The 144,179-nt window shown below is 42.4% G+C and overlaps 1 protein-coding gene across 1 annotated transcript; it reads left to right on the top strand.

Annotated features, from left to right (window-relative positions):
* The first annotated feature begins 72,034 nt into the window (after window positions 1-72,034).
* Window positions 72,035-132,533, top strand: LOC126260499 (trace amine-associated receptor 1-like). The gene is made up of 3 exons (XM_049957829.1): window positions 72,035-72,271; window positions 131,407-131,532; window positions 132,453-132,533. Exons 1-3 carry the CDS (start codon window positions 72,035-72,037, stop codon window positions 132,531-132,533), a joined length of 444 nt encoding a protein of 147 aa, XP_049813786.1.
* Window positions 132,534-144,179: the final 11,646 nt, after the last annotated feature.

The following is a 144,179-nucleotide window of genomic DNA, read 5'->3' as shown; positions in this document are numbered from 1 at the left end:
GTGTAGGACAATCATGGGGCGTTACATAAATCTTGCACGCGCTATAGCCAACATGTTCATCGCGAAAGAATTCAGCAGTTGTACTGAGGTTTTTAAAGAAATTCTATATCGTTTATTTCAGTCGCAGTGACACGACGTCAGCCAACGCCCTTGCTGCAGTGGTAGCACCGTTCCCGTCAGATCATCGAAGTTAAGGGCTTCCGGGTTTGGCTAGCACTTGGACGGGTGCCCGTTCAGGTTGGCTTCATTTCAAACTGCGAGGTCATCGGTCTCATCGGACAGGGGAGGATGCGGAAGGAAGTCGACGGTGTCCTTTTGAATGAACCATCTCGGCATTTGCCTGAAGCGATTTAGGGAAATCACGGAAAACCTAAATCAGAATGGCCGGACGCGGGATTTGTCCGTTCGGGTCGTCGAGAGCTGATCGCAAGCGGTATACACTCTACCCTTGTGAGGCTCATTGAGGATCTACTTGACTGAAAAGTGGCTTTTCTGGTCACGAAAACGGCCGGGATAGCGGAGAGATGACCTCATTACCCTCCATATCCGCAGCCAGCGACGTCTGCTGACTGAGGATGACAGGGTGATCGGTCGGTACCGCTGGGTCTTCCTAGACCTTTCCCGACAGGGTTTACTTGCACAATGTTTACGGCTGTACGCATCAGATGTTTTGTTTAGTTAGAAGTGTTGCTCATGCAACTACATAGATCTGAAGATGAACCAGAAGATCAGAAGTAATCACACTGTAAAAGTGTGACTGGGACTGAAAAATGAACGTTACAGATTCTTTTTAAGAATTTTGCACCGACTTTCGTTGCTCCAAGTTACACTCCTTTGTCCATAATCTGTGGGCACAACGATGCTGGAAGTTTGTACTGTTGCTTCCAATGGATATCTGTTAGACATTTATCATCTGCCTCCCCAGGCACTCATCAACTGCTGTTGACCGTAGGTAAATACCTTGCGTTTTTCAAGATAGGGACTGATTTTTAAAATGACGCGCTCATTTCCGCACTGGCAACCCTTCTTTTCCTGAAGTAGCCATGAGCGCGCGCTCTAGGTTCTAAATGACCTTCCGGGGATTTCTGAGAGACTGAACAGTGTCTCATTCGTATTTGGAGACAGCTCACTGTAATGAATTGCACTGAGAATACAGACTGGCTTTTAATTGCACAACACAGGTGACTACAATTAACGATTTAGTGTTGCCAGAATATTATTGAGAAAGAGTTCCAGATTTAAAGAAAAACGGGGCCTATGCAAGTCTTGAGTGTGGTACATAACTTTTTCTTAATAATTTATTTTCTAATAACTAGAAACTGTAAATTGAATTTGCAACAAGCTATCGCATTCCTTGTTAGGAACAGTTTTGCGTACACTGAGGGCTATCAGACAATAATAAACACACTGCCTGTAGCCCTCAGCCACTCTGTCTGCAAATGTCCGCCTCGACAGCTGGGTAGTCAGCGCTGCAGAATGCCCTGCAAAGGAGCGCGAGCTCGATTCCCGGCTAGATCGGAGATTTTATCCGCTCAGGGACTGCGTGTTGTGTTGTCTTCGTCATCTCATTACCATCGACGCCCAAGTCGAAGAAGTGGCTTCAACTAAAAAAAACTTGCACCAGGCGACCGGTCTACCCGAAGGGAGGCTCAGCCAAACCACATTTCATTTCATCTGCAAATCAGAATGAAAGATGGAAACACCACATATTGACTATCATACAGTTATTTACAGATCAGTTAATTAAATGAGAAGGAGAGGGGAAGGAATCGTCACTTTAGGGACTACAATATTTATACTAAGAGTATCACGACGAACCATTCAATGTATTAGCCTACTATTTTTCTTGTAGCCTAACGTGTTAAGATACTTCACAATCGACAATTCAGCAACATTTATCATCGTGGAAGCAAAATACCGAACAATATTCACTGTTGTGGGTGTTACATTCAAAAACTAATTTTCAGTAATTAAATCAGAGACAGTAATAATAAATGATGTGACAATGACTGCAAAATATTCCACAATCATGTGCTATCTACTGTAAAAATTTACGTAGTGCTACAACTGAAAAGTATACCAATAATATCAACTTCAACTGACTTCATTACTGATTGAATTTACTTCATTTTATGAATGAAACAGCTATCTTTAGCTGTAATTCAGTTACTATAGCTTCATTACACGCTTTTGAAATGGTTTCATGTAAGCTTCAAATCGGTAACGGTTAATAATTTTCAATGTTTGTTAATTTAATATTCACAAAAACTGACATAATTAGCTATGAGATGTTATGATTCAAATATACATACACTGCTTTGGAAGTGATGTTATGAACAGAATTAAGCACACGAAAATGCACGGTAAGGACATACAAAAGAGATGTTTCGACTCTAGAAACCACACAACTAGTTATATTGTGCCTATAGTATCCCTTTACGCTTTTAATTCTCCTTGCAAATAGCTTTTTTGTAAAAATGTTATTTTTAGTGAAAGGATATGTAAACAAATTTCTTCTCAAAAAAATGGTTCAAATGGCTCTGAGCACTATGGGACTCAACATCTTAGGTCATAAGTCCCCTAGAACTTAGAACTACTTAAACCTAACTAACCTAAGGACATCACACACACCCATGCCCGAGGCAGGATTCGAACCTGCGACCGTAGCGGTCCCGCGGTTCCGGACTGCAGCGCCAGAACCGTACGGCCACCGCGGCCGGAAAATTTCTTCTCAGTGAGCTGCTTCAATCAGATGATTTGATTCGGCTTGTCTGTGTAGCCCCAGAGGTAATATTGCAATATTCGTACGGAATCAAATTCCTTATAACATTATTAAACGTAACATATTCCAGTTTTACTGTAATTTTATTTATCTGTAGCTGTTCCCAGCAACATTTTGCTATGGCTGTCTTGTTAAATGGAAAAGAAAGAGAAGAGAAAGCGTAGGTTTCAAGTATTTACGGGAATGTGATATGCATCCTAATCTCCTTCTCTCCTGTGTCTCCGTCCATCTCATCCTCCCACCCCTATCATTGTTCATTTTGTCCTTCTTCCCCTTCTCTTCACCCATCACCTGCTCTCCTCTCTCTCTCTCTCTCTCTCTCTGTCCAAGCCCCTCTGTGTCTCTTCCGGGCCCCTTTCTTTCCCTCTCTCTGTTCATCACCTCCCCTCTCTCTGTCACCCTGTCCTCCCTGTCCCTCTCTCTCTCTCTCTCTCTCTCCAGCTCCGCTTGCCCCCTCTCTCTGTCCATCTCCTTGTTTCCACTTTCTACGTAGATTTCATACTATCTGTCTCTACTTCTCCTCTTCCCTGCCCCCGCATTCTAAGCATGACACTTGTTTATTGTTATTGCAAGTTCAAGATTCTATGTCAGTGTTCTAATCATAAGCCGATAAGTCTTAATACAAATTTCCTGTTGGCTATGAACTTTTCACTTTATACGTTGATTAGAGTGTTTTGCAAAAATTAGAAGTAAATTGGTCCAGAACTTTTCGAGATTTTTGGCAACGTTTTCCCTTTATATACAGGGTGTCGCACGTCTCTAATGACTAGACCTCGGATTTTAGCAAAAAGCTATTTTTACTAATATTTTCTCGTGGTCTTCCCAGCTAAGAATTACGCAAATATTTTATCGAAAATTGTAATTTTATAGTACCTAAAATATCTAATTTCATGTTAGAACCTGATTGTGCATCATTTTTTAAGATCCTAAGAATACCTACTTTCATGTTATAACCTGACTGTATCTACTTTTTAAAAATCGAGTCAAATAAAATTTGTATGAGTACTCTTCTGGTCTTCCCGGCTACTTAGAAAACAGTAATTGAATGGTTACAGTTTTGTTTGCACTTGTGAACGCCAATCTTGATTCAGACGACGACAGCATACGCCCGGCTGTTGCAGCCCGTCCTGATCCGCAGAGCTTTGTTGCTCGCTGTGAACCGTCAATTGGGCCGGCAGGGCATGGAGGAGCCTTGTGATCTGCTTCCGGCGCCTTCCTGCCCTGTGACAACAGCCTGTTTGTACTCCCGCCTGTCTTGATTCAGTCGGTCAGCGTGCTGCTTGGATGTGGCGAAATATTTCACAGCGGCAGGATGTTTGTGGGAAGTCAAGCATGCCGAAAGCAGCCAGCTCCAAATCATTTCCGATTCGTCAGTGGTTACAAGAATTTCCTGATTTCTCTACAGACGGAAGAGTTATTCACTACAATGTGTCCAACAAAGACGTAAGTAAAATGTTAACCTTTATCTCATGCGCCCACCCAGAGAACAGCGATGCCACTGTTTTTCCCGAGTTAACTTGGACTAGACACATGCGAATGCCAAAATATTGTTCCTAACCCTTAATGTAGGTCAATTTTGCTAAGTAGATCGCGTTCGTAAATTTTTCCACAAAGTATGTCTCATTTCTTTTTGTTTTTAGGTCGCATGTTGCAGGGATTAATCACCAGGCAAATTTAAAAAATAAATAAAACTTGAAACCAACGTCTGTAACTGAACCAAATGCAAAAAACAAAAATGTTTTTTATCTTGGCCTTTGTCGAGCCTTTGTTGCAGCAAACATATAATTCAGTGCATTTGAAAGTAGCCAGTTCTAAGGTCTCCTACAGAGCTACTGTCACCGCAGCATTCCATCAGAATCCACAGTGAGAAATAGCTATTTAGATATTTTATATGAACATTCATTGAGCAGAATAAGGGAAGATATAGGCGATTCACACATGTGGATCTCTGTCGATGAGACAACTGACAGACAGGGTCAGTATGTAGCTAACGTGATTGTTGGAAAGTGATATCCTGACACTCGCTCTGTACCTCTTCTGATCTGCAGCAAGGAACTAAAAAAGACTAACCAGGAAACAATTGCCTACTTTCTTAATAAAGCCCTCAAATTACTTTTCCCCAACAGTGTATATGAAAATAAAATACTTCTTATATACACTGATGCAGCCGCATACGTGATTGCTGCAGTTAAATTATTGAAAGTGTTTTACCCAGCCTTGCTACATATCACATGTCCTGCCCATGCCATGAGTCGTGTAGCTGAGACGATAAGTCTAGGCGCTTCAGTCTGGAAACGCGCGACCGCTACGGTCGCAGGTTCGAATCCTGCCCCGTGCATGGATGCGTGTGATGTCCTTTGGTTAGTTAGGTTTAAGTAGTTCTAAGTTCTAGGGGACTGATGACCTCAGATGTTAAGTCCCATAGTTCTCAGATCCATTTGAACGATAAGTCTGGAACTTCCACATGTAAATAAGCTAGATTCAACCATCAAAAAGCTTTCTATTAAAGCACCTACAAGAATCCCGTTATTTCGAGGGGACCTTCCCAACGTACCACTTCCACCAGAACCCATATTCACTCACTAGGAACGTGGCTAGAGACCATGGAATATTACAGCAAGCATTTGGAAGACATTAAGAACACTGTTTTTAAATTATGGGTGGAGGCAGTGAGCATTACTTCAGCTAAAGATCTTCTAAAGGGCTCAACAATTTCCAACGACATTGCAGACATAAAATCTCATTATGCCTTTTTTGTCCCTATTATTAAAGCTCTAGAGTGTTCAGGGAAACTAGTCTTACATACAACTGCGATTGATAGAAGAGGTTCTACTGATATGAAAGTTATTGAGAAACTATAGACAGTGCTACAAAAAGACCCAGGACTGACCACCCTCTGTACAGTGGCTGACATTTTGTCAGGTAAATCAACAGAACCTGGGTGTGCGGTCCCATTGCGCCTAATACCGTCAATTAAATATGCTCCGCTGACATCTATTGACGTGGAACGCTCATTCTCGGCATATAAGATGCTATTAACAGACAAGAGATGCAGTTTCTCAATGGAAAATCAGGAGAGAGAGTTATTTACTGTGACTGTAATTATTGACATGGTCAATAATATAATGTGCGTTTTTGTCAGTCAGTTTACCTTCCTAGACCATAAAATGTCAGATTTTAGTCACCTATTTTCTGATTTTTATAACCTATTTTTATAAGTGATAGAACCTATTTTGTGTACCTAATTTAAGACTATATATGACGGTAGTATCTGTTCCCGAAAGAACAGTTACAGTGGATGACCATGCAGCTTTGATAGAAATGAAATGATAATTAAATGGACACCCTAGCTGCAAACAGGCGTTGATGCACTTCATTGGGGACATGTTGAAAATGTGTGCCCCGACCGGGACTCGAACCCGGGATCTCCTGCTTACATGGCAGACGCTCTATCCATCTTTTTTTTTTTTTTTTTCCCGTTATTGATCGTTGTGTTTGGTCGTTGCGGACGTCGTAAGACATCCGTTGAAGTTCGTTGTTGATCGATTAGCTCAGTTTTTTTTATTACAGAGGGTTGCTAACCCTCTGACCGAACACGCTGAGCTACCGTGCCGGCGAAAATTTTCACTGGAGGGAAGACTTGAGTTCCATCTGAGCCACTGCGGGCACAGAGGATAGTGCGTCTGCAGGGACTTATCCCTTACACGCTCCCCGTGAGATCCACATTCCCAACATGTCCACATTCGTAGCGCGCCTAATAGATGTTTGCCGATCGTACTCATTACTCGTGGCAGATTAATCTACCAAGTCCCGTACGAGTTCGGGCATAGCGTGTGCGTTCGCACAAGAATGTCAATGGCCGGGAAGCCATATATTTAACTATATATGACGGTAGTATCTGTTCCCGAAAGAACAGTTACCGTGGATGACCATGCAGCTTTGATAGAAATGAAATGATAATTAAATGGACACCCTAGCTCCAAACAGGCGTTGATGTACTTCATTGGGGACATGTTGAAAATGTGTGCCCCGACAGGAGATCCCGGGTTCGAGTCCCGGTCGGGGCACACATTTTCAACATGTCCCCAATGAAGTACATCAACGCCTGTTTGCAGCTAGGGTGTCCAATTAATTATCATTTAATTTAAGACTTTTACAACCTAAATGTCCGAGGTCTAGTGATGACCGCCTGTGCTGGGCAGCGAGCGCTCCGTTGCCCGGCGATCAGATGTCGTGTTGCCGTCTACTGCTGTTGTACGACATGACTGCAATTAAAATATATGCAAATAAATTTTGTATTCACCTACGTAACGCAAGGAGGTGCTGGAACTGTCTGTCATTTTTTTCCATGCATTTCTGACGTCTCTCTAACATACTGAATTAATTGATTCACGGATATTATCCTTGAGTTCCTCTTTCATGTGAGGATTTGCTGTGTACAGTTTGTCCTTCAGACCACTCCACATACAAAAATCGCACTGAGTTAAATCAGGACTTCTAGCAGGTCAGACATTGTTACTAATCACTCTTCCATCGAACACATCGTGAAATGTGTGCAAAGAAACATTGGCCGTATGAGCCCTTGCCTAATCCTGTTGAAAAATGGGAAGCTTAGTTCTCTGTTAGTATGTAAACTACAGAAGCGGCAAGACGCACTCAATACCTTCCCTGCGCAGTGCCGATGGTACTGTTACCGACGACTGTGCCGCTAAAGCGGAGTTATTGAACGCAGTTTTCCGAAATTCCTTCACCAGGGAAGACGAATGGAATATTCCAGAATTTGAAACACGAACAGCTGCTAGCGTGAGTTTCTTAGAAGTAGATGTCTTAGGGGTTGCGTAGCAACTCAAATCGCTTGATACGGGCAAATCTTCAGGTCCAGATTGTATACCGATTAGGTTCCTTTCAGATTACGCTGATACAATAGCTCCCTACTTAGCAATCATATACAACCGCTCGCTCACCGATAGATTTGTACCTACTGATTGGAAAATGGCGCAGGTCGCACCAGTGTTTAAGAAGGATAGTAGGAGTAATCCATCGAACTACAGACCTATATCATTGACGTCGGATTGCAGTAGGGTATTGGAGCATATACTGTATTCAAACATTATGAATCACCTCGAAGGGAACGATCTATTGATACGTAATCAGCATAGTTTCAGAAAACATCGTTCTTGTGCAACGCAGCTAGCTCTTTATTCGCACGAAGTAATGGCCGCTATCGACAGGGGATCTCAATTTGATTCCGTATTTCTAGATTTCCGGAAAGCTTCTGACACCGTTCCTCACAAGCGACTTCTAATCAAGCTGCGGGCCTATGGGGTATCGTCTCAGTTGTGCGATTGGATTCGTGATTTCCTGTCAGGAAGATCGCAGTTCGTAGTAATAGACGGCAAATCATCGAGTAAAACTGAAATGATATCAGGTGTTCCCCAGGGAAGCGTCCTGGGACCTCTGCTGTTCCTGATCTATATAAATGACCTGGGTGACAATCTGAGCAGTTCTCTTAGGTTGTTTGCAGATGATGCTGTAATTTACCGTCTAGTAAGGTCATCCGAAGACCAGTATCAGTTGCAAAGCGATTTAGAAAAGATTGATGTATGGTGTAGCAGGTGGCAGGTGACGCTAAATAACGAAAAGTGTGAGGTGATCCACATGAGTTCCAAAAGAAATCCGTTGCAATTCGAATACTCGATAAATAGTACAATTCTCAAGGCTGTCAATTCAACTAAGTACCTGGGTGTTAAAATTACGAACAACTTCAGTTGGATAGACCACATAGAAAATATTGCGGGGAAGGCGAGCCAAAGGTTGCGTTTCATTGGCAGGACACTTAGAAGATGCAACAAGTCCACTACACTCGTTCGTCCTCTGTTAGAATATTGCTGCGCGGTGTGGGATCCTTAGCAGGTGGCATTGACGGAGGACATCGAAAGGGTGCAAAAAAGGGCAGCTCGTTTTGTATTGTCACGTAATAGGGGAGAGAGTGTGGCAGATACGATGCGCGAGTTGGGATGGAAGTCATTAAAGCAAAGACGTTTTTCGTCGCGGCGAGATCTATTTACGAAATTTCAGTCACCAACTTTCTCTTCTGAATGCGAAAATATTTTGTTGGGCCCAACCTACATAGTTAGGAATGATCATCAAAATAAAATAAGAGAAATCAGGGCTCGAACAGAAAGGTTTAGGTGTTTGTTTTTCCCGCACGCTGTTCGGGAGTGGAATGGTAGGGAGATAGTATGATTGTGGTTCGATGAACCCTCTGCCAAGCACTTAAATGTGAATTGCAGAGTAATCATGTAGATGTAGATGTCTTTCACTCAGTTCATTACAAAATGATTGCAAAATTGTTTTCAGCTATCCTTCGCTTCTAACTGTGTCGTTAAAAAAAATCGAGCCTGTAATTCAGTCACCACTAACTGCGCACCACACGCTGATCATTAGGTGGTTCCTCATGAAGCACAACAGGTCTATCTGCCCTCCAATGTCGACAGTTTTGGGAGTTAACAAACCTCTGTAAATGAAATTATGATAATCTTCAAAGAAATGCTTAAAACAAAACGTTTTTTACACTAGTCACATAAAATGAATGAAATTCCTTCACATAATATTCTCAACGGAGAACACACTATAAACTAAAACGTTATTTCGAAACGTAGCTTTGTTACATATGGATGTTTTGGGCTTGGAAGCTTCTTTAACTTACGTTGTGACAAAATTTTTCATTTTTCAAAATTAATTAGTGGTGGTGTGGTAGTCTGCAAAATTTCGAGTTACTGATTAAACACTTTTCAAGAACTTTATTTGCATATCAACCTTTATATGAAAGATATTTTTTATATCCCATTATTTCGAAGATATTCTCTCTAAACCTAATATGCCAAATTACCCTTCAGGGTGTATTTTATCCCTTAAAAGTAAAATTGGCACAAACTCAAAAATATGTATTAAATTATATGGTACCCCCTACAAACCGCCCAAGTTTCGTCAAGATCGCTTATTGACACTTTGGGCACTTGGGAACGTTCCCTTGTAAGCCAAGCTAACACTTGCCGAGTGCTGACGCTAAAATACTGTGGACTTCATTCTGCGTGGCCGAACACAACATACGACTGCCAGTCCACGCAGGTCACGATACACAGGCGACTGCGTATGGCTAGCTGACGGTGCGTTGGCCCCACCTCTTCTCTCGGCAAAGAGGCCGTTGCCCTCCGGCGTCGCACTCCCCGGTAACTCTACCGTGGTCGGCCTATTACAGCAAGCCGTTCCAGAGTTCTAGTAATGAGAGCTTCAATTTAGCTACAGATATCGAACCAAGATTGCTACTTTAGCGAGGTCCACCACACCAGAGCTCAATTACGTATATTACAGTAATAGTAATTCCCTTTGACTGCTTCACAGCCGTTTGTACGTGAAGTTTTTTAAAATGATTCTCTCATCTATGTGACTCATGTTTGTTGACGGAAGAGTCTGTTTCACAGACGTCCAAACATCAAATTTTGTAATTCTCATGATTCTACAAACTAGTGGGACAATAATCGCCTGTGGTTGCTTTACAGCTGTGCGTGTGCATTTTTTAAAACTTTTGCCAGTAATTCTAACTACTCGTGTTGATAATTATTGATGTTACAGTCTGCCCTGTCTGCTTAACAGGTGTGTATTTCAAGTCTTCGGCGCCTGTTAATGTTTATTACAGAAATTATTGTTAACACGAAGAAATAATTTCTTTAAATTTGCTACTTACATATTAGTGGGGTTACTTTCTCATTGGCTGCTTACGGCTGTGTATGTAAATTTACTACTATTACTTCTTTCACCTATGTGTTTTGGTATTTATTGGTGCTTAAGTCTATTCTACCTGTCACAGGCGTGTATGTTTTTACCAGTGTCAGCTATCTGCTGATCTGTATTTTAGAAACTGTTGTCTAAGAAACTTTTCATGAAGTTTGGGTGCGAATGAGTGTTAAAAAACTCACCTCTGTGGTAAGTAACTGAACAATTTTATTTCAGACATTATTTTATTTTGCTCAGCAACTTACTCTTCCCAGATCCTAGCCCCCTACCAACTCACTCAGTTTGGCCTTCCATTAGATACATTTCAGTTATAGACGTCTTCTGAAAGTCTGACAGCTGTTTCCTTTACGCTGCAGCAAATTTAGTATCCAATCTTTCTCAGGCCAATTTCGTGATTTGTTTTACTCAAAAATTTTTAATGAGAAACAGCCTCAATTTCCTGTATTTCTACTTTTTAGAATTTAGTGAGCCATGTTTTTACTAGTATGTATTTTGTTTTTTCAATTGTTATTTGAGACCATATATTTCTGCCGTGTCTTTAAAAATTCCTGTATTTCTTTGTACTGTTCTAATGTCCAGACATGGTATCAAAGTCGTCTACAAAAGGTAAACAGTCTATAGTCAGTCTAATATTATAGACTATACGCCATCACATTATTTTGAAAACAGTTTGTTAAAATTGGTCATTTTTATTTATTCCTCCAGTTCAAGATTCCAGTAGTCTTGAAGGCGTTTGGTTTTGGCCCCACTCCCATTTCAAATAATACTAGTTTTCAAATTTTTCAGTAGCACTGAGTTGACGTTTCAGTGTAATTAATATGTATTCATTCTAGTTAACGAAGCAATCGTGCTCACTGCAGAAGAGACAATTCTTTCAAAAGATCGTAAGCAAGGTGGAGACTAAGCACGTGTCTTTACAAGTGTGGCGAGATTAAAATATTGGCGTAGATGGTGATGACGAATGGCTACGTGCGCTTGTTAAAAACTTCCAAGTGTAAGATAGAAATAATTTGCTCATAACACTGTTCTCTCTGTCTTAGATAAAAGAAAATGCTTAATTATTTAGCACACGCTACAGTCGAAACTTGCTGATTTCCTTGAGCTCTAAATTTCTCTTATCCATGAAGCATTAATAAGACATACTTAAATTTATCACATGTGCATGGGGGCTTAATAAAATGTAATGAAAATAATTTTAATTTTTGGTTTAGCTGTAAGTCCTATTACGAAGTCTCGTAACGGTTGGCCCTGACTAGTATTATTACGCTATCTGACTGCATAGAAAATTAACAAAGAATGAAATGGAAATATTCATTAACACAATTAATTAATTAAGTCCCCAGCAACTATAAAACCTACGAAACCAAAGCACAAGTGTAACTGTTCTGTGTGTGGAAGTATGACTCAACGTACGCATCTGGCACGGTTCTTCTTCAACAACACAAGAAATTTTAAATATCACTTATACTGAATTAATTAAAGGAAATAAAAATACCATAATTACTCAAGAGAACCACAATTACACTCTAATCCAAGAACACAAGCCAGATGCTTTGTTGACTGAACCTGTAATGACGCATTATTTAAAACATGGAAATAATGAAAAATAAATCAAGTTTCGTTACCTTCATATATTGATGACAAGCACTCAAATTATTACAATATATCTCCACACCGACTCGCTATTACAACATCTCAACAAGAATTTTTCAGTATCACATCTCAGCAAGCACTCCCTACTAGCACATCTCAACACGAACTGACAACTACGAGTCCTGGACAAGCACTGACTTCTAGCACATCTCAATAATGACTTCCCGTGGAGGCGGCGGAACAATGCTCTCTAGCGATCTCTGGCGCTGTGGCTCAGTGTAGCCACCTTTCATATGCCCTTCCTCCACGGCTAGAATTTGATGGTATTTTTGCCAGCATTGGTGGTGAAAATACCACCAAATTCGTCAAAAAAAATATAGACAAAAATAAAAGATAATATTAATACGTAAATATCATATAACTAGATAAAATTTTGGCTTTGCACTGACCTTTCAATAACCTATTATATAGAATACAGTAAGCAATACAAATTCTTTCATACATGTGACTTTACATAATAGTTTACACAAGTATTATGTGGTTAAACAGTTCAATCAATAGCGTCAGCAATGACGAATATGTGCAGGTAAGAGTCTCATAACTTTCCACAAACAGTAATACACAAAAAAATCAGTTTATACAAATATTCACATAAACGCTTTCCATAGCCCATGAATAAGCAGTTGACAGTTCCAGCAATAGCACCCAGCAATGGTCAACAGGTGCAAAAACCAATAAGTAACATTTTTTCAATAGAAGCAGTCCATCAGTGGCACCCACAATGTTGATCAGGTGCACACAGCAACAGGTGACTTCATTTCAGTAGAAGCAATCCATCAGCGGCACCCAGCAATGTTGAGTAGGTGCAGACACCAACAAGTAACACCATTTCAGTAGAAGCAGTCCATTAGTGGCACCAGCAATGTTGATCAGGTGCACACAGCAACAGGTGACTTCATTTCAGTAGAAGCAATCCATCAGTGGCACCCAGCAATGTTGAGTAGGTGCAGACACCAACAAGTAACACCATTTCAGTAGAAGCAGTCCATTATTGGCACCAGCAATGTTGATCAGGTGCACACAGCAACAGGTGACTCCATTTCAGTAGAAGCAATCCATCAGTGGCACCCAGCAATGTTGAGTAGGTGCAGACACCAACAAGTAACACCATTTCAGTAGAAGCAGTCCATTATTGGCACCAGCAATGTTGATCAGGTGCACACAGCAACAGGTGACTCCATTTCAGTAGAAGCAATCCATCAGTGGCACCCGAAATGTTGATCAGGTGCACACAGCAACAAGTCACATTTCTCAGCAGAAGCAGTTCCATAAAATACACTGTCACTGATCACACTGTTCATCAGAGTTTATAAGCAGAAATTAAACATGTCCTAGTGGCACCAATCATGTAGAAAAGGTACAAGTAACAGTCCATAATTTTTTTACAATCACTGATCACACAGTTCATCAGCAGAAATTAAACATGTCCTTGTGGCACCAATCATGTAGAAAAAGTGCAAGTAACAGTCCATACTATTCACCATAACTACTGAGACAGTTCAGTCATGAACAATAGTTTTAATGCACATACAATTTCTTTAACAAATTATTATCAATGCTCTTACACTAAACATACAAATCATAATAAACACACAAATGATATCAGGTAATTGTCACATTAACTATTACAGTACACAATAACAGTTAACCTATAATATTTATGGGTGTCAGTGCAAGCCACTACCAACAAATAAAATAATATTTAGGAGATAGGTTGGGATCACTTCTCTGGGATTAAAAAAGGAAAACACACAAAACACACTCTCATCTTTCATCCACATTAGTGCTATTGTGTAGTTGAATAGTGTTAACTGTGTAAATGCAATTCTGTCAAAAGTTGATGTTCATCATGTGTATCAAGTAGTAGTGGCAGCAATGTATAACAGTCAATAATAGTTAGTCAACGTCATAGTCATCATGTCAAGACCAATGTTTGCCAAGCCAGATCAAATTGTACTGTTGCTGAACAACTGTCAGTGAGCCAAGATATGCAAATACTTCCTCTCTTCAAAAAAAAATGTATACTGCTTATTGATTTAACAAAGTGTGTGTGTAGGCAATCTTCTTTCTACTTGAGTGTTCTAGTCTGCCATCTTTATCCTCCTTGTTCCATATGGACCAACAAAAAAAATATGCTCCTCATTTACTTTACCTCTTATCCACCAAAACTCCAATAATCATCAACTTAATCTCAATACTTCACTAATACCTTTTCAATACGTCGATCATCAATATCATTTATCTTACCTTTTGTCCACGAAAACTCCAATAATCATCTACTTCACCTAATCTCAATACCTCAATAATACGTCGATACATATAAACCTCAGCACCAATATCATTTCACTTCCATAACAACTCTTTCCTCTAGTCAGTCTCCTCGAACAAGTACAGACAAAATCCTAGTGCAACTTCAATTCATCATCCCATACAATCCGAAGACACAGTGTCCACACACAACCTCTGTGTAATCCATCTGACCCAAATTTTCTACTCATTATAAATTATAAGATACATTTTGGTTCCTTGTCCATCATTAAATAAAAGAAATGCATACATGGCCTCTAACAGACCTTAGTTCGAATAACTCTCAGTAATTAAGTACGATTACGGAGTGTGAATGATCATAACATTTCACAGTGTGTACACCACTTCAAGAATCATAGCAGAAGCAAACATGTGGAGTATTTTTTGTGTCAATTGTCACTTCCTATTTCAATTGCTCACGAAAATGCAGTGTAATACTGTCAATGGTCTAAACCTAGTTTTGGTCTGTCATGTCGTTAGCTTCCTTCCTATTAGCATAAATTTATACAGCTTCCATAAAACCTCAGCTCATGTGACTGCTATGACTTTCTTTTACTAATGTCGTTCGTCGAATTATAGCAGTTCATTTTCTTATCTTAAATATATAAGGCACTGAGCGTAAGCAAAACATGCAATAGCGAGTAAATATACCAGTAGAGAACAGAATGTCAACAAGTGGATGCAGCACAATCCCTATAACAAGGCTCTGCCAAGCGAACAATCTACAATTAATACCATAGTGTAACCTAGTCTCTATGTTTGTACACAGTATATCAGCATTTCTATATACTAAATTGAAGGGTAGTTATGACAACAAAACAGAAATGTGTAAATATGCAATCCATAAGCAAGGCAGCAAATATGTTATCTATCATAATAAACAGGTCATTAGCATCATATCAGCATAAGCAAATAAATGTTTATATGTAATCTTAATAAGTAAACATGAAGGCGCAAGCAGATAAATCACAAAGTATAACTTACATATCTAACCACATCAGCACAATTAATCAGGTGACAATTATAATTTAAATAAATAAGCACAGCAGGCACATAATAGAAAAATATGACATCAGTGAAAAAGCATAGCAGCCAAGCGATGCATAATATATACAAATAACAACCCTGTTCATTAATTAATCATTGTCAAAATCAGTTAATATGCGTAAGCACGTCGCTTCACAAGTAAATTCATAGAACATGAAATTAGCACAAAGTATGAGTCACGTAATCGCGAGCAGCAAATTACGTCTAAAGTACGTACCTAAGTGGAATTATGTTACCTGAAAAATAAACTCAATTAATAGTTACCATTTTTAATTTATTACTTCTTTTTCGGAATGACATTCTTCCTGAAAATTTTCTCCAAAGCAAGTCGTCTTAACGTCGGACACGCACAGAATTTACCTGAAGGTCTTAAATATTTTATACAACCGTATCCTGAAAAATACTGAACGTTAATAACATAATTTATGAAGTCACCATAGCTTTATACAGAATTTATTCGGAGAAATTAAACTGTGTATTTATTTACGTCTGTCAGTGCATTCGCACTGAGCGCTCGATCAGCTGTAGGCGCGTGACGTAGGAAGTGATTGTTTGCGGTCAACGACTGCCTTGTGCGGCGCGCAGACTGACTGTTGCTTTGAGTATGTGCCGCCGACAAAGACAGCGCGGTATCCTTGTACTCTCTCTATTTTTACGTATAGCTATTAGTTTCTCACAAGTATGTCATTCCACAAAAATTTTAACGTTTGATATATGATGTATTCCTTTAGAGCGTCGAGATTTAACAGTTTCTACTTCAACAGTGTTATCATGAATAATTTTGCGAACTCTATATGGACCGTTATAAAGCAGAAAAAATTTGCGACACAAGCCTTTTCCTTTATGAGACAAACGATGAGACTTAATTAACACCTTCTGACCAACTGACAAGATTTTTAAACGACCAGGACGTTTAGCTGATTTCTCTCTTCTTGCAGCCGCAGACGCAATATTTCGTAGAGCCAGGTTGACAACTTCAGAATGCCGCAGTTTCCGTGAAGGCGGAAAAGGAACGATTTCAGAAATGCGATTTGTTGGTACTTTATTTTTTAATATCAATAGAGGCGGTAAAGAAGTTGAATCATTAGGGAGTTCATTCAGAATATTTTGAAAAATATGAAGATACTGATCCCACGTTCTGTGATTCTGATGACAATAAAGACGACACAATTTATTGATTTCCTTCATTCATCTCTCTGAAGCGTTAGATTGAGGGTGAAAAAGTGAAATGAAAATTGGTTTAATTTTTACAACGCCGTAGAGTACGAAGCCAAATTTTAGAGCGAAACTGTGATCCATTATCTGATATAACCTTATCAACATGACCCACTTCTTTAAGAAAATGTTTGATGAAAGCGTTAGATACTGAACGAGCTGTTGCTTTGCGTAAAGGTGTAAAACACACATATTTTGATGTCAATTCCACTGCTACGAAAATGTACGCAAAACCATTAGTAGAACGAACCACTGGACCGAACAAATCGACTGCAGCCATGTCCTTTAATTTCGCTGGAATGATAGGAAACAACGGTGCTCTGTGAGAAATCGTTGGAGGCTTAGCCATTTGACATAATTTGCATTTGGCAAGAACAGATCGAATACGTTTTTCCATATTACTGAAGTAACAATTTTCTCGTAATTTATGAAAGCATTTTCTGGGACCAAAGTGCGCATAACTGAAATGTGTGTACCAAATCAATTTATTGACCCACTCATCAGGAATACAAACTAACCAAACAGAGTTGTCGACCGATTTTCGTTTGAAAAGAATATCATTGCGAACTAAATAATACTGTCTGATCGCTACGCTTTCCTTTCTCCTCCACTTCTCCTTAATGTCCTTCCAGATTGGATCCTTATTTTGCTCCTTAGCGATGTCCTGGAGCGAAGACGAAATAAAGTTCTCAAACGCAACACCTTGAATATACATCAAACAATAATGGTTTTCTTTGCAGTCCTCTTCAGCACTTTGTTTCAAACCCATAGGTGCACGTGATAAAGCATCAGCAACAGTATTTGAAGATCCCTGTATGTAAACAATGCTAAAATCAAATTACTGTAGATACAACGCCCATCGTGACAATCTGCCATGAGTTAATTTTGTCGACATAAGAAATTCCAGAGCTCGATGATCGGTGTAAACCTTAGTATGTCTGCCAAACAAAAATGTGCGAAATTTTGTGAAAGCCCATACAACAGCCAAAGCTTCAAGTTCCGTAATCGAATAATTCTTCTCTGATTTAGAGAGAACACGACTTCCAAATGCAATTGTCTTCTGTACTACAACGCCGTTTTCTTCTATCTCTTGAAATAAATGTGCACCTAGGCCTTTGTATGATGAGTCCGTCGCCAAACAAAAATCTTTAGATAGATCCGGATGTGAAAGAAGTGGGGCAGCAACTAAAGCATCACGAAGTTGTTCAAATTCTGATTGAGCTTCCTCATCCCAACACCAATTAGATTTCTTTCCAGATAGTTCACATAAACGAGGTGTGGCCAAATTGTCCAATCTAACAAAGCGTCTAAGAAAATTACAGACACCAAGGAAACTACGAACATCACGTTTTGTGGTAGGAACAGCATAATTACGAATAGCATCTAGTTTCTCTGGATCGGGAAGAATACCTTCTGTAGAAATAATGTGACCGAGAAATTTCACCTGAGAACGACCAAATTCAGATTTTTCAAAGTTCACAGTAATGCCAACTCTTGCAAAAATACGTAATAATGAATCCAAAATTTTGTTGTGCTCATTCCAAGAACGTTTAGCAATAAGAATGTCGTCAACATAAGAAGTAATATTGTCACGAAGATAAACAGGTAAAATTTTGTTTAAACTACGAATGAATGCTGCAGAAAATATAGTAAGTCCAAACGGTAATTTCCAAAGTCACTTTCGGGTAAAACAGTCAAATCTGGTTATTCTTTACCTACTGTCTAGATAGATTGATAGTAGAAGAGTTGTTTTTATAGATGCAAAGAATAGTGAAAGAGTAGGCAGCGGTGCAGAAAACTAAAAGGGAAATAGCACCACTACAGCTCGGGGCCCTATGCTCGCTACGGCACATATTCACTTAGAGTAGTGAATCCCCTGAGGACATTAATAGCTGCACATAAATTTCAGTTTGTGACTTAATGGCAAATTTGGCGGAAGTGCGCACGTAAATCGATCCAACCATGAACATGGATGTATGTCATTTTTAGAATTGCGGAAGATCTTAAATTTCCGAACAGTCAAAAAGTGTTTACAGTCAAAGCTTCCGCCTCGCGGCGACAAAGACCTACCGCGTCTGTCCCAGTTTGAATGTCGATTATTGTCAAGTTCGCGCGCCTGGCGCTCTCTTGTTGCATCCCGTAAATGAAACAAATTACTTTCTTCAAACCCTTCTGCTACCTGTGATTCTAAATTTCTTTTGCTGTCTTTTCCTACAATTTCACCTTCGATTTGTTTGACTTGCTTTCGTAATGCCTCTACTTCCCTTTTAACGCGTTCATTAAACTTTCCCTGATTTTCAACATGCTTATTTATGTTCTGGTACTCTTCGGTTTCTGCAAATGGTAATGGAGCTGTATCATCTGAATCTCTATCCTCATTTAAACTAAGATTTGTCAATTTATCTGAAATCTCCTCAACTCTTTCCGATAAGTCACCTAATTGCTCTTTCTGTTTATTTACGTCTTCCGTAAGTGTCGCGACTCGAGTTTCAGTATTGTCACATTTAGTAGTTAACTGTTCACACTGTTGCGTTAAGTTATTTATTCTGTCATTTGGTACGGATTCCTCGATTCTCTCAAATATTTCTTCCTTATCGTGTGCACGTTGTAAATTTAACTCTGAAAATTTTTGTACTATCACGCGATCTCTTTCTTCCTGTTCTCGATCCTGTTCCCTTTGTCTAATCTCTACTGCAATTAATCTACTATTGTGAGAATTCAAAATCGGTTGTACTTCTTCTCTGATTTCTTTCTTTAACTCATCTTTCATATTTTTGAAACATGTCCCTATTCGTGAGTCTAACCGTGTTTCCATTGTTTCCATCTCTGTTTTAATTGTTCCTATTTGTGATCCCACTGTTTTTAATTCAGATCCTTGTGAGTCTAACCGTGTTCCTATCTCTGTTTTAATTGTTTCCATTCGTGTTTCCATTGTTCCCATCTGTGTTACCATTGTTCCCATTTGTGATCCCAGATTTAATATTGCACCCAACAACTGCTCCATAGTAGCCGGTTCGCAATTCTTTTCGCCCCTAACATTTCCCGCGAAACCAACTTCTTTCGTCATGGCTGTAAAGCTATCTGTGTTCGATACTATTTCAGAATCTTCTATCGTTAATCTCGTATTCTGTGAATTTTCTGATTGAGAAAAATTTTGAAATGTTTCCTGACTACTTTCCCGACTTATTAAATTGTTTTCCACTTCATTATTCATGATACTACTTTCCTCTGTTGGCGAGTTCGCCATGTTAACAATTTCGTCATTCTCACTATTCATCATTTTTGCCTTTTTCATTGATCGCGTAATCATTTACAAAACATACAAAACTCGTCACTGTACGAAAATTACACACAATGGCTCTTTATCTCCAACAATATCATTCACACGAAATGCTTCCCTCAACCACGATTAACGAACAATTGAAATAATTGCACTAAATTATCAAACCCGTAGACAACACAACAAAAAAAAATTTGCAAAATACCATTAGAAGAATGTCAATTACCAAATCTACACATGCAATATAGACTACAATTACTAAACTACAAATTACTACAACAATACTACTGTCTACACAATCAGAAGAATTCCAAGGGACGATCCGAAGCAGCGGTCGCCACGTGCATGGGGGCTTAATTAAATGTAATGAAAATGATTTTGATTTCTTGCTTTAGCAGCTGTCTGTCCGGTTACGAAGTCTCGTAACGGTTGGCCCTGACTAGTATTATTACGCTATCTGACTGCATAGAAAATTAACAAAGAATGAAATGGAAATATTCATTAACACAATTAATTAATTAAGTCCCCAGCAACTATAAAACCTACGAAACCAAAGCACAAGTGTAACTGTTCTGTGTGTGGAAGTATGACTCAACGTACGCATCTGGCACGGTTCTTCTTCAACAACACAAGAAATTTTAAATATCACTTATACTGAATTAATTAAAGGAAATAAAAATACCATAATTACTCAAGAGAACCACAATTACACTCTAATCCAAGAACACAAGCCAGATGCTTTGTTGACTGAACCTGTAATGACGCATTATTTAAAACATGGAAATAATGAAAAATAAATCAAGTTTCGTTACCTTCATATATTGATGACAAGCACTCAAATTATTACAATATATCTCCACACCGACTCGCTATTACAACATCTCAACAAGAATTTTTCAGTATCACATCTCAGCAAGCACTCCCTACTAGCACATCTCAACACGAACTGACTACTACGAGTCCTGGACAAGCACTGACTTCTAGCACATCTCAATAATGACTTCCCGTGGAGGCGGCGGAACAATGCTCTCTAGCGATCTCTGGCGCTGTGGCTCAGTGTAGCCACCTTTCACATGCTATGTCTATTTTCTACTCATTAAAGTCCTTGACACTTTCCTGACACTCAAGCGAATGTTATATTTGTTTTTGTACGCTCTATTCCATATCTGCCTCGAAGCAGAACGAACTGTCTTAAATGGAATAGGATGCGCATAACGATTTTCCATTCGTTGATCGTGCTTGTGCTTTTCATTACGTGAGTGGCCAACTTCAATGTTATAGTTAAATTTCACTTGCGACGACTGCTCATATAACAAACGATTGCCCAGCCCTGCGTTCATTTTCATCCCAATTGTGCCGCGAAGTTCGCTATACTGGGATGAGCTCGATTCACTCTCTTGTTCGTAGATCTACTGATCACGCAACTGAAAAATGACCGATTTTGAGAAACGACCTTCAGCGGAATAATGGGCTTCTTGTGAAACGTAATCACTAAGAGTCGAAGGTTGAAAGCTTGTCCTGTACTGCAATTGTTTGAAGGCAACTTACTGGAAAGCTCATCACACTTCCCATTTCAAATCACAACCTTTAATGAAACATACATTTTTAAGTATCCATGTGTATCCACAGGTCATCCAGTGGAAGCACGATATTTAGTCTGTTAAAACTCCTGCCGGCCGGAGTGGCCGTGCGGTTCTAGGCGCTGCAGTCTGGAGCCGAGCGACCGCTACGGTCGCAGGTTCGAATCCTGCCTCGGGCATGGATGTGTGTGATGTCCTTAGGTTAGTTAGGTTTAATTAGTTCTAAGTTCTAGGCGACTGATGACCTCAGAAGTTAAGTCGCATAGTGCTCAGAGCCATTTGAACCATTTTTTTGTTAAAACTCCACATCTCACATCACATTCATCTTCTGATGACGTCCGTTTCCTTCCTGTATTTATATATGTTTTTTTTTTAATTTTGCATTAAGCTTTTGTACTTAATTTATCTGTTCTGTATTTGACAGACAGTCTTTGTTATTTCTGCTTCAACGAAAATTTCTTACTGATATAGCAATAACCTTGAAAGTTGTTAAGAACTCCCCTCTCTTAAGAATCGAAAATATCTATATCGGCTCTTATTTATCTGACACTGTGTGTGGTTCATATCGTTCTTGATAGCTACCATTATCTACTTCCATAGCACTATTTCGATGAAAGAGAAAAGAAAACATTTACGTCATCAAAGAGGCAGTTTTTTTTTTTCTATCCGGCCTCCTACGAATTCCTCTCCTACACCATTCATCTCAGAGTCGCACACGATGACTTTCCCTGGAATGCTATGAACGATGACATTTCTAACAAAAAATCGGGATTCACCAATTACTTGCCAGATATATTCTAACTTACTCTACAGTTTTTACCCTCTACTGCTCCCTTCAGTACAATGGAAGTTATTGTCCTATCATCTTGTTCCTTCTTCTTGTCAGTGTGTTGTAACCGCGGCAGGAACGGTCGCAGGGTGGGAAGGGGAATGGAAGGACAAGCAAGACGACAGACAACAGAGCAAGACACCAAGATGAACAACGAAGTATTAAGCAATGGGGTCACAACAGATAACCTCACAAAATCAAAGCAACGTCCACTCGTAAACGGGAATTGAGCACACGCAACGTAAACACGATGCCTGTAAGCGAGATATCAACCGACTCAACGCGAATACCAGACTGCCTCGCTGACGCAGACGCAGACGCACATGACAGAGGTTTGTTTGAACCCTCTGCTGGGACTGAAGTCTTAGCGCCTCTGGGGCGCTTCTCCTTCTTGCATGGTGTGGTCGTGTGGAGATGACATGGTGGTTATGGTTTTTGACTTGTCTTTTGTGCTGTGGTTTTTTTTATAATAAAGTTGAAAGAATAGTCAGAGGGATAGTAGAAGAGGCAGGAAAACCAATTGACTGGCCGGCGTGGTATTTAAATGAAAGCTGATAGAACAGTAGAAGAGACAGTAGGAGTGTAGGAAAATGAGCGGCCCATTGACAATCTTGTGGCGTTGGCGTTGGAGTGGGGGGGGGGGGGGGGAGAAAGAAGTCAGAGAGTGACAGATGGAGAAGTGAAAAGAGGATGGACCTGTCCCCTGGTGTGGTGGTGTGTGTTCGGGGGGGTGGGGGGTGGATGGCATGACGTGGCGTGGAGATGGATGAGAAAGCGTAATTGGTATGAAATGAGGTGGCTAGTGAATGTGGAGTCATGGGGGACGGAAGAGGTCAGGCCATCGAGTGGTGGCCAGGCGGTGGACACGGGTGCCCAGGGAAAGGATTAAAGGATTGGGAGAGTGGCGGGTTTGCTGGTAAAAGGAAGTGGCAGAGGAGAGGATGCGGGATTGAAGGAGCGGCACCTCGGCCAGGATGTGGAGTTCTTGGGTAGGGAAGTCGAAGGGGAGGAGGAGGGCACGCCGGAGAGCCCGGTTCTGGACTGTTTGGAGTAAACGGAGGTGGGTGGGAGCGGCATTGCCCCACACCACCGTCGCATATTCAAGGATGGGACGAACAAGGGAGGTGTACAATCTGACAGCAAGTGCCTCGCTGAGTGAGAGGCAGCTGCCTAAATACACGACAGGGTATGTTACGATAGACCGCTGGGACCACGTGCTCCACAGTGGCTCCCGCACATTAGACTCAGAACCAGGAGCGCGCGCAGTCAAGGCTTACGGCGCGACTGCTGCAGAGACCTCTAATGGTCATCGAGTTCCATGACGTCTGGCGAGGATTTGAAACCTGCGGCGCTAGGTACTAGACAGTCCCTTCCATATCAAAATGGCTCTGAGCACTATGCGACTTCTGAGGTCATCAGTCAGTCCCTTCCATATATTTCTTTCCTCGCCAGTTCTTTGGAGAACCTCATCATTCTTTACATTGTCGGTTCACCTAATCTTCAACATTCTTCTGTAGCACCACATGTCAAATGCTTCGATTTTCTTATGGTTTGGTTTTCTCACAGTCCATGTTTCACTACCATACAGTGCTGTGCTCCGAACGTAAATTCTCATAAGCTATTTTGTCTAAAACTGACATGGTGAGACCGTAGCTGTGTATAACTGATGTAAGTTGATTGTCACAAAGAAGAAGATAGCAACCAGCCACTATTAATAATGCTATTTATTTAAGTAAATAGCGCCGTAACCGGTTTTGAACTGACAAATTCATCATCAGACGGCTATTCACAAGATGTGCTTTACATAATCGTCAGTTTTTGATTTTTATTCTCCCGCTGTAGCGAAATATTCTTGGTGTGTTGGTGCCATCGAAAATTCCGCGAAATTTTGTTGCGAAGTTGCAGGATTATATTTTTGAAATATTGCAAAGTATATGCAGCACTTGTATGATTTGCATATCACCATACTGTGCAAAGCATCACACACTCACAAACAAACACCCACCCACCCACCAACACACATACACACACACACACACACACACACACACACACACACACACACACACACCAAAACGTATTTGCTACATGTGAAGTCACAAATATTCACATCAGACAAGGGTTCCCACTCATAGAGGCCTTCAATGTAGTCATTCCACATATACGGTCTCTTTTCTTTGATTTTCCCATTGCACTCTTAATGTCACAACCATAGCTTTCTTATAACTTCACCAAGGATCGTTTTGGCTTTTCTATATGCTAAGTCAGTCCTTGACATTTACTTCTTTTTTGATTCCTTCACATTTTTCAGGTACCATATACCAGGTACCTTAGATTCTCTGCATTTCCTATTTCGTTCATATATGATTTGTGTTTTCTGTATTCCTGAAGCCGGCCGGAGTGGCCTTGCGGTTCTAGTCGCTACAGTCTGGAAACGCGCGACCGCTACTGTCGCAGGTTCGAATCCTGCCTCGGGCATGGATGTGTGTGATGTCCTTAGAGTAGTTAGGTTTAAGTAGTTCTAAGTTCTAGGGGACTGATGACCTCAGAAGTTACGTTTAAGAAACAATAGAAGTAAAGGAAGTTGAAATGGAGGCGAAATTTTAAACTAAGGCTCCTACGTTAAGTGAATCATATGTAATCTTGTATATTTATGATATGTGACGTTCATAACTAAAATATCATTTTCGTAAAGCAGTTGAGTACTACTGCGACAAATTTCCCGGAGAACATGCGATGAAGTTTCCTAAGTCCGAATAATACTCAAATGAAAGAACGACAACTCGACGAGCAGTGTAGCTCTGTGGTACGTGGACACCCTTCCATGTGGAGTGCTAGATTCCCAGGTGGGCTATGTTCTGCAACCTGGGTGTATAGTCAAACATCTCACAAAATAAGCGTCAAACGAAAAAACTACAAAGAACGAAACTCGTCTAGCTTGAAGCGGGAAACCAGATGGCGCTATGGTTGGCCCGCTAGATGCCGCTGCCATAGGACAAATGGATATCAACTGCGTTTCTTTTAAATAGGAACTCCCATTTTTTATTACATATTCGTGTAGTACGTAAAGAAATATGAATGTTTCAGTCTGACCACTTTTTTCGTTTTGTGATAGATGGCGCTGTAATAGTCACAAACGTATGGCTCACAATTTTAGACTAACGGTAACAGGTGGGTTTTTTAAATTAAAATACACAACATGGTTAGTTTGAACACTTTATTTCGGTTGTTCCAATGTGATACATGGACCTTTGTGAACTTATCATTTCTGAGAACGCATGCTGTTACATCGTGATTACCTGTAAATACCACATTACTGCAAAAAATGTTCAAAATGACGTCCGTCAACCTCAATGCATCTGTCAAAACGTGTAACGACATTCCTCTCAACAGCGAGTAGTTCGCCTTCCGTAATGTTCGCACATGCATTGACAATGCGCTGACGCATGTAGTCAGGCGTTGTCGGTGGATCACCATAGCAAATATCCTTCATCTTTCCCCACAGAAAAAAAATCCGGGGACGTCAGATCCGGTGAACGTGCTGGCCATGGTATGGTGCTTCGACGACCAAACCGTCTGTCATGAAATATGCTATTCAATACCGCTTCAACCGCACGCGAGCTGTGTGCCGGACATCCATTATGTTGGAAGTATATCGCCATTCTGTCATGCAGTGAAACATCTTGTAGTAAGATCGGTAGAACATTACGTAGGAAATCAGCATATATTGCACCATTTAGATTGCCATAGATAAAATAAGGGCCAATTATCCTTCCTCGCCGGCCGCGGTGGCCGTGCGGTTCTGGCGCTTCAGTCCGGAACCGCGGGACTGCTACGGTCGCAGGTTCGAATCCTGCCTCGGGCATGGGTGTGTGTGATGTCCTTAGGTTAGTTAGGTTTAAGTAGTTCTAAGTTCTAGGGGACTTATGACCTAAGATGTTGAGTCCCATAGTGCTCAGAGCCATTTGAACCATATCCTTCCTCCCATAATGCCGCAGCATACGTTGACCCGCCAAGGTCGCTGATGTTCCACTTGTCGCAGCCATCGTGGATTTTCCGTTGCCCAATAGTGCATATTATGCCGGTTTACGTTACCGCCGTTGGTGAATGACGCTTCGTCGCTGAATAGAACGCGTGCAAAAAATCTGTCATCGTCCCGTAATTTCTCTTGTGCCCAGTGGCAGAACTGTACAAGACATTCAAAGTCGTCGCCATGCAATTCCTGGTGCATACAAATATGGTACGGGTGCAACCGATGTTGATGTAACATTCTCAACACCGACGTTTTTGAGATTCCCGATTCTCGCACAATTTGTCTGCTACTGATGTGCGGATTAGCCGCGACAGCAGCTAAAACACCTACTTGAGCATCATCATTTGTTGCAGGTCGTGGTTGACGTTTCACATGTGGCTGAACACTTCCTGTTTCCTTAAATAACGTAATGCATGGGGGCTTAATTAAAATGAAATGCAAATAATTTTAATTTCTGCTTTAGTAGCTGTCTGTCCGGTTACGAAGTCTCGTAAACGGTTGGCCCTGACTAGTATTATTACGCTATCTGACTGCTTAGAACAACAACAAGGAATGAAATGGAAATTTTCATTAACACAATTAATTAATTAAGTCCCCAGCAACTATAAAACCAACGCAACAACAAGCACAAGAGTAACTGTTCTGTGTGTGGGAGTGTGACTCAACGTACGCATCTGGCACGGTTCTTCTTCAACAACACAAGAATTTTTAAATAACATTTATACTGAATTAATTAAAGGAAATAAAAATACCATAATTACTCAAGAGAACCACTATTACACTCTAATCCAAGAACACAAGCCAGATGCTTTGTTGACTGAACCTGTAATGACGCATTATTTAAAACATGGAAATAATGAAAAATAAATCAAGTTTCGTTACCTTCATATATTGATGACAAGCACTCAAATTATTACAATATATCTCCACACCGACTCGCTATTACAACATCTCAACAGGAATTTTTCAGTATCACATCTCAGCAAGCACTCCCTACTAGCACATCTCAACACGAACTGACTACTACGAGTCCTCGACAAGCACTGACTTCTAGCACATCTCAATAATCACTCTGCCAGTGGAGGCGGGCGAACAATGCTCTCTAGCGATCTCTGGCGCTGTGGCTCAGTGTAGCCACCTTTCAGTAACTATACGGCGAACAGTCCGGACACTTGGATGATGTCGTCCTGGATACCGAGCAGCATACATAGCACACGCCCGTTGGGCATTTTGATCAGAATAGCCATACGTCAACACGATATCGACCTTTTCCGCAGTTGGTAAAAGGTCCATTTTAACACGGGTAATGTATCACGAAGCAAATACCGTCCGCACTGGCGGAATGTTACCTGATACCACATACTTATACGTTTTTGACTATTACAGCGCCATCTATGACAAAGCGAAAAAAGTGCTCCATCTAAAACATGCATATTTCTTTACGTACTACACCAATATGTAATAAAAAATTGGGGTTCCTATTTAAAAAAACGCAGTTGATATTTGTTTGACCTATGGCAGCGCCATCTAGCGGGCCAACCATAGCGCCATCTGGTTTGCCCCTTCAAGCTAGAAAAGTTTCGTTCTTTGTAGTTTTTTCGTTTGACGCTTATTTCGTGAGATATTTGGCCCGGTCACAATCAATGGCCCACCCCATATATATATATATATATATATATATATATATATATATATATATATATATATATATATATTTGCTTGAAACAATTTTGTAATTTGCATCTGGACAAACAGTTATTCAGGTTGGTCAAGATAAATGGGACACCCTGTATATAAAAATTTACAAAACTCTTATTACCACGTGGGCTCTCTGTCAATTTTCGGCATGTGGTAAAAAAAAAAACTTTTTTGGCGTCAAGTAGTAAACAAATAAGACCTAAGAAGAGGATACAGAGGAGTTAAGAACTTTTAGAGGCAAGTGAACTGTAAACTATTTATTTGTGGAATATAAAACCAAACACATAACTGATAAGCAAAAAATCTGTCTCGCATCCAAAAGAATATAACGGCATTACGAGACTGAACTTGCAGCTATGTTTGGTAGGTACAAGGGACAATTTCTACAATACCAGCTAAACAACTTAAAAAGGAAACGTTCTGCTGATCAGAAATATTTAGAAGGGCGAATTCAGAGTCAACACGCTATGTGACAGCGAGTTATCCAGTAGCTCTGATACTGGTAAAAAAATAAAAGCAATTTTCAGATGGCAATGGTTAGAGACTGTCTTTGAAACTGTGTGTCGACAAACGAAAAAGAATTTCTCAAAAATAAGTCTGCCTCGTCAGACTACTACTAGACGTGTGGACGACACTGGAACACAAACTGAAGATACTAAAATGGTTCAAATGGCTCTGGGCACTATGGGACTCAACTGCTGAGGTCATTAGTCCCCTAGAACTTAGAACTAGTTAAACCTAACTAACCTAAGGACATCACAAACATCCATGCCCGAGGCAGGATTCGAACCTGCGACCGTAGCGGTCTTGCGGTTCCAGACTGCAGCGCCTTTAACCGCACGGCCACTTCGGCCGGCCTAAACTGAAGATACTTTCAAAAATCGTGCATCTGAGTTTATATTTTATTCTCTAGCTTTAGATGAATGCGGTGATTTATGTCAAAGGTGTTGATGCCCATTTTAGTAGATCAGAAGAATTAGTGGCGTTGTATCCACTTAACGACACCACAAAGTCACGAGATTTGTTGGAAGCTGTTATATTGACATTAAGTCACTTTTCGTTAGAACTGAACAACCTACCGGGGCTAACAACGGCTGGTGCTCCAACAATGGCTGAGAAACACAAAGTTTTAGTTCAGTTGATTGTAGACAAGCCCCGCAAAGCTGGCCATATGTCGATGCTAAACTTTCATTGCATTCTAGATCAACAGAATTTATGTGACAAGTCCCTGAAAATGGACCCTGTCGCGACAGTTGTCGAAACAGTGAACTGTATTGAATCGAAAGGATTTAATCACCGTCAACTTCAAGAATTTCTGAAGTCTTTGGATTCAGAGTATGATAACATTCCGTGTTATACAGAAGTAAGATGGTTAACTCGTGCGAAAATGTTCTTGGTCGATATAACTAGCCACCTAAATGATGTTCATACTCGACTCCAAGGAAAATATCAACTGATTAATATCATGCATGACCTAATTTCCACATTACAAACGAATCTTGGGCTTTCGGAACAACAGTTAAGAAAAAAGAAATTCACACATTTTCCTACACTGTCAAAGCAATCGCACATCACACACGCAGCAATGATTAAACACGCTTTTTTGATATATGCCCTGAAATATTAATTCGAAAACCGATTTCAGGATTTTAAGAAACATCGTCTACTTTTTTCTGTACTTGGTACTCCATTCTCCGTAGACAACACTATCGGGACATTTACAAATGGAATGCTGCGAAATGCAAAGTGATGCAAGTCAAAGGAAAAATTTAATCAGGTTGATTTGGAAAAGTTATGTATAACATTTGGACAAGGAAAAATATCCATCGTCTTGCAGGCATGATTTAAAAGTGATTTCATTATCTGAAAACATTTACGTGTGTAAACAGCTTTATATTCCGATGAATTACATCAAATCACAAATGAAAACCAGAATTACTGATGTTCAACTGGAAAACTTTTTGCGTTTAGCAACAACTTCATTTCACATCAACAATGACTCAGTTCAGTCAAACAAAGCCAGAGATGCCACTGACATTTTATTCCATTAAATTGTATAAGAAATGTTCTTTCCTCAGCTTTGTTTTATTTTCTTTAGGAAGTGATGCTTTTTTTTTCACAAAAAAAAACTGTTAATGCGGACCGCGGGAGAATCCCTTCTCAACAATTTGACCTACCTGCCGAAAAGGTTGGACACTCATGACATACACCAGGCATATAATAGCTTTAACAAACTGTTTCCTGTATCATATAATGGCTTTATAGGTGCTCGAGAAACTCGTACGTTTTCTTGCGTAATTAAACTTATATAATGCATAAGGCTATTTACAATTTGTACAGAAACCAGATGGCAGTTATAAGAGTCGAGGGATATGAAAGGGGAGCAGTGCTTGGGAAGGGAGTGAGACAGGGTTGTAGTCTCTCCCCGATGTTATTCAATCTGTATATTGAGCAAGCAGTAAAGGAAACAAAAGAAAAATTCGGAGTAGGTATTAAAATCCATGGAGAAGAAAAAAAAAACTTTGAGGTTCGCCGATGTCATTGTAATTCTGTCAGAGAGAGCAAAGGACTTGGAAGAGCAGTTGAACAGAATGGATGGTGTCTTGAAGGGAGGATATAAGATGAACATCAACAAAAGCAAAACGAGGATAATGGAATGTAGTCGAATTAAGTCGGGTGATGTTGAGGGTATTAGATTTGGAAATGAGACACTTAAAGAAGTAAAGGAGTTTTGCTATTTGGGGAACAAAATAACTGATGATGGTCGAAGTAGAGAGGATATAAAATGTAGACTGACAATGGCAAGGAAAGCGTTTCTGAAGAAGAGAAATTTGTTAACACCGAGTATAGATTTAAGTGTCAGGAAGTCATTTCTGAAAGTATTTGTATGGAGTGTAGCCATGTATGGAAGTGAAAAAATGGTTCAAATGGCTCTGAGCACTATGGGACTTAACATCTATGGTCATCAGTCCCCTAGAACCCAGAACTACTTAAACCTAACTAACCTAAGGACATCACACAACACCCAGTCATCACGAGGCAGAGAATATGGAAGTGAAACATGGACGGTAAATAGCTTGGACAAGAAGAGAATAGAAGTTTTCGAAATGTGGTGCTACAGAAGAATGCTGAAGATTAGATGGGTAGATCACATAACTAATGAGGAGGTACTGAATAGGATTGGGGAGAAGAGGAGTTTGTGGCACAACTTGACCAGAAGAAGGGATCGGTTGGTAGGACATGTTCTGAGGCATCAAGGGATCACCAATTTAGTATTGGAGGGCAGCGTGGAGGGTAAAAATCGTAGGGGGAGACGAAGAGATGAATACACTAAGCAGATTCAGAAGGATGTAGGTTGCAGTAGGTACTGGGAGATGAAGAAGCTTGCACGGGATAGAGTCGCATGGAGAGCTGCATCAAACCAGTCTCAGGACTGAAGACCACAACAACAACAATGCATAATTCGTTCTTACCTCTGCACCAGTCACATGATGCACTCATTCAACAATATTAAGCTTTCCTCGTAATAAGTATCTTCAGAATTGTGTAATACCTCGTTTTACATAGCTGATTAAAAGAATAAGACAACATAAAAAGATATGTTGCTTCTACAAATACTGTTGTGAGTGAAATTGCTGGAAAACAGATTCTGTAGACAATATAACTTGTTTGGTCCATTTCCTCTAATGAGAGAAAAAGTCGATGTTATTAATACCGAAAATTAAGGCGAAACAACACGCATTTGTTAGCACATATTCATACACCACTTTGTCTTACCATCACGCTTGTTAGATTACACTGGGAGCTGTACCTACGAGCGGCTTTTGCGTTAGGTAAGAGTAGGGTAGGCGCGTAAAGAATATGAGGCAGTTTCAACGGGCACTCCGGCGAGCAGTAAGGCCCAGTGAAGCACCGAACTGTGCGGTAGTCTGGAAACTTTGGCAATAACCGCAGCTCAGAGAGCGGGCACCTGCGGAGCGTTGACCCCTGGGAAGACTTCCCAGATTGATTTTAGACAGCTTGGTCACAAAGCTGGTTTACTGCCCTAACAGGTGTATGCTATTCGTAGAATACCATCTTTTCCTTTTAGACGATTATGGGACACAGCAAAATGGTTGATGAAAACCATATGTGTGATAAATGAAGATACCAATTGAACAGAAATACTGGCTAAAATGTTGAATTTAATACAGGTTAGAGAAGGGTAGGGACAGTCGTTATAAATTTTAGAAACGTATATTTCCTTACGGGAATCCAACAACCCAAGGACATGACCATTTTATTGAGAAGTGAAGTAACAGGCAGTTCATAATCGTAGAAGTCTAAGATAACAAATCCAGACCAAATGAAATGCACATGCCACAGTAAAGGATGCACAAACAATTGCATCAGTACACAGTGTTCTCCCCTCTGGCGGCAGCGCAGGCCTGTATTCTCACATGATAACGATCCATAAAGGTTCCGAATAGCATTTTGCGATATTTAAGAATAAAAACAGTCTTGATTGCGAAGGTAATTTAGTAACAATAACGCGTTTCACCGTTTTGGGATATCATCGGATTGTCTATAATACAAAGAAACCAATCAATATGAAACAAATCGAGAAAGGGGCATGGCTCTCTCTTGTACGACTACGCAGGTGGTCAAATGAATTCAATGTGATAGAATACGTAAGTGTAGCTGGATGTGTAAGCCATCCATCATAAAGCCATATAAAATGGAAAACAGTCGCAGAAGTAACTTGGTATGTAATCTAACCGTCGCAAAAACAAGGAAATGTAGTTCCTTATTTTAAAAAAGAAGAAAATCACCAGTACACTATCCAGAAGACACAAGAAGGTGGTGGAAAAATTCGACGACTATCGCTTATCACCTTGAGCACACCGGTTGAGTCCGCCATAGCGATTCGCTTTTTTTAGGCTTTTCCACATTTGAGACACTCTTTGATCTTTTCGAATGGTTTACAAATAGACATTATGCTGTGTCCATCGAGCTGGGGATGTATGCAAGTAAACCCGTACCCTTCATTTTTTCTTCCTAAGTGTGCAATGTTAGGTTTCGCGACGCTTCTTACGAAACCTCTGGAGTAGCCATAGCTCCCCAGGACACATTGCAGATGTTGCATCCGCCTCTGAGATGCTGCTACGCACATATTCATCTTGCTCAAGTTATGAGAACGTTGATAATTCTATTTTTCTGAAGTGGGTGATGATTTGAAAATAAATTTATTGCCGGCGTGGAGACTTTTGAGAAGTGTTAGAAAACTAGAAGTTTTTCTCATCACGGCTTCAAACGACCAAATTGTCATTATTGAAATAATTAATTAAGTGCCTTAATCTTAAGCTAACAAATAAAGGTTAAGTCTCTACTTTCATAGCTCTCTGTCTCTTGTTATCCTCTACCAGCTCAAGCCTGTGGCTTTCTTCAGCTCCTTATTCCATCGGTCGGGTGGTCTGCCTTGAAGAGCTTTCTTTCTCTGGCACTCCACTGTAGTACTGCCTTTGTTCATGTTCCGTCATTTCTTCGTGTGATGCTTCTTGCCCATTTCCACTTTAGAGCTTTTACCCTTTCCACAACGTCCTGAACTCCTGTTATTGTTCATATGTCTTCATATCCTTTCCGATGTTTCTTAGTAAGACCTATGTCTGGCCACTGCATAGCTCTCCCAGCTGTTCGTACCTTTAATTTAAAAAAACTAGCTTAAAATCCATGTTCCACAGCCATATGTTAGTAGAGGAAGTTCAAAATGTTCGAAAAAATCTTTTTTAACGTTTTGGCATATTAGATTGAAAACGTTTACGTTTCTTCCTCAAACCCTAGGTTGATTCGGCGTAAAATTTCAGTTTTAAGTTGGTTAGTTTTTTAGTTACATGTACCATAAATCATTTGAAAAGTTCTTTTATCGAAATGATGTGGAATGAGTGCGTTTGCAGGATATTTATACACGTTCGGTGTTAACATTAATGGTCAGATTATTACTTTAGTCCTACTTATGCAGTTACACTTAAGAACAATGTTTTTGAAAATAGATTTAGAACTTGCTTTGCGGCCTGTCAGACTTTTATGATTTTGGTTAACTGATCTAAGATTTTGTTGCTGCATATTGAACTCTTTTCTTGCCACTGACAGCTTTAATAGAGGCTTATAAAGATTATTTATCCCTCTACTGCTATATGTATGGACATAACTGTTCGTCCCAAACAGTGACGAATTATTTATGAAGATCGCCGTAGCGAATATATGCACTGTGACAGCGGTCTTAAAATGCCTAGCTCCTTCAAGAGGTTGAGTGAACACACCACATGTCATTCTTACTGCTCTCGTTTGTGCAATCAATACCTTCTTCCTAAGTGATTAGTTACCCTGAACATTATTCCGTAAGACATTATTCTGTGAAAATATGAAAATTATGTTACATGGTACATTCGGTTCTTTCCATGATTAGCAATTATACGAAGAGCAAAATCAGTTCAGTTTCATTGGTTGAGAAGCTCAGTAACATCATCCTTCCATTTCAAATTTTTCATCAAAATGTGCATGCAAATATTTGGAGGATATTGCCATATTTACTGACTCCTGCTCACGTTCTACATCGATTTTTGGTATGAATCTCCTTGTTCTACAGAATTAAATATAGTGTGTTGTTTTGAAAATTTTGGGAGAGTCTGTTTTCTGAGGATCGCTTTATAATATGTTGGAAGATATTATTTATCATGTCTTCTGTTGCTTTCTCTGCGGGGTTTTTAGAACACTAGGATCGTTTCAAAAAGTACCAATTCTGGTTGTTAAATTTTATGTGAAAGGTCTTTCACTTATAAAGTGGAAGAGGAGGACACCGAAAACCGATTCCTGTGGGACTTCTTTTGAGAGTTCTCCGCAGCCACTAAAATTTTCTACTATTCCAATATTGTCTGAATTATTTAGCACAATCTTTTGCATTCCGCTTTTTAAGTGTGATTCAAACCAGCTCTGAGTGAATCCATCATTTCCACAAAACTTGAGTTTTTCTAAGAGAGTAACATCATATATATAATCAAACGCCTTGGAAAGATAAAAAAAATTATTATGCAAGGCTTACACTATTTTATGAGTTAATGTGTAAATAGCATTCCGAATGGTGCACACATTCTGGAATCTGAACTGTTATTTGCTCAGTAAAGTGCTTAAGTGTGAGACTACTTTCGAGTATATAACTTTCTCCAGTATTTTCGGAAAGGACGTCAGCAACGAAACTGGACTATGAGAGTTTACGTCTGTCGTGTCATCTTTTTATGACGAGGCTTAGTAGTTGCATGTCTTAACGAGTCTCGAAAAATTTCCTGTGCCAGTGATGCGTTGCATATATCACTAAGGACATTACTTAAAAAGCTGGAACAACTTGCCCGAGTTCTGTTTAAAATTCCGTAAACACCACACGAGCTTCCGTTTTTTGGAACGTTTATAGTTCTGTTAACTTTGGTGAAGGATATTGGCGCTACTTATAGTTGCTTAAAATTTTGTGGAATGATATTTTTAATGTATTCTATTGTTTCTTCAACGCAACCATTGAAGGGGGGCAGGACGTCAAACGGGCCGACTTGGAGCAGGGGAGGCACCACAGGACATTTTATTTTCTACTCTCTATACTTTTACAAATAAATTCATAAAACTTTGTCAGCATGACCAGGAAGGATTCAGGATTCACACTCATAGCAGTGGAAGTGCAAAAACATAACAAAATAATTTTTTTTAGATATGAAATTTCATAATTTTTTCACTTACTGTTGGCTGCATTTGTTGCTATAGGTACATTTTTCTGCACAAGTAAGAGAGATTCTTTGATGAATTTTGCACAGCATACAAACCATACGTACAGGTGTATAAAACTCTAGAATTTTCCAAATCTATTAAAAACTGTGGTAAAAATTGATATAATTAACTACAAAATTCGATTTTTTTCTAAACATAAAGTTTAAAACGTAACAGCTCATTCATTTTTTCATAAATTAAATAGAGTCTCTACAGTTTCAGACACCTGTAAGTATGGTTTGTAGGCTGTGCAAAATTCATCGAACAGTCTCTCTTATTTATGAAGAAAAGTGTACCTACAGCAACAAACGCAGCCAATAGTAAGTGAAAAAATGATGAAATTTCACACGCAAAAAAATTATTTTGTTATGTTTTTGAACTTCTGCTGCTACGAGTATGAACCTTGAATCCTTCCTGATCATGCTGACAAAGTTTGGTGAATTTACTTGTAAAAGTATAGACAATGGAAATTAAAATGTCCGCTGGTGCCTCTCCTGCTCCAATTCGGCCCGTTGAAGTCCTACCCCCCTTAATATTAGTTTCGCTGGTACATTTAGAAAGTAACTGTTAAAAGTACTAATAACTTGTGGATTACCAGTCACAATATTGTCATTGTTTAATTGTTATGGAATCTTGCACACTGACTGACTGCCCTGTCTCTCGTTTGGCATTGCCTCCTAAGGTTTTAATCTTATTAGCTGCATTATTATTTCTGTCAGGATGTGCATACTTCTCGTCATTTTACTGAAATTCCGTAAAATTCTAAAATTTTTTTGTAGTATACAAGTAAAGTCGGATCCTGTCTTACTGTAGCCTCTGTATCAATTTCACTTCTCCTCTTACGAGAGATTTTAATTAAGTTAGCCATCCGCTGCTTACTTATTTTTTAATGGGTCTTGGATATCAGTTAATTGTCATAGATAAACATAATTGTTAACTTTTTTAGACACGATTGTTCACTCAATCTGTAATGTAGTTACCCACTTTTTGTTTTGAAAACACTTACCTTAAGACCCACTCTTTCGCAACTGTCTACTAAATCCTTTGTAGCAGATTGCAGTTCTACCATATTGTTGCCTAGGGGAATTATATCGTCTGCAAACCTCAAGTTAGCGCGTGTTTTCCCAATTATTCTAATTTCACTTTCTTTCCAAATAATTTTGAACGCAGCCACCTCAGTAAGTGAAATAAATTGGTTCGGCGGTAAAGGGTCACCCTATTTTAGTCGTCTTCGAAAGGAACATTCCCTCAGATGTTTTGCTATGTTAACAGAAACCATTGTTACATATTGTGTTTGTGTACTTTGTTTCCGCACATTGTTCTGCCAGTACGTGTACAGCAGACAAAAAAAAATGTATAGGTGGAAAAGAAGCAACATTTTACAGCAGGGTCACCAGCTTACGGAAAAGTCTTTCTGTAAGTTGCGGCTTTTGCATGTAAGCTTAAATAACGGATATACAGACAGGAAACTTATCTTCACACAAGAAGCTGTTAATCGCGGTGATAATTTCTTCTTTCTGACGCGTTGATACAGGAAGAGGACGACGGCCGCTGTATAAGGATACCAAGACAGAGTGGAGGCCGGCAGGAGCGGGTCCGCAGTTTCAGATGGATCGGGTGGCCCAGGCGACACGACCGCAGCTCTCCCGCCTCTGTGGCGAACCGTCGGGGTGGGTGCAGCCCTGTCACGGGAACGTCCTTTGACGGTCACACGCCGCTCGCAGGCGGACACAGTTGATCCAGGAGACCTCAAGCGCTTCTACCACAACGGCTGATCCGGCAGTCCACGTTCTACCGTGTCATGCGAGAGGTAGCGGCCTCAGGCGCGGGTCGACGGAACGCCCTCCTGAGCGTGTCATGGACGATTATGGGACTCTCTAGGTGTGAGGACTGTTCATAAATTAACCTTCTACTGTCTATTAATAATAAATAGTTCGAAATGGAGACTTCAAAAGTCACACAATGCGGCTGTTTCGTTCGTCAAAGAGTGCTCATATGAGTTTAGTTCTATATTAAGGTATTTGTGTAATCGGTCTCTTATCAGAGGAACATTTCCAGACTGGCTAAAATACGCCAAAGTTAAGCCGCTTTACAGGAAGTGGGTTAAACAGATACCATCGGACTATCGACCAATTTCACTTTTGCCGGCTTTATCAAATATATTTGAAACGGTTGTGTTCAAGCGTCTCCTTAAGTATCTGACTCCAAGTAATACATTCTCCAAGTCACAGGGTTTCTTAAGGATTCACATATAGAGAAAGCTGTTTACACTTACTGTGAGAATGCCCAAGCATTTTTTTTCTAACTTGGATGCCTAGGGGGGGGGGGGGGGTTGGCGAGCCCACAGGTATTAAATAAGTTTACTGACGAAACATCACAACTTTCAAAATGGTTTCTGTATTTTAACTAAGGCATCGGTTTATAAATGTTGTTAATTGTTATAAATATTGGATTGAGTGAATAAAAAATTGACATATTACAACACAAAATACAGATGTGTTCATATACAATAGACTACTCTGTGTCCTCAACTTCAAGGCAAGAGACACACTTCACAATTTTTCTGAATGTGTGCTACACACATGTTTATGACACTGTTCACAATACTGTTTTGGTTTACTTAGATTGTTGTACTTCTGCTTCTTTGTTTTAGCTTCTCTTACACAAATATGGCACCGACCTTTCCCTGCAGGAGGCTGACGTGCTTCTGTTGCCACTTCTTTGATTTTCTTTTGTGGAGTAAGCCCCATTGATTGAACAATTTGGTTAGATAACCCTCTTGCATTGGCACTTCTTTCTTCCAACTGCAATTTCGCTAGTTCCATCCCAGCTTGCAGAAGATAAAGTTTCCGTTTGTTGTGTTTCTTTTCATTCCATCTTGGATGTTGCTGGATGAATATGGTGTTTTTTTTTTAAATTCTTTATTAGTAATAACCATTATAATTATACAAGTTAACCCACTTCCTTAATTCATTAGTGGGTCCTAACAGTTATACATTTATATTAAATTTTGAAGCTTTTAGTTTTAGTAAGTGAGCTACAGTTATTAGTAAACAATAGGCATCTAATATCTACATATACTGTTTATACCTAATTCCTATAACTAATTTAATTTGTATATATATATTCTGCAGCGTCACATGTGTGCCAGTGAAGATATAAACCTACTTTGATATGCCTTGCTCTTCGAGATAATCCCGAATAGCACTGGGCACGTCTCGATGTTAAATTTGCTGCAGTCCCTATCTTAATTTCCTATAACTAAGTCCTACAAACTAACTTATCCTACGTCATATCTGGTGTGTGTCACAATCGGTGGTTGTTCCCTACTCCCCCTAGTCCTGCACGTGGCAGATTCCAACTTAGATGAAGACGGCCAGTCCAAGCACAGGCGGCATGGGAATAGGGCTCTTGGACGCAATCGGTGGTTATTGTCATTATTATTTAGTGTATCTCTCCTAAATAGTCAATTAGAACTTTTCGAGATACCTCGTTTGCCAAGGTGTTTAAGGTCTGAAAAGTTTCCTCTCGTCTGAGTAGTTGGTATGTGTCACGGTTGGGTAGTCTGTCTCGTAGTGTGTTTGCGATATCATTGAAGAGGGGACATTCGTAAACTACATGCTCGGGTGTACCCTCCGGATCGCCACAGTCGCACGCTGGCGTTTCCCTCTTCCCAAATCGACATAAATAAGTCGGGCAGGGTCCATGGCCAGTGAGAAAGTGGATCAGACCTCGTGTAGGCTCAAAGTACTTCAAACCCGGTCGTTCCCTCACATCAGGTAGAAACTGGAAGGTGGTGGTGGCATTGATAGCACAAATGTCGAAGAGAGAGTAAAATAAAGATAGAGGCCATCTCTTTGTTCCCCTCTTGCAGGTGTATATACTCGCCATGTCATCAATGGTATCAATTCCACCTTTAGTGGAATTATAATATGCATTTATCTCGGGTTTGTTCTTCTCTCCTCCAACAGTGCCTTTATCTTGGTGCATTGTTGACAACATCCGTGAGTTTTTACTTGGTTTCGTTTTTGCTATGCAGGATACCAAAGTTACTGGAGGCCTACCTGTTGGTGGGTCTGTGAACAAGAAAATTGGTAAATATAGCTGTCGATTTAACGTGTTCTTCATTATGTCTGGAATATGCTTCCTGTTTGACTGGAGAGTTCGTACTCTTCCGTCAAATCCACCTATGTGTAGTATCGGTCTGTAGTAATATTTCGACCAGTATTTTTCACAGGTGCTACCAGACGTTTGACGACACCTGCTGAACCCTGTTCTTCTTTCTACAAATTCGGAACATTACCTGCATAGGGTTCCATATTCAAGACGTATCTGTCAACTGCATCGGACATCATGCGTATAAGAATGCCATACTTGCCCGGTTTATCCTTCATAAATACTTTGAAGGGGCAGCGCCCTCTAAACAAGCTGAGCATCACATCAATGGTGAGGTGGACCCCTGGTTTATACAGTAGTGGAAACCTGTCACTCACTTTGTTGAAAACATCACGGATTGCTGTGAACTTGTCTGCTTCCCTTCTTAGCTAGCCGGTACTTTTGTCACCAAACCTTATGATTCCAATAAATTACTTGAAACGTTCTCTTGCCATAATACCCTTGTAAATGGGTCGACCCATTAGGTCTGACCAAAGATCGTGTACACTGACAGAATTGTCCTTATTTGCCCCCGTAAGTATCAGGATTTCTATAAAGGCATACAATTCTTTCTCATTAGTCAAAGTAGAATTTCACCTAACTGCCTCTTCATTTGAATGTTTTCCTATAACATCCATTATGTCAGTTGTAAGAAGTAACTTCAAGGCTTCTCCAGGTGAATGGCAAACACCAGATGGAGATACTCCTGCCTGCTCTCTTACTATATTAACAACAGACCTCCGAGGAATTCTAGGCTGTGTGGTTATGTAACTTCTTCACGACTTGGCCACAATTACATCCTGATGGTCACTGCCTGAAGCTGTGCTATCTTCATCTTCTCTAACATCCACATCACTTTCCCGATCTGAATCATACTCCATAACACCATCCTCATATTCACTTTCACTCCCCGAGTCAGAATCTTCATCTCAAATTTCATCCAGAACTCTTTATAAAGACGAGTCACGTACTCTTTCAGTCATTTCTAAGTCTGGGTGTGAACAGTAGGGAACTGCACTAACTCACTGCAAGTTTACAAGATAAATAACAGCTGACTGACATCGAAAATCACTTCCTCTGAAAGTAAACCGATTGTTGTGAATATCAAGAATACCAGCCAACAAGAAACTAATTTGCATTGTTGTAGAGATGAGAAATACGAAATCCTACTAAGGGAAATTTTCTGTAGCATGGAAGCCTAAGGTGGGGGTTTGTTGGACCCATAATAAATTTATTTATTTTTTCTTTCAAAGCAGGAAGTTTCTATAAAATATATTGACACAAACGTTTCATAAAATAGCCAACAAACAATAACTCAAAGGGAATATGTAGTATGGAAGTTACTTGGGCAACCTAGGATTAATTCATTAGATAGTAAATTATAGCCTACTGTCAAATTCTGTGACCTCTCAAATGCCTTTGACTGTATGAACGACAGCCTTCTCTTAAGTAAATTAAAATGTTATGGTGTCTTCAGCAATGCTGCGAAGCGATTTCAGTCTTATTTAACTAACAGGAAATAAAGAGCGTCGTAGCGAAATACCTGTGCAGTATGCAGTCAGTTTCCATCTGATTGGGAATTAATTACATGTGGTGTTCCTCAAGGTTCCATCTTGGATCCATTGCGTTTTCTTGAGTATATTAATGACCTCTCGTCTGTTACAGTGCCAGATAATAAATTTGTTTTGTCTGAAGATGATACAAATATTGCAATAAGTAGCAAGTCACTTCGAAATAGCTGCTAATCAAATTTTCACTGACATTAATAAATGATTTAAGGCTAATTCATTGTCATTAAACTTTGTAAAGAGCCATTATATGCCGTTCAGAGCCTGCAAGAGATTTCCTTCCGGCATGTGTATAACATATGAAGACATGCAGATCGAAAAGGTTGACAGTGTTTAATTTCTGGGATTATAACTCCATAATAAATTCAGTTGGGAAGGTCATACCACAGAATTGCTTAAGCGTCTAATCAAGTCCGTATTTTCAATGAGAATGATGTCAGATGTAAGAGATATAAATATTAAAAAAACTTATATACTTTGTTTAGTTTCATTCTATTATTTCATATGGGATCATATTCTGGGGTAACTCATCAAACCGAGAAAAAGTTTTTAGCGTGCAAAAGCGTGTTATAAGTAACATTTTTGGTGTAAATTCAAAAACATCACGTAGAAACCTGTTCCGGAACTTTGTATTCTAGCCACTGCTTCTCAATAAATTTGAAAGACTTTTTGGTAGGTAACTCCTTCTACTCCACAGATGACTGTGAGACCAGCTTAAGTAAAAATGTCTGTTAGATTTCAGTTTTTACAGCACTTGGCCACAACAGCCAAGATTAGGTATTTTGTGTATGATAAATTTATTAAATGTGCATAACAAAGTTTCGTTCTGGACTGATATTAATTCTGTAAATATAAATAGTTCCGCTTTACTGTAACATAATCACCTATTTTGACAGTCTCCTGACAAATGACTAGGGTAGTAAGTATTATATTCCAATGTTTTATGTTTTTTTGTTATACTTTTCGACATGTTCCACATCCAAGAGAATCATTTCAATTTTTGGTCTATGGAACTAAAACTGAATCTAATATGATCTAATCTAATCACTGTGTAAGAAGCAAGCGATTCAAATGACGGTGTTACTGCGTCTCTGGCCAGCTGCGAGGTAAGGTCCATCCTTTGCTTCCTGCAAGGAAGAGGTGACTTTGCTCCCGAGATGTCATTTGTGTGGTGTGTAATGGGATGGCGTTATACCTGATTGTGTTATGAGGGGTAGTGGTGCTCAAAATTCAAGGCTGGTCGTACAGATATGGTCGATGCAGGTGTTAGAGGAAGACGTTAAGATGTGACTGGTAAAATTGTGCAACTTGTTCACGAAATTGTACATGTGGCACGTTAGTTCATAGTTTTCCAACTTCCTGAATATGTGCCTCACTTTTCAAGGAGGCCCGGTCGTGAGCGTGTTTCCTATGGTTAACTATACTAACTTTGATATATATTTCTCAAAAATTGTTTTTAGAATCAAACCAAATTTGAAACACGCGTATGTCTTCTCGTATGCTTCAAAGTGTGTTGTTTACGTGAGAATATCGCTGTTATAGCAGGAGAAATTCATAGCAAAATATGTGAATTAAAAATCTGGTATTAAAAAAAATAAGATATAAATGTTTGACACACTTTTCATTTGATTCATGAATGCATGCCCACATGTCTGAAGAATCATTGCATAGTTCTTCTTAACAACACAGGCACAGAAGTATCGTATTTATCCGCCGATATCGGGCATCGACTTTCAATTACAAATGTCCCCCCTTGTACGGGAACTGCACAATGTGTATATGAGTAGAGGTTGTGAGGCAGCAAGAACGACATTTGGAAGTCTGGGTCTGATCGTGCATCTTTCACAGTTAGCTAAAGCGGTTGACGCTCAAATTTTCATTGTTGTCATTCCATTATTGAGCTCATAGTTGTTCGCATTCGCAACTGCGAAAATATTTCAGGCATTTTATTTGATTGTCGTAATTATATTATAATGAAAGTGATGTTATTAACTTCTGTACCAAGTAAGTTTCATTGTCAAAGATGTACTAATTTCACAGAAAGTAGTACGTGAAGTTAAAAACTTCACGCTTTGTGCAAAATGCATTTACATTTTTTGATACGATCTGTTCAACCTACATTCACAGATAACACTCGACTGATCCATAGCCATCCTCTAGCTTTTGTTTCGAGTCCCTCTCTTGAATTCTGGCCCCTTTTGTCATTCGTGGGGCACTTTTCTCAGCCTCCCGTACACCCATCTGATCGATTCAGAGAAGGTAATTCTTCACTTTCACGCCAGGTTTACGCCCATATAACCGAAAACGTCCCTCCTGCTGGGTGGTCCACCACTGAAATACAACACGGCGTCCATTAAACAATTTTTTTTCGTTTTGAGGCCGACGAATATTTAGGCAAGCGTTCCCACACACAGTCATTGAAACTTTGGTTAAGATTTTGACTTCTCCTACGGATGCAGTTAGCACACGAGTTTTTGTCAGCTAAGTCTTCATAGACGGGTTTTATAACATTTGTTGTTGAAGTTGGTTCCGTCTATATACGTCACTGGGTACACTAACTCTTCGATATTTACACCATGACTCGTGACCCTACATTATAAATACAGACACTGCCCTATTGTATTTCACGCCGAAACAAGACAATCAGACGAGCAAAACAATGTCTCACACTGCGCGGGAATCATACAATTTGTATGCAGGCACTATGCGATGTAGACACTTAACCATACGGAAGTTTGTGTCGATCCCAGAGGCGGGCTCGCTTGACCTAGGCGGCTAAGGCGACTGCCCCAGTAAATTAGGTTCGAACCCGGACCAGCACAAATGTTCATTTGTTGCTAGTGAATCGTATAGTCATTGTACAATCGTATTCGCACATTGTGAATATGTTTCATAATTTTGTACCTTACGTCGAAGTATATAGAAACTGTGAAACACAGACACTGCCCTACTTTATTTTATTGTCTTTAACCATATTCCACCTGCCACAAACAATTACACTTAGAGCAATAATGAGCAAAAATGAGGTAGTACATATATCGGAATCTTACATTAAACGCCTGTAACAAAACAGTTTTTAAAATTAAAAAGAAAATCTTCATGATCAGTTAAAAGAAACGGATTAATTTTATCAGCGACTGCATTCAGTAATTAAATTGTGGGTCAAGGTGCCTCTTCGTTTTGAATGACTTGTGAATGCAGGCCTGGTTGTGGCAAGTAGGTCTATACAACAAGGCCTCTCCTCCAGACTTCTACACTGCATATGTACAATGACAGTAATAATGATAATCCTATGCTCCCTTGCAACATATGAAATTATATTTATAATGTTCCTACTAACACAGGCATATATGCACAAATGAACTTCACAGCATGAAGAAGGACATAAAATCAAACCGGCAAGGAAGTTTTAAAATAAATGTCTTCAGAGCACATTTCACTAAACGAGCAACACCATAAGACGCAAAGCTTTGGTGTGTACCATTGAGCAAAAAGTATGGCAGTACTCATCTAAGGAAGCTGAGAGAAAATTCAGTAAATAACACATCACGCAGAATTCGTGTTGATGGCTTAAAACGGCCACAAATAGCATAACACAATTAAATGACGAGTGCAATGTCAACCGGTTCTATGCAAGTCACAGAAGACACATTGGCAAGTTGTGATGTAACCAGGATGATGGGAACTCCTAACAATTGTTAAACAAGTTCAAATCGCTGCCTAATGATGGAGGTAGATGTTCACCATAAAGGTTCCAACAGTTTTCAGGTGAGAAGAAATTTCAGACCAGGATCTCGTCCTTCAAATGGTTGAGAGCCGAGTGCCTCTAATTCAGTTAGGCGTCTCAGCACCAGCAGTCATCAAGCCACGCAGCCAGTTCTGCCACAAAGATCAGCCCGCCAGGAAGGTAAATCCACCTGCAGCAACAGCTAACCCCAAAGAGTGCACAATAAGCCAACTCCCTTTATATGGGCCATACGTGCACATATATCGCTGCTTGGTTCCACACCACTGTCCCTTGTGGAAGTGCTTCCACCAGTTACTCAGCAACCACGCAAAGATATTCCAGAGCGGCAGCTATCGATATCGCTCAGATATGACTTGCGCATGGCTCCTAAGATGCTCAGGCAAATTTCGTCTTCCCAAAGAAAGAATATTGTAGAATCAGATCTCGAAATAATAATAAACAAAAATAACGGGATTTGTAATTGGAAATATTACACAAATCTATGAAAAGAATAGGAAAACCATTCCAGTCAGCTTTACCTATATAATGGTTCTTGCTAGAAACCCTTACGAAAATAAGTTGAAGAGTAGAAGACTGAGTCAGAAACGATAATAGATTTCCTCAGAACGAATTAGCTTCAGCTGTGACAAATTGTTCCCAAGAAGGTTATTGTAGTTACTTTAGGTGACCTTATAAGCTGAAAAAGAGTACAAAATGTGTATGTAATTCCTAACTCAGGATTATGTCTTCCTCTCTTGACAGTGATTTCTACTCTTTTGGTATTGATGGCCACTGTAACTCACTTTGAAGATGACCTTCCAGTTCCTCCTAGTAGTTCCTTTAATTTCGCTCTAGTTTCCATTGTCTGCACACAGTATTATTACTGGTCTTCTTTGTAGACAAAGTACATATATAATCTGAGCATATGTCGGTGTCATTCGTTGCACTAAACTATTATTGTTAGTGAATCTTCAGCAAACAATTTTTAAAGTATATTTCGTCTGCATTTCATCTATTAGGCAATGAACATATTCCATATTCACAAATTATCCATCTCATCTTCCTAAAACTAAACTCTAATTTTAAATGGTTCTACTTTCAGTCTTTTCGCACGGTTTGGTTCAAATGGCTCTGAGCACTATGGGACTCAACTGCTGAGGTCATTAGTCCCCTAGAACTTAGAACTAGTTAAACCTAACTAACCTAAGGACATCACAAACATCCATGCCCGAGGCAGGATTCGAACCTGCGACCGTAGCGGTCTTGCGGTTCCAGACTGCAGCGCCTTTAACCGCACGGCCACTTCGGCCGGCTCGCACGGTTTATTTCTTACGTGAATTGTTCTTTAATATCCTTTTGTTCTTCTCAGAAATTTCATTTTTGTACTTTGTATTTCACATAAAGTTATTTTTGTGGCTACTGTAGTAGCACCATCGTTTAAGTTAGGAAAGTTAGATTCAGTGCTAATATTTCTGAGCACACAAGTTTTAGTCAGGCGTGGGCCTGTTGATAGTTACACTGACCAACGGTTGCAAAGTAGAATGGAGGCCACAGGATTATCGAGCCACTGAAAAGAGTAAATGCAGGAGTTTGCATGGCGCAAGTTACAGGCAGAAGGGGCCCACTGGCGCAACCTAGGTGTTATGAGTACATGACTCGGAGCGGCTCGTTAGCAAAACAGAGGGGGCACGGCCGTGTATAAATAGGTGCCGGCCGTGTATAAATAGGTGCCGGTTCCTTAAAAGGGGGATTCAAGTGTGGCAGCTCTCCTGGACGCAGGGCATGTCACACCACTGGCAACATGCAGCAGCAAATGGGGCGCCAGCATTCCAGTCCACAGCGGATCACTGGTTCGACCCTCTGAGGCCAACGTGAGATCTGTAGCCAGCCGGCAGTGGGCCACTCGATGGCTCGCTACCACGGGCAGTCTTGTTGGCTCCCAACACACGCCGCAGGCCTCCTGAGGCGAGGGCTGCAGATTTGGCTGTCGGATCGCAGGTGCTTGTGTCGCCCGTGATGTTAACCACAACAGCAAAGAAGCACACAGTGGTCCACCCAGCGGCTACCAGCGACTGGAGCTAACTGGGATGAAGGCCGCTGAGTTGGCTGCCAGTGCATCCTGACATCGTCAAAATTACGCGGCTGTACACGGCCGGCGCGCCGTAGTACGTTGCACGGGTAGCTGATGAGCCCTTCCGCGCCAAGCTCCTTTGCAGACAGTGAAGTGGCATCCTCGGCATCACAGGACCCTGTGACGCAGACGAAGGTGAACACGGAACTGTAGTTGGGAATAATAAAATACCTGATGATCACGGCTGAGTTTTAATACGCCGTATCCTGGCAGTTTCCATCCACGTCCTACATTCCTCCAGCGCACACCAACACCTACATTTGGCAGTGACAGCTACATTTGGTGTCAGAATAGCGGGTGTCATCTCTATAGTACGACGTTCGAGCCCACTGCCTACATTACAGGCACAAAATGTGGTGAGTGTTGACCAATTTTTCTTTTTGAGTATAGGACGTTTTCTTTCTTTCTGTTGTCAGAGTAAGTGTTTGTGTGTTTGGGGCAGTGAGATTTTTTTCGTGGCATTTAATTACTTTTGTACCTGGTTGAGTATCATGCTTTATTTATCTCCTCCTATTACGTCATCGCATGAAACGTAAGTAATAATAATGAGCGTATGGCATTGGTGGCCGGGAGACCTCTCACGGGGCAGTTCGGCTGCCGCTCCACAAGTTCTTTAACGCCACTACGGTGACTTGCGAGTGAATGAGGATGAAATGATGATGAAAGACACACAACACCCAGTCATCGCGAGGCGGAGAAGATCCCTGACCCTGCCTGGAATCGAACCCGGGAGTGCGCTACCGCAAGACCACGAGCTGTGGACAAAAGTAAGATAATTTATTGAGATGTAGGAAGTCAGTTTACTTTTGTAGTAAAATGTTTTGTTTCTGTGGGATTTTATAGGTTGAAATGGAACTAAATGGAACGAAAGCAACACAATGGCAGAGTCAGGGACGCAAGGTGTGTCGGAACCAGAAGTGGTATGGATTTCATTGTAAAGTTTGCATAATTGAAAGCAGACAATACACAGTTGAGAAGTCAGTTAACATCTAGGAGTGAGCAGGAAACCACATCTGATCAGTTCTTGCCTAGGACGCCGCAGCAGCAGATTGATTCAGCTGCTGCGAGTTTGATTATTCCATTTTCTGGCAAGCTATCTTAGGATGTGGTTTCGTTTGTTGAGGTCTTGGAAACTCTAGCTGTGATGAATGGTTGGTCTGATGAACAGTTGTTACGTGTAGCCAAGATTAGATTAACTTGTGAAGTGAAGGCATATGTAAGGTGTTCTCAGGCCTTTAGGAAGACAGGACAGTTTAATCAGTTGAAGGTGGGTCTTTCACAGAGTTACAAGAAAATAGCGCTCGGTACTTTAGGGAGAGGTTGAGTACAAGGACGAAGAGGCAGGTGACGATGGTAGAGAAATTTATGGACGGAATAATAGAAATTAACGAGTACACTTAGGTGTTGGGTCGGAGTGATGAAGCGAATGGTGTTCTGTGGCAGGAGGCCGAGCAAAGGGAACTTGATGTATTTTTGAGGGGGTTATCAGCGTATATGGCGCGGAAAGTGTGTGAAAGGACTCCGAAAGATTTGTATTCGGCCATTCAGCTGGCAATCCAATCTGAGGAAATAGATGTGGCAACTGGGGTACGTGATAGACAAACAGTGTTTACAGCAGGTATAAAATGTTATGAGTGTGATCGTATGGGACATGTGCAGAGGCAATGTACCCAGTCACCGAGGAATATAGGACAGGGTGGAAATTATCAACGTGGAGGATGTAGACGTAAAGTTAGTAGACGTGGACAGCTGTGAAATGACAGAGAGGGCCCAAGATCCACCTAAGGGAGCTCCTGTTTAATTTCAATGCTACAAATACATATGCAGAGGTGTAATGTTCAGTGGTAGGATCCATAGAAACTAAAAAGTATAAGATTTTGTTGGACACAGGGGCGCAAGTGTCAGTGGTTACTAAGAGTTAAACGGCACGAAGGAAGTTAGACCCACCACGTTATAGGTTGTGTGGAGTGGAGGATAAGGAGATCACACCTTTGGGGTCAGTGACAGTTGACTTTCACATAGGGAAAGTCCGATTTGATGGATGCATGGAGGTAGTACCGATGGGTAAGCGAGGGCTACGACATGATCCTAGGAGTAGATTTCTTTCGTCAACATCATGCCAAAATTGACCTTGGACAACGAACTGTGTAACTTCGTGGAATGTTATTTGAGCTAGGGGAAACTGTTCTCGATTCAGAGCTGTCACTAGGGCGTTCAACGTAATGAACAAACCATCTGAGGTGCGTACATTATCATTAGGACTTAATCCGCATGAGTGTGTGTCTAGTGGCACTGGGAAGTCGCGTTGGGTATGTGTAAAGTCTACCTGTGGATATGGTATGTGTTATTGAACCATTGGAGAATAATGAAGTTTTGGATCCATTAGGTTGTTTTGTAAGTGCGTGTACAAGAGGGAAATGGCGGGCGAGTAGTCCCCGTGAACGTGGATAATTTTAGCGCTGTAGACGCGAATTTGGGAAAAGGAGTTTTAGTAGCGAATTTGGATGTACCAGATGACGAAACTGGTGTTCGAGAGGTAGGCGTAGCAATAATCCACTAACTGCCGATAGAACTGCATTGCATAACAAAGTTAAGCATTTGAAAGGAGGAGCAAAAGAGCATATGGAAGAACTGTTGTTTTTTCTGCGAGGCCCATTAACAGCAGCTCCGTTAGTTCAACATAGGCGACCAACAGGGAACGAAGCACCTGTTTACCGAAAACCATACAGAATATCGAGGTATTTGCAGCCGATTGTGGACGATTTCATTGATCAGCAGCTTGCAGACGGTATTGTTGTTGTTGTGGTCTTCAGTCCTGAGACTGGTTTGATGCAGCTCTCCATGCTACTCTATCCTGTGCAAGCTTCTTCATCTCCCAGTACCTACTGAAACCTACATCCTTCTGAATCTGCTTAGTGTATTCATCTCTTGGTCTCCCCCTACGATTTTTACCCTCCACGCTGCCCTCCAATACTAAATTGGTGATCCCTTGATGCCTCAGAACATGTCCTACCAACCGATCCCTTCTTCTGGTCAAGTTGTGCCACAAACTCCTCTTCTCCCCAATCCTATTCAGTACCTCCTCATTAGTTATGTGATCTACCCATCTAATCTTCAGCATTCTTCTGTAGCACCACATTTCGAAAACTTCTATTCTCTTCTTGTCCAAACTATTTACCGTCCATGTTTCACTTCCATACATGGCTACACTCCATACAAATACTTTCAGAAATGACTTCCTGACACTTAAATCTATACTCGATGTTAACAAATTTCTCTTCTTTAGAAACGCTTTCCTTGCCATTGCCAGTCTACATTTTATATCCTCTCTACTTCGACCATCATCAGTTATTTTGCTCCCCAAATAGCAAAACTCCTTTACTACTTTAAGTGTCTCATTTCCTAATCCAATACCCTCAACATCACCCGACTTAATTCGACTACATTCCATTATCCTCGTTTTGCTTTTGTTGATGTTCATCTTATATCCTCCCTTCAAGACACCATCCATTCCGTTCAACTGCTCTTCCAAGTCCTTTGCTGTCTCTGACAGAATTACAATGTCATCGGCGAACCTCAAAGTTTTTATTTCCTCTCCTTGGATTTTAATACCTACTCCGAATTTTTCTTTTGTTTCCTTTACTGCTTGCTCAATATACAGATTGAATAACATCGGGGAGAGGCTACAACCCTGTCTTACTCCCTTCCCAACCACTGCTTCCCTTTCATGTCCCTCGACTCTTATAACTGCCATCTGGTTTCTGTACAAATTGTAAATAGCCTTTCGCTCCCTGTATTTTACCCCTGCCACCTTCAGAATTTGAAAGAGAGTATTCCAGTTAACGTTGTCAAAAGCTTTCTCTAAGTCTACAAATTATAGAGCATAGTAATAATTGCTGGAGAGCGGGCATTGTCTGTGCCTTATAGATCTATGGATGGAACTAAGAAATACAAATTCTGTTGTGACTATCGATACCTTAATAATAAGAGAGTAATGGACGCATACACCATTCCGTACATATCAGTGACTTTGGATCACTTAAGACAGTGCAAGTATTTTTCTACGATGGATTTAACAAGTGGTTATCATCAGTTAGAGGTGGCTCCAGAGGATGGTCCAAAAATTGCTTTCTCTACTCCTGGAGGCCATTGCTAGTACATCAGAATGCCATCCGGTTTGAAAAACGTTCCATCAACGTTTCAGAGGTTGCTAGACAGTGTGTTGAGGATTTTGAAACCACGGCAGTGTCTTGTCTATTTGGATGACATTATAGTGTTTTCGGGCAGTATGGTGCAGCATAGACAGCGGTTAAGAGAATTCTTTATGAGTTAAGAGCAGCTCGTTTGACGTTGAGCCTGAAGAAGTGTCATTTTCCATTGGAAGAAGTGAAATATTTAGGTCATATCATCAGTAAGGACAGAGTGTGAATAGATCTGAGGTTGGTACGGACTGTAAGGGATTTAAGGGAGCCTAAAACAGTTAAGGAAGTGCAATCATTCGTCGGAATTTGCAATTTATATCGAAAGTTCATAAAGGGCTTTGCAGATTTAGCACAGCCATTGACGCAATTGTTACGGGAGGGTGTGAAATTTGAATGGACAGCAGAGTGACTGAAAGCGTTTGACAAACTGAAAGAGGTGTTAACATCAAGTCGGATTCTTGTCTTTCCAGATTTTGAAAAGGAATTTATTCTAGCATACGATGCATCAAGCATTAGGGTGTGTTCTTAGTTAGGAAATTGATGGGAAAGAACATCCTGTAGCCTATGCATCCAGGCAGTTGAATGCAGCCGAGAGGAATTACTCAACCACAGAGAGGGAGATGCTTAATGTAACCTATGAAACCACATATTTTAAATGTTGTTTATATGGGAGAAGTTTTAGGGTAGCGACGGATCATGCTGCGTTGATGTGGTTCTTGGGGTTGAAGGATCTGTCCACTAGACTCACTAGGTGGGCTGTAAGGCTTAGTAAATTCGAGGTGATGCACAAGTGTGGGAAGAAGCACTATAATGCGGATGCGCTGAGCAGAAAGGCGGCGAAAGTAGAAGTCATAGGTTATGACCTAGCAGTATGGCAAGACTTACAGGACGCTGACAAAGATTGTAAATTCTATTGGACACAGCCACAATTTAATATGTACGACAGTCTTCTGTGCAGGGAAACGAAGTTGGGGCCAAGAGTAGTAGTACCGGCCAAGCTGAGAGGTGAGGTTTTAAGAGAAGCACATGATCACGTGTTGTCTGGTAATGGTGGGAGTAGCACGACAAATAGGAGAGTGGCGGAGAGATATTGGTGGAGAGGTAGGAAAGGAGATGTGGATCAGTATGTCAACAATTGTATACCATGTTTGCAGAGAGCATTTTTTGAGTCGGAAATGGATACAGCTACAACGATTGCTGGAAGCGACATGTCCATTTTCTATATTGAGAATTGATGTCTTCGGACCTTTCAGTTGAACACCGTCGGGGAACAGATTCGTTCTGACAATAAGAGACCATTTTTCGAGATACGTAGAGATGGTGACTATGCCAAATCAACAGGCAGCAATGGTCAGGCAAGCATTAATAAACAACTGGATTTTGAAGTTCGGTGTATTGGCGACAATAATTCCTGACCAAGGGACCAACTTCATGTCGGATTTAATGAAGAAACTGTGTAAATTGTTGAACATAAAGAAGTTGAGGACGAGTGCACTGAATCGACAGGTGAACGGTAGGACAGAACAGGTACATAGAACAATCGGAAAGATGTTGATTTTTTATGTGGATTCTCATCAATGTCAGTGGGACAAGTCTTTGAAGCATATTGTATGCGCATACAAAGCAAAAAATCTATACCAATACCGGTATGCCATCACAATTTGATTTAGTGAAGCTACAGAAAGGAAGGACCGGTGAATCTGTACGTCCGTTCGAGAGGACAATTCAGGATGTTTGGAAATGGGTACAGAAGACGAATATGAAGGCTTTGGGAAGGCAGGAAGATGCAGTGAAGCGGAAAGGAAGATTACCACAGTATAGAGTAGAGCAATGGGTAATGCTATCCAGCCACTATACACCAAAAGGGAAAACAAAGAAGTTCGTCACGAGAGCCATACCAAGTAGTTGGTCCGCAGCTCGTGGTCGTGTGGTAGCGTTCTCGCTTCCCACGCCCGGGTTCCCGGGTTCGATTCCCGGCGGCGACAGGGATTTTCTCTGCCTCGTGATGACTGGGAGTTGTGTGCTGTCCTTAGGTTAGTTAGGTTTAAGTTGTTCTAAGTTCTAGGGGACTGATGACCATAGATGTTAAGTCCCATAGTGCTCAGAGCCATTTGAATCAAGTAGTTGAAACCGCATCCCCATTAATGTTAAGCTTCAGATGCCAACTAGAACAACGATAGTACACAATGAGCGATTGCAAACATTTAAGGGTTGTCCGGATGTGATTCCAGGCATGTCACAGAAAGGGAAGAGGAAGAAGGACAGAGGGGAGAGGAAACCAGGAAGATAGAGTGCAGCATGATGTACCGTATGCCTTGCAATCCAGAAAGTAGTAGAGTATTTGTAGTTTTTGTTTTTTTTATTAAGTATCATTGGGTTTGCGTAGATTAATTAGTCATTGTTTTTTCATATGTTGTATGTGTTTCCGAGTATTGTGAGCCTGCTGCGGGCAGCAGTCTTTTTGAAGAGGGAGGAGGGGTGATGGTGATCCCTGTCCTCAGGTCACTGAAGTGGGGAGCGTTGAGCAAGTTTGTAGAAGTGAAAACTGAGGAGGTGTTGCTGATCTTGGAAGTTAACTGCTAGAACGCCCCGAGATGACAAGGGAGGAATTATGGAGCTGCCATAGAGGGAAGGTAACGGTATGTCCAGCCATGGTGATAAGCACCAATCTGGACACGGGCACGGTGCAGTTATTTTTAGCCAGGAGATGAGAATAGACTGTCCAAGCGACATTGTGGAGCCACACATGAGCTTGCAATGGGTCAGGATGCATCGGATCTTCTCCACCTACGAAAATGTGATATTACTAGCAAGTACTAGCGAGTATTTGCAGAAGCCAAACGTATAGAGCTCGAGGGGAGCGGAATTTTAATCAATGGAATTGTGTGTAACATAATAGAATCAACCTTCCATATGCCAGCGTCAATTTCAGGAGTCACGCAATTGAATATTACACAGCCAGAAGTAATTTTAGAGATTTTGCCAAGGCAGAATCTGACCTTGTTAAATCAAAGTCTGTAGTCAGGTCTGTTGACACCTGTAAAACAGTTCATTTCAGAGCAAGAGAGGCGCATATCAGCCGTGCAACTTGTGCAGCATGTCGCTCAATACAGGGAAAGGCAACGACAAGTAACAATTGTTTTGAGCATCCCTGTGCCAAGTGCCAGCCTTAACTTTGTTCTGTGTTGTTTTCATTCTGATCAGGCGGGGAGCCAGTTACAGAGGGAACCGATGGTAGTCCAAATCCCAGTGCATTGAATACTGAGGGCGTAAGATGGGTAGGTAAGGGGTTGATCGAGCATTAAGTGGAGTGGTCATCAACATTTTGTCTCATGTCATGTGTTTTAAGAGGACTAGATCACATCTAATTTTTCTAATAGTAGTAGTAAATATGTCATAAGTACGTGTCGACCCAAACCAGTCGAAGAGCATGTAGAGGTCTACCCGAGGACCGGGTCTTTCCGAAGGGGAGGAAAATGTAGCAGCACCACTGTTTAAGATAGGAAAGTTTGATTCGGTGTAATATTTCTGAGTGCACAAGTTACAGCCAGGCATGAGCCAGTTACGCTGACCAGCAGTTGCAAAGTAGAGTGGAGGCCACAGGGACATCGAACTGCTGAAAAGAGTAAATGCAGCAGTTAGCATGGCGCAAGTTACATGCAGAAGGAGTCCACTGGCGCAACCTAGGTGTTATGAGTACGGGACTAGGAGCAGCGTGTTAGCAAAACAGAAGCTCACAGCCATGTATAAATAGGTGCCGGTTTTCTAAAGAGGGGGATTCAAGTGTGACAGGTCTGCTGGACAGCGGGGCATGTCACACCACTGGCTACACGCAGCAGCAGATGGCGCGCCAGCATTCTAGTACACAGTGGGTCCCTGGTTCGACAATCTGAGTCTAACATGGGGTCTGTAGCCAGCCAGCGGTGGGCCACTCGATGGCTCGCTACCCCAGGCAGTCTTGTTGGCTCCCAACACACACCGAAGGCATCCCGAGGCGAGGGCCACAGATTTGGTTGTCAGGTTGCAGGTGATTGTGTTGCCTGCAATCTTAACCGTGATGGCAAAGAAGCACAAAGTGGGCTGCCCTGTGGCTCCCAGAGAGTGGAGCTGAGGCAACAGGGACAAAGGCCACTGAGTCGGCTGCTGGCGCATCCTGACCTCGTCAAAATTCTGCAGCTGTACATGGCTGGCATGCCGCAGTACATTGCACAGGTTGCTAAGGTAGCCCTTCCACGCCAAGCTGTTTCGCAGACAGTGAAGTGGCACCCTCAGCATCGCGGGACCCTGTGGCACAGACAGAGAGGAATGCAGCGCTCTAAGTGGGAATAATAAAATACTTGAAGATCACGGCCGAGTTTTGATATGCCACATCTAGACAGTTTCCAGTCACGTCCTACATTCCTCCACTGCATGCCAACTTCTACATTTGGCAGGGATAGCTACACTACGTTGACTCCCATGGATAACTGCTGGAAGAGCCACAGTTTTACAAAATTTTGCTGTCATTTCTTCATAGTCAATACTACCCAATTTTACATTAGCGCTTTATAAGCAACTAGGACAATTTGACATGATAAAAATGTTTAATTAGGAAAATTACAAAATGTCCTAATTTGGGTGTATCCTTCTGTGTTCATTCTCAGATCAAGCGTACCTTTGTGTTCCTTAAAACAAGGTAGAGCTGATTGAAAGCAGATTCGGTACGTATTCGACAGTAAGCGTACATAATATGTTCGAAAACACCATTTAAAAAGCGGGATTTTCCGTTGCTCATTCCTCGGCTTCTGTTGGTAACAAAAATGTAGGGTCAAGTGTTTTGTATAACCTAAAAGCTAGGCACCAACAGAAGGTTCATCCTAGTGTTGCTATTGTACAGTACACAGTAAAAGCACGAACACTACACGCTCCATTCTGCTTCGGCAAATGGAGCAGATTGGTTGATTATTTTTGTATTGATAAGTTCTACATTGGGCTTGATGGAACTTACGGTGACGGCTTTAGTTCATGGGTTGATCCTAGCTATTCCCCTCAAAAAGAGACTTTTTAGTGTATTTTCTCCGTCACCAGCGGACCAAAACCCAGCTAGGATTCCATGACAACTATGGACATCAGATGGCTGAAATTTTTGCGATGTATTCCTAAGATCCAGATATGGAACAAGCTTGAAAATTTTCTTCATATTTTTATCCGTTTCCAAGATACAGAGCTTCAATATTACCCTACTTGTACACGTAAAATACGCACGTATAATCCGATGTCAGGCGAAAATGTAATTTATAAAATGACGTATCATGGTGAAATATGCCGTTAAGTGTCTCTGTCATTATACGGGAAACCCATGTTGTAGAACGTTAGCAAAGGCAAATGCTTTTCGAACATAAACTTCGGTCTGAGGTGTAAAATTAATTTTGCATAATTTCTGTTCCAGATAAGTAAACTATGTAAATTTTACATACCAATACATTTCTTTTCACATGATTTACATGCCCTGCTCCAGAAGGGAAAATAAGGGAAACAGCGGAAACATGTTCCTACTGGAGCGCAAAAAATACGAATGTGTTTCTGTTTATTTAACAGACTATGACTGAAGCGTGGGATACCAGCTGTCTTATTCTAGCTTCCTCAGCGCCTTAGAAATGTTTTTATGCTGAGAGAGAAGAAGAACGTGGCAGGGGCAAAGAGACGGAAAATTAATAAACACTGGAAGATGGTAAACATGGTAACTGTGTTATAGAAAGAGCGAAGGAGTCAACGGCAGTGTGAGAGAAAGAGAGGAACGCAGTAGCAGCGGTACATAGTTAACTATGACAGGATAGTGCTAGAAAAAGAATGAAGGAGCTAGTGCTATGGGGGTTGTGAGGAATAAAGAGAAAGGAAAAATGGAAGTGAAAGAGAGCCACTGGTAGTAATAGAGACAGTATATGACAATGACAACGAGGAAAAACGTGATAGTGACAGTAGGAGAAGACAATATCATTAGGAAAGAAGGAATGAGATGTTATTAGTAAGAGAGGGCGAAAAGAAGACAGTGCGAGGGCTGTAGTAGTAGGAAAGAACGAAGGAGACTGTGACTGCGACATAGGAGACAACGACAGAGAGAGACAAATAGGTCATAACAAAATGAGTTGGGCTGAATAAGTGAGTGAGAAAAGACAAGTGGGATTGAATGGGTATGAGCGACTCATAGCCATGGACTAGTGGGTGTGAGTGAGTTGTGGGCGTCTCAGGTAAGTTGTGTGTTAAAAAAGAGCGAATTTGATAGCATACCAAAATTTTTACCAGAATTTTTAGAGCTGCTGAGGCAGGCAGAATGAGACAGTTGGCACCCGAGTCTTCGGGTAGAGTCTTCTACACTACTGGCCATTAAAATTGCTGCACCAAGAAGAAATGCAGATGATAAACGGGTTTTCATTGGACAAATATATTATACTAGAACTGAATTGTGATTACAATTTCATGCAATTTGGGTGCATAGATCCTGAGAAATCAGTACCCAAAACAACCACTTCTGGCCGTAATAGCGGCCTTGATACGCCTGGGCATTGAGTCAAACAGAGCCTGGATGGCGTGTACAGGTACAGCTGCCCATGCAGCTTCAACACGATACCACACTTCATCAAGAGTAGTGACTGGCGTATTGTGACGAGCCAGTTGCTCAGCCGACATTGACCAGACGTTTTCAATTGGTGAGAGATCTGGAGAATGTGCTGGCCGGGGCAGCAGTCGAACATTTTCTGTATCCAGAAAGGCCCGTACAGAACCTGCAACATGCGGTCGTGCATTATCCTGCTGAAATGTACGGTTTCGCAGGTTTCGAATGAAACGTAGAGACACAGGTCGTAACACATCCGAAATGTAACGTCCACTGTTCAAAGTGCCGTCAATGCGAACAAGAGGTGACCGAGATGTGTAACCAATAGCACCCCATACCATCACGCCGGGTGATACGCCAGTATGGCGATGACGAATTCACGCTTCCAATGTGCGTTCACCGCGATGTCGCCAAACACGGATGCGACCGTCATGATGTTGTAAACAGAATCTGGATTCATCCGAAAAAATGACATTTTGTCATTCGTGCACCAAGGTTCGTCGTTGAATACACCATCGTAGGCGCTCGTATCTGTGATACAGCGTCAAGGGTAACCGCAGCCATGGTCTCCGAGCTGATAGTCCATGCTGCTGCAAGCGTCGTCGAACTGTTCGTGCAGATGGTTGTTGTCTTGTAAACGTCCCCATCTGTTGACTCAGGGATCGGGACGTGGCAGCACGATCCGTTACAGCCATGCGGATAAGATGCCTATCATCTCGACTGCTAGTGATACGAGGCCGTTGGGATCCAGCACGGCTTTCCGTATTACCCTCCTGAACCCACCGATTCCATATTCTGCTAACAGTCATTGGATCTCGATCAACGCGAGCAGCAATGTCGCGATACGATAAACCACAATCGCCATAGGCTACAATCCGACCTTTATCAATGTGGAAAACGTGATGGTACGCATTTCTCCTCCTTACACGAGGCATCACAGCAACGTTTCACCAGGCAACGCCGGTTAACTGCTGTTTGTGTATGAGAAATCGGTTGGAAACTTTACTCATGTCAGCTCGTTGTAGATGTCGCCACCGGCGCCAACCTTGTGCGAATGCTCTGAAAAGCTAATCATTTGCATATCACAGCATCTTCTTCCTGTCGGTTACATTTCGCGTCTGTAGCACGTCATCTTCGTGGTGTAGCAATATTAATGGCCACTAGTGTAAATAAACAGGAACATTTTCGACTTCCTTGTGCTCCGGGTAGAGCATTTCCCGGTTGGTAACCAAATATAGCAACAACTAGTACGAACAAGTGCAAATAATGGACAGTAAACGAGTTCGCTTTTATTGAGTTTACGTTTTAAAGGCGTAATACTCTAAACAGGGGGACGAGGAGGAAGGCTTGGTGACCCTTAAAAGAAGTGAGTCGCCGGTTGCTGCTCCAACATTTGCAGGAGCTCCACTCTTAAGCGAACAAGTAGCTACCAACTTATTACACGACGCGGAAACTGATTAGGTGGAAGAGCCTTCACCTCAGACTTGAGTAGATCTGTGAGGACACTCGCGCAATCCCTGGTAAATTCCGCTCGGGTGAATTCCGTCCAGTAATTTAGGTACGGAAAGAGCCTTAAGCCTGAGATACGGGCCCTAAATATTCATGAAATGTGGCGGCTGCCATCTTGTGCTCGTCGCCCCAGCTGGTGACAGCTCCCCTCCGCTTATCTCTTTCTTCACGAGAAAGGCAGCTGCCCCGGCCAAAGAAATTTGCTGATAAATTTCCTCTTCCTCGCGGGGGAGTTGCTCGAAAAACATGCGACGAGTACCAGAAAACAAGCACGCCGAATTATCACAACATTTTTCTCTGCGTCATCAGTTTTCTGACCTGCTCGATGCGGCCCCTGACGAATTTCGCTCTTCTGTCACACCCACATCCCAGACCAGAACTTGCACCAAACGTCTTCAATAATCTGTTAGTTGTATTCAACTTTCTGTCTTCCATTGCAGATTTTACCCCCAGAGCTCCCTCTAGTACCATGAAATATATTTCCTGACAACTTAACAAACGTATCGTCTTTCTGTACCTTCTTCTTTCCAGGGTCACTTCCTTCGCCGATTCTGCTAAGAACCTCCTCGTTTCTTATCTCATCTGTCCACCTAATCTTCATAACGTCTCCACAGTAACACAAGTCAAACGCCTCGAATTTTTCTTTTCCTATTTTCGCACCGTCAATACAATGCTGTGCTTGAAACGTACATTCTCATAAATTTCTTCGTTAGATTAAGGCCTATGTTTGATACTAGCAGGATTCTCTTGGTGAGGAATGCGCTCTTTGACTCGTCTTCTTTTTATGTCCTCCTTGCTTCGTCAGCCACGTCTTATTTTGCTTCTAAGGCAGCAGATTTCCTTAACTTCTACTACTTCATGGTCCCCAATTTTGATAATTTGTAGCTAATCTCATTTCTCCTATTCATGATTACTTCCGTCTTCCTTCGGTTTACTCTCAACCCATACTATGTACTCATTAGACCATTTCATTCAACACTTCCTGCAACTCTTCTTCACACTCAAATGGAAGACATCAATGCCATCAACAAATATTGTAACTGTCATCATTTTACCCACAGGTGATCTTTCTCTTATTTCCGTCCCTGTTTCTTTAATATGTAGACTCAACAATATGGGCGGAAACTACATCTCTGGATTACACCGCTTCTAACTTGAGCACTTCGTTATTTGTTTTCCCTTTTCATTGTTCTCTCTTGGTTCTAGCACATATTGTCTATTATCAGCCTTACAGTTTATTTCCATTTTTCTCAAATTCTATAGATTTTCACGTGTCGAACGCTTTTTCCAGGTCGACAAATCGGCTGAATAGTCTTGAATTTTCTTGTCCCGCTTCTACTAACAATCACGACAGAAATTCCTCTTCATTGTTCTTACCTTTCCGAAAGCGAAACTATCGTCATCTAAAAGATCCTCAGCTTTCTCTTCCGTTCTTCTGTATACTATTCTTGTCACCATTGAGGATGCATGAGCCATTAAAATGATTTTGGGGTAGTGCGAGCACTTATTATACCTTGCTGCCGTCGAGGCTGAGTGGATGATTTTTCAGCGAAAATTTGATGCTGTCTCCTGACTCATGTTTTCTACGCCTCAGCTTGAATAGTTGCTTGGTTGTCATTTTCCCACATGATTTCAGATATTCCGAAGGTATGTAGGCTATCCCTTCCACCTCATTTGATCTTAAGACTTTCAAAGCTTTATTAAAACCAGACTCCAATATTACATCTCTTATGTCTCTCGTATCGACACTCATTTCTTCCTCAATCACGTCATCAGACAAGTACTGACCTCTGATCTGCGCTTAACAGTGGTACTGCCATTTCACTCATAATGTAGACGCCTTTGATTTTAATTTCATCGAAGGTTGACTTTTTTATATGCTGAATCAGTCCTTCCATTGACCATTTTCTTTTCCCGATTTCTTCACAACTTTTCTGTAACAGTTCCGTTTTAGCTTCTCTGCACTTCCTATTTATTTCATTCTTAACTGACTTACATTTCTGTATTCTTTCGTCGATCAGTTTTATTATTTCTTTTGTTGCCCATGGTTTTACGCAGTTACCTCCCTTGTATCTATACATCGACTTCTTGATTGCTCTTGTTAGAAATTTTTGTTCTTCGACTAAACTGCTCTCTGTGGTTTTCATTATCGCAGTACCTACGCCCAGACACAACTTCAAACGCACCTCATCATTCCCCTGTACTTCAATATCCTACTTCTTCGCAGATTGATTCTTACGAACCAGTCTCATAACATGAAGCCAACTCTTCATCATTACTAAAATGTTACCCGAGTCTATATCTGCTCCTGGGTGCGCATTAAAATAGAATATTAATCTTTCTGTTAGAATGCTATAACCCAGCTGGAATCATCAAGAATTACTAGTCATTTTCCGAGTGTACCACCTCTTGCGATTTTTGAACATTTTATTCACTATTAGTAGCGGAAATTCATTACAAAAGTCAGTTACGGTTACTCGTCCCTCAGTGATACTACCAAGACATGTTTCACCATCAACTTGTGTACTACTCCTTCCCCTACTACGGCCTTCCAATGTCCCATGATTATCGGATTATCATCTTATTTTATGTACTAAATTACCCTTTCAGTATACTCAGACAGTTTCTCTATCTCTTCATATTCTGCTTCTGACCTCGATACGTCAATCTGAACTTGGATTTGCTTTCTTGGCGGTTATAATGGGAGCAAACATATCATTAAACTGATCGCAACAACTCGCCCAGTGCCCTTCCTTCCTTTTCATAACTAATTCCGTTATACCACTTTCTGCTGCTGTTGGTACTGTATTACATTAGCCCGTCCAGAAATCCTTATTTACTTTCCATTTCATTTCACTGATGCACACTGCATCTGCATTGGTCCTTAGCATTTCTCTTTTCAGATTTTCTAGCTCCACTGCCATGCTCATCCTTCTGACATTCACGCTCCGTCTCGTAGTATGTTATTCTTCCTTTGGTTATTCAGTGTTGTTGCTACAGTTATCAGCTCCTTTGCTGTCCCCAGTCGTAGGTCAGAAGAAAGGTTGGTCAATCCAAATATTGCCAATATTGCAAGATGCATCACTACGAGTCATAAATTCAGACTAGGTAATCATGAAAGTCTTATATTGTAATACCTCACATGGCGGGAAACTCTCCAACCTGTAGAACAGGTTGTAAAGCTGAATCAACACGAACAATGCCAATAATTACTCATACTTGTCCAGAAACAGCTTCACCATTTTTCAAAGCCAAGTTAAACGTCCACAACGAAAAACTGTTTGCCCCTGGAAAACATCAGTAAGCCTAGCAGCATCAAAAATCATATTATACTCGGTCTCAGTATATAATTTTTTTACCGATTACAGATTTCTGTTATAGCTTTAGTTTACAGTGTATGCACAATAATTGTGGGAGGGTGGGGGGGCATCCCTGTTTTGGCTACCTACCAGTGATCAGAACAGAGTCGTTGTAAGTACTTACCTTTCGTAGGACTCGTAAACATTATTCGGTCACAAACGATGCCAACAGCTCAATATCCAATATGCCAACATGCATAAACTGTGTACTCTTCTCTTTAAACGTTCGGCCCCACGATTCGTCTCACTCCTGGGTCAGCCCAGCTGTCGGGCGGACTGTGAAATACGCTTCCTAAATAGTTGCAAAGTAAGTTCTGTATTTCGAATGACAACGTATGAGCTCATGTTATTTTTGTAGGTATACCAAATACTCCATCACATCTCGCGAAAATATTCATTGCTTCTCGTGTCCAGCCATGCATTTCACCGCATAAATTTTATGTTTGGGAAAGAGGGTCTCGTCTGGTAAAAATATGTACGTCTGGCGTGTCTTATTATCGGTAGTGCGCTGAAGGGAGGCCAATATACGACGTATCAGCATCCAAACGTCCCTCGCCGCGCCGCACCTAAGTCGTGCTTTTCCACGTTCAAAAAAACACAGCTTATGCAAAGAGGAGAATCAACCATATGCATGACGTCCAACCGGTTCCATGTGACAATTTTATCGGTGATGGGGATACACCAAGTCGATCGCGCTGTTGTTGAGAGTAATGGCGTATGCATTGCGCACAAGATGTGCTACGAAGCTCTCGTTGGATGTTCGATTTCCTTGACATTGCGGCGGTGCTGACTCATCAAGCAGCCACAAACATGAGTCGTGGGTATTCTGCTGAAGATACCTGTGCACTAACATAGCCATAATGCATAAAAAATGATGCTATGTGTGCAAGTGATGGCGAGATGTTTCCACCGCCGTCGGAGGTTCGCACGACAGCGAAAGAATTTCATCTATCAGTGCTGATGCTATGGTATGTTTTCACTGATGCAAATCCCGAAACATCGCTCTCAGATAAGGTGCCAACGCTTTGATGGGCACGTTCTTGAGGTCGAGTCCGCCGTCCCGGAACCAATGTGTCACACTTGATCACACCTCTGCTCTGAGACATTACCCAAAATAGCCATGAGGCGATCCGGGATACCCTTCTTTATCGTTAGAACCTACGTTAAATGTGGCAGTCGTGATGAAAGGCGAACGTTACTGTACGCTACACGTTGTACAATGGAATTTTCTGAAGAAGCCGCCAATAACTAGCCGTCCCTAACCGGTCACAAAGAACGAGTAAATGTGATCCCTAGGCATCGCAGCGTTTCCACCGTCTGAAACGGCCCTGAAACGTATTCCAGATCTCGCCCAGTGTGTGGTATTCTAGACATCGTGTTAACGACACTACCTGACGCCATCCCATAAGTATTGTGATGTCTGACAGCCTGACTCACTTCAAGTCCCGGAGGAGGAGTATCAGGACGTCCTCACAGGCTCGAGAAATGAATGAGGTCTCATGTAGCGTTATTTCAGTGGGAGAGCGTTGCATAAAATGCATCAGCGGCTCGAGTGCTATCACGAGAAGCATCACTGAAAGCGGGTACTGTTGTCAGACCGAGCTGTTAACCCCATAATGTTGAATGTCTCGAACCCGCGTGATACCAATGCTGAACTAATAATTGGAAAGTTAACTGTTTCCGAGCGCCAGTGCAGGCAGGTGCTGACTGAATGAAGCTACCAATGCCTCTGACAAGTACTGCATTGTCCTGATTGTCTCGGGTACGTCTAAAGCGCCGGAATTCTTGATTTTTATTTCTAACCTAGAAATTTATTCAGGCATTAAGAGGTTACTGTAAATGGAGTCCGCTTCCAGACCGTTTACCATCACCTTTGCTGTAACCCCTCAGACCGTTCTCGTAACTGTGGAGATGAAGACCGGTGGAACCGTTATTCGACTCGCAACTGATGATAAAAAATCTGGTTTACTCAGTCGTATATACGGTTACAGTCCACCGTTATATGAACTGCTCGCGTTAGACACGTTTCCGCGAGGGCTGTGACGTTATGGTATTCACTTAAAGCTGAGTAGATGTTACTTCACACCCCTGGTCATTCCTGATCACGTGAGATAACCCTCTATATCGCTAGCGGTCGTGTAGAGATTTAGCGTGGTGCTCGGCCGATATTGAATCGCACTGCGACTACCCCAGACTTTGGAATAGGAAGAATGAAACCAGTCGCAAAAACCGGTTGCACGTGCGTGTGAGGGCACATCAGCTCATTGACAATCCAAACAAATTGTGACACAATCATCTGCGTGAATTTCCAATAAAATTACAATGTTATGCCATATGGCCCAGGGAATTGATGTGCCACTCTCTTCTTGACTGCCCCAATTGCTTCATCTCTTGTGAGATGGGATTCGAACATGGCCCTCTTGCTTACGGGACAGACACGTTAACCATAGCACTAACGCGACACAACGGAAAACCTACCTGCAGGACCTATCTACACATGCTCCTAGTCAGACGCAAATTCCCATCTTTGCCGGATACTGCATACGAGTTTGCCCCCGTCCATTATTCCACTCGCTGGCAGCTACACGGTATTCCCGCGAGGGTTCGGACGATGACGTGAGTCTAGCACTGAAAACTTTCGATGGCCCATCGAGACCTGCACAATTATACAGGATGTTTCAGGAGGAATAGTAAATATTGTAGGAGGTGGTAGTATAGACAAATTGCAGAAAAAATACCATAGAACATGAGTCCAATTTTTATTGAGTACATACAGCTGGGATCAATTAATTTTCATTTTGTTTGTTAGTCCTTACAGGATCCCGTTGTCTGCACTTCCTTGAAACTGAGCTTTCAGCACTATTGGAAGAGGTCCCTTTGGATACAAGAATGCCTTTTTCCTCCGGCACGACGGGGCTCTTGCACGTTCTAGTCGTCAGGTGAAACATCATGCAAACCTAACATTTCTCGGAAGATGTATCAGTAGATATGGGCACTTTTCTTAGCCACCAAGGTCCCCGGTCCTAATCCCTTTGGATTTTTGCGTGTGGAGATGGTTCAAAGGCGAAGTCTACAAAGAAACCAAACCCAAGAGCCGATTTGATCGTTCGAATTATGAATAGTGCAGCCCACATAAAAGAACGCAAAGACGACCTAAGAAGAGCTACACGTGACTTTATAAAGAGAAGTCAAAAGTGCATGGAAGTTGGTGGGGGAATTTTTGAAAATCCACTTTGAAAGTCATTTTCCTTTGCTTTGAGTTTGTTAGGATTGGGTACTAACAGCTGTATCTCTGTACTCAATGAAAAGTGTACACATTTATATGGAATTTTATATGCGATTCGTCTATACTACCACTTGCTAAAATGTCTATTACTCGAAATGAAACACCCTGTATGTGCATATATGTGTGGTGTCTGTTCCTTCGGACATGTCCGAAAGAAAAGAAACCACAAATCCTGGTTCGAACATGGTCAGGCACAAATTTTCATCTGCCGCAGTAGCTGATTTTAAAACCCTGTGAAAGCCTGGACATCTGTCCTTCGATATTTGATTGATTAACAAGGCTTTTTATTTCGATTCGTAGTGTCTGTTCTTTCGGACATGTCTCAAAGAACAGACACCACACACACACACACACACACACACACACATTTCTGTCTTAAGTGCTATTCGGAAAATGTTTGACAACTCAGTGATGTTGAAGGACTGGAATGCATTAACCTACTCATTTCACTAGATATAGTTGTAATTTTCTGAACAATTCATGTTTAATAAGTGACAGCGATTTGGAAAATTTAATTTTGCGAGGTGGTTACCTTATTCGTTAATTATTGTGTCTCTCATCGTTTACTTCGTGAGAAACCTGCTTCTTTCTACCCTAGCCTAGACTGAAGCAATGAGTTAATGCCCATATTCTTGATACCGAACAGGATGTGCTACTGCTACTATAGCCAAAGATTCAAAATCAGCTGGGAAATTATATTTCAAGTCAGATGATTTTGCTCCTCCTCTACTGTCATCGAAAACGATCACAACGAAATCAAGTATAGGAATCCTACGAATCCCTTGAGTTCATACTGCGGTGCTGCGCAGAGGAAAAAAGTAGTTTTCCAGAATTATCAGATATCAGATGGATTAATGAGATTCCACTAATTATGACTATTATTAATCTTTGGTTCTCTGGCACGTTTCTGCCGCTTATTGTAACTATTTCTAGAATGTTAGAACTGGAAGGGTAGGAACATAAGATTTTCGCTATGTGGAATATTCGAATTCGCCTTTAAGTCTTCACGTTTCGAACAATGGCAGAATATCCGTCATAGAAGCTGACAACAAGAAACCAGGTCATGCCTGTCTTCTGGATGGTCTGCCAACGACAGTGATCTCAATAATAATATTGTATACTAAAGATACGTTGCCAACTCAACCACTGGAGAAGCTCCAAAATTGTGAATCGCGTCTGGTGAACACGCCTTTACGGTTTCGCTCCGATTAAGACAGTAAAACACAAATAATACAGGCTAAGGAAAAATGTTTTTTGAAAAACTTTATTTACTGTGATAGCAGATCTTCATAGATTTTTATGAGCTGTATCCAAATCTAGCCTTAGTTATTTTGTATCACGCATAGTTTTCAAGAAATATGCTTTTATTACACAGTATAAAAGTCGTTATGATATATGGTAAACGAGGAAATTAATGAAACGCTTTGTTAAAACATTAGCATGGTTTGTATTTACAGTAAGCTACTTAAAACAATGATACTTGTTAATAGAGGTTTCACTTGACAGCTGGAATTGATTTCTATTTTCTTCCCCTTTTTTCTTTGAAGCTTCTTGTGTAGCTTTTTCTACAAAGATTTTTGCTGAACTTCTCGGTGAAGTGACCAACAGTAGTCCTCCTCATGTTGGTGTTCCAGCGGCCTTGGTAGCGTTTTTCCATCACTTTAATGTCCTGGTGAAAACGCTCTCCTTAGTTCTCACTATCATCTCCCACATTGTCCGGGAAGTAATCATGGTGACTGTTCAAAAAGTGTACTTTCAGGCTCATTAAACGTTCTAAAGTTTTGAATTTCTTTAACATTTTAGCTATAATATAAACTTATTGTGGGTCTTCGCCAACATGTTGAATCTTGTTTTCCATCGGCAAGATGTTGGTTAACTTAATTTTTCAGAACAGTGTTTTTATTTGTTATATGTGTTCCCATCTGATTTGCTTCAGCTTGTCCTCTCCTGGTTTCCCTGTTCGTTTTGTTTTGTGTATTGACTGAGGATCGCTCCAGTTCTATTGTTAAATGTGTATAGATGAAGGATAGATACACAAGAGCGTCTAAAATCTTGCAATCAAATTGAGATTTTCCTTAGTTTGCTATTTCGAATGTAATCTCGTTTTGTTTTCCTTCCACTTTTAGATTCTATTACAAACTATGAAAATAAATAAAAAACACAAATTAAAAAGAAATTAAAAAATAACAAAAAAACATAAAAATAATTGTTGATACATATCATGTCAGCTGGGTGGTGGTTTGTCAGCTACGTTCTCGTTTTTTTCTTTCTTAATTATTATTATTATTCTGTTATCATAATTAATTTTTTCTCGCATTTGCAGCTCATATTACATGATCATTTGACTATGGTCTAGTGGGGCGTCATGGTAGTAGCAAGTCATTCTGATACTAATTTAAAAAAGTGGCTAGCGTTGCTGCCTTTTGATTACGGGTTCCTGAATTCGATTACCGGCCGGGTAGGTGATTTGTTCGCCGGGGGACTGGGTGTTTGTGTTGTCCTAATCATTTCATCATCACTGCGGGATGTGGCGAGACTGCACAGTGAAAAGGTTGAGATTTCCAACTGTCACTGATAACAACTCGGTTGAGAGTCCCACAAACCGAATATCCAGATTATTTTTCGGCGTTGTTTACACGCCCGGATCTCGACTTCCGGTACTATTCAATCCCTTAGCTCCTGTTGGACCGCCGTTTCCACAGTGTCCGTGGACACCTCCAGTTTAATTTCCATGCCTTGTGTTATGTGCTCATCGTTGCGATCTGTCACCTGCAGCTTCTGGAGCTGGAATGGAGTAGGAGCCATTTCATCGTCATTGTGGCCCCTCTGTGTCAGCAGTACTGGTTCCAATATGCGTTCCTATCTCGGCATCATCTCATCGAAGAGCGCCGACTCGTATTTCAACGGTTGTGACGTGGGACTGGCCTGCATTGGTAAGTCTCCTCTGGATAGTTGCACTAGGATCCTCTTTATGCACTCATATCGGAGATGCCCTTCACCAACATACCCAGAGCACGCCTGGCATTGGCTTTACAACCGTCTATATTTAAATAGGAGAGGACATGTTTTGTAAGGTCGATTCGCACCTGACGAACATCGTTGGATACATGCTAAAACTTGCCCAGCGTTTGGTTATATGACTAATATCTCTGTCATAAGGCTGGAGTGATTCAGTCTCAGTGATTCAGGTAGTTCAAGCGGCAGCTCGAAGATTCGAATCGTGCGCAAGCAGAGGCCTACATGCGCCACTAACACGTGCTAGTATGACGATCAGTGTGTCGAACCACTATTCCTCGTTTCGCGACTTCTATAATAATATCACACGCTGCGTCGTCGACAATCTTGAAATAAACAGTGTTACTCACGATTGATAAATGAAATCCATGAGCTCCGTGTAATTAATATGCACCTCAATCCTTCAAGACGCATTCGATTTAGAATGCTTGTGGTGTCACCGCCAGACACCACACTTGCTAGGTGGTAGCCTTTGAATCGGCCGCGGTCCATTAGTATACGTCGGACCCGCGTGTCGCCACTGTCAGTGATAGCAGACCGAGCGCCACCACACGGCAGGTCTAGACAGACGTCCTGGCACTCGCCCCAGCCCCAGTTGTACAGCCGACGTTCATAGCAATGGTTCACTGACAAATACGCTCTCATTTGCCGAGACGATAGTTAGCATAGCCTTCAGCTACATTTGCTACGACCCAGCAAGGCGCCGTATTCAATTGATATTGAGATTCTATTAATGTATCATCCAGAGCGATGTTCTACAAATGTGGATTAAAGTTAAGTATTCCAGAAGCTACGTACTTTTCTTTATAGCATTCATTACGTATCCTGTTTCAGACCTCACGCCAGCCTGCGTGAGTTTAAGCGCGTGCCTTTCGGCTTCCTCTCTTTGTGTCTAGGCTGTCTTGTCTAGACACAACAATGCTTTCGATCTTGCATACTTGAGAATGTAAGCTGTTCCGTGGTTTTTCGAAACGTATGTGCCCATTGCTAGCCAACGATCTTGCCGCAGTGCTAACACTGGTACCCGTCAGATCACCAAAGTTAATCGCTGCCGGGCTTGGCTAGCACTTGGATGTGTCACCATCCGGGTCTGCCGAGTGTTGCAGGTGTGGTGCACTCGGCCCTTGTGAGGCCAATTGAGGAGCTACTTGTGTGAGAAGTAATGACGCTGGTCACGAAAACCGACAACGGCTGTCAGTGCGATGTGCTGACCACATACCCTTCTGTATCTGCATCCGGTGACGCATAAGGGCTGATGATGACACGGCGGCCAGTCGGTGCCGCTGGGCCTTCAAGGTCTGTTCGGACTGTTTTTGTTTGTTTTTATGTTCCAATGCTACCGGTTTAACGAGCAACGCACGCGAGTAATGTAGGTGTAAACACTGCCTCTTCCTCGAGTGCTTCGCAGCTAGGACACAAACAGGTCCGAATTGCCAAATGCAGACTATTTCGGTTGACTGGAGGCGGTCCCTGACTACTTCAAATTTCCAACTTATCCACACACTACTGAGGTAAATGCCCCTGATCATTACCCTCACTACTCACTGTGAGCGACTGATTCCCATAAGAGTTCGAGTGTGTTCTGTATTTGCACAGAAAAAGATTATTGGGCAGTCCTTCCCTAGTTATACATATGAGGTGTTTGTTATTTCGGATATGTCAGAAAGTGCAGACAAAGCTTAGTCACTTCGCATAACAGCTTAGTCTATCACAAGAAGCAACTGTATGTCTCCAATGATAAGCTATTCCACTGTTTTTATTAGTGCAATCGCTGTTCGGAAAATATAGAAACTTACGCAAATGTTTCTTTGCCTCTGTTGCAGATGATGATCCAGCCTACCAGTCCACTGCCTTTCGAAGACTTCCTGCAGAAATTCAATTTTCCCAAGTATTTTTCCGTAGCTGTGTATATAGAGGAAACAAAACCTCGGCTGGTGCATACATTTATGCGCTAAGTTCACTTTAAGAAAGATTACAGCTCACGTAAAGACATGTTTAGCGATTTTACTGAGTATTTGACATTATCGGAAACGACCGTTTTACCTAAATATCATTAAATAGATTTGAAAAAGGACTACTTTTTTGTAACTAGTTTTTTGAAAGCATTTACTTTCATGAGACAACAATTAATGATAAGTATTTTATTGAAACGTGTTTACATTTAATTCCGGAAAACATAGATGCTGATAATTTCGTTGCTACAGCGTTTTAGGGAAAGCCAATGTCACGTGTTAGTTACGGCAAATTTTGGACTTATTTTGGGAAAGCGAAGATAATATCAGGTTGTTCAATATCAGACCACTAGATTTAGTTGCGTAGTGCTTCATAAATGAAATGCTGCTGCAATAGCAGGCAGACAGTGCGCGCCTTCCGTAGTACGCTGTTAAGGGCGAGCCGGTAGTGCTGGGCTCGGAGATGCGCGCAGCGTAGCAGGTGTGGGCGTACCGCGGGTGGCCGCGCGGCTAGGCGCGGCTCGGCGCGATGCTGGAGCACGGGAAGGCGTCTTCGTGGCTGCAGGCGCCGGCGCTGCACAACAGCAGCTGCTCCGCGAGGCCCGCCTCCGGGGGCGCGGGGGCGGCGGCCGGGGGCGGCGTCACGCTGTGGGCCGTCACGCAGTCCATGCTCGTCCTGCTGCTCTCCGTCGCCATCCTGGCCGCCAACCTCACTGCCATCGTCGTGCTCAACAGCCGCAGATACTCCAAGTACATACACGCACAGGTAACCACCAAAACTACCGTTATTGTAATTCACTACGTGACGTTCATGTACCTCTCATAGTTTACTCAGCAAGTAGCCTCTTTTCGAGAAAGGATGTGTCCACTTTTGAAACAGGAAACACGAACAGCTGCTCACTCACGCCTGTTATTACTCAGCTACATACAGTCACCTTGAAAACACCTATCTCCGGAAGGAGACAGTAGCATGTTGTAGAAATGAAAAGTTGTCCTGGAAGAATTTTCTTTCCAGAGTGTCAGTCCTGGGCCCACTGCTGCACTTTCTGAATGTCAGTAATATTTCCTCGATTTTGGCCCGTAAAAATCATGTCTATGCAGATGAACTTCAGAATTACTAAATTCCAGAAGATACAAATGCACCGATAACCGCTGAATCTTTATTTTACATAGAATTTCAATGAAAAAGACTTTTCCTCAGAAGCAGGAACTATTATCTTAGCCCACTATGTAAAAGAAATCATGGCTTGGGAAATGACGTCTTTATAACTGATTACTGTAATGTCTATAAATATGCTTTATTACATATTTGTCCCGTCGAAAACAAAATTTGAAATAAAGTGCAATTTGATAAATGACGTGATCGTTAATACTAGCTTCACTGTAAAATAGAAAACTTAATAGTCATGATTCTTTTCCTATATGGCGATGGGCCAAAATGGCCAAAATTAAAAGCAAAATTGATGTGATTCATGTTGGCTGTTGTAAGTGCTCTTCACATGACTTCCTTTATTTAACAGCTACTGAACACCTTTTACTGAAAGTATGTGGAAAATTATTGTATATGTTTTTGGTTGTCTTGGGGTCTTTTCAGCTAATCATCATTAACGACTTTAATTAATACTCTCGCGGTTTCCAACTACATCAGACATGACATCCATATGGTGAATTCGGCTCAAGGAACACAAGACTGAGATGTGTAGTTGTGTCGATGATGCAGTCATTAGAGTCAGAGGTAAAGCTGACGGAAATACAGCTCAGACTGAGTAGGAAATCGGAAGTTATCGTTTCTCCACAGAACGACTGTGTCATCTTTAGATGGTAATTCTGACAAATAACAAAAAATTAAACTTGCCTGACTTGACAGGGATTTGAAATATAGTGCTCCAGAATTAAGGTCCAGTGCCTTAACCATTGCGTAATATCACGCAGCGATTTCATATAATTATATTCTGTGCCTGAGATGTTTCTTTCCCTTGGCAGTTGTCTAGAGGAGGTAAAAGTGTCTCTCCCTGCGTCGTTATGGCTGATTGTAGCCCTCTTGAACTTTGAACTTTGTTTTCGAGTGACGTTGTAGCCGAAGAACGGATTTTTCGTGCTGCCCATCACACATTAGCTCACTTGTTGCGAGCCACTGTGCTGTATAGCTCGCACCATCTTGCTCGTCTCCATACACCGTAATAGATATTTATAGGAATTCTGCGTACGAACCTTTCCTGATATAGATATTGTTAAATCAAATAACGTTTGTTTACTATCTTCTTAGGTAAGATCGGGAAGTAATTGGATCAGGGAAATGACCACTTTAACTAACATCATTAATCCTTGAACAACAAAAATAATCATTTTTATATATTTTCTTTGATAACAGGTCCCCTTTGGAAGACAGGTAAAAAAATTGAAGTTAATTTGCCGTTATAGCTGTTCATAATGGTGAGTGAGACAACCGTTAATTTGCAATAATAACCTCACACAAATTCAGAAAATAATACCTTAACAAAATTGTCCCTTTTTTTAATTTTAAGCAATTTTAAATAAACCAGCGAATTAAAATAATTAAATCAGTTCTAGATAAATTTCTTCAAGCAAATTTCAGTTCAAGATGTTAGGCGGACTCTCCAGAAGGTAAATGTTGGTTCAAATGGTTCTGAGCACTATGGGACTTAACATCTGAGGTCATCAGTCGCTGGTAAATATTAACAGAGATATCATACGGATTACCTAAAGATTAACACGAAAGAATTTGCAATCAAACTTCTGCCAACAGTACAGTATGTATTAAATATTAAAGAGAAAATTTCCTATGCGAAGCCAGTCAATCAAAGGCCTATTGGTCAAAAGCAAAATTTCGTTTACAGTGCAAGTGACGTAACATTAGGTACTCAACTTGAGCACAGACAGCCAGGAGGCGCGACTGCAAACAAATAGCAAGCCGCACCAGGAAATTCTCAAGAGCCGTGCACAGGGCCGCAAGGAACTTAGGCCCAAGCGGCAAGAAGCCGCCGACACTGAACACTCTGCCAGCAACTTAGTAAATGCTGTTAAAAAATAAGAAAGAATTGTTTTGATTGGATTATACTACAAGTAAAGTTACGCTTTATCGATGATTGCATTTATATAGCGCTTCCAGTAAGCTGATACGCCTTAGGAAATAAGCTTCGATAACAGAAAACTACAGAAAGGGAGCTGTAATTTCTTCCAGGAGGAAAAACAGTAAACAACTATTCAGGGTCTTACTATTAACCGGAGTTCACAACATGCTTAAAACTGATGGATAATAGTAACACCAGAGAGCCCACCAGCTTCTAAAACATCGTAAAAACAAACATTAAAACTTAGAACAATTGGATCTTTTCCACAAGAATATTAAAAGAGAGGTTAAAAAAATTAGATAAGACGTAGGTCTCCGATACAGCTATGCGTGACAACTGGGCACATTACATAACCATAACAACATTAACCATGGAAGTTTTTTTTTTTTTTTTTTTAGAGTGAACGCTGGCCAGCAGATTAAGACAAGTGACTTCAAAATCGCAGAGGATAGGCAGGGCAGTACACTGTTCACAAATTCACAGAGCCAAATAACATGGCGTGCATGACGATTCAGTAAAACACAAATACGAACATGTGTACAAACAGCTTGCGGAATGGAAAATCTGTGTACACAGCTGAACAAGTAGTTGCGCACAACGTAAGCGAACCAGTCCTGGGGAAGAAGAGTAAACGACGACCAGGAAAAGATGCCCTTCCCATCCACAGCCCGTGTGCGTCGCTCCAAGCACTGCTGCTGCACCCCGGCTCCACGATGTGAGAAAACTACCATCAGATGCCCGCGACACGCTGTTCGGAGGCCTCTCTCTCTCTCTCTCTCTCTCTCCCTCCCACTCTCTCTCTCTCTCTCTCTCTCTCTCCCTCCCCTTCCTTCTTGATACGCGACTCAAGCGGCCGCTTTTGAAGTCTAGACGAGGCAGCAGGGGAGTAAATTTGTGACCCTAGTGAGACGCTAACTAAAAGTTATCGATAGTGAAATGAACCGCCACGGAGCATTAAGATTTCGGCAATCCCTTAATTATTTTCTCTACAAATGCAATGAATTGCAAATGGTGTCAGTCTTCTCTGAATTACAGCACTCGGAGGCCACTGGAAACCTCATTTGATTTACAAGCACGACCACGTTGATTGCCTGTGTCAATGCAACTGTTAAATGTACAGTAATATTGTGCAACAGAGTGTGCAAATGTAATAAACGCTCCTACGGTCGATTGTTATATCTTGAATTCATCCATATGAATTTTGGCTTACAGATTTTGGTGTGGAAGAACAAAATATTTATTTCACTCTTTAGCATTAAGAGATATTTACAATTTTATAATTATAGAAAATGATATGCCCAAATCTCTTGTCACTAGTTTAGTTTAATCACTAACTAACGTTTTCTGGTATTTTCCCCCTTTTTTTGGATTCATTGTAGTTCATCTCCTACCTTGTTAGACAAATGCACTGCCTGAAAAATACAGCACCCCAAGGGGCAAGGACATTTTATTGATAAATGAGGCGACAGGTAGTTTATCATCGCAGACCAAAATAAACACTTATGTCACATGAAACAGTGCTCAAGCAGTCGCAACCGTAAACCTACGCAGTATACCCATCTGGTGGCAGCGCAGGCCTATATTCTCGATAGAAAACGGTCATAGAAGTGCCGAACGGCATCCTGCGACAGATTGTCACAAGCCCTTTGTGTCTTCTGTTGCCGTTCGGCAATGGTTATCGCAGGTCCCTGAGAACTAATAAGTTTCCTCTTCATCATGTCCATTCGCGTTCAGTTGGTAAGAGATATAGTGATCTGGTTGGTCAGGGCACCTGTTGTACACCACGAAAAGCACTTCCCGTTATAGCAGCCATAGACAAACGTGCATTGTCCTGCTGAAGAAGCACATCACCTTCCTGTCGAAGAAATGGCTGTATCACGATGAAAACATCACGTGCTATGCACCGTGTAATGATTACTATACCCTGCAGAAATATCAGATGTGACCGAGAGCTGTAACTGATGGCCCTCAACACCATGAAGTGTGGGATGGGACATGTGTGTCGTGGGAGCGTGCTCTCAGGAATAGGCAGCTCACTACACCTACGCCACGTGCGCGTACGTCCAGACGCATACAGACTGAACCTACTCTGAGCGCCATTCCGCTCTCCAGTCGTCTCTTTCACGACACCAGAATAGACTTGTTTGTCTGTCTCGTGGTGTGAGCGGTAGTAGGCTCTGATCTAGGTTCAAAATGGTTCAAATGGCTCTAAGCACTATGGTATTTAACATCTGAGGTCATCAGTCCCCTAGGCGTAGAATTACGCTACTTGCCATTACAATTGCTACACCACGAAGATGACGTGCTACAGATGCGAAATTTAACCAACAGGAAGAAGATGCTGTGACATGCAAATGATTAGCTTTTCAGAGCATTCACACAAGGTTGGCGCCGGTGGCGACACCCACAACGTGATGACATGAGGAAAGTTTCCAAACGATTTCTCATACACAAACAGCAGTTGACCGGCGTTGCCTGGTGAAACGTTGTTGTGATGCCTCGTGTAAGAAGGAGAAATGCGTACCATCACGTTTGCGACTTTGATAAAGGTCGGATAGTAGCCTATCGCGAATGTAGTTTATCGTATCGCGACATTGCTGCTCGCGTTGGTCGAGATCCGATGACTGTTAGCAGAATATGGAATCGGTGGATTCAGGAGGGTAATACGGAACGCCGTGCTGGATCCCAACGGCCTCGTATCACTAGCAGTCGAGATGACAGGCATCTTATCCATATGGCTGTAACGGATCGTGCAGCCACGTCTCGATCCCTGAGTCAACAGATGGGGACGTATGCAAGACAACAACCATCTGCACGAACAGTTCGACGACGTTTGCAGCAACATGGACTATCAGCTCGGAGACCATGGCTGCGTTTACCCTTGACGCTGCATCACAGACAGGAGCGCCTGTGATGGTGTACTCAACGACGAAACTGCGTGCACGAATGGCAGAACGTCGTTTTTCCGGATGAATCCAGTTTCTGTTTACAGCATCATGATGGTCGCATCCGTGTTTGGGGACATCACGGTGAATGCACATTGGAAGCGTGTATTCGTCATCGCCATACTGGCGTATCACCCGGCGTGATGGTATGGGGTGCCATTGGTTACACGTCTCGGTCACCTCTTGTTCGAATTGACGGCACTTTGAACAGTGGACGTTACATTTCAGATGTGTTATGACCCGTGTCTCTACGTTTCATTCGATATCTGTGAAACCCTACATTTCAGCAGGGTAATGCACGACCGCATGTTGCAGGTCCTGTACGGGTCTTTCTGGATATAGAAAATGTTCGACTGCTGCCCTGGACAGCACATTCTCCAGATCTCTCACCAATTGAAAACGTCTGGTCAATAGTGGCCGAGCAACTGGCTCGTCACATTACGCCAGTATTGCTGAACTGTGGTATCGTGTTGAAGCTGCATGGGCAGCTGTACGTGTACACGCCATCCGAGCTCTGTTTGACTCAATGCCCAGGTGTATCAAGGCCATTATTACGGCCAGAGGTGGTTGTTCTGGGTACTGATTTCTCAGGATCTATGTACCCAAATTGCGTGAAAATGTAATCACATGTCAGTTCTAGTATAATATATTTGTCCAAAGAATACTCGTTTATCATCTGCGTTTCTTCTTTGTGTAGCAATTTTAATGGCCAGTAGTGTACTTAAAGAGACCTAACCTATGGACATCACACACATCCATGCCCGAGGCAGGATTCGAACCTGCGACCATAGCAGCTACATGGTTCCGGACTGAAGTGCTAGAACCGCTCGACCACAGCGGCCGACCTGAGCTAGGGGGGAGGGGGGGGGGGGCAGACCGGGGTATCTGCCCCGAGTGGCAATTTCAAGGAGCGCTAAATTCATATTCTTCAAGAAAAAAACCTTGTTTCATAAGGCACTTAATGTGCAGCGCACGTTGATCTATCCATTATTTTTCATATGATTTTGAAACGCATCTCAGTTGGATTTTGAAAAATTTTGAATACATTCTAAGTTGATCTCTGAACGAATCATAAGCTGATTTTGAATCGTGCATAGTCTACGTGGCGTCTCTACCAGGTGAACCCCCGTCCCATCTAGAAATGAAAAACTTCCCCGCAGGCAAAAGGGGAAGGAGTTATACAAACTGAGCCGAATAAACCTGAACGGCTGAATGCCAATCTCTTTTTGTTAATGTTACTGACTTAGTGTGCCAGTGATAAGCGTTGTTATAATTATTAGCATATTACATAGATTCAGACTATCAGAGTGGAAATAAAAGACTAACAGGAATAACAGGTAAGCAAGATTACATATTTATCTTCTCATTGTTTCCAAGAAAATGAAATTTTGGAAGAAAATTTTTGCCTTAATGATAAATTACTAAGGGCCAGTTGTACAGTCCATGTTTAGCAGCTGCGTAAGTTCTATTCTCGGAACAGTGTGGAAAAGGTGTTTTACGAAAGGGTAATAACGCCTAACCGGAGAATAAACACGGGGTAAGTGAACCGGTGTATTCCCACGTCTCACCTGCTCTCCATCTCTCCACTCTCCTTACCCTCTCCCAAGGTGGCTTCCCCCAGCTCCTCCTCCCTGATGATGCCCTCATCCCCTCCATATACCCCTCCTATCAACTTGGATCCTCCTCTTCCACTTCCTGTGTGTTTTTTTTTCCTTGGGGCACCCTCTCTCCCTTCCCTTCTCTCCCTCCTCCCTTCCTGCCACTCCTCCCCCTGGGCTTCCCCTACCCCCCATACCTTCTTGCCTCCCCCATCTCCTCTGCCACTGGCATCTCCACTCTCCCCTCTCCCTCCTCCCCTACCTTTTTTCCCTTTTGGCAGGTCCCCAGACTCGCACATGTCACATGAACATTAGCGCGCCGGAGATCATCGCCATTGGTTTTGTGTGTGTGCTGTTGTGTTTGTGCTTCAGTGTTTTCGCCGCCCACGCTCCATCGTTCACGTGTGTGATCTCAATCATCAGTGTTCGTGTACAGTGCTGACAGTTTCATTGTTTTCCTTCACGTGTGAACGGCTTCGTGTTTTTTAATTACTGTGTCTATTGTTTTTTGTCCACTGTTATGTTGCGTTACTCCTGTGTCTTCATTGTTTTTCTCTCTTTGTACTGCCTGTGGCTGAAGAGCGGCGTACAGTTGCCGCTGCCAGCTCAACTTGTGTAAGGTGTAAACTGACGATAAAGGAAAAGCTCAGCCTGCCAGTCTAACCTTGTGTACGTCTCAGGACATATCGCCTCTCCTTAGACAGCGTAGCCGCGTGGGACTAGCAGAGCGCTCAGGGGCGCTGCAGTCATAGACTGTACAGCTGGTCCCGGTGGAGGTTCGAGTCCTCCCTCGGGCATGAGTGCGTGTGTGTTTGTCCTTAGGGTAATTTAGGTTAAGTAGTGTATAAGCTTAGGGACTGATGACCTTTGAAGTTAAGTCACATAAGATCTCACACACATTTGAACATTTGTTTAGACAGCGTATTTACTTTCGTGTTTTGTTTACGAGCGGACGTGATTGTCTAGTTAGGTTTTCTTGACTCTGTTGTCTCGCTCTTGTTGTTGTCGTAAGGTCCTTCGTTGGTCGTGTGCGTCCTCTCCGTTCTGTTGTTCTTCGTGGGCCACTCCGCGGCTCCCGCCGCGTTTCCCGTCACTTCAACCCCGCGACTGTTCTGGTCGCCGTTACAACATTTTGGCGACGAGGTAAACGGTGGTCGTTGTTGGTATGGAGGCGAAGTTGGTCTGTGTGCTGGAGCAACAGCAGCAGCAGCTCCAGTTAGACATCTTACAAAAGTCGCTGCAGTTGCTACCGGACAAAGTCGATGCTCGGGACGCGTTACCACAACAGCTTCAGAGTCCTCGGGTGTCCGATGCTTTCCCACGTCCGCCGTCGTTTTCACCCTTTAATGACGCTAACGAGGACTGGGAAACCTACTTAAATCTGCTGAAACAACATTTCACGGCTTTTCAAGTCACGGACGACTCCCTGCAGTGTTCGTTGTTTTTGTCTTGGGCCTCCCCGGACACGTTCTTTCTTCTCCGCAAGTTGGCACCGTTGTCCGATCCTGTGGCTCTCTCTTTTCAGGAGATCTGCCTTTTGCTGACATAGCATTATTCCCAACACTACCATGTGGTCGCCTCTCGCCTGGAGTTCTACCAGTACCATAAACATACTGGTCAATCGTATCGTTCCTGGGTCACAGACTTGCAGGGTGTCAGCCGTCGATCCGATTTTACGTGCACCAGTCAGCAGTGTAAGGCTTCGTATACAGACTCCCTGATCCGGGATGTGGTGGTTCAGCTGTCTCCCGATCCTGAGGTCCGTACTGCGGCGCTGAAACTCGACAACCCGTCCTTAGAAGAGAGTCTCCGCATTGTACACTCCTTTGAAATTGCTCAAGCGGCTAACGAGCGTCTTAAGGCGCGACTATAGGTTGCGGCGATCGCGGCGTCACGGCGGGTTTCGCCCTCGCGACGTCGACGTGGCTCGGCCGACAGAGGCCAGCACCGTCGGGACTCCTCGTTGTCCGACGTCTCTGTGGCATCGGCGCCTTCGGTCAACCCTCGTCGCTGGTTGCGCGGCCCTCTTCCGTCTTGCCCACAGTGCTTTACTGCCCATTCGCGGGCCGTCTAACAAGGAGGGCAACATCCAGTCGATTTGTCGTAGTCGCTCGACTCGATCCAGTCCTGCCCCTCCGGGGCCTCAAGATACAGTCCATGATCTGCAATCGATCGTCCCACAGGATGACACGTCATCGCGGAAGCTTTTCCTCACGCTATTGCATTTTCACTGAGGATGTCAGTTTTCAGGAAGACACTGGGACCACCGTCTCCCTGATTAATATGGCGACATATACCCGACTCGGCTCTCCTGCGTTGTCGCCTCCCTCTCGCTGTTTAGTCGCCTACGGGACCGTTCCATTCCCCTTCGTGGGCAGTTCGTCGTCCAGGCGACACGTGGACCATCCGTTGGCTTCGAATATTTTTGGCCTAGATGCGTTTCAACTGCTTCGCTTTTCTATTTCCAATGTAGTTAAGGTAGTTTCCACGGCTGTTCCCTTTCAGGACTTGGATGATCTGTGCTCCGCTTTTGCGTCGTTGTTTCTACCTGATCTCGGATGTGCTTCCGGCTTTCAGGCGCACATGACCCTACGGCCAGATGCACAGCCTCGCTTTTTCCTGGCCCGGCCCCTTCCGGTGGCCTTACGGCCAGAGGTGAAGCAGGAACTTGATTGGCTCCAGGCTACTGGCGTGCTGGAGCCTGTAACTTACAGTGCATGGGCGACACCACTGGTGGTCATACGGAAACCGAATGGACCCCATCAGCTGTGTGGGGACGCTACAGTTAACTTTCGTGTTTTGTTTACGAGAGGACGTGATTGTCTAGTTAGCCATTCTTGACTCTGTTGTCTCGGGCTTCTTGTTGTCGTAAGGTCCTTCGTTGGTCGTGCCCTCCTCTCCGTTCTGTTGTTGTTCGTGGGCCGCTCCGTGGGTCCCACCGCGTTTTCCGTCACTTCAACCCCGCAACTGTTGCGGTCGCCGTTACAACATGCTTGATATAGTATCTCCAGTATTTAGGTAACACTTAACACTTTAGTATTTATATATTTGTTTATTTATTTACTTTTGGCTTGCCAGCTGTTGGCTGTGGTCACGTAACGTCCATGATGAACTCACTTAACATCCATGACGAATACTGACTGACGCAGTGCCAGTGTTAATTTACCACAACCCTACGTAGCAATTCAAGCATAAACGTCACAGTAAATCCTTGTTCGCTCTCTTGTCGACGTGGCCAGTGCGGCACCACTTTGATATTCGCACTCGGTTACAGCTGTACAGCTACACCGACACTCCACCCACGTCACAGAAACAAGGGTATCGCAGCAGCAAATGTGATACGTACAGGAACTAGTAGTTATTTTACACCCGCATGTAAATGCTTTTTCTCGAAGAAGTGGACAGAAATTGTGGTTGGGTGGGGGGTGGGGGGTGGGGGGGGGGAATCATAAGGAAAAAGGGCATCTAAAACCCCGCTTGCTTGTGAGTATTATGTTACCTCAGATACAAAAGTGAATGACATAACGAGCTTACCACACTGACACATTGTGGCTGAACGGGTCTTTTCTCTTTCTTTGACATTTATTACATGGCTCCATTATCTGTGTTACGCCATTCTTTTTATCTCTCTCGTTACAGATACAATTCATTGTTGTTAGGTGTCATCTCTCGCCCACAAGTGTGTTGCGATGATGATAGTTCTTTAATGTATGTTAAAAGTAAAGCCTACGGCATTGTGATTTGGTACCAAGGACAGGTTCAGCTCTGTAATTGGAAAGGTTTTACTTTTCTTTGTACTTAATGGCATCTTCCCTTCACAAAAAGTGAGAGTTGTTTAAATATATCTGTTAAACGTAGGTGCTGATTTGCGTCAATGGGACCGCCTAACTTGACGTCCCCATACGATGGACGGACGCCATCCAGTGTGTGACGTGCACTCACTTCATAAGACACTGCGGAGAAGTTTGAAATTTAATCCAGGATATTTTGGCAGAGAGTGGAGATCAGGGACTTTACACCACCACTCCTCCACACCACTGTCGTAAAGGTGAAGGGAAATCAGCCAACAGGACGTGGGGTACCCGTACAAGTGCTGGCCACTCTCAATGTTGCTTTCCTACAGTGATTTAACGAGAACCGTTGTATTCAACGAGGCAAGACAGTTGGTTTTTAATGTATGGATGCCCTCGTAAACAACAACTACTTTCGATATAAGGACAGCTCCACGCTCATCAACGTTACGTACAATGCAACATATGCCTGTATTGCGAAGAAAAGTTTATAAACACGAAAGAAATTTCAACAGGAAGCACGAGATTTCGAATTCAAAGAAGTTAAAAAATGAAACGCAGGCCTGTTACACTACAGCCTATCCATTTTGTAATCTCTTTAGACAAGGCTTTTATAAAAACGTACCTTACGTGCTTATAAAAAGTGTTACCGGTTAAAACCAGAAAAAGCACTTTAAACATTTGTACGCAGACAAAAACTTGTTGAGATGTAAGCCATTACACGTTTGTAGAGAACGGTCACTATTCAGTAGAGTAACTTGTCTTCTTGCTGACTTTCCTCCCACCCTCGAGTGATAAATGTAGGTATCAAAACCAAAACTATCAGGAACTGGAGTACTTGTTGAATTTGTAAGTTGTAGCTCCCGATATATTTAGAAGTGACAATTTTGTGCAGTTTCTGTTTAGGTATATCTGCTAGAAGCCATCCATACTGTTTTGTGATAGTCATCTCACTTCGACAATACGGAACGTGCTCGATGTAAATACGACACAGTATTACAAATTTTGCGGCATTCCTTTTCAAAGAATCAGCAACTCTTTTGAACACAACTGGCTGAACCTCTATCTGGTCACGTATATGACACATGGTTTTCGGTAACGTGAGCACTTAGACGATATGTTTGAAATACACCAAATACTTGAAATTTACCCACAGCGAGAAATCTAAGGGATAAAGGTCACATGAAGCAGAGGCAATGTTGTTGAATCTCCATGACTTACCATCACGAATGTCATGACATGCGCGTGGCCAAATGCGAGTGCAGCCAACTGTGTTTACATGAGTTTCTTACTGTTTGATGACTCAAAAATGGCTCTGAGCACTATGGGACTTAACTTCTGAGGTCATCAGTCCCCTAGAACATAGAACTACTTAAACCTAACTAACCTAATGACATCACACACATCCATGCCCGAGGCAGCATTCGAACCTGCGACCGTAGCGGTCGCGCGTTTCCTTACTGTAGCGCCTAGAACCGCTCGGCCACCCCGGCCGGCTGTTTGATGATTAGTGCAGCGAAGTATGTAACATTCGTGGTAACCGCTCTAAGCTCTCCTCCTGTCGTGTCAACAGAGAAATGACTGTCACGGTACACAGTAGGCTATAACTAAACGTTATTTGTTTCCGGTCATGTGTTTGTAGTGTGTTTTCTAGTTTTCAAGAAAATACGGTACTTACTTTTTAAACATTTTGTGACTCATTGTTGCCGCCCGTGAAATCAATAACATATACGGAACAAAAATGAAAATAATATATAACTCGTTGGAAATAACATAATTATTATTGGCGAATAACACAATTGGCAGTAGCTCATTTTACTTACTGAATAACAGTCTAAATATATACTTTCCCTTGAATACATAGCATACAATATCTAAATAGAAATTACAAAAAGACCCAGCAACAAAGACATACCGAATTATTTGTTCGTGGATTGAATACACAACTTCATAACTCGGGAGAGGGAAGGATGAATGAGCCGGCCGCTGTGGCCGAGCGGTTCTAGGCGCTTCAGTCCGGAACTGCACTGCTGCTACGGTTGCAGATTCGAATCCTGCCTCGGGCATGGATGTGTATGATGTCCTTAGGTTAGTTAGTTTTAAGTAGTTCTAAGTCTAGGGGACTGTTGACCTCAGATGTTAAGTCCCATAGTGCTTAGAGCTATTTGAACTTTTTTTTTGGAAGGCTGAATGTCATATAGTTGCTTGTCATATACAAAAGAGAGGATGAAGTAGGGGGTGAAAGAATTTTTGGAAAATATGATGCTACTAAGGCAACTTTGAAGCAAGATCCTACAAAAATTGACATTTGCTTTTTCGGCAAGAAATACAAGAATATGTGCTTCAGCATTTTTGGAAATTGAACCTCTAAGGGGACTAAATAGTGGGTGAGAGGGTTTTTTAAGTATAGCATTATTAAAATAGTAACAAAGCATTGTTAAAGCTACAGCTACGAGAATTGGTCTTTGGCTTCTCAGTTAGAAATAAAAAATCCGTGTTTCAGTATTTTGAAGATTCAGCCCCTTTTCATGGAGATATTTCGTTTAACTCCAAGAAAATTCGTGTTTGACTTCTCTGTTAGAAACAAAAAATTCCTTTTTTTTATTCAATCGCTAAAGGGGTGAACAGGGTACGAAAAGGTTTATGAATATTTCGTTATATTAAAACATTTTTAAAGCTGAATCTATGAAAATCTGTTCTCGTCTTCTAAGGAAATGTGTTTTAGAGGATGATAGTTCGCATGGAAATATCACCACAAGAACTCAAAAGGCACGATTATAGAGACGTGTGACTCTAGATATCAGACTCTCTTTTTGGTCAGAGGGACATCCCAAAAATACCATGCTTCTATGGCCTTAATTAGCGTGCAAAGCTTAGAAGATGTTGCGATTTGTGAACAAAATAAATATTCGATTGAAGGAAATAAACTGTGCAGGCCAAACAGTAAATGTGAGCGAATCAGCGGGCAATAAGTTAGTAGTTCTATAAATTTGCCTTTTATTAAATTTGCCCTAGAAAATTCCTCGGTTATTCAGCCGGGGAGCGTCGTCCAAAGGGAGCGATATTTCAGCAAGCTGACTTCTTACCACCTTCCGGCGTTCAGACTCCAAGAACGCCTGAAGATAGCAAGAAGTCGACTTGCCGAAATGTCGCGCCTTTTGGACGATGCTACCCGGCTGAATACCTGAGAAATTTTCAAGATTTCTGTACGCCGGCCAAACCTCAGATCACACAAATGTGTCCTTACTCACCAACAACACGTAATTCTGCGGACTGCATACAAAATTACACAGCCATGCGGAAAAAAGTGAAATACCCAGAAGACGTGGTCGGATGTTGGAGTTCACTGTTATAGGTGGAGCGGCCACCAGAATGCATTAGTATTGATTGATGGTGTCATCACATCTGGTAAAGTGTATAAGTGACATGAACTGCATCAGGTGTCGGGTAATCAGTGTGAAGGCCACGGAGATGCCGCGTACAAGTATGAGACAGCGTTATTGTAGTTTGAAAGGGTGCTAATTGGGGGGGGGGGGGGGGGGGGTGGCGCTCCATCTGCCCGACTGGTCGAACTGTACAGTATACAGATTTGTGGAGCATTCGAAAGTGACACCAGCCCGTTGTTCGAATGCATAGGAACTTCAGTGCAGGGATAGTCATCCTCAAGGTTCTGGCCCGGCTACATCTGACAACCATACCTGCACTAATGTCATCTGAGCGCCTTCACATCCTCGTCTGCCATCCGGGGAAAAGTAACGGACTCCCTCAAATATTATGTCTAATCCCGCACCACTGGTCGGAGACCGCTGACAGCAGCAGGACACAAATGGCTGTGTTTGGGGTGGTACCGCGATCGGGAAGCATGGAATGCTAATGAATAGTGCCACGTTGTGTTCAGCTATGAATCGCAGTTCTGCAGTGCCCTGGATGACCATCAATGGCGAGTACGGCGGCCACTTGGAGAGAGGTCCCATGCCTCCAAATTTTTGGCGGTGTACAGCTGAGGTGTTCCTGGCGTCGTGGCGTGCAGAGTCATAGGTCACGACTTCAGGTCATGGGTGGTAATGATTGAGGGAGTTCTGATGCTCCTCACGTATTACCACTCTCACGCGACAGTATCGTGGTACAATTTTTCAGCGGAATTGCTAACTGTCTGCATGATGTTGTGGTACGCCTGTTGCCAGCAAGATCGTGTACCTGTCTCTGATAGCACATGTGTGGGACCAGCTCGGATATCAACTACGTTCCAGTGTCAGTGTCCAGGGTACCAAGTACCATTTATAGCATTTGTGGGCGAAGGGGAGGAGACAACGTCTTAATGATACGCTTCCCAAACGAATGCATCCAGACCAGGGGCGTATGTAACTTAAGACGATAAGAGAGTCCTTTGTAAATTTTAATCGATATTGTAATCACGCAATAACATCACATATACTCTCAACCCACGGAGGTTTATTTCGTTTCCTCCAGGCCTTCCGGGTGCCTCACTTTTTCGTCAGGAAGTGTGTCAGCTAATCTAATTACAGGAAAAATAAGAAAAAGCTGCAATATACCAATCTTCATAGCATCACATGACGTTGGCATGCAAAATGATGAACTCTCTAGTAACTAATGTACACATGAAGAACCAGAGGCATGTAACTAAAGTTACTATGTTAATATTCACCATCTACGCAGTTTCGATTTAGGCGTCCTTGTCTGTTGCAATTTCAAGTGGACTGCAGCTGATCTTTCCATCTCTTCTTAGGACGCACCACGTTTAATTTCCCTTGAGGTGCACGCTTGTATACTGATCTAAGTATTCGTCCATCTGCCATTCTTTGAATGTGTTCGTACCATTTCTCCCTGTACTCCTCTCTCTTCCGAAGTATGTTTCGACACTCGGTTCATTTCTCTTCTTTATCCGGTCTATGAGTTTTTAGTCTATGACTCTTAAAAGTGTCATCTCTGCTGCATCAATGCTGACAATCACAGAAATAAACCGCGTGTTTATCGCATTTGGTCCGTGAGGCGAGCAAAGTATTTTGTACACTGAATATTTAAATTCGGTCGCCAGGACATTGACCCAAAGCGTATATCCAAGGTAAGTAATACAGCGTTTACTATTGTAACGTAATATGAGTAATAGTGAAAACCTACGTTTCACTAGACAGATGGTATACAGGGTGTTACGAAAAGGTACGGCCAAACTTTCAGGAAACACTCCTCACACACAAATTAAGAAAATATGTTTTGTGGACATGTGCCCGGAAACGCTTACTTTCCATGTTAGAGCTCATTTTATTACTTCTCTTCAAATCACATTAATCATGGAATGGAAACATACAGCAACAGAACGTATCAGCGTGACTTCAAACACTTTGTTACAGGAAATGTTCAAAATGTCCTCCGTTAGCGAGGATACATGCATCCACCCTACGTCGCATGGAATCCCTGATGCGCTGATGCAGCCCTGGAGAATGGCGTATTGTATAACAGCCGTCCACAATATGAGCGCGAAGAGTATCTACATTTGGTACCGGGGTTGCATAGACAAGAGCTTTCAAACGCCCCATAAATGAAAGTCAAGAGGGTTGAGGTCAGGAGAGCGTGGAGGCCATGGAATTGGTCCGCCTCTACCAATCCATCGGCCACCGAATCTGTTGTTGAGAAGCGTACGAACACTTCGACTGAAATGTGCAGGAGCTCCATCGTGCATGAACCACATGTTGTGTCGTACTTGTAAAGGCACATGTTCTAGCCGCACAGGTAGAGTATCCCGTATGAAATCATGATAACGTGCTCCATTGAGCGTAGGTGGATGAACATGAGGGCCAATCAAGACATCACCAACAATGCCTGCCCAAACGTTCACAGAAAATCTGTGTCGATGACGTGATTGCACAATTGCGTGCGAATTCTCGTCAGCTCACACATGTTGATTGTGGAAATTTACCATTTGATCACGTTGGAATGAAGCCTCATCCTTAAAGAGAACATCTGCATTGAAATGAGGATTGACACATTGTTGGATGAACCATTCGCACAAGTGTACTCGTGGAGGCCAATCAGCTGCTGATAGTGCCTGCACACGCTGTATATGGTACGGAAACAGCTGGTTCTCCCGTAGCACTCTCCATACAGTGACGTGGTCAACCTTACCTTGTACAGCAGCAACTTCTCTGACGCTGACATTAGGGTTATCGTCAACTGCACGAAGAATTGCCTCGTCCATTGCAGGTGTCCTCGTCGTTCTAGGTCTTCCCCAGTCGGGAGCCATAGGCTGGAATGTTCCGTGCTCCCTAAGACGCCGAGCAATTGCTTCGAACGTCTTCCTGTCTGGACACCTTCGTTCTGGAAATCTGTATCGATACAAACGTACCGCGCCACGGCTTTTGCCCCGTGCTAATCCATACATCAAATTGGCATCTGCCAACTCCACATTAGTAAACATTGCACTGACTGCAAAACCACGTTCGTGATGAACACTAACCTGTTGATGCTACGTACTGATGTGCTTGATGCTAGTACTGTAGAGCAATGAATCGCATGGCAACACAAGCACCGAGGTCAACATTACCATCCTTCAATTGGGCCAACTGGCGGTGAATCGAGGATGTACAGTACATACTGACAAAACTAAAATGAGCTCTAACATGGAAATTAAGCGTTTCCGGACACATGTCCACATTACATCTTTTCTTTATTTGTGTGTGAGGAATGTTTCCTGAAAGTTTGGCCGTACCTTTTTGTAACACCCTGTATAGTGTCCAAATTGCAGTGGTGGCTTTATAGTGTGAGAAACTGCAATCCATGTATAGCAGATAAGGTATCTATCACAAATCATCGAAAATATGTTGTCACACTTTCCACGTTTTAAGCTGGGAGGACGGCGTTATTACATATGTACAGAAAAGCTTGCGTATATGTCTAATGAAGTTACCCATCTAGTACAGTTTCTCAGTGCTGTATTCTTTCAAGTAAAACATGCGCCAAGTGACACAATGTGAATTACTCTCGTAAAATGGCTTTGCAGTGCTGAAACTAAAGACTTAACCGGTTCCACGTTTTCCAATATGGTCCTATTCGCATTAGCTTTCTTATATCAAAATCATAACTATTGTATTGGTTTTCTTTCAACTGAAGGCTGTAATATAGTTTCTAAAACAAAAGAAACATTCTGCAGTCTGATTAATGAAAGGAAAGTAACATTTAGCCTAATTGCATTACATTCTAACATACAGTTAATTAACATACATTTGTTATTTACTGTCGCGAAAAGTTTGTCAACGCTCAACGCTCTCTCCTTCTTAATCATATTCCGTATGGTCGGACTTGGTTAACAGTCTGCAGCGCCATAGTTAATGAAAACACCTCTGACAGCTAGCAACACTTGCTTTTAATAGATCACACTACAGGTTTCAAGGCTTACAGTTGCAACTTCAGGTACATATTTGAGATTTTAAATAAATTATAAACTGTATACTATATTAGTGCTATTATATAAAGATTATTTGAAGATTTATACTCACAAAAATTATTACATGAACCCATCACAGCTGAAACCAACGTCCTTCGTTTTTCCCTAGCTCCATTTGCGAGTGCAGTAGGAAAGGTATTGACACTCAGAGGATATCGTCAATATTCAAAAACCAAACGAACTAAGGCTGCTTGGGAAGGTAGTCCATGTAACATCCTCTACTACTATTTATTGGTATATCGAACGGACATACTGGTCATTATCTGCAGGTGCAAGTATCTATAAGAAAAAGAAAGCCTGCTGACGGCTATAAGCGATTCCGAAGATATAGCTCAAACGTAGTTCTGAATTAAAACCACGTTTTATCAGCTGTAAGCGCCATTGCCTTTCATCATAGACTTCAGAAGTTGCGGATGCCGTGCATATAATATTGTTTGTGAGTCCCCAGCGTAAAGTTTTTCGGGGATCTAGGAACATGGAATACATCTATTGCCCTTCGTCTGTGATTCACAGGAAGCTCAGCTTCGCACGAGTCATGCTATTCTAAATCTGCGTTTATTTGTTGATATAAGCTTTCCTCCCGCAAGGACATACATTTTGCTCTAACTTAGTATACGCCCAAGAATTTTGCAGCATACCAACGCTATCGATATTGGTTCGTGATTTTGCTCTTACGTTCTTTTTACTTACGTTATATACGGGAGTGACCTGCGATTTTTTCCAGGCTCTCGGTACTGTGCTTACAAAGACACTCCCTTTTCCCGCGTAACTTACTGCGTGCCACCGCTGTGGCGTACGCGCCACGAGTGTACGGTGTCGAAATGCAGACAGCTGGCCAGTTCACAAATGCACGAACAGCTTCGACGCCGGAGCGAACCCCCGGACTTGTCGCTCGACTTGCCGCTGCTGAGTAATTGTGACGGAGCACCCCGCGTCTCCCCCTGCGTCCCGCATTTCCTCGGAGGACCGCGCTCCATCGGTCTTCCAACGAGCCTCTCACCCTACCCACGTCTGGCCTCCCACAATCGCTTCGCAGACGTCCCGCATCCCCCACTCACCCCCCCCCCCCCACCCTTTCCCTCTCCCTCTCCTACACCAACTGAAAACGATCTCGCATCCGCTTCCCGTCGCGTTATTCTGCGCGGTTAACTTCCTTTAGCCGTGCGTCGCTATTCGACGCTCGTTCCAGATCTCTCAAGTGCTCGATCGATACGTACGCTTTTTTTCTCTCCGCGGTGGACTTCTTTCTTCGCTTATGCAGTCATGTGTTCGCTCGCAGTACAGAAAGAGCTTGGCGGTGTACGACAGTTAGGTATGTGTAACGGGCAGCCTGGCGAGCGTAATTCTAATCCGCTGCGTGTGTGGACGCCGCAGTAGGGGCGGCGTTCGCTGTTTACCGGCGACGTGCAGGCGGTGCTGGCTCCGCACGCCCCCTGTACGTCGCGCGCTGGCACGATTCCCAGCCGCCACGCCCGCTGGCTGAGTTACGTGCGGAGTTCGGGTCCCAATCTAGCCACCGAGAGATATTCTCTACTTCTTTTATTCTCACTCTTCCGCTACCCTCTTTCTCTGGAATTATTGAGACGGAACGAAACTAAGCCAAGACAGTGTTGTACTGCGCACCGTGTTAAGACTACATCTTCATCAACATCTGTACTCTGTAAGCGACCCTTCGGTGTGTGGTGGCGGGTACTTCTGGCACAAATGTCTTTTTTCCCACTTCTCTGTTACATTCACGAAGGGTACGGGCGAAAAACGACTGTCGGTAAACTTCCATAGGAGATCCAATTTCTCCGATTTTTCCATCGTGGTCATTTCACGCGACGTATGTGGGAGGAAATTATATGCTGCCCAACCCTCCTTCAAACGGACGCTCTCGGAGTTTCAACAGTAACCTTACCGCGATACACAGTGTCTCCCTTAGCGACTGGCAACTGGAGTTTATGGAGCATCTTCCTGATGCTCTGAAGTTCATTCCCGCGATGAAACGTTTAGCTGTTAATTGTATCTTCTCTACCGTTAATTCCGCTCGGTAAGTGTTCCAGTCCGTCGAAAAACACTCAAAAAAACGGTATAACAATTGGTTTGTAAACAATTTTCATCGCGAATGAATTACATTTCCTCCGAATGAAAGCGTATCTACTATACATACAATTTTTCTTATGGGCTCATTCCACTGTATTCTTCGTTCGATCTTCTTTCCCGTTAACTCGCTAGGAGTCCAAGGCTGTTGAACAAAACTAAAAAAGCGGCAAAACAAGTGTTCTATAAGCCACTTACGTCTCGGATGAATTAAATTTTCTTAAGATTCTTCCAACGCATTTCAGCGTAGCATCTGCTCTTCCTAAAATTTGTTATATGTTGTCATTCCATTTTACAGAAAATTTTAAAAAAACGTTTTGTAAAAAATCTTTTAATTGCATAGATCGCAAACAACATACAACATTGTACTTGATAACTAGTTTCGGTTGTTCCCACAACCATCCTCTGACCTGTTATGGTAAAGTCATTTTGTCAACTTATAAGATAGGATTAAACCGTGCCGCGCGAGATTAGCCGAGAGGTCTGAGGCGCTGCAGGCAATGACTGTGCGGTTGGTCCCGGCGGAGGTTCGAGTCCTCCCTCGGGCATGGGTGTGTGTGTTTGTTCTTAGGATAATTTAGGTTAAGTAGTGTGTAAGCTTAGGGACTGATGGCCTTAGCAGTTAAATCCCATAAGATTTCACACACATTTGAACATTTTTTGATTAAGGGGCTCCGGAAAGGCTCAAAATCATGAAAAGTTCAATTTTTACTTTTTTGCGTTTTCTGAATCTGCAGACTATTACCTTTTAATAGATATATAATTTATTCAATTCCGAAGACAACTATTTTTAAATTTTTTTTGAAATGTGTTCTACATGGGCGTGATCCACTGTGGCGCTGTTAAACTGCTGTCAAATGGTGTTATTATTAACGTCCGTGTTCATCAGGTACATTTTAGTGATGTGAGATAAAGTATATGTTGTGGCTAACTTGTGATGGTGCAATATATATCGCTGGTGTGATTGTCGATTGTTTCATGTTTATTTACTCTGTCGTTATCTCGAAAATATTCGTAATTAATTCTGTTTCTTGAGTCTCTGTTTTGTTGAAGTATAATAATGAGTAAAAGTAAAGTTATTAGAAATCCTCTGAAGGCTTTTAAGAAAAGGAGAAATGTTGGAAAGCCAAAGGTATGTGTTATTACTGTAAATAATAAAGACGATGAAAATCCCCAACATAGCTTGTGTCCCAAAGAAGAAGACAGTTGGTGTAAATATAACAAAGGATTGCTAACTGGTGAAGTGTACACTCATAAGCATAGTCTGCCTCATGCAATAATGGAGGTGATAAAACCTATTTTCAGAGACTTAGCAGCACCTGAACTGTTGAAAAAGTGTATTCACGGAAAAACTCAAAACCCCAATGAAAGTGTAAATAGTGTTATATGGTCGAGAATCCCCAAGACTGTATTTGTTGGAATAGAAACACTTCACTTTGGTGTGTATGATGCTGTTGCGACTTTCAATGATGGCAACATTGTAAGGTGCAAGGTATTTAGAAATATGGGAATGAAGATAGGTTCTAACATGGTACGAGCGATGCTTGCTTCAGACAAGGAACGCCTTCGGGCTGCAGACAGGGCTGTAAAGAGTCTAGAAATACAAGCAAGAGTAAACAGGAGGAGGAACAAGAGGAAGCTGGAGGAGTAGTTTGCAGAGGATGAAGATAATCCATCCTATGGACCTGGAATGCACTAAAAAGTTAATCCAATCTTTGTCGCTCGATTGCCAAAACTTTTATTTTCTCATACTAATTACATGTTTTCTAAAGATCTTCCAAACATATTTGTTTCAAACTTTCAGTAAATGTTACACAGTACCTTCTGCATAATTTAACACAGCCTTTTTCCAAAAAACTGTATATTTTTGAATATATAAATAAAAAATTGCAAAAAAATGTTGTGAATTTTCATTACAATTGAAAAGAAAATCATCTTTAATAACTGAACTAAAATTTTGTAAAATCCCTGTGTTAAGTTGTAGCCCATATTCCAATAAATAATCTGTAAAAAGTTCAACTTCCTACCTCAAATACTTTGTGAGGAAAGATGTAATTTATAAGCGTTATTTTAACATTGCAAGTATAGGGCGTTCCGGAGCCCCTTAAACCGTACCGCCTACATATATTGGTACACGCTCATCTAAGACAGAAGTTTATAAAGTTCTGGCTATATCAAGGAGACAAAAAAGAATGAATAACAATAACAACATTCAACACTCAATAGCCGTTCAAATTACCGTGAAAATTCCAAGAATTTAGAAGTCAAGAATTTTGAGTTGTTTCCAAAAGCCGCATACCTGTATGAAGGTGCTTCATTCGAAACTACCCGTTTCACGTCAGTACTGACGCATCTTCAGGTTTATGTAACAGAAACAGAAATCACTGCAATATTTATGCTAATTTGAACTGTTAGTCTTGAGTGATGTTATTGTTATTCACTTCGTCGTTACAGAAACGTAACTTGTCGACACCAAAGCGTTATAACTATGTGAAGTTGATCAAACTTGTTTGTGACATATTATAATCCTTAAGCCGACTACCAACTCTTAGTCTGCTGCACGTATGCCTACGTATTCATGTATATCACAAACAAGTCTGATCTGCTTAACATACTTGTAACTTCTTGGTTTCTGAAAGTTATATTTTGTAACGATTAAGTGTAAAAATCATACGCTCAACTGAAATATTATAAATCATGGTTTAGAATCACTCGTTTTTGATGTCGCTGGTACAGCCATCACTCTATTCAACTTGTCTCTTAGATGAGAACGTACCAAGATATGCAGACGATGCCATCTAACCTTACCTTACACCTTGACACGAAGTCTTTAGCATGATTCATCTGGGGATGATTGTGGGAACAACAGAAACTAGTTATCAAAAACAATCTTGTATAATGTTAGCGATCTAGACAATCAAAAGATTTTCTATAAGTTTTTTTTAATTTTCTACAAATACTGATGATCGCGTTCTCCATTTCCTGATAGTATGAAGTATTACATTCCAATTTAAGTCGCTCCTGCCAGTAACTCCTAGGTATTTTACGGTTATAAACCGTTTCTAGTGATTTTTCACCAATTCTGTAATCGAAGTCTGCGTCAAATACTATATTTCAACAATTTTAATGATGGACATCATGACGTTCACGTTCTCAGTTTGTGACAATGAATGATGTGTGGATACATAAGGCGTCGTAGACTGCTACGACTAAAATAGAATGTGCTTCAAAAAGATTCATCCGATTACACAACACTAGATCTTCTAGGTCAACGGACTTTCCGCAGTGGTATCACCGGTTCCCGTCAGATCACCGAATTTAAGCGCTGTCGGGCTGGGCTAGCACTTGGATGGGTGACCATCCGATCTGCCGAGCACTGTTGGCAAGAGGGGTGCACTCAGCCCTTGTGAGGCAAACTGAGGAGGTACTTGATTGAGAAGTAGCGGCTCTGGTCTCGGAAACTGACATACGGCCGGGAGAGCGGTGTGCTGACCACACGCCCCTCCATATCCGCATCCAGTGACGCCTGTGGGCTGACGATGACACGGCGGACGGTCGGTACAGTTGGGCCTTCATGGCCTGTTCGAGAGGAGTTTAGTTTAGTTTTTTTTTTAATTTTCTAGATGATTTTCTATCGAATCTTGGGTGAATTTTAACTTCGAACCGATAGTAAAAGTTTACTTTCGCGCTACTTGTAAGTCGTCACTCTATGCGGTTGCCAATACTGGTTTTCCTTATGCAGCTAACTCGCTCGCTTGCTGGTTCATCAACCAAAATCCAGATGGCGATAACACATAAACTAAAGGTATGCTGCATTTTCCATTTCAACAGGTGCATATCTGATGTAGGTTCAAATGGCTCTGAGCACTATGGGACTTAACATCTATGGTCATCAGTCCCCTAGAACTTAGAACTACTTAAACCTAACTAACCTAAGGACAGCACACAACACCCAGCCATCACGAGGCAGAGAAAATCCCTGACCCCGCCGGGAATCGAACCCGGGAACCCGGGCGTGGGAAGCGAGAACGCTACCGCACGACCACGAGATGCGGGCTCTGATGTAGGTCTTCAAGCTTTCCCAGAGAGGCGTTGCCCTCTTGGAAAATCGGGCTCCTCCACCTATTGTGCCAGAGTACGGGCTCCAATGCAGTGGAACATTGTATTGCTACCCTTATAAATTGCCTCTGGAGTCAAGTCGAAACCATCACTAATGGGAGTCGATGCCTAGCTAATTTTGTTTTCTATCTCTTGATGAAGTCCCTTTGGCTTCATTACATTATGATATTTTTGAAACAGATAAGAAGAGAAATCTGTTAACATCGAGTATAGATTTAAGTGCCAGGAAGTCTTTTCTGAAAGTATTTGTATGGAGTGTGACCATGTATGAATGTTAAATATGGACGATAAACAGTCTAGACAAGAAGAGAATAGAAGCTTTTGAAATGGGTTGCTACATAAGAATTTTGAAGACTAGATGGGCAGATTACATAACTACTGAACAGAATTGAGAAAAAGAGGAATTTGTGGCACTACTTTTCTAGAAGAAGGAATCGACTGGTAGGACACGTTCTGAGGCATCAAGGGATCACCAATTTAGTGCTGTAGGGGAGAGTGGATAGTAAAGATCGTAGAGGGAGACCAAGGAATTGAATACACTAAGCAGATTCAGAAGGATAAAGGTTGCAGTATTTACTCAGAGGTGAAGAGGCTTGCAGAGGATAGAGTAGCATGGAGAGCTGCATGAAACCAGTCTTTGGACTGGAGACCACAACAAAAACAACGCTTCATCACAATGACAGGCTCATGTATTATATGCTGTGAAATTAATACCCTTTTTTCGCTATGTAGTGATACATATAGTTTACAAAATTAGGTCGTCCATGAGTCGTACGTGGTTCCCCTTTACCTGCAGACCGAAATCCATAGACTTATGACAGTTTTTGTGAACATAGACAAGAATAAAAGAAACAAATTCTACACGTACTGCATCACTGTTTTTATTCACAATTGCTTCGTATCATGTGATTTCTGTACGCAGTGACGTGGCGACGTTCAGGTACCTGCTTCGAAACGGATGTAGAAGCTGTTAACTGCTGTGTATTTTCAAATACCTGCTTTTATAACAGCGAAGTTCATTGCTTACTGATTTTTGTTTCAATTCTGAATTCGAAGCTACTATTAAGCGAAGTGCTATGGTCTTTAATGGTTACAACAGCACTGATAATGTCGCACAAATTGCGTTTATGAACTTACTGCACAATAAACGAAGTGGCGATATTACACATGACCACGAAGTTGAGATTTCACGATTACTATAGTCTTAATTCTTACCATTCTTAAATCGTAAGCTACTAAGTATGCACACATAAAACGTTCTCAACATGTACGTTACGTTACTTGAGAATTGTTGTTTGATCACATGTGGCTCCAGTTACATTCCACCCATCCATGCTATAATAGTGACTTTATCACCCAACGTTACGACTGAAACGCTTCGAGCGGTAACCAGATCGTCACCTAATGGGACTGGGTTTCAAATACATTAATCTACCAGTAGTGCCAGATGGGTACGCGACTCTCGTGATCTTATTTTATTCAATCAGAGAAATCGCAAAAAATGTGTACCGATACGAATCAAGCTTTATGTTCTTGGACTTTAGCGGCTGGAAACAGTTTCGATAAAAATTCTCCTGGGCTATAATGCGCATTATATGGGAAAAGAACCTAACCAACTTTTCCGCTGCTATTGTAAGCAATACATGTAATAGGAGGCGCTCTTAACCTATTTACTTTGTTACCTTACTTTTACTTCTTGCACATTGGTAGCAAGGAGGGGGAACCACTACATGCACTTCCAGCGTTTTTAAAATGGTCGGTCCACAAAAGCGTTCTGAATACAGTTACATAGATACCTGCAGGGCATTAATCGCTGGCTCTAAAGCACTGACAAATTTAACGCTGCGTCGCGGGGATGTGGGGAGGTTGAGAACCTTATTAAGACTATTTTGAAACTGAAACAGTCCAAAGAATCCAACTGAGTCCTTTAATAAATGTTTACTAGTTATTCTAGTAACGTATCTCTCATGCTGAAAGCACGTGCGTTCCTGCGGCGTCCGCGAGCGAGAGTTGACGCGACCCCAAGGCGTCTCCGAGAACGAAAGTTGCTAACGTTTCATGAAGAACACTAAAATGACGAGCAACACTGTTAATAAGCTACGTTTGATACTGTTACTGGGTTCGAGAGTCCAAGAACTGAACGCAGTTCTCAGAGCAAAAACAGTCTACAGCGGTCTGCAAGCACCACTAAGCCTTCAGACAGCATTTCTGTATTAAATTCGGCTCAGGGAATCTACTTGGTCTTGGTCTTAACCAAACCCTTTCGACGTTATTCCTTTACGAAACGATGCAGTGCATTGAAATATCAGTGCAAAATGGAACCGGAAGAATATCTTCTATTCAGACCTACGAAGTCACAGAAATATGTGATTATGTATCCAAGCACCTAAAATATTAAATTAAGATGACAAATTGTTGTTGAACCCACAAAAATAACACCCGGGTCTGCTTGAAGCGCTGTGAATGGTACCAGGCAATCGTAAGACCATCCAGCGCCTACGTTAGTCACGGCAGCGAAGCGGTATGTATGTGTGTGTGTATGTGTGTGTGTGTGTCTGTGTGCCAGTCGGTCGTATTGAATAAGCGCAGTAAGATCGGATCGGCCACCGTGGAAACGTGACACAATGGCGGAAATTAGTTATGGTGTTTGGACATGTTATTGACCGCAGCGTGACTGAAGCAGCTCGGTTCCTTGGTGTATTAGTGCGAACTACCCAACGTTTCTACGAGGAATGATGCAGTCGCAGCCACGTAACAGGCGTAGGAGCAGAGGTTGTAAAGTGGAAAAGTGTAAGTTAATGCAGATGAGAAGTATAATATTTAATAACAGTATCAGCGATGTGCTGCTCGAAACAGTCACGTGGATCAAATATTGAAGTGTATACCGACATAAATGGAACGAGCACTTACGGTCGCTTGTAGGGAAGGTGAATGTACTACTTAGGTTTATTGAGATAATTCTGGGAAACTTCAGCTCGTATACAGGGTGTCCCAGCTATCTTGTCTACCAAAAATATCGCTGAAACAATAACAGTTATTCGAAAACGACTTTCACCGGTATCAATGTAGGGCTGGGGCCCATGAATGAACATATTTGGAAACATTCTAAAACGAAAGCATATGTGTTTTTTAACAAAAACTTATTTTTTTTTAAATAGACCTCCTATATTTTTTCTTCAGGAATCCATAGCATGGCAAAGCACACACACAATGGCGTTGATTGCATCGCAATATTCCCATTACATCCCGAGATATTAAGACGCGAAGTAGACGCTTGAAACACCCGACATGCGCTGCTAGCGCACGTCCTGAGGCTCAGGCGTGAACCCCATGCTGCCCGTAATCGCGATGTGATTGACACGCGTAATCACACTTCCATACTTATCAAGAGGTCCGAAACGAATAATACGGTCTGCTGCCATCCTGCATTAACGTCGTACATTCCAGCAGGTATTTATCCCATAGGCTAGGGGTGATGCGGTTCTGTAACATATCTGTGTACCGCAACGTTAGTCACAAAGAAACTTCGCTTATCGTTAATCCTTTACTAAAAAGGTAATGCCGTTCAACGTTAAAACTTTACTTTTCTGTAGATCTAGCGCAAGTGACAGTTAATCATTCACTCGTAATAGTAAAATTCATGTTGATGGTTTTAGTGAAACATGCAAGTGGACTAAAAGTTTTACAGTTGTTCAGGTAAAAATGTTTTGGTTTGGGAAGTTCAGGTAGGACATAGAAGATGAATGTAAACATATTTAACCAATTAGTTTTATTATCACATAATTATCAATGTTATGTTTATCTAATGCGTTAAATGACAAACTGTTGCAAACAAATGTTTCTTAACATCACTGGGTAAAATGGCCCTCTGTAGAAACTTCCACTGTGATACCAGCACTACATACTAAACATAGCGTTCACATCTCATGCTCAAAGTGATGCCCATTGGCTTGCATACATAGGGTCACTCTGCGGATGAAGGATGCCCTACTTCGTGCTACTGTTTCCTCTTCGATGGCTGCACTAGCATCAATAATGCGTTGCTTCATGTCCTCTGGTGTTGTTGGTTCATGTTGGTAAACAGCATCTTTCACTGCTCCCCAAAGAAAATAATCAAGCGGTGTAAGGTCCGGAGATCGGGCAGGCCACCTAACTGGGCCACCTCGTCCAATCCACCTACCAGGGAACTTACGGTTCAGAAGTCGTCGTGCTCGTAAGGCGTTATGTGCAGGGCATCCGTCATGTTGATACCACATGACTATTCTCCGATTCAGAGGTACGGTGTCCAAGAGAACAGGAAGATTGTGTCGTATAAATCTGGAGTATTGTCTGCCATTTTGGATGCCATTTATAAAGAAAGGTCCGATAATGGTATCTCAAATAATCCTACACCAAACATTAACTTTCCACGGACGTTGATGCTCTACTTGACGGAGCCATTTTGGATTGTCTGTGGATCAATAATGCATATTCCTCATATTGACAATTCCTTTGTTGGAGAATGATGCCTCGTCGGTAAAGAGAACATCTGCAAAAAATTTTGGATTAGTCAGAAGTTTTTGCTGAAAAAAAAATGGCTCTGAGCACTATGGGACTCAACTGCTGAGGTCATTAGTCCCCTAGAACTTAGAACTAGTTAAACCTAACTAACCTAAGGACATCACAAACATCCATGCCCGAGGCAGGATTCGAACCTGCGACCGTAGCGGTCTTGCGGTTCCAGACTGCAGCGCCTTTAACCGCACGGCCACTTCGGCCGGCATAGTGGAGTTTTTGCTGAGCCCACAGACAAAATGTTACCCTATTGCAGAAGTCATTTCCATGAAGATCCTGGTGTAAATGAACGTGGTAAGGATGAAATTTATGACGTTTAAGAATACGCTGTGCACTTGATTTCGACACACCAGCTTCACGTTCAATTTGACGTGTGGTGATTTGAGGATTCACAGCTATGGTAGCGAGCACAGCAACTTCAGCACGTTCATCTGTGCGTGTCCTAGGACGATGTCGAGGTCTTGGATTTAAGCTTCCTGTTTCACGTAGACGAGATGTGAGACGACCAAACATCCGGCTCGAAGGCGATGGCTTGTCAGAGAATCGTTTTCTGTACAGTCGTTCTGCCTGAACAGCATTTCGTCCACCTACAAAAGGGTTCAGTACAGGTATGTAGAGTAGGGTAGAAAACAGACATATTAACTTAATAATCATAATGTTCGCTAACAGTACTATCAACAAACAAGCAATCTCATAACGTATTTCCAGTCAACGTACATTCTCCATAGATCAACAGCATTTCTACCGTATCTTCATGTGTGTACAGTATAAGTTCCACAACACAACGTTTATTCACAATGTGTACTACCTCCGTGCCGTCACTAGATTACTCTGATGCACGACTACACTGGCAAGCGGTGTACTGCACGCCAAAGCAACAACAAATGGGATTCTCGGAGGGTGGTGCAGTACAGGAGTTTGCATGGGTCGCAAATCATAAACAAGGCGAAGTGGTAACTGTGGCAGTAGTGGGAACTACGTTGGACACTTGACTAGGCAGAGCCAGGCCCTGCGCGACAGGCACAATGGGTCATATAACGCATTAGATAAACCATATTTTGGGTGTGCAGGATAAATAATACAACCTGACGGGTGTACACCGATCGCTACTGGTTCATATTGTGTACGTAGGAAATTAAAGAGACATATGGAGAAAAGAGAACCACTGGCATGAATATAAAGTGTCCAGATGGAAACCCAGTTCTAGGCAAAGGAGAGAAACCATTATGTGCTTATGAGAGTTGATGGCAGCAGACCGTATTATTCGTTTCGGACCTCTTGATAAGTATGGAGGTGTGATTACACATGTCAATCACATCGCGATTACGGGCAGCATGGGGTTCACGCCTGAGCCTCAGAACGTACGCTAGCAGCGCATGTCGGGTGTTTCAAGCGTCAACTTCGCGTCTCAATATCTCGGGATGTAATGGGAATATTTCGATGCAATCAACGCTATTGTGTATGTGCTTTGTCATGCTATGGATTGCTAAAGAAAAAATATAGGAGGTCTATTTAAAAAACGTAAGTTTGTGTTAAAAACACATATGCTTTCGTTTTAGAATGTTTCCAAATATGTTCATTCATGGGCCCCAGCCCTACATTGATACCGGTGGAAGTCGTTTTCCAATAGCTGTTATTGTTCCAGAGATATTTTGGGTGGACAAGATAGGTGGGACACCCTGTATAAAAGAGACCGCGTACATAACACTTGGGCGATCCATTCTTGAGCACTGCTGAAGTGCTCTATACCCCCACCAGGGCGCATTGGAGAAAGACATCGAAGCAGTTCAGAGGAGCGCTGCCAGACCGGAAAATTCAAGAAACACTCGACTATTACGAAAATGTTCCATAAAATCAAATGGGAATCTATGGAACAAAGACACGTTCTTTTCGCCAAATATTAACGAGAGAGTTCGCACAGTTGGAATTTGCGACAGATTGCAACACGATACACTGGCAACAAAATACACCTTGCGTAACGATCGACAAGACAATATCAGAGAAATTAGGGCTCGTACCGAGGCATATACCGCGATTGGACAAAAATGTCGAAAGACCACAAGAAATGCGTAATGCAGATGCTACCTAACCAAGTATTCAGATGGCGCTGTTGTACGCGAGGTGCTTAATAAGTAATGGAACACATTATCTTTACGAGAACAGATTGGTTTTGCTCAGGACGCACACTATATTATTACCCTCTATTTTTTCTACAAAACACTATTCTTCAACATAATCCCCGTTAAATGCGACGGTCTTACGCCACTTAACTCGAGGACCTGTATGCCCGCATGGTACCACTCTACTGGTCAACGTCGGTGCCAGCGTCTTGTTGCATCTATAACCTCCCCATTATCACGTACTGCTTCCTACGGAGTGTACCCTTCATCGTGCCAACCATATGAAAGGCCGAAGGTACGCGATACCGGCTGAAGGCTGGTTGAGGAAGAACAATATCATGGAAGTTTTGTAAGCTCCTCGCGGGTGCGTTGTCGTAGAGAACTTCATTCGCATTTTTTTTTGCGACGAACACACTAAAGTCGTTCCATCAATTTCCTGGTGTGGCATAACACATTTCACAGTTGGTCCTTGCACCATGAGAGAGGACATCAAACAGAATAACCCCACCACAGTCCTAGAAGACCATCGCCGTAACTTTCCCCGCTAAGAGTGCTGCTTCGAACTTTTTCTTCGGAGGAGAGGTGGTATGGCGCCACTCCATGGATTGCCTTTATGCGTCCGGTTCGAAGCGATGAACCTATGTTTCATCTTCTGAAACGATATTCGACAAAAAATTGTCACGATCAGCCTCGTAAAGCGCAAGCACTTCATCACAAATAGTCCTTCGTTACTCTTTACGGTAGTCTGTTACGAACAGACTGGGCTCACACACACACACACACACACACACACACACACACACACACACACACACACACACACACTGAGACGCTCTGCTTAAGTCCGCATGACAGAACAGGCAGTTGGAATTGTGGAAAGGGGCCAAAAGGGTGCTGTCAGTTACACTCAAACACATACAACTTTATTTAGTTGTCCAAACAATACAGCAAATATTTTTGAACTTAGTTATCGGCTGAATATGCCACACTATCTTATGCCTTAATGGCATAACCACTTAATTTTAACAAATGGCTGAAGGCCATTAACTTAAAATTCAGACTCAAAACAGAATACTTAGAAGGCAGAAGGCCTCACGTAAGTAAGTTCTATAACTGGGCTGAAGGCCAACAAATCTAACTCTTCAAAAGAAAACAAGTTTAATTTAAAGACGGCTAAAGGCCCATGATTTAAGACTACAATAAAATTAATTAAAAAAACACAAGGCAGACGGCCTTATCTTAAATTAGGCTGAAGGCCCCACACAGTATGATACTTGAAAGACAAGAACTTTAATTTAAAAACGGCTGAAGCCTGATTACTTAAAACAGCTAAAATAGTATGCAGAAGGCCCAAAGCTTTATCTTTAAACCATATTTTACACAGGCTGAAGGCCCAACAATCTAACATTTAACAAGTAAGGAATTTAAATTTTAAAGCGGCTGAAGGCCCGTTATTGAAAAACACAACTACAATAAATTTTCAAAACGTAAAAGGCCCAAAGCTTTATCCAAAAAAATATTTTAAATGAGGCTGAAGGCCCAACCAATGCAAGTAAGGAACTTTCAATTTTAAAGTGGCTTAAGGCCCATTATTTAAAACCCAACTAAAATCATACAAATTCAAACCATCGGCTGAAAGCCATTAAAATACACACTCAAACCCAAATAAGAAAAGACAGTACAGCCTGCGGCGTTCAGAAGTTTCCGGAGGTCGGTCTGCACTTGAAATATTAACGTTCGCTTAGAGGAGACATGTAGTCTGCCCAACTATATTCGATCCGCCGGCAACCCAACCGAGAGACAGTCAACGGACCCACCGACAAGACGACTTGCTTTCCACCTGACCAGTGCAAAAGGAACTCCAAAGCCAAAACGTAAAAGACGTAGCCGCCCACAACCAAATATGCATAAGCTGTCAAAACTACACACATGTGTTGGACAGTGACAACACGGTGAGGAAAGGACACTGCCTGAATTTTACGTCAGCGGCCCGGGGCAGGTAACCGGAACGCTAACGGCCACAAGGCAGAAAGTTCCGTTGGTGCACTTGGACTTCAAATAACTAAAATATTGTTAAACTCCACTGGATGGTGGCCAAACTTCCGCCAACTCGAACACTCGCTGTTCCTCACGGGAATACCGCCAACGGCCGACCATGAAAACCAATGGCACAATGTGAACAGTCTGGCTTCGGTAATTAAATCACCACCCAACTTTGATTCCTGAGTCGGTTAGCTACGAACCCTGTAGAAATTCGAACGTCTCCCACACACTCCGACACTGCACAGAGGCCGCCAGCGGGCCCGGCCCACTGCGCCGCGCGGCGATTTCCTGGCTGATCCACACCAGCCGACGACTCCCACACATCAACACGGAGACAGCACTAAAATAACTGAGCAGTCGATATCACAAGCTACACACAGTTTCACGAACACTTGCAGGAAGGACTAGGTAATACTAACGGCAGCGACTGTGCAATAACAAGGACGAATCACGAGTCGGCACACGCAGGCAACCCGTAAGCGATCGCCGGCCAACATACACGCCGTCCGACCGACGACCAACGAAGGTGGTCCGCACTCAAGTGCTAGGCCGGCCGGAGTGGCCGAGCGGTTCCAGGCGCTACAGTCTGGAACTGCGCGACCGCTACGGTCGCAGGTTCGAATCCTGCCTCGGGCATGGATGTGTGTGATGTCTTTAGGTTAGTTAGGTTTAAGTAGTTCTGAGGTCTAGTGGACTGATGACCTCAGAAGTTAAGTCCCATAGTGCTCAGAGCCGTTTCTGAACTCAAGTGATATGTATCGGCAACCGTCGGGCGTGTCATGGCTGGCCGGACCTCACTGCAGCGGCTCCCCGACTGAACTTCTGCCGCGTCCTAAGTCAAACACTGCCAGCTCCTAACTGCACTGCTAGCGCCTCCCAACTGACTGGCAGATCAGAACTGACTGCTGGCACGTTCCAACTGGCTGGTTGACACACGACGACCAGCAAGTAATAGCAAAATGTTTCAAATGGCTCTGAACACTATGGGACTTAACATCCATGGTCATCAGTCCCCTACAACTTAGAACTACTTAAGCCCAACTAACCTAAGGACATCACACAACACCCAGTCATGACGAGGCAGAGAAAATCCCTGACACCGCCGGGAATCGAACCCGGGAACCCGAGCGTGGGAAGCGAGAACGCTACCGCACGATCATGAGCTGCGGACAAGTAATAGCAGTCCCGCAAAGATAATACGGCGTGGCTTATATCGATAAGCGTTGCTGCTGCAGTTCACGGACAGGCAAAGCAGCAACTCAGCGACAAAAGTAAGTGAAACTACACTACTGGCCATTAAAATTGCTACACCAAGAAGAAATGCAGATGATAAACGGGTATTCATTGGACAAATACATTATACTAGAACTGACATTTGGATGCAGAGATCCTGAGAAATCAGTACCCAGAACAAGCACCTCTGGCCGTAATAACGGCCTTGATACGCCTGGGCATTGAGCGAAACAGAGCTTGGATGGCGTGTACAGGTACAGCTGCCCATGCAGCTTCAACACGATACCACAGTTCATCAAGAGTAGTGATTGGCGTATTGTGACGAGCCAGTTACTCGGCCACCATTGACCAGACGCTTTCAATTGCTGAGAGATCTGGAGAATGTGCTGGCCAGGGCAGCAGTCGAACATTTTCTGTATCCAGAAAGGCCCGTACAGGACCTGCAACATGCGGTCGTGCATTTTCCCGCTGAAATGTAGGGTTTCGCAGGGATCGAACACATCTGAAATGTAACGTCCACTGTTCAAAGTGCCGTCCATGCGAACAAGAGATGAAAGAGACATATAACCAATGGCACCCCATACCATCACGCCGGGTGATATGCCGGTATGGCGATGACGAATACATGCTTCCACTGTGCATTCACCGCGATGTCGCCAAACACGGATGCGGCCATCATGATGCTGTAAACAGAACCTGGATTCATCCGAAAAAATGACGTTTTGCCATTCGTGCACCCAGCTTCGTCGTTCAGTACACAATCGCAGGCGCTCCTGTCTGTGATGCAGAGTCGAGGGTAACCGCATCAATGGTCTCCGAGCTGATAGTCCATGCTGCTGCAAACGCCGTCGATCTGTTCGTGCAGATGGTTGTTGTCTTGCAAATGTCCCCATCTGTTGACTCAGGGATCGAGACGTGGACGCACGATCCATTACAGCCATGCGGATAAGATGCCTGTTATCTCGACTGCTAGTGATACGAGGCCGTTGGGATCCAGCACTGCGTTCCGTATTACCCTCCTGAAGCGACCGATTCCATATTCTGCTACCAGTCATTGGATCTTGACCAACGAGACCAGCAATGACGCGATACGATAAACCGCAATCGCGATAGGCTACAATCCGACCTGTGTCAGAGTCGGAAACGGGATGGTACGCATCTCTCCTTCTTACACGAGGCATCACAACAACGTATCACCAGGCAACGCCGGTCAACTGCTGTTTGTGTGTGACAAATCGGTTGGAAATTTTGCTCATGTCAGCACGTTGTAGGTGTCGCCACCGGCGCCAACCTTGTGCGAATGCTCTGAAAAGCTAATCATTTGCATATCACAACATCTTCTTCCTGTCGGTTAAATTTCGCGTCTGTAGCACATCTTCGCGGTGTAGCAATTTTAATGCCCAGTAATGTAATTGAAACTAACATAACGAGGTGGCAGTATGGCAAAAATAGTATGTTAAATAGAAGATGGCGCGGGCACGAGCCACGCACGGCTCACACACACACACACTCACACATATACAAACACACACACACGCACACAAACCTATCCACATACCTTTGAGTATCCCAGCTGACGGACGAGTGTGTCAGCACTACCAACAGAGATATACCGTTGAGAAGAGAGGTGTTTGACTGTGATCCGTCGACCAGCTCGAATGAGAGAGTCCACCCGTTCCAACATTGCAGGAGCCACTGCTGTGTGCAGCCAACCGGCATGCGCAGATCGGGCAGGTGTTTGGGCTATCATGTTACGATGGGGACAGGCTCCTCACGCAGCCGGGAGGTTTTCTTAGTATACATTCTGCAAGCACCTATGAATACATTCCGTGCCCTGTTCCTCATCAAAAAGGGCTACGTATAGCGCCGCCACCTCTCGGAGACTCCATGAAACAACTGGGGCTGACCAAAGAAAGGATAACATCCTACGAGTCGGGACGTGGAATGTCATAATATTGTGATTCTTGAGTTTCTCCCGGCGTATTTGATAATCAAAATATCCACGGGTGTGCTGCCGGTCTACAGTGTCCAACGGGCACAATATTTCGGCGATCATACATGTCGCCAATATCAGGTGAACTGACGGACTGAGCTCCTGTGAACGTGCCGGCACGGAGATCCGTACGCTATGGATGCTCAGAGGGAACTGGGTTCGGTCGCGGCGGCGGCCGATTTAAATACCCTCCGCCCGCGGCGCGCTCCCTCCGCCGTCCGCGCATCGCCCCGTACTCAGAGTGGCAGATTCAATGTGCTCTCCGCCCAACCACTGCAGCACAACCTGTTGAGATGGATAAAGTCACGAGGGAGGAGGTAGGCACTGCATTTATTCCATACACAAGCGCACTCTCGGGGAAAATCGCCCGCATTCTGAAGAAACACCGGGTCGGAACTGTGTTTTGTCCTCCGAATAAAACCCGTGCACTGGTGGGGAGCGCCAAAGATGACCTCGGTTTGAGGAAGGCCGGCGTGTACCAGATTCCGTGTCAGTGTGGCAAGTCGTATATTGGTCAGACGATGCGTACCGTCGAGGATCGATGCCGTTAACACCAGAGGCACACTCGACTGATGCATCCGAGCAAGTCGGCGGTCGCTGAACATTGTTTGTCGGAAAATCACGCTGTGGAGTATGACCGCACGAGGATTCTGGTACAGACGTCGAGATACTGGGACAGCGTTGTTAGAGAGGCCATCGAAATTCGCACCAATGACGACATAAACCGTGACTGTGGCTATAATCTTAGCAAGGCTTGGGAACCAGCGATTGGGTTGATCAAGAGTAAATCGAGCAAACGTATAGTTGTGACGACCACGGCGGACAGAGCCTTCACACCGAGGTCATCTCAGATGCCGTCGCAACCTGTTCCACCACGCGACCGTGGCGCGGGGCGCGGACGGCGGTGGGAGCGCGCCGCGGACGGAGGGTATTTAAATCGGCCGCCGCCGCGACCGAACCCAGTTCCCTCTGAGCAGCCATAGCGTATGGACCTCCGTGCCGGCACGTTCACAGGAGCTCAGTCCGTCAGTTCACCTGATGATGGCGACATGTATGATCGCCGAAATATTGTGCCCGTTGGACACTATAGACCGGCAGCACACCCGTGGATATTTTGATTGTCATAATATTGAACGCGCTAGGAAGAAGAAAAATCTGAAAAAGGAATTGTAAAACCGCAATCTAGATATAGTGAGGGTCAGTGAACCGAAATGGAAATTAGTCAAGGATTTCTGGCCAGATGGGTATATGGCAATAACAACAGCAGCAGAAAACAGTATCACGGGAGTATGATTCGTCATGAATAGGAAGAAGAGTGTGTCACTGGGAACATTTCAGTGATAGGATTGATCTTATCAATATCAAGGGCAAACCAACACTGACAACGATATTTCAGGTATACATGCCGACGTTGCAAACTGAAACTGGAGAGACATAAAATGTAAATGAGGATACTGAACGGGTAATTCAGTACGTAAGGAGAGATGAAAATCCTATAGTCATGGGCGACTGGAATGCGGTTGTAGGAGAAGGAGCAGAAGAAAGGATTACGGGAGAATATGGGCTGGGTATTAGGAATGACAGAGGGAAAAGGTAATTGAGTTCTGCAATAAATTTCAGCTAGTAACATCGAATACTACGTTCAAAAATCACAAGAAGAGGAGGTAGACTTGAAAAGGCCGGGAGATGCAGGAAGAGTTCAGTTCGATTTCGTCACGATCAGGCACAGATTCCGAAATCAGACACTGGATTGTAAGGCTTACCCAGGAGCAGATATAGGCTCAGATCACAATTTATTTGCAAGAAGAGGAAGAATCAATACGCAAAGAAGTGGCATACGGAAATCCTAAGAATGAAGAGATACGCTTGAAGATATCTTAGACTACAGCTACTGCGATAAGGAAGAACTCAGTAGGCACTTCAGTTGAAGAGAAATGGACATCTCTAAAAAAGACAAACACAGAAGTTGGAAAGAAAAACGTACGCACAAAGAAGTTAACTGAGAAGAAACCCTGCATAACAGAAGAAATACTTCAGTTGATCAATGAAAAAAGCAACTAAAAAAATGTTTATTGCAATTTAGGAATCCAGATATAGAAGACGGTTAGGAATGAAATAAATAGGAAGCACAGGGAAGATAAGGCGAAATTACTGCGTGGATATGTGAAGAAATCTAAAAAGCAATTATTGTCGGAAGGACTGACTCACCATATATAAAAGTTAAAAGAGCCTTCAATGAAATTAAAAACAAGGTGGTAACATTAAGAGTGCAATGGGAACAACACTATTAAATTCAGAGGAGAATACGGATAGGTGGAAAGAGTCCATTAAAGGCCTCTGCAGGCCGGGGTGACTTTGCGGTTCTAGGCGCAACAGTCTGGAACCGCTGTGGTCGCAGGTTCGAATCCTGCCTCGGGCATGGATGTGTGTGATGTCCTTAGGTTAGTTAGGTTTAAGTAGTTCTAAGTTCTATGGGACTGATGACCTTGGAAGTTAAGTCCCATAGTGCTCAGAGCCATTTGAAACATTTTTGAAGTCCTATATGAGGGGAAGACACGTCTGATGTGATAGAAAAAGAAGGAGGAATCGAGGCAAAAGATACTCATCGAGTATTAGAATCAAAATTTAAAAGATCTCTGGAAGATTTAAGATCAAATAAAGCAGAGGGGACGGATAGCATTCCATCAGTATTTCTAAAACAATTGGGGGAGAGGCAACGAAGCGACTGTTCACGTTGGTATGTAGAATGTATGAGTCTGGCGGTATAGCATCTGACTTTCGGTAAAATATCATCCACACAATCCCGAAGACTGCAAGAGCAGACAAGTGCGAGAAACATAGCAACGATCAACTTAACAGCTCATGTAACCAATTTGTCGTCAAGAATAATATACAGAAGGATCGAAAAGAAAATTGAGGATGTGTTACATGACGATCAACAAGTTGGTTTGCGTGGTCATCCTCCGAAGCAAGTACAGAAATAGTTGATTTGTAAATAAAACCGCCTATTCCTGCTGCCACTTAATTTATTTTTCTCAGACGCGTTTCACCTGTTTATTGTTCTAAGGCATTATCACTGGGATCTATAACGATGCAGTTTTGTTATTTTTAGATTATCAAACAGTTCATGTCACGATTTTTTATGTAAAAAATTAATTACTTACGATTTGTTGTGCTCTGCGTTTCCTCTCATCTGGTCTGGAGTCCGCACTACGACTTTATTACCGACATATAAGCACAATCTTGTTCTATTACAGATAAAACGAGAGGCAAAAGAACTTTAGCACACCACGAAAAAGAAGGAGAAACATGGTGAACAGTGTGAAAAAGGTCGGAACTCAAAATTGTGCTTATACGTCGGTAATAAAGTGGTAGTTCGGCCTCCAGACCAGATGAGAGGAAACGCAGAGCACAACAAATAGTAAGTAATTACTTTTTTAAATAAAAAATCGCGACGTGAACTCTTTGATCTAAAAATAACAAAACTATATCGTTATAGATCCCACTGCTGATGCCTTAGAACAAGAAAAAGGCGAAAGCATCTGGGAAAAATAAATTAACTGGCACAGGAAAAGACGGTCTTATTTATGAAACAAGTATACATGACGATCAGTTTGGCTTTAGGAAAGATAAAGGCAACAGAGAGGCATTTCCGAGATTGCGATTTGTAATGGAAGCAAGACTGTATGAAAATTGATACGTTCATAAGATTTGTCGACCTGGAAAAAGCGTTCTACAATGTCAAATGGTGAAAGATGTTCGAAATTCTGATGAAAATAGGGAAAGCTATATAGAGCACGGGTAATATAGAACGTGCACAAAAACCAAGAGGGAACAATAAGAATGGAAGACCTAGAACGAAATGCTCCGATTAAAAAGGGTGTAAGACGGCGATGTAGTCTTGCGCCCCTACTGTTCAACCTCCACATCGAAGAAGCAGTGATGGAAATAAAAGAAAGGTTCAAGAGTGGAATTAAAATTCAACGTGAGAGAATATCAATGTTAAGATTCACTGATGACAATGCTGTTCTCAGAGAGAGTGAAGAAGAACTGCTGGATTTGTTGAACGGAATGTGCAGTCTAATGGGCACAGAATATGGATTGAGAGTATATCGAAGAAAGACGAAAGTAATGGGAAGTAGCAGAAATGAGAACAGCAAGAAACTTAACATCAGGGTTGTTGGTCACGAAGTAGATGAAGCTGAGGAATTCTGCTACCTAGGCAGCGAAATAACCCACAGCGGACGCAGCAAAGGAGGACATCAAAAGCAGACTAGCACTGGCAGAATGTCTACTGGTACCAAAGAGACTTGTGTTAACGTGCCACAGCAATGCCTAGGCGACGTGCATGGCGTCGTCGCTGGCGGCGCAGCGTTCCTGTGTATCGCAGTTTGAAGGCTATTGATATTGATTTGGCTGGACAGTTTAATAAACAACAATTAATTGGAGGTCCAAATGTTTTTCGTGGACTCCATTTGAACTTTACATGTGATGTACAAGCAGTTTTTGGAGGTAGTACATGGCTGACGCTTGCTGTTGTATGGGGCAATCATGCAGATTATGGTGGCCTTGAAGCATTTCCAAATGCTAACATTTTGACTTGGAAGACGTGGAGTATAGCTGAGACAACAGGACTTTTGACTAAACAGCCTTATTGTACACTTGTTCCAAGTATGCCATTTGTGTTGAATACTAGAAAGAAGAAAAAGTTAAATGCCGATGAGTACCTGTTTATATGGGCCAAAATTGGCAATGGAAATTGTAAAATAAAGATCAATGGTGGCTGTATGTTATATTACAGACAATAAAGTTTTCCTACCCGAGAACCATCCTTATCTATCCCGTGAGATTTTTTTTTAAAAAAGTATAAAACACTATTCACTTTTTGTTTGGTGGCCGTGCCTCTCTTGGTTGCTCGCTAGGCGGGTGACCTTGAAGCGGACTTAGCCGCTGGACGAGGCTGGCGCGCAGTTCGAATCGTGGCGGGCATTCAAATCCGGGCAACACGGGCCCTAGTATTACTAGGCCCGTGTTGCAGGATAATTCAGGTCCGGTTGCGCAATCGCGCTGATAAGGCTGTCTGAGAAGATACGTTTTTAGCGCGTCAAACCAATCAGAAAAAAATCCACAATATCTCACAGCAAATTCCGTATTTTCTCAACCGAAATAGACCGATAAAAAATGTGTTGCATTACTTAATGAACGCCGCTCGTACTTGTCCACGAACGGCCTTAATACGTTGTAAGTGTCAGTAGAAGGCAGAACAGTGCCCTGCGTAGTCGTGAGTGCATTACGTGAGTGCTAAATGAATTCGAACGTGGGCAGATTGTTGGTGCTCGCATGTTATATACTTCCGTAACAAAGGGAAACAAAGTGCTTGGTGTTTAAAGAAACATCGTATCAAGGATGCACAGTCCATACGAGAAAGAAGGAAAATGTCATCCGCTAAGTCAGAAAGCGAACAAAAGTGTGTTGGATGAACGTGACAGACGGCGATTGAAGAGGATAGTAACGAAAAATAAAGTGACGACAGCTCCAAAAGTCACAGCAGAACTCTATGTCACCCTAGATATCCTTGTCAGCACCAAAACAATACGAATGGAGCTGCGTAGTTTAGGAATTGCTGCTAGAGCTGGTATTCCAAAACTACACATAAGAGATGCGAGGACCTGTTACAAATAAAAGTGGTGTTGAAGTCAAAAAACCTGGGCTAAGGAGCAATGGATGAATGTCATTTGGTCAGACGAGTTTTATTTCATACTGTTCGCAACATCTGGATGAGTTAATGTCTGGCGTACGCCGGCCGAAGCATACAATGCAGACTGCTTGCGGGCAAGAGCGAAAGGTGGTGAGGGCTTCGGTAATGATTCAGGTGGCCATACCATTGTGTTTCATGGGTCACATGTTTACCCTGCAACGTTGGTCTACTGCACGGATTTTGTGAGCATTTTGCCTAACGACATCAGTCCCTTGGTATAGTATTCACCAATGGTGACGGTGACTTCCAACACGACAGGGACTCTTTTCACGCGGCTCATACCTCTCAGAACTGGTTTTTTGAGTACGTGGATGATTTTGCATCGCGTCTGGCCTCCACAGTCACCAGATTGCCACATTACTGAGCCTTTGTGGTCTACTTTGAGGCGAAGGGTGCATGATTGTTATGTACCTCCATCATCGTTACCTAAACTTATCAGCCGGCCGAAGTGGCCGTGCGGTTCTAGGCACTGCAGTCTGGAACCGCGAGACCGCTACGGTCGCAGGTTCGAATCCTGCCTCGGGTATGGATGTGTGTGATATCCTTACGTTAGTTAGGTTTAAGTAGTTCTAAGTTCTAGGAGACTAATGACCTCAGAAGTTGAGTCCCGTAGTGCTCAGAGTCATTTGAACCATTTGAACCTAAACTGTCACTAATTTGCAGGAATAGTAGTAAAAAATTCCCATGGAAACCATACAGCACCTGCATTTTTCCTTTCACAAACGACTGAAAGCTATTTTGAATGCCAACTACTTTCCTAAGTCGTATTACGTATGAATAGAACTTGACAACGTGGCTCAAACACCTGGAGACCGTGTTCCGCAAGAATGGGTATGGCAACCGCCAAATCCAAAGGGCCTTCCGACAAGCAGAAGTGCAGCAAGAACCGAGATGAAGAACAACCCGAAGAAGAGAAGCAAGCTCTGGCCTTTCTGCCGTTTGCTGGCAACGTGTCGTCAAAAATAGGGAGACTGTTAAGGCGACACAAGATTGACACAGTCTTCCGGTCACCAGCAAAGATTCGTGACCTACTAGGAACGGCAAAAGTTGACGTAGGAAGAAAGCGGGCGTATACAAAATCCCGTGCGGCTGTGGCAAATCCTATATCGGCCAAACAGTTCGCACAGTCGAGGACCGATGCAAGGAACACGAACGTCACACCCGCTTACGCCAAGCCAGCCATTCGGCCCTAACATAACACTGCATTGAAACCGTGCACACAGCGAAATTCGAAGAGACAAAAATCCTGACGGCCACAAGTGCCTACTGGGACAGTTTCTACAAGGGGGCCATAGAAATTCGAGTAACTGATAACGTCATCAACAGAGACACCGGGTTTCAACTTAGCAAGGCCTTGAAACCATTATTAAACACCATCAAAGAGCAACGGCGCGAGCGGACGCGAGATCCTTCCGCCACGGCGGACGGAGATGGACTGCTCCTACCATCCCCGGTCGTGGCTGCAGCTACCCCCACACCTCCCACCACGCGGCGCCCCGCCGGCCGCCCGCGCCGGGATACGACTCGGGACCCCGCGGACACAAATACCACGGACACAGCGCAGACAGATCATTCCATCAGCACCACCTGATGATGGCGGAACGGTTATTCGCCGAAATATCGTGGAACTTCGACGATCGGATCCGGCTGGACACCTGAGAACCTTGCATACAGCACATTCGCCGGGAAAGCCTCAGATCACATAAAGGCGTTTTTCTTTGCAGCGAAATTTCAATCGCCAACTTTCTCCTCCAAGTGTGAAAATATTTTGTTGACGCACACCTCCATAGCCACCACTTTCTTGCTTCTAGTACGAGACCCGTTGCTAAATTTTTCTCTACAAATTTTTCCGGCTTTCTAGACACCAGATCCCGCTGCACCAAACATCAGATGCATATCGACAAGTTTTTATACGGAGTATTGCTTCATTTTAGGTAATCACCATTGACGCATCGATTCACAGGCAACTGATTGCTAAGTAGTATACTACAAACACGTGTCTTCCATGCATTGTTCATTAAAGACATCGTACCACTTGAAATATTCATTTCTCAAAAGAAACAGGAAATAGGGACTTGACAGTGTTACCAGAAGTACTCATCTACACAACGTAAAGGGACTTGTGGAGTATATAGGATGATTCAACAGTCATGTCCCACAGGAGAAATATGGTGAAATAGATCTCCACAGACAAACTTTCAGAGTGACGGTATGGACAAAAACAAGGAAAAAATTTCTAGTGAAGATGGGCTCTAATATGCATACCTTACGAACTGTGAGCACTTGTTCATCTTCGCTACTGTGGAACACGTACTACTTATTGAACAAGTGCTCATAGCGCTTAAGTTTTGCATTTTAGAACCGCTATAATTCTGTTTGTTAGCACTGTGGTGCCACCTGGCGGCTGATTCCTCTCTCTGTCATGATTACTACCCCATGTCGTTCAGCATGCGGGTTTTAAGCGAACATGCGCATGTATATTCGGTGCACTGTGCATGATATTCTATGTAATAACGTTTTAGTATTGGTTTGCTGATAAGCTATGCCATGCATTTTCTCGGAAACTCTATTTATTATGTGCTCTAAATTATTGTACATAGGGACGAGAGTCTTTGAAGTGAATTGCTTAAGGTACGTTATAGATCCATATTACGTTAAAATGTTATGTAGATATCCTACACCCAATTTTGTGTTTATGCTTTACAGATCCCAAAATGGTAACATAATTAGTCGAAACAGATAATCTGAATAAATGCTCCACTAAAGTGATCGCGACTCTCACAGTTTTTTTTTAATTTTTTTTCATGTCAATCTAGACCGAGTGCGATAATTTGAAGCGTATACATTTTAGAGTCCTTGCTTACTTGACATTTTTTTCTAGTTTTGGTTCGTACTGCTACTGAAGAACGGCCCTGAGGATGGAAGGACTGGACAAACAGGGATTGAACACCATTTGTGACGCAGGATAATTTGAAATAGAATTTATTGTAACCACAGAATTGTCTGACAAAATAGAAAGTTGACAGTGTAAAATAAAACAATTCAAATCCAAGGCAATATGTTCAAGCCCCGACGCCACCGGTAAATAGGCATATTTCATGAGCCATGCTGGTCAAGAAATACATATCACTCTAAAACAAAGATATTAAACAACCTTAAAATACATACAATACAAATATCTCTAACGGTAAGTTCACAATAATCTTGCCACGAAACTCCTTAACGATTGATCGAAGTGAGTACGCAACACACTATGAATTAATTAGCGACAACAGTTTTTCTTTTAAAAGACAAACTGAAATTACTCTTGAATTTAACTAACGTCAAAGAATTGTAACGAAAATTCATCTTCCAGACGGCAAGCGGGATATACACTTTAATTAACAACCAGATTTAGAAGGCAAATCGAATATGCGCTGGAAATTAGCGTCAAATGCCTCAAAAAATTTAGCGAACACGCATACGCTGAAACAGAAAATAGAACGCCCACTCCAAGTTAATCAACAAGTTTAAAACATATGAATTTGAAATTAATTAAAATCCCAAAGAATTTTAACAAGCGCACATGCACTTGCACAGGAAATATGGTTCACTCTATGAGCTAATTTAAAACAGAGTTTTTTTAAAGATATCAGGTACGTAATAAACGCGAAGGTGCTCAAACAACAAATAGAATACACACCTTGGATTTATTAAAAAATCAAGTTCCTTATCAAACGGATTAAAGGTGAACACATCGTGAATAGCAAACCAGTAAACAATAAATTGGGTACGCACATTCTCTTCGTAGTATTAACAACACTTGAGCCCCACAGTACAGGGAGGTACTGTACCGAGGAAAGGTGACAGCTACCGACAAGACAAAAGGAAATGGAGCGGAATATGTTCGCTCAATTTTACAAGTTACCAGATGAAATACTCAATTCAGACTTAGTTACGAAGCACAAGTAAGGAGTTCATCACAGAATTCTTTTGTAAACCATAAGATTTAAAAGCGAACAATTCTTAAAAGTCTAAATAATTAGGGAAACTACAAATACATTTTAAGAGAGGCTGAGCTGCACCATTCACAAGCTTGACAATTTGAAATCCCGGCTACGACAGTCAGTAACAGGAGGAGCAATATGCGTAGAAAAGTCCGTTAACACCCCTGAAGAGTAGGATAATAGGTCATGCACAAAGGGTTCTTGCACCAATGCTGCAACACGCGACCCAACGATGTTAACACCAAGGAAAGTTCCAAAACGTAGTCACTTGTAATAAGCGTCCTACAGGCTGCTCGACAATACAGGTTCACACCGGTGTGAAAGCCACCTTTCCACAGTGGTGGGAATTCCGCACTGCTGGCCGCTGTCCACAGAAACACTGCCACGGCGGTAAACAAATGGTTCAAATAGCTCTGAGCACTATGGGACTTAACATCTGAGGTCATCAGTCCCCTAGACTGAGAACCACTTAAACCTAACTAACCTAAGGACATCACACACATCCATGCCCGAGGCAGGATTCGAACCTGCGACCGTAGCGGTCGCGCGGTTCCAGACTGAAGCGCCTAGAACCGCTCGGCCACAACGGCCGGCTCGGCGGTAAACGTTAGGCGGCTTAATCCGTGCGGCCGGCCCCGTTGTAATTCGTAAAAGTCGTTTGGTAATAAACTCCACGGTAAGCACGCCGTGCATGCCGCAGAAAAGATTCTGGCGACAAACTCCAGACCCAGAACACGAGGCCACTCAGGATAACATCAAGTACACTTGCAATCCGATTTCAACACTGCTCTCAGCAACCACCCCCATGTCAGCCCGCCAGACTCCCAGAGAAGGTCGCCACCAGCGCGGCACGTCAGGCCAGGCCAAGCCCTATGACCAAGGATGAATACAACTGGTAACGTGATGTTACCTATCGTTTCGCTGCATGGGCGCAACCACCTCTCAAAATATGAAAGCGCAGAGCTTGCAGCAGAAGAGATTTCTTTCACAGTATCGAAGAAGTGTTCGTGGTACTGATGGTCTGGGAGACGAGTCTTTGGTATCTTTGGTTCTGACAGCTCAGTAGCGTCGTCCCGTTGCCTAGCGACCGGAGGTAGCAAGCCGACGACGGACTGCACTCGAACTGGAAGCAGGAGACACGTTGCCGGTCTGCAAACGTGACGAGCGCGTATCAGAAACGTACCAGTGAGTGTCTCAAGCGCACGCAGTGCTGTCGTTTCGTCGTTTGTGTTAAAAGTTCACTTCGTAGTTTACATCATTTTTTATGTTGTCGGTGTTTATTTGCTTCTGTTTTCTTATAAACTATGTCCAGTGCAAGCAGTAGTGCCAGCCCAACACGTAAAGTGTAACGGAGGAAGAGGAGTGTGCTTGCTACACAGCCAGGCTCGCGAATTCGTGTGTTTGGTGAGGAACTACTTTGAAAAACGAAAGGAAAAAGGTGACCCCTTATTTCCTTCTGCTTAGGTTGCTAAGGCCAATGGCCTTGCCGCAGTGGTAACACCGATTTCCGTCATATCACCGAAGTTAAGCGCTGTCGGGCTGGGCTAGCACAAGGATGGGTGACCATCCGGTCTGCCGAGCGCTGTCGGGATGAGGAGTGCACTCAGCCCCTGTGAGGGAACTGAGGAGCTACTGGATTGAGAAGCAGCGGCTACGGTCTCGTAAACTGACATACGGCCAGGAGAGCGGTGTGCTGACCACATCCCCTCCGTATCCGCATCCAGTTACGCCTCTAGACTAAGGAAGACACGGCGGCTAGTAGGTACCGGTGGGCTTTCCAAGGCCTGTTCGGATGGAGTTTAGTTTAGTTTCAGGTTGTTAAGAAGACTGCAGCAGCATCGAAAATAATCAAGTACATTATAATAACAATAGGAAAAGAACAACACAGTTTAGACTGTGGTGAGAGTGGCACAACCGGGCTGTCCACACGAGGAAAGGAGCCGCCTAGCAAGAAGCAAGTGACAGCTTTCCGTCGTCGTATATATGGCTATTATAAGAGAAGGGAACGTCACGCTTTGTCTAAACTACTCGTGTCACTTCAGAAAGAAGATCTTTTTAACGGAAGCACATTTTCATTACGTACAGTGCTTGAAGAACGTTGGCTTCAGCTACTCAGTGTTTAACGGACGCAAAATATTGATGGAAAGGACATGGTAGTGCAGATTTCTACGCAGAATCGTGGGTGTGAGATTCATAAATGTAGCGTGGATAGATGAAACGTCGGTTGATGTCAGTCTTTCATTACATAGAGGCTATAGTGATGGAACGCCCGAGGGGACCATGGCAGTGGCTGTTGGAAAAGGAGGTCGAATTATTGTTTTACATGCAAGTACATCGGACGTTCTTGTGCCAGACTGCTTGCTAATGTTTCGTTCAAGAAAGACAAGTAATTACCACGAAGAGATAAACAGTGTGGTTTAGCAAAAGTGGTTCGAAACATCGCCTATGATGAATCTGACAAATCCATCAGTGATCGTCGTTGCCCCTTACCATTCCGTTGTTCAGGATAGGACACCAACTCTGGCAACGAAAGAGAAGATATTATTCAGTGACTGATACGACGAAAAGTGGGTTTCAGACAAAATATAAAGCTGGCACAATTTCTCGAAATTGTGGTACAGAAAAGACCACAACTTCCGACATGTGTAATTGATGAGATTGCCAAAAGGCACGGGCATGAAATTTTTCAGCTACCTCCATACCACTGTCTCTTCAGTGCCATAAAATATTACATTGCTACAAACAATAAAAAATTCACCATCTCCGAAGTTGAAAATCTTCTGGAAGGGACCAGCGATAGTTCGAGCAGTGCCGGAGAAGACTATTTTAAATCAGAGGCTGATAGCAATAAGAGTTGTGTTTTTCCATTACAATAGCTACAATACACTCAAAAATGTAAGGTGTGAGTATGCCATCGGCCTATCATCATATTGTACCATCTTCAAATTATAACTGTTAGTGTACTGACTGATTAATCAGTCGCTCATTGTAGAACTAATTAATATCGTTAGTATTAAGAAAAGGAAACAAAAACTGCGAATGTTCAACGATTTGAGAAAACAGTTTTCAGTTTTTCGGGATTGTGGACTACAAGTAGCAACTGTAAATAACACCTGCAAGTTAACGACGCTTTTGTTTCTACTGCTAGAGAACGCGTTCAAGTGGAGACCGGGCGCGGGGTGCCATACGCCAAGTTCGGCAACATTGCCGTCTGCCCCCTGGACTGTCTATGCGAATCACTCGTCTCACGGATTATACATTTTGTACATTTTGAAGCCAATGTTCACTAGACGTTTTCTTAGTGTTTTGGTCCATACTGATACGACGCGTCCTTGAGGTCATGTTGTAGTCAGGAGGTCGAGAGAAGTATGAGAGTGAGTGGTCCAGCGCACGCCGGGAGGCATTAGTTGCCTGTAAATACATTTTTTGTCAAGCAAATGTTTACAAAGAATTTAACTTCTTCAGAGCTGCAGAGCTGGCTGGTCGCGAGGCGCTCGTGCTGTGGAAGACTGCTGTTTCGTCAGTGTGTCGTGACCTTGTTGCAACAGCTCAGCGTTTGGGCAGCGTATAGAGCTGGCGACGGGAACGAGGGAAGTAGGCGCGTTCGGCCGAACGTGCTCTGGTGACCGCGCTCAGCTCTCGATGATAACATCGTCCTGCACTGAGATGAAGTCTGCTAATTGTGGTCCAGGATGCCGGTTGTCATGCCCTCGTCACCCGCCAAGACTACCACACAAGTCAGCTAGGAGGCTGCATGGGCGCGCGTCGATTGGTCAGTGCGTAGATGGCAGATTGTAGATCACTCGCGATGACGTATTGGGTGGGGGAAAAGGGGGACGGGGGGCTGGTCGTTCAACAGTCTCCCCATCTACGATTACGCAACAAGCAGCACCAGGAGACCACTGCTGTGGTATGCACCGAGGTCTGGCTGCCTATGTCTTGAAATCATCAAGCACGTAGGAGGCTGACCTTCATCAAGCAGCTCGTCGTGGTTTCACTGAAACTTAGAATGTCGTTCTCTCTGTTTATTCGACACAGACAGAATGGCAGCACAACAGATTTGTGATGTACTCCGAAAGCTGCGTTACTAATAATAGCTGAACACCCCCTCCCCTCCCCACTATGACACAATGGCGCTGAGTACATGATCGTATTTGCCCCATTTATCGCATCTGTCAGCGCTGCTTATTCCGCCGTGGTTGTTTCAGTATTGATCACAGACCGTCGAGCTCGACTTTTCTGTCTTTGTAGCAGTGCTCGGCCGTGGGGCTACACAGTGATGCCTCACAGAGCCTTGAAGTGGTACATTTCTGTCTGTACCGGTCCTGAGATCTACTGGACTGACAGTACGCCATGTTGACATAACAACTGGCGCATGACTTCGGCTCGCCGACCGACGTGGCCGAGCGGTTCTAAGCGCTACAGTCTGGAACCGCGCGACCGCTACGGTCGCAGGTTCGAATCCTGCCTCGGGCATGCATGTGTGTGATGTCCTTAGGTCAGTTTAGGTTTAAGTAGTTCTAACAAGGGAACCTCCCCATCGCACCCCCCTCAGATTTAGTTATAAGTTGGCACAGTGGATAGGCCTTGAAAAAACTAAACACAGATCAATGGAGAAAACAGGAACAAGTTGTGTGGAACTATGGAAAAAATAAGCAAAATATACAAACTGAGTAGTCCATGTGCACGACATGCGACATCAAGGATAATGTGAGATCAGGAGCGCGGTGGTTTCGTGGTTAGCGTGAGCAGCTGCTTAACGAGAGGTCCTTGGTTCAACTTTTCCCTACAGTGAAAATTTTATTTTTTTATTTTGAGACAATTATCAAAGTTCAGGCACTCACACAAAATCAGCTTCGCTCTCCAAAATTCCAGGACATGTTCAGATTTGCTTGGACATATGCAGGATTTGACGGTCTACACACGGAAAAATTTGAAAACGTTAAAAACATATGTTTTGACAGATCACAGGGAAAACTGAGCGACTGTGAAACTGTTGCATTCATTTGTTGCAGTTTATGTGACAAACTCTTATGTTTTCATCACTTTTTCTGGGAGTGATTATCACATCCACAAGAAAACCTAAATCGGGCAAGGTAGAAGAATTTTTTTACCCATTCGCCAAGTGTACAAGTTAGGTGGGTTGGCAACATATTCCTGTCATGTGACGCACATGCCGTCACCAGTGTCGCATAGAATATATCAGACGTGTTTTCCTGTGGAGGAATCGGTTGACCTATGACCTTGAGATCAAATGTTTTCGGTTCCCATTGGAGAGGCACGTCCTTTCGTCTACTGATCGCACGGTTTTGCGGTGCGGTCGCAAAACACAGACACTAAACTTATTACAGTGAACAGAGACGTCAATGAACGAACGGACAGATCATAACTTTGCGAAAATAAAGAAAGTAAAGTTTTTACTCGACGGAAGACTTGAACCAAGGACCTTTTGTTTCGCAGCTGCCCACGCTAACCACGGGACCACGACGAGCCTGAGCTCATATTATCCTTTATGTTGCCTATCTTGCGGATGGACTAGTCAGTTTGTATATTTTGCTTATTTTTTTCATAGTTCCATTCAACTTCTTCCTGTTTTCTGGAGTGATCTGTGTTCAGTGTTTCAAGGCCTATCCACTGTGCCAACTTATAACTAAATCTGAGGGGGGTGCGATGGGGAGGTTCCCTTGTAAGTTCTAGGGGACTGATGACCTCAGCAGTTAAGTCCCATAGTGCTCAGAGCCATTTGAACCATTTTTTTCCGTGAGAATTGTTCAAATGGTTCAAATGGCTCTGAGCACTATGGGACTTAACTTCTGAGGTCATCAGTCCCATAGAACTTAGAACTACTTAAACCTAACTAACCTAAGGACATCACACACACCCATGCCCGAGGCAGGATTCGAACCTGCGACCATAGCGCTTGCGCGGTTGCAGATTGTAGCACCTAGAACCGCTCGGCCACGCCGGCCGGCTCTTGAGAATGGTGTAGCACTTCATTCAGCATGAGGAAATCCATCAGTGAAAGCTCCAATTGTGGATCAGATCGCAGTTTTGGTCAAGCTGCTGCACCGTTTTGTCGATAAGAATAATGAGTCTGCCACTCTGCACTCTATATTGAACTTTTTGTACGGCCTTCTTTTAAGTCTCGACACACATGGCTAACCTTCTTTGGTTCAAATGGCTCTGAGCACTATGGGACTCAACTGCTGAGGTCATTAGTCCCCTAGAACTTAGAACTAGTTAAACCTAACTAACCTAAGGACATCACAAACAACCATGCCCGAGGCAGGATTCGAACCTGCGACCGTAGCGGTATTGCGGTTCCAGACTGCAGCGCCTTTAACCGCACGGCCACTTCGGCCGGCTAACCTTCTTTCACTCATAATTGTAGGTCTATGAATGAGCCACAACTGGTGATGATCTTCAGCAACTATCATTTTACACTAAAAATTACGCACGAAATGACCCCTTACAAGCCAGTCAGGCAGAAACCCAACTTCCGTTTTCCTCACAAGAGAGCCTGAGAGCAATAAATCGAAGCAGTCGGGGGTATGTAATATATCTTGACATCCGAAAAGCTTTTAACTAGGTACCACACCACTGTTTATTAACAAAACTACTGTTATATGGAATATCAAACAAAATTTATGACTGGACTGAACATTTCTTAATAGGAAGGGCAGAGAATGTTATCTTGGATGAGGAGTCGTCGATATAAGCACAAGTAACTTAAGCGTGATCCAAGAAAGTGAGATAGAATTCTTGTTGCTGTTCGTGTTGTACACGGGGGTTATAATTTAACTATCACTACTTCAGTGAGCCCATGTGAAAAATGAGTGATCGTAGGACAATAAAACTTTGCGGAAGCTTTTGTAAGGACACGCAGAAGAGAAATAACGAATAAATCATGGTATGACACAAAATTTTTATGTCCACATGAGAGAGCAACATGTTTTAATTGCGTACAAAGCTTACGTTCCATGTTACAAACGTTGGCCAATGTGGCGACCATCAGCATCCAAGTCAGTCTGGAACCGTACTATAGATATTTTTCACAGCTGTTCGCAGCACTTTTCGGACCATTGGAATGTTCGGTTGTCGTGACACGACTCTTGAACTGCCTGAAGATCGCATACTGCTTCCAGCGTTCTCAGACGTGGCAACATAACTTCTTCAACTTGTGGCGCCATTGGCCATCGGTCTCTTCCAGGAGCGATTCCTAAATCGCCAGTTAGTTCTAACTTTCGAATCATGTTCTTCAATCCCGATGATGAAAGAGGACCTTTAAAGCGAAGAGCAGCAGCACAGTTACTATTGTTTTGATAAAGCAGGCTCACAAGAAATGCTCTGCTCACCTTGTCCAGAGTCATGTTGACTATCTGTAGCTGTAATGCGCGCTGATGCTTGTGTTTCAACCCTACATCGCCGTACTAGTAACGGCGTCTAACGGCAAGTTACGATACTAACACTATTAACAACGCAAATCCTACTGCACGCTGAACATCTTTCTATAAAGTTTGGCACCATCCGCGTACGCGTGTCCACCTATAATGGCTCAAGTAGTGAAAGTATAATTAGCGCCACTCTGTATATTAATGATCCGGAAGACAAAATTAATGAAAGCTTCAGACTTTTGGTGATGATAGAGCAATCTATGATTAACTACTAGCAGAAAAAGCTGCGCAAATATGTTGTAAGATTTCAATAACTTTTCGGATACAGGCAAATATTGGATACTCGTTTCTATTATTGAGAAATGTATAGCTGTGCACCGATAAGTCGGTATTTCTGTGAGCCAACTCATACAAATACCTGCGCGCAGTAGTTAGTAGGAATATGAAATGGAATTATCACGGCATTGGTAAGGCACGGGGCAGGCTTCGATTTATTCGACAGGGTAGTGGGAAAATGCACTCACACTGTAAAGGTGACTGCTTACAAATCCCCTAGGATGTTGCTCAAGTGTGTTGGATTCGTGCCAAATAGAATTAACAGGGGTTATTGAACATATATAAACCTTGGTAACGACTGATCACATGCTGTTTTGATCCACCGCAGAACATCACGGAGATTTTGAAGAAGCTAAATTAGTAACGCCTACTTACAGAGTTTAAGAATCACTGTTAAGCGAAAAAGCCAGAGATATTCCTCAGATCCCTACGCACAGTTCCGTAGATACCACGTATATGAGTTTAGGCTACTTATAGCGGACACACTGACGTTTCAGCAGTCATTCTTTCGGCGCTCTACACGTCAATGGATCAGATAGAAACCCTAACATGTGGTAGGTTGGTAAGTAATCTCTGCCATTCACTTATCAGTAGTATGCAGAGTATACAATTATGTCGATGTAGATACTTCGAAGAAAGTGCTGGTTGCTGTCATTCACAGTCTAACGACCATTTACTTGTGGCTTTGTAAAAAATGTCAGTAGACGACGCACATCTTTCTTCTGAGCTACCAGCATTTTAATACGAGGTGTATCATAATGAAAGGCTTAAACGCATACAGTTGACAGTACACGATGCTAGAAGCTAAGAGTCTCAGTAAACATAGACCTGCAAACGAAGCGTTTGCGAGGCAACTGCGACTTCGTGGGTACCAAACACCATTGACCTGATTTCGTGTGAACGTCATCCTAATTAGGAAAAAGTAACAATACTGAACAATATTAAGAAAAGTTATTAGAGACGATAACAGTTACATGACTGTACGTATAGTTAAAGCAGGTCTTCAAAGTGTCGTCCTTGTATCCGGATGTAGGCCGGCACCTGTCGCTGCAGTGAGGTTCAAATCCTTTCATACACGCCTCACCCAATACAGTTTTTGTCATTTCGGCGTTTAGATGTCGTCTCACCATATCAGCAAAATGTGCCGGTGCTCCATCATGCATGTACCACATGCTCTGGTGTCGCTCTAAGGGGACACCCTCAAGCACCCCTGCAAAATATGTCGCAGAAACTGAAGGTGATTTCGTGCACAGATTTTTTTTTTTTTTTTTGGAAACATACATGGCCCAAGAAGACAATCAAATTCAATTAGAGACGTCGCTGATGTGGATTGGGTTGGAGCCCATATGACTACATACGTGAGACTTGTGATAATTAATCACATCATCACTAGTGAACCATTTTTCATCCGTAATTAACATGTTATTGTCAGATGTAGGGTTGATAAAAGCTTGTTGTTCGATCCACTGACAGAACGCCAGTCTAGGGCTAAAGTCAGCGTCACTAACAAGGGAACATTCCGATCTTTGAAATCTTATGCCGAACTGAATTTCCAAGGTTAGTAGTATACCTCAAGGGTGTCCACTCATGGAAGTCTTAAAAAGCACTATCCAGAAAATACCGAAAAAAAGCATTCTAAAGCTTTAAACGTAGCTCATGCACACCTCATACAGTGGTCATAAGCAGCAACGCAGCAGGTAAGTGAAGTTGCTCAATCAGTAACATGCCAGAATGCCATGCGACTTATCTGGTTTCTATACTTCCCACCTACCGGTACGGGTTGATTTTCTTTTTCTTTAATTGTTTTAAAAATTATAACAACTGTTAAATGAAGTTAACGACCTGAAGTATTATTAATTACATCATAAATAATTTTATTTTGTTTATGAAATGGCAGTCGCTGCTACGTAAAATGTGAATTACACTCAACAATATTTTCTTTTTAAAAAGTTGAATAATTTAAAATGCATTTTAATGAAGGTAAATTAATTACCACCCTCACAAAATTTCGGTTGGAGTTTCAATTACATAAATTTTTTTATATCATGTTCATTTGTCAATATTGTATTTTATGTGCAAGCATCAGAATTATAATTGTCATAAAAATACTGAAAACAAAAAATATGTGGGATCTTGAAAAATTTATGATGAACGATTGTTTACAGAAACAACTTTTTTTTAAAAAAAAAGTCTGCTGAGAAGCATACTTCGTTGACATTCCTGAAAACTTCTCTTTCATCAGAAAGCCTGGAAGCATACCAGGCATATCGGATCATTTCCTTAAAAATTGGAGATGAAAACTGATGGTGGCCTGTTAATTGTATTTTTATACAGTCTTCAAGAGAATTTATTTCTGTTTTGTTTTTAATAACATGAGAGCAATTTTGTGTATTCTTTATGACATTTTTTGTCTATAAAAATAGCCATTATATGGATTAACAAGTGGAGTACATTTCGGAGGAATCACTTTAATTTACGTGTTGGTGGTTTCTCGTCAACCTGGAAGATTTCGTCGTATAGTTCAAGCTTTGCTTGTCCACCCCAAGAGTCAATAATTAATATAAACCGTTCTTGTCCCACATAAGACTCGAAACACCTGTTGGGAAAGTCACTATGGAGTTCTGTCGTTAGCTTCCCTCATCTGGAAGACGTTATTACAACGTCTTTATAATTTTGCACGTATTCTTTTACTGTTTTTTGAAATCTGGGACTAAAATTACCGGTTGCCTCTTGTAAACAAACAAACTCTTGAGACAGGATGTTTCCAGACAGAGTGAGAGCGTATTGAGCGGTATATTCATGTCGTGTCTTTTGACTTAAATAGTTTTGCATCCATTGACATTCAGAGTCCTGTTTACACCGACTGCTAATGATTTCCTGGAAAGAAAAAACAACCGAAATTAAAGTATTTTGTCAGGGAATCGCAAAAATAAAGTGCAAAATGAATTTTTAAACGCCCGGCAATAATTACCTATCTGGTCACTTTTCAGAAAAAAAACCTTTGTCGAAATTCGGTATCAGTTTTAACGTCTGGGTTAGAAAATGTCTGCAGCAGCCAAGGTTTCTGCGGTCGTCGCTGTTTCTTTTCTTGAAACAAATCTTGTCACTTTGCGCTGAGGAATTCCGTGCTTATTTTTGAGTCTATGAACCCAGGCATCAGAAGCTTTAAATTCAAAATCTATAAACTGTTGTGCTGCAGCTAAGGCCCACTGTTTTAAATTCCGTGAAGTCTCTTGCCGATAATTCTGTCGGGCTTCGACAGAATGATCATACGTCTAGGAACTATGTCCCGGAACTGATTGCTGCGTGCTTATCAAATTGCTTGCCTCCTTTTCTACTTCTTCCTCCCATTGGGATAAATATTCGTTCTTTCTTAACCGGCTGAACGCTTCCTGTGTGGTGAGCCTTTGCGATATCAACGTTAAATTTGTAATCCAAAGAAAGACGGTCTACGTCTCTCGCCCTTTTTTCTTCTGGTTCATACTGAACTGTGGCCTTCGTACCTTCTGAAAGGCTTACCTTCACAGTTTTCATTTATGTGATCAGGTTAATCATCAGCCACAATTATTTTTTCAGCGAACACGTCCATAGCACTTCTGCAAATTTCTTCACCTATCAACATTGCTATACGAGAAATTGTCGTGGAAGATTACGAAGTAATCAAATTATCTGCAGCAAGCAAGATTTCGTAATAAACAACGCCATATTTTAACGTCTCTTTCGAGACCTCACTATATAATGAATCTGCAGCTGCTGATACTTTCGCAATGTCTTCATTGACAGACATTTCTAATTCACAATAAAAATTCTGCTAATATACCACGGTACAGAACGCTCCAATCTATGCGAAAGACAGAAATGAACTGGCAGTGTAGCAGGTAAGGCCCCATTACTCGATTGGTTCCGTGAGGGCCTTGACACTTCCTCACTGTCTGCCTGTTTTTACATGCAATAGGCCAACACTTATTGTCTGCTTTTCCACGAAGACATCGGTTCCTCGAATTTACAACGAATATATAAAACCTTTCCACAGTTTATAATATTGCCCAATTTCGTAAGTAATGACGGTAATTAACGCTTTAATTTGTCTCCATTAAAATGCATTTGAAATTATTCAACTTTTTAAAATGAAAGTACTGACGATTGTAATTCACATTTTAAGTAGCCTGTGACAGCCATTTTATAACAAAATAAGATTGTTTATGATTTAATTCATAACACTTCAGGTCATTAACTTTATTTAAAAGTTGTTTTAATTTTTCAAACAATTAATGAAACAAACAAAAGTCGAGCATGCAGGCAGAATGGAACCGGGATCGGCCATATAATATTCCAGCACGCTACTAATTGAGCAATTTCACTGGAGTATTGCGATGATGCTACTTCTAATGCATATGGCATATGAGCTACACTTAAAACTTTAGAGCCCTTTCTTTTCGGGACTTTCAGGATAGTGCGGTTTAAGACTTCTATGAGTGGACATCCTTTACGTATACTACTAACTTGCGAAGTCTCATTCCGAACTGTGTCCCCTTGTAAGAAACAACTCGTAGGTGGTATGTGTAGACTGCATTGCAATGTATTATTCTCCAAACGCTACTGTGGTCATTCCAGAATGTTGTGCAGCAAGTCTCCTTGCCAAGATTCCTGGAGAGTATTGTAACTACTTCCAGCACCACTTTTCCAAGCACAGGCGTAATTCGTGCAGGCCTAACCACACTCGCGGCATGTGCAAGGCTCCCACTTTCTCGGAGGGGTTAATGCACCCTTGTAAATGTTCGGGGAGCCTCCGAGCAGGGTATGCTACATGGTACAATCGTGCAGCCGCCCATGCATTGTCATGAAATGCGTGTTAGGCAGCTACTCGTTACCGTAATGTTGGTCGGTTGGTTGATTTGTGGGGACGGGACCAAACAGCGAGGTCATCGGTCACATCGTATTAGGGAAGGAAGTTGGATGTGCCCTTTCAAAGGAACTATCCCGGCAATTGCCTTAAGCGATTTAGAGAAATCATGGAAAATTTAAATTACGATGGCCGACCGCTGGTTTGAACCGTTGTCCTCCCGAATGCAAGTCCAGTGTGCTGACCACTGCACCACATTTCTCGTACTGTAATGCTCCACATTACAACCGACATTCGCACAACACAACTGACACTCCACAAACAGCTGACAGAGTTGCACTCTGACTTTGTACTGTCCTGCCGTGTCCACTTCGTTTACAGGTCTATGTTTACTCAGAATTTGGTGCTTCTAGTATCGTGTACTTTCCACTGTATTAGTTTACAGCATTGATACATTCTGTATCAGCAATCGGTCCTTGGTCTTAAAATAGGCCTGTTTTAGACGTGGCTACGGACACGTAGTCGCCCCTCACGCGCCGCGCTCTCGTGTTGCAGCCGCGCTACCTGCTGACGTCGCTCGCGAGCAACGACCTGGCCATCGGGCTGCTGGTGACGCCGTTCGGAGTGCTGCCCGCCGTCTACCGCTGCTGGCCCTACGGCGAGATCTTCTGCCAGATACAGGTAGGCCGCCGGCGCACCGCCACGCCTCTCACCCACCTTCTGCTCACACTCTTGCGTGTAATCCACCAAAGAAATGAGACGCGCACAAATGTATGGGAAACACTGAAGTTGTTCCATTTCTGAAGAGCGATTTATAGTGATGTTGTAAATACTTCTGGACAAAGATTTGATATGTCTCTAACTATTCCCCTACCAAGAGCCCTTTAAGACGTTTAAATAATTTTTGGTCAGTCTATAATGAGATTCTCACTCTGTAGCGGAGTGTGCGCTGATATGAAACTTCCTGGCAGATTAAAACTGTGTGCCGGACCGAGACTCGAACTCGGGACCTTTGCCGATCGCGGGCAAGTGCTCTACCAACTGAGCTACCCAAGCACGACTCACGCTGCGTCCTCACAGCTTTACTTCTGCCAGTACCTCGTCTCCTACCTTCGTAACTTTACAGACGCTCTCCTGCGAACCTTGCAGAACTAGCACTCCTGAAAAAAAGGATATTGCGGAGACAGGGCTTAGCACAGCCTGGGGGATGTTTCCAGAATGAAATTGCAGCGGAGTGTGCCCTGGTATGAAACTTCCTAGCAGATTAAAACTGTGTGCCGGACCGAGACTCGAACTCGGGGCCCGGGTCTCAAGTTAGAGTTTCGGTCTAGCACACAGTTTTAATTTGCCAGGAAGTTTCATGTTGGTCAATCTGTGTGAAGTCTGTACTGTTGGTAGCTGAGAAGGGCTGAGGAGCTGTTCTCAGAACTACATGTTGAAGGTATCCCTACACACTATTCTCGCACTGATGTTAGGCTTTACCGCGCAGGTGAATCACTTGTACAGGAAACATGTCAAGACTTTTATTCCGGATGACATTTCGCATTGCGCCTCTAACGTGTAGTTTATTTGATCATTTGTCATACTTTTAACTTCTACAGGTCCTCGCTGTGCCCTTACACAGTTCCCAGCTGACGCTACAGCTCTTAGAAACTATTATACACAGTCTTACAACAAAGTAGCAAACGGCTTTGCCGCAGTGGTAGCACCGGTTCCCACCAGATAATCGAAGTGAAGCGCTGTCATGCTTGGCTAGCACTTGGACGGGTCACTGTCCGGGTCTGCCGAGTGCTGATGTCAAGCGGGCTGCGCTCAGCTCTTGTAAGGCCAGCTGAGGAGCTACTTGACTGAGGAGTAGCACCACCGGTCACGAAAACTGAAAACCGCCGGAAGAGCGGTGTGCTGACCAAATGCCCCCCCCCCCCCCCCCATATCCACACCCGCTGAATCCTGTGTGCTGCCTATGACACGGATGCTGTTCGGTACAGTTGGGCATTCAAGCCCTGTGCGGACAGTATTTGTTTCTATTTTACATCACCAGTTAACTTAAATTTCATGTTCGTCCCACGATCTCTCATAAAAATAGATACAGTGTCATCTTTACACATATGAAGAGTACGTACACACATAGGTTTATCAATAAAGAAATTCGCTGTAGCATCAGTTCTCATAGAAAAGTCCGCTTGCGTTACCATAAATATTCGGTACGTAATTAAATCGCGTACAGGGAAATTTTCGAAACTTGTAGCCAATGTCCGTAATCAGCAGAATCAAGAAGAACAATACGCAACAGTAATCCAAGCTTGGCCAGCTTGAATATCAACATCATTCAGTGCAAAATCCATGAGTGAGGTTAGCTTTTACCGTTCAGGAGAGCCACGTGTTCACTAAACATATCAAGACTTTCTTCCAAATGACATTTGGTATTGCACCTTCAAGCAATATGGAGTAACATTCGCCAAAGATTGTAGCTCGGACCTACGACCGTGATCTTGTAACGGAGGAGAATTTACTTCGTTCGACGAGGATTGAGAAAGATGGATGGCAACACTGCTCCTCTGTTTTGTCTTAGCGGTGAAATACACGTCAACGTGACAACTGACTGCAGAACACTTTGATACATTTCAACTCAAGAAACCACAATAGTTGCCTGAAATTCACGTATTAATCGCTCAATCACAATTAGTTATTGATAAAGTCACATATTCAGTTGAGATCCAAGTGAATCCGAGGAAGATACGGAGTTTAAAATAAACTAACCTTAACTACATCAGGGTATTGCAGCGTCAACTAACAGGTGTGAACTACGGACTTTAAATTGTGATTAGATCTTCATGAAGGTAAATAATCGAGGTCACTTTCATCCTCCTTGAAACTGGCATGTAAAATACTCAAACACCATGACGTCGCCTGGTTTTTCGTTTAGTAGGTTCCTTACTGCACATAATATCAAATATTTTAGAACTACGAGGGGCGTTCAGAAAGTAAGCTCCGATCGGTCGCGAAATGGAAACGACTATGAAAATCCGATAAAGCTTTGCACAGATGTGTTGGGTAGTGTCTCTAGTATAACCCCAGTTAGCATCACGTCGCTCTTCTCATTTCTGAGCTCGCAGTGAGTGCGTAAAGATGTCTAGAAAATAGTGTCTGCCGCCAAGTACGAGGGCCTGGTGAAAAATTTCGCCTGAAGCTATGCAGCTAACATTACATAACTGTCGTGCTGTTTCTTCTTCAAGACAATTCTCAGCCGCATTCTGCAGGGGCAATGAAGATGCTCCTGCATCGTTTTCAAATGGAAATGTTAGATTACCCACAATACAGTCCGCAATTGTCTCCCCCTGAGTTTCATCTCTGGTCACATGAACCGCTGTCTTTGAAGACAACATTTTGACACAGACAACGAGGTGTAGGCCAGCGTGGAGAATTGGCGGAAAGCACTGGCGGCTGCCTTCTATGATGAGGCTATTGAAAAGTTGGTACAACGCTATGACAAAAGTCTAAGTCAGAACGGCGACTACGTAGAGAAGTAGCTGAAAGGTGTAGCTAATTGTTACAAGTAAAACATTTCTGATGTTCACTGTGGTTTCAATTTGGCAATCAATCGGAGCTTACTTTCTGAACAGGCCTCGTAGTTAACATATAAACTGCGCACAGCATTGTTTATCACGCAAATAAACGTAACTGAACTGAGAGAAGCCTTGACAAATATTATTACTGAAATGCAGAAACTGATCTGATCGATATTGGCATTAATAAGAGACTTTGCCTAAAGCAGTTATTGAAACGATGTATCAACGCTTTGTGTGCTTAGTAGTTAGTTGCACATTAATTCTGCGTCAGAAATATAATAATTCGGTACTGTTTTAGATGCATCAGCTACACTTTCCATTACTTTCATTATTGAAAAGCTGTCACTTTTAATTAGTCTCCTTCCCCTATTTCTTGTCTTTAAGAATTTACCTGCACCTGTAACATCTTATTACAGCATGCCTCAATGATATAGTTGCCCTTCCGATATAATTCAGTCCCCAGAGTGGCAACAGGTAGTACCGTGGCACTAAAATTCTATATCACAGGGTAAATAAAAACAAACACAGATTTACAAAGAGTTTGCAGCAAGCTCTGTTATAACTCAAAAATATTCGTTTGTGCTTGTTCTAGTAATTTATTGTCGGAAAGACACACAAGACAAACACTCACACATACACACGCACGCACGCACTCACTCACTCTCTCTCTCAGACACACACACACACAACAGCATGGATCTAATGTCACAAGGTATTAGAGTCTGCTTTGTCAAGGTGTTGCGACTTTTTAGTGTAATAGAGGAAGGAAGATTACGTTTTCACCCGCCGGTCGACGACGCAGTCTTTCAAACAGTGCAAGCGATACAAATGAAGCATTACAGCGCTGTCAAAAATAACAAGTATTACAGTTAATTATTAGTAATTGCTTTTAAAGGTATTATCATGCGCGTAATCACGTAGCAGACGTAATTATTCAGCGCTGTCGCACATCCTTTTTTTAGCAGCCGTATGTAACACTAATTGCAAGAGACACTCTGTATTTTAAACCATCTCTATTTATTTAGAGGGAATTATTGCACATATAATTTTGTGACATTGGAGTTGATATTACTGAAATATTGGAATTTATACTGCAAATAATTTTTCACTGGGTTAGTAAATTACCGGTAACTCCATCCTCTTCAGAGACTCGAAGTAAAGTGCATAAAACAATTTCAGAAGTCTGATTAACTTACAAAGAGAAAATATATTAAATATTTGTCGACGTGCTCAGTTTTAAGAAATTATAGTTTTTTCCAATTGAAACGTCATACCTGAGGCTGAAGTTGTACTGCATGAAGAGTGAAAATGTAGTAAGCGACAAGTTATCTTCCTTTCCTTATTTTTTAGGGATGTAGTCGAGAGAAAGTTCCTAATTGGTTTCAAATTGTGTACAAAGTTGGTTTAAAGTCGCCAAGTGCTCTCGTTCTCAAGTACAGGATAAATATAAAGTTTTGGTAATATGCGTGCCTCAAGACATACTCGTATATGCAGTTGCTAACTTACTGTATAAAACCTCTAGCGTAACATAATATCTATTAATGAGATGATTATGACTAGATTTTACATTTTAAATTTGGTCAATAGATCCTAGCGGAAAACTGCTCCTGCGTGAGCTAAAATGGCGAATATGCTCTTCTTTGAAGGACTCTGAGAGATGAATGGGGACACAGCCACCTCGTTCGTCATTCAGCCATCCTCAACAAAAAAAGTATGGCACGCGAACATATTCGCATAATATACATTTAACACAATAACGTTTGCTGTATATTCTTTTCTGGATACTGTACTCATCGATTACCATTCACTGAAAGCAACTGCTTATGATTTTCATCCTAAAAGAGTAAAAGCTTTACTTGAAGTATGTTACTGAATTTGCACTCTTTCCAATTTCATATAATTTCTGGCAGTAATTTTAAGTTCTTTCAGGCATGTTAAAAACTTTTTTAGTCCATTTTTCATCACTGCAGAAGCACATTGCATATTCGAATACTTGCTACAAGTACGATGACAAAAGTTTGTCGTATGATGAAAAGTCATGCAACGATCGGCTCATTTACGTCCGTGATTATGGTTGAGAGCATATTTCGGATGCAAGTGAACAGTGCACAGGAACAGCTATAATCAAAAATGTACTTTAAAATGGTTAATTACATACAGCATTTGTCTGAATGCGTAACTAATTTTAAAACGTAAACCACTACAGCATGTACCATTTTCAAAATCTTTCAGTAAAAACAATGTAAATGTTTTTGAGTAAAACTGTTTTTACCTCTGGGTCTCTGTACAGGATAGTGACCTCGAAAAAAAGTTTTAAGTTTCTCAAGAACATATGTAAAAGTTTAGATTTGCTGTGAACAGAAATTATAGAAGTTGTCATTCCCACAATTTGGATTTTTCGTAACCAGAATCGTGGTTTTTCTGGTGTATCTTGATAACGGATAAGGATTATAGAAAGCGGGAAAATCGCATTTTCAGATAAACGTCTGAAGAACATGCTGCTAGAGTTCGAATCATACTGTGATTAGTTACTCAGATAAGCACGGCCATCTTAGAAAAAAAGAATAGAAACAGATTTTTTTCGGTTTTCTCAAGAACCGCCCATGAACAGATGGTGCTTTCATAAGCAGCCCAAGGCCTACCCTATACCACACCTAATGTAAAAGAAACTAACTATCTTCTCCATTTGCGTGAGATGGTGGAAGTGGGTAATGTTCAAATTTTAACCTTGCCACAATATACCCGTTCTTCCGATAATTATACAAATTGTTACCAGGCCAAGGCCTAGCCAAAAACCCTTTATCTCTGTGATCAAAATAACGCGAAATATAATCCCCCGTGAAAAATTGCGTTTTTGCTTTCAGATTTTGGAACATGTTGATACCGCGCTCTGTTCTGCAAGGAATGATACGAAGTACCGAAAATGGAAGTTCTGTTGCCCCTGGAGGTCGTTAAATAGGCAACCGGCAACTGTGCTTTGGTGATCAGGAGCCCGTTTTAGCCGTTTAGTGTTACAGTTACCAGTAAACCCCCCATCTCCACCTTTTTAAAGAACGGATTCCCATGTATAAAACGGCTTCAGACGTCTGGTTACTTTACAAATGAGTTGATGTGTTACATATTGGACGCTCAACATGTAAGCGAGGAAGGTTGAGAACAAGTTTGACATAATGTTTAAGTTTGTTAAAATTCGCCAAGTGCACTCATTCTCAAACACTGAATGAATATAGTCTGGGTAATTTATCTCTTAAATTACGCTGCCTCACTACATATACAATGTATTTTTCTCTTATTGTAGTAAACCTCTAACACTGTACTGTGCACTGTTCATTTACATGAATGTGACCAGCAGAAGCCTGGATAACCACCTCTTGCAACGCGGACCGCTGCGATACGAGGAAGGGAGTCAGTGAGGTTCTGGAAAGCACCGACATGGTTGCACAGCCATGCCGATTCCACTGCCGTGGGCAGCTGCGCTCAAATTCTCGCTTGAGGTTCCTTGGCACGAAAAGTCCCATCGAAGTGGTTCCACAGACTCCCGATTGGGTTTAAATGAGGTGAGTCTGAGAGTCAAAGGAGTAGGGTAACTCATGTAGGTGCTCTTCGAACAGTTTCGGTGATGACCTGAAGATTCCATCCTTCGTCGGCGATGAACAGCAGTCAGTAAGGATCCGCGAACCAGGCGCCTGTTGCGGAGGCCCACAGGTAGCAACGTTCTCTGAATGATCTTTGAGGAGGTACTGTTGGTAGTCCCTTGGGCCGTCTGAGTGATTAGTTGCTCAGCCGTTGCACCGCTGTTCTCCCGTACACATATCTGCAGCCGTCGTTCACCCCGGTCATCTAAAGCCCGTGGTGCACCTAAGTTGCCTCGGAGGCGATTTCGGACAGCGCCATTTTGCCATGCACACTATACCGTGCTAGATTAGGAAATGAGACACTTCAAGTAGTAAAGGAGTTTTGCTATTTGGGGAGCAAAATAGCTGATGATGGTCGAAGTAGAGAGGATATAAAATGTAGACTGGCAATGGCAAGGAAAGCGTTTCTGAAGAAGAGAAATTTGTTAACATCGAGTATAGATTTAAGTGTCAGGAAGTCATTTCTGAAAGTATTTGTATGGAGTGTAGCCATGTATGGAAGTGAAACATGGACGGTAAATAGTTTGGACAAGAAGAGAATAGAAGCTTTCGAAATGTGGTGCTACAGAAGAATGCTGAAGATTAGATGGGTAGATCACATAACTAATGAGGAAGTATTGAATAGGATTGGGGAGAAGAGAATTTTGTGGCACAACTTGACCAGAAGAAGGGATCGGTTGGTAGGACATGTTCTGAGGTATCAAGGGATCACCAATTTAGTATTTGAGGGCAGCGTGGAGGGTAAAAATCGTAGGGGGAGACCAAGAGATGAATACACTAAGCAGATTCAGAAGGATGTAGGTTGCGGTAAGTACTGGGAGATGAAGAAGCTTGCACCGGATAGAGTAGCATGGAGAGCTGCATCAAACCAGTCTCAGGACTGAAGACAACAACAACAACTACACCGTAACCAAGGTGGCACGTGATCATTTCACAAACTTAGCCGCTTCGTAAATGCTTCCACCCTTTGCCCGATAGCCAATGATTATGTCCTTTTGGACGTCAGATTAACCGCTCCGTTTACGCAATACAATAACGACTGCGCTGCTATCCCTTTCCACTCGACACGTTTTATATACCCTCCACTTCTAGTGCTGCCATCTGCAGTCTATGGGTGGTTATTGAATGCTAACGTCGAACATAGATGGTGGTAACATTACTGTGCCTTGTGGTATGCATCACATGTGTTTGGGGATATAAGAACACTAAAACAGTTGTGAAGGGTGCAAAAGCGAAGGCAATCAGATAGTGATAGGACATTGTCACATTATAATAATACTAAGCTGAATATATAGACCGTGTCGAAGGTCTGTTAAGAAAAGCTAAAAAATTATTAAGAAAAACTGATTGACATACAAAACATTGAATCACGCTGAAGTTGTGGAATTGATTCAACTATTGGAACTTTAATTACCCTTCATTGTTTTTCTTTCAGCAACAAAATTTATTCTCATATTGAAGTTCTGTCCATGGGCAATTGCCTCGCAGGAACTATTGATGATATATTTGTTATCAGAAAATGGAAATGCCGTGTGGCTAGGGCCACTCGCCGGGTAGAACGTTCGCCTGGTGCAAGCCTTTCGAGTTGACGCCACTTCGGCGACTTGCGTGTCGACGGGGATGAAATGATGATGATAAGGACAACACAACACTCAGTCCCTGAGCGGAGAAAATCTCCGACCCAGCCGCGAATCAAACCCGGGCCGTTAGGTATGACATTCCGTCGCGCTGACCACTCAGCTGCCAGGGGCGGACAACAGAAAATAATATTTTTAAAAACAAGGTACGTTGTGAAAATGAAACTGTAAATTATTGAATATATGTAGGAAAAAATGTGTGTGAATTCCTAAGGGAACAAACTGTATAGGTCATCGGTCCCTCGACTTACACACTACATAAACAAAGTTAAACTAACCTATGCTAAGAACACTAAGAACAACACACACACACACACACACACACACACACACAGCCATGCCCGAGAGAGGACTCGAACCTCCGCCGCGGTCACTCCGCGCGGCAATATATGTAGATAAAGTGATCGCCCCCATTAAGAGTGACGAAAAGACAGTGCTAGATTGTCTAACGGCTTTAAATGGGATGTATAAGAATGTTCAGTTCACTGAAGAAACAGAAAAACAAGAAAGCATAAATTACTTGGATATCACTATTAAAAAACTAAATGGCAAGCATAAGCTCAGAATTTTCCCCTAAACCGACGTACACTGATTCTATTATAAATTCAGATTCTTGTCATCCACCGCGCTAAAAATGTGCATTTTTAACTCAATGATTCATAGAATTCTTACGTTACAACTAGACTCCAGGCTGTGTTGCCATCAAGTTACGTACTTTGGAGCAGATTGCCTTAGACAGCGGATATAACAGCCAGATACTCAAGATCTGATACAAAAAATTGAAAAAGATACTGAACAACAGGAATAGCACTATGGTTCCCAAGATTAAGATAAAATTAAAGAAATAGTATATACCTATGGTTCATGAAGAACAAATTTCTGAAAAAATTGAGCAGCAGTTCTATAAATCTAGCATTTCAATAGTTTTTCAAACCGCCAATAGTTTAAGATTTAAATTACGGTATAAGATATCTGAGGCAACAGCGACAAACATAAAAAATCTGGTGTGTGTAAACTAGAAAGTGACCAGTATTAAGGATTCTATATAGGGCAAAGCATTCGATCGGTATTCCCCAGATGTGGAGGACATATTGGAAAACATAACCTCACAGCGTTAGTGATCGACTGTGAGACTCAAAACCGAACATTACCAGAACTGATCACAATATGAAAATTCCTCGCAATCCCCCTAACGGCAAAACTTTAGATATTCTGGAAAATTTATAAGTATGTTATCATATGAAGCTATACAGCAATAATGGTCATAACAACCAGTCAGATATCACAGAATATCAGGGACTGGGTGTTTGTGTTGTCCTCATCATTTCATCATCATCATCATCATCATTTGTGAGAGTGATTAGGCTGGATTGTGAAAAGAAAATGGTTTGTGTAAAAATTGGGACCTCGAACGGGTGCTGATGACAGCACAGTGGTGCGCTCCTCAAAGCAAACATAATCGTCATCATCATCATCACAGAATACAAATTCTTTAAAAGATTTCGTGATGTACTGTAATTGCAATTTCTTTTCTTTATCTCCATTTGTTAGGCTTCATAGTCTTATGACTGGTTTGATGCGGGCCTCCAAGAATTTCTAACCTGTACCAACCTCTTTATCTCAGAGTAGCACTTGAATCTTAAATCCTCAATCCTTTACTGGATATATTCCAGTCTGTGTCTTCCGTACAGTTTTTACTTTTTACAGCTCCCTCTGATACCATGGAAGTTATTCCCTGATGTCTTACGAGATGTTCTATGATTTTGTCCCTTCTTATTGTCGCTATTTTCCGTACATTCTTTCCTCTCCGATTCTGTGCAGTACCTCCTCATTTCTTACGTTATTAGTCCGTCTAATTTCTAACATTCCTTTGCAGCACCACATCTTAAATGCTGCGATGCTCTTCTGTTCCGGTTTTCCAACAGTTCATGTTTCACTACCATACTATGTTGGTCTCCAAACGTACTTTCACAGAAATTTCTTCTCAAATTAAGGTTTATGTTTGATACTAACATACTTCTAGTAGCCAGGAATGCCCTTTTTGCCAGTGCTAGTCTGCTTTGGATGTCCTCCTTGCACTGTCCGTCATTGTCTATTTTGCTGCCTAGGAAGCAGAATTCCTTAACTTCGTCTACTTCGTGACCATTAATTCTAATGTTAGGCTAAGCTTCTCGCTTCTGTTGCCATTTACACTACTTTTCATTAATTTCGTCTTTCTTCAATTTACTCTCAATCCATATTCCAGGTCTATAAATCCTGTGAACGTGTCTTGCTTTTTCTTTAGTCTTGCTTCCATTATCAACTGCAATGTCAGAACTGCCTCTCTGGTGCCTTTACCTTTCTTAAGGCCTAACTGACCATCATGTAACTCATCTAACACATCATCAATTTCCTTTTCCTTCATTTTATGTAGTCCGCATCTCGTGGTCGTGCGGTAGCGTTATCGGTTCCCACGCCAGGGTCCCCGGGTTCGATTCCCGGCTGGGTCAGGGATTTTCTCTGCCTCGTGATGACTGGGTGTTGTGTGCTGTCCTTAGGTTAGTTAGGTTTAAGTAGTTCTAAGTTCTAGGGGACTGATGACCATAGATGTTAAGTCCCATAGTGCTCAGAGCCATTTCATTTTATATATTATTCTTGTCTGCAATTTAGATGCATGAGGTGTTAAGTTGATTGTGCGATGATTCCCGCACTAGTCAGGTCTTGCGGTTTTCGGAATTGGATGGGTGACATTTTTCGAATGTCAGATTGTATATCGGCTGACTCAAATGTTCTACAAACCAACGTGAATAGTCGTGTTGTTGGCACTTCCCCCAACGGTTTTTGAAATTCTGATCTAATGTTATCTATCCCTCCTGCCTTGTTTGATCCTAAGTCGTCCAAAGCTCTTTTCAGTTGTGATTCTAATAAGGGATCCGCTATCTCTTCTTTATCGACTCTTGTTTCTTCTTCTATCACGGCATTACACAAGTCCTCATCCTCATAGAGTTATTAAAGGTAATCATTTCGCCCACCTGCTCTCACGCCTGCGTTTAACAGAGGATCTCCCATTGTATTCTTAATGTTACCGCCCATGCTTTCAGTCGCCGAAGGCCATTTTGACTTCCCTGTTCACTGAGTCTGTCGTTTCGACAATCACTTCTTTTTCGATTTCTTTACATTTTTCATGCAGCCGTTTTGCTTTAGCTTCCCTACACTTCCTATTCATTTCATTCCTCAGTGACTTGTATTTCTGCATTCCTGAATTCCCGTGAACATTTTGGTTATTCCTTCTTTCATTGATCAAATGAAGTATTTTATCCATTACCCGTAGTTTCTTACCTTCATTGTACCTATGTTTTTCTTCCCAGCTTCTGTGATTGCCCTTTGTAGAGATTTCCATTCCTCTTAACTGAACTGCATAGTGTGGTATTCTTTATTGAAGTATCTATAGCGTAAGAGAACTTCAAGCGTATCTCCTCATTTCTTAGCACTTCCGCATGCCACTTCTTTGCGTATTGATTCTTCCTTAAACTTGAGTCTACTTCTCGTCACTACTAAATTGTGTTCTGAGCCTATACCTGCTCCTGGGTACGCCTTACAATCCTTGTGTGATTAGTGAACAGAGTATTCCCTATTCCTAGGTGAAATTCACTGCAAAACTCAAGTAACTTTTTCCTCTGTTATTCGTACTGCGAAGCCCATATTCTACCGTAACCTCTTCTTCTACTCCTTCCCCTACAACCACATACCAGTCCCCATCACTATTGGATTTTCATCTCCCTTTACGTACTGAATTGCCCGTTCAGTGTCTCCATATACTTTCTGTATCTTCTCATGTTCAGCTTGCGATATGTATATGTATACTTGTACTTTTGTTGGCAGTATCGGTTTTCTCTCGATTCTAATAAGAGCAACCCTATCACTGAACTGTTCAATGTAACACACTCTCTGCTGTACCATCCAAATCACAACGAATCCTACTCACGTTATACCATTTTCTGCTGCTGTTGATATTACCCTATACTCATCTGAACATAAATGTCTTCCTTCCATTTCACTTTACTGACTCCCACTACACTTGGATTGAGGCTTTGCATGTCTCTTTTCAGATCTCCTCTTCAAACTTTGACATTCCACGGCCGGACTCGTAGGACGTTATCCTTTCGTTAGTTATTCAATATTTGTCTCACGGACACCTTACCTTCGGCAGTACCATCCCGAAGATCCGAATGAGAGTGTAGTTCGGAATCTTTTGCAAATGGACAGATCATCATGACACTTTTAAATTACAGGCCACACGCCCTTTGGATACACATTAAGGTTTCTTTTTTCTTTTTTATTTATGCAGTGGTTTCCCTCTGCATCTTCCTGCGGTTGATCATCGCTGATTCTCCCATCTTTAGTGGTAGCTTCCCACCTCACGGGCGAGAGAGTGCCCCGAACCTCTGTCTGATCCTCTGCTCTCTTTGACAAGACCGTTGGCAGAATGAGGGTGATTGCTTATGCCG

This window comes from Schistocerca nitens, chromosome 5 (genome assembly GCF_023898315.1).
Source record: "Schistocerca nitens isolate TAMUIC-IGC-003100 chromosome 5, iqSchNite1.1, whole genome shotgun sequence".
NCBI lineage: Eukaryota > Metazoa > Arthropoda > Insecta > Orthoptera > Acrididae > Schistocerca > Schistocerca nitens.
The sequence above is the reverse complement of the archived record's forward strand: the minus strand, read 5'-3'. Positions and strand labels throughout refer to the sequence as shown.

Bases quoted from the DNA above. Each gene is read 5' to 3' on its own strand.
- LOC126260499 (XM_049957829.1), top strand. From the start codon at position 72,035: ATGCTGGAGCACGGGAAGGCGTCTTCGTGGCTGCAGGCGCCGGCGCTG. The intron at 72,272-131,406 runs GTAACCACCAAA...CTCGTGTTGCAG, and splicing joins CCAAGTACATACACGCACAG to CCGCGCTACCTGCTGACGTC. The intron at 131,533-132,452 runs GTAGGCCGCCGG...TAACTTCTACAG, and splicing joins AGATCTTCTGCCAGATACAG to GTCCTCGCTGTGCCCTTACA.